The 114,468-nt window shown below is 38.0% G+C and overlaps 1 protein-coding gene and 2 pseudogenes across 4 annotated transcripts; 2 read left to right on the forward strand and 1 right to left on the reverse strand.

Annotated features, from left to right (window-relative positions):
• Window positions 1-1,451: 1,451 nt before the first annotated feature.
• On the forward strand, window positions 1,452-105,769 carry MTMR2 (myotubularin related protein 2). Of its 4 annotated transcripts, none has more exons than XM_045183574.2 (17): window positions 1,452-1,978; window positions 11,268-11,338; window positions 44,544-44,649; window positions 61,794-61,892; window positions 73,884-73,959; window positions 80,004-80,098; window positions 80,264-80,374; window positions 82,397-82,498; window positions 83,799-83,882; window positions 85,690-85,839; window positions 86,569-86,757; window positions 91,361-91,546; window positions 94,192-94,398; window positions 98,879-98,971; window positions 102,286-102,399; window positions 104,517-104,693; window positions 105,367-105,769. In XM_045183574.2, the coding sequence occupies exons 4-17, from the start codon at window positions 61,887-61,889 to the stop codon at window positions 105,526-105,528; spliced, it is 1,752 nt and encodes a 583-aa protein (XP_045039509.1). In that variant the 5' UTR covers window positions 1,452-1,978; window positions 11,268-11,338; window positions 44,544-44,649; window positions 61,794-61,886; the 3' UTR covers window positions 105,529-105,769. The 4 variants fall into 4 exon arrangements, with proteins under 4 accessions (XP_045039509.1, XP_045039508.2, XP_053780253.1 ...); XM_045183573.2 differs by lacking the exon at window positions 61,794-61,892 and adding an exon at window positions 65,531-65,635; XM_053924278.2 differs by lacking the exon at window positions 61,794-61,892 and having other exon boundaries at window positions 1,453-1,978.
• LOC112317521 (reticulocalbin-1 pseudogene) lies at window positions 39,744-40,693 on the forward strand (annotated as a pseudogene).
• LOC112317511 (large ribosomal subunit protein eL15-like) lies at window positions 69,889-70,643 on the reverse strand (annotated as a pseudogene).
• Window positions 105,770-114,468: the final 8,699 nt, after the last annotated feature.

A 114,468-nucleotide genomic window follows, 5' to 3' on the forward strand; every position in this document is an offset into this window, starting at 1 on the left:
TTATGTGTTTCTGGGCTACTTACTCTCTCTGCCTATTAGAGGAGTACAGTTAAGGTCTCTAAAAATTACAGAAATAAAAAACATTGGCTATCATCCTGTCCTTGGCAAGCTTTAGAAGGGAACAGAAAGGCTAAGCCTTTTGTGCTTTCTCACATATTAATTCATTTTAATGAGTATTCTCACTTATGATGAACATAACTTGGCTAGGTTGTTCCTTTGGGAAATTTAATTGCAAGTTATTATTTCACTGTCTTTATAAGATTTTTTTAAAAAACTTCAGTTGTCAGTATAAATTTAATCTAGTTTAAATCAACATAATTCTACTTATCCTAGTAAGGGTTTTCTTTTTAAATGATTGTCTAATTTTTTACAGAAATAATTTTTGCACATTTCCTACACCATACATGAGGTGACTGGGATTCAACCTCAATCAGAAAAATTCCTTTATGGTGGTATCCTCTCCATGTCCTTCCTGTGTCCTCTGTACACAGAAAATTACCGGCAGAAGCATTTCCTCTGCACCCAGTTCCTGTTCTCTTATCACAATCCCATCCCTTCCCCTCCCTTCCTGCTCTGCAGGGGAATTTGAGAGGGCAGGGAATGATGACTAAAAGTTTGCCCTCTCTCCACCACCACCACATCCAGTAGCGTGTGTCTGATTTTTTTTTGGTTTTTTGCCTACTTATCAGTTCCCTCTGAATTTCCTCTTCCATATCTGTGTGACAATGGACTAATGCCAAAGCGCTTTTCCCCTTCAGACCCTTGCAGACCATGGAGACTCCAAGTCAGAGCAGAACTGAAATTCTCAGCTTCTTGTCTAGGGCCCTTTCTCAATACAATGCTGGCCCGGGGTTGGAAGATGAGCGTTATCACTCCCCACCCCACCCCCATTAGTCCATCGCTTTCCCATCACCCTTCCCTTACCAACCACTCTGCCACTCTGACTCTATCTTCCCCTCCTGCGGCCACCACTGTTTGAAGTTTATGAGTTAGAAACTGTTTATATACATTAGTCCATTCCATCTTAACAACCCTTACGAAGTGGGTAGTATTGCTAACAGCTAATACTCGAGTGCTTACTATGTGCCAAGCATTGTTTTAGGCATCTTACATACACTAACTCATGTAAACTGCGAAACTATTACTCTTCCTATTTTACGGATAACGAAGTTTATGTTCAATGTCCAGGGTTACACTGCAAGGATCTGGCAGAAGCAGGATTTTGAGGTGACGGCTGACTGGCTCTAAAGCATCCTTTAATCATTACTTAAAAATTATTTAATCATTATTCTCGGACCCGGATCTGGTGAATATTTTGCCATTTCACCTCTCCTATCCTATCCCGTTCTCTTCCTCCCTCCTAACACTGCCCGCCCCCCCCCCCCCCGCCGGTCCTTTCCGTGCCTTGAACATCCACCCTACCTTTCGCCCACGTTCCTTTAGACCCTGTCTTCTCACTTTTCTTGACCTGCACATTTGTCTCAATTCCGCTCGCCCCTGAGATCCTTGCCTTTCTTTTGCCACCCTTGTCCCTAGTATTCCCTTCAGCCTCTGTTATTTCTAGAATTTCCCTCCTTCCACAGACTCTCCGTCCCTGCAGCCTCGGGGGACCCTCTCACCCCAGGAGCCGTCACCTCCCTCGCCCAGAGGCAGCGCGAGGGGACGCCGCCACCGCAGCACATCCCGCCGGCGTCGGAGGGGCGCCGCAGGGTCCTCCCGCTCCCCGGCAGCTCCCGGGCGCGGTGCAGTCTGGGGGAACATGGCCGCTTCCGGTCTCCCTCCCGGGCCGGCGTTGGCCTGACCGCGGCCCCTGGCGGGCGCACTCCTCCCTCTGCTCCTCCCGCCCTGCTGCCGCGGAGGTCGCTTCAGCCTTTCCGTCCCGCTGCCCGCGCCGCGCCATGGAGAAGAGCTCGAGCTGCGAGAGTCTCGACACCCAGCCGGCGGCGGCACGGCCGCCCAGCGTGGACTCCCTGTCCAGGTAACCCGGACGCCCAGGGCCCCGCCCAGCGTCCAAGGGGTGGGGGGATGAGAGGGTCCGGGAACCGCTGGGTGGTGTCCCAACTGGCCGGCTCTGGTTCTCCAGGGCTGCGCCGGAATTCCTTCCCTGGGACTTGAGGGAGCCACTTCCTCCCTCTCTGGGGCTTAGAGGCTGGGGAAAAGGAGCTTGAAACTCACTGCTTCCCTGTCGCCCCCTCTACCTTTTGTATTCCGATTTAGCTTTATCCCCTGTGGAGGTAGCTCCTTTCTCTGATCGCTCATTTCCTCTCAAATCATTTTTTTGGACAGCCCTACCCCCTCCCCTTGGCCCCATTTCCTCCCTGCCTTTTCTTTACTACTGTTTCCCAAACTGCCCTCCAGCTTTTCTTCCATCCATCTTCATAGCTTTGGTTTTTGAATTCTTGCCCACCCCTTTCCTCCCTTTTCTGTCAGTTCACTTCCATATATCTTGGACGATTTTTCCTACTCTCTGAACCCTTCCCCCTACTTTGCTTAAAAAGGTAGATAAAAATGCCCCCTATGCTTCTCTTGTCTAGATCTTCCAGCTGAAAGTCATTACCTAGAAATCTGAGTAATTCTTATCTCTGAGTGAATAGTGAGTGGTAGTTTTCTTCTTAGGTTACCGGCTCTCCGGGTTATTTCTCTTCTACCTAATGAGATTTTTTCCTCCCTGTAATTTTGAGAACTTAATATGCAGCTTTGGAGAGAGTTCTTGTGAATATCAACCAGACAGGTTTTAGGTGCAAGCTTTTTCTTTGGTTTCTTTAAAATAGTGATTTAAAATTTTATTAAGAAATAACTGGAGATCTGTATTTGTTATATAGCCACAATGAAATCGTTCTTTTCCATGGAAAGATAGTGCACATACAGTTTTTTCCCCTGAGTAAATTGAAGTTGCTATGTCTGTCTTAATTCATTTTGGACTCTGATAAATATGAGTGATACTGGCATTTTTTTTTCCTATTGCTACTCTGGACCTCATTGGGAAATTATGAGCTGATTCCTTCATTTTAAATTAGATTCCCTTCCTATGGGCACCAGTCTCCCTTTTTCAGAGTTGTTAACCAGTACTATGTAATTGTTGGTTTAATTGTCTTCTTCTCTACTAGGTTATAAGCTACCAAGCACAAGGGCCATAACTTGCTCAACTGCTTATCCCCAGCAGTTAATAAAGACCTTGCATGTCAGAGTTGCTCAGTAAATGTATTTTTGAATTTGTAGATTGAACTATCCAGGAGAGAATTTTTCTTTGTGTTTGATTATGTACATTGCGCACTTCAAGCATTTTATGAAACCTAAAATGTTCACTAGTCTGAAATTTAGAAAGCTGAAGATTTGCATACTCTGCTGTACAATCGTTCAGAAAACGGATTGGAAAATTATAATTTTATGGGAAAGTTACAAATGACAACCATGGCTCAGAATAGAATGTAAAGAAAACCAGTGAGACAACTAGTAACCTCACCCAAGCCAGAGGATTTAAAACTACAGGAGGCAGCACAGTCTTTTAGAAAAAGGAAAGTACTGGAAGTCAGGAGGCCCAGGTTCTAAAATCCTTGCTTGTTTTAGGTAGCTATTTGGCATGTATCATTTTACTTTTCTGCATGAAGTTTTCTCATCTTTTAAAATAAGGGGATTGATCTAGCAAATCTGTAAGATTTCTTGGAATTCTAAAATTCTATCATTCTTTATCTTGATAATACTAAGATGAACGTATTCTTATCAATCATTAGTCATTCATATCAATTAGTTATCAATTATGAATGTATTGTCAATTACTAAGGTGACTGCATTCTTATCAAATATTTCCTTTACAAATAACCTTTGTTAATAGGTTTTTGAAATTACACTAAATTAATGTTTGTTATTATTACAAATTAATGTACCTAATTGGGCCACTTAAACACATTTATTTCCTAAAGATAAAAGAAAGCTCAGCAACTGTAATTAAGAGTTTATAGATCTATTTTAATATCTTAATAAAAAATTATGTTACAGAAGAATTTAAGAACTTTTTGAATGAATTTTGCCTAGCACGGTAGCATCATCCTCTCTGGACAAAAACATAAATACGGCACTTCACTTCCATGTGACAGCGCCAGCTTTCGTTCCTCCACTTTTGAAGGTAGAAAGATAACATTTATTGAATGTCTACTGTATGGAATTCATCCTTTTATAGGTAAATCTTTTATCTCTTTTAGTTCATGAATCATTATAACTCTTGGTGGCACTTTTACCAACAGTAAAGAATAGCTACATTGTAGACACTTTTTGGAAACTTTATATTTAAACTTAATCTACGCTAACAATCATAGGCGATTGTAGTACAAAGGCAGGGCGGACAACCATGGTTATAATAGCTATGTTAAGTGGCTACCCAGCTTGTTTTTACTTGTTAGCCTATGATTAACCAAAAAATAGATGTTTGAACTATGTTATCTCAGCCTTTTGCAGAAATGTCGCCCTTAAGTTGTAGTTTATTTTTATGCTTTCTGTTTCATACAATTAGGAAATTTTTTATTTCAAATTTTCTGTTAGAAAATTACCTTGTGAATTTGTTTTCATATCCCCTGCAAAATATGGTTAATAATACAGTTTCATGTGTTATAGATTGACTTTTACATACTAGGTTGCCATAAATTTCTGCTGAGTTTAGCTCCAAGGAAAATTATGCAAAAAATTATGTGTGCTTCCAATTTGTTTGAAAATGGAAACTATGTAACTGCATTATCCTCTTCAGTTTAGCAGATTTGTAACTGAAGTTGGTAATATACTTATCTCTAATTTCTTTTATTAGATTCAGTTTAAATACGTGTTATGTTTAAATATGTTAATTTGTAAGGTGTTTCAGGAAGTATATAAATCTGAAAAACAATACACAAACTCATCTGGTTGCCCTTTTTAAAACAATTTTGAATGACACACTCCATTGAAGTTGGATGACTGGCTCTTGTGGGATCTGTAGTTCATAGTAAACATATGTTGAGTCTTGATACATATACACACACGCAGGCATATATATATACATATATACACATACTCATCTCAGACTTGTTATTCCTTCTAGTTTTGCCTTCTAGGTTGTCATAGGCCTGATGCCTTTGGTTACAAAAGAGCAATTTCATTTTTTCTTTTGACTTTAAAAAAAATTTTTTTCATTTACAGTTGACATTCAATATTATATTAGTTTCAGGTACAGCACATAGTGGTTAGATACTTACATAACTTGCAAAGTGATCCCCGATAAGTCTAGGGCCCACCTGGTACCATACGTAGTTATTACAATACTATTGGACTATACTCCCTATGCTATACTTTTCATCCTTTGATTCTTTATATGATATCCAGATAGCAGTTTCCTAATTAGCATTCTTAAAGTAATTTTCTTTGGTGAGCCCTGCCTGGTGTTGCCCTGCTACAGTGAGCTGTGCAGCAGCTCTTGTATGTCATCTTGCCCATTCTTCTACATGTTCAAACCCACAGAGTTGTGGAAAAAATTCACTTCAGCACAATGATAATCCGTTTTCTATAATTTTATGCTTATTGGTCTTGCTCTGATTCTTGACATAAATATGTGCCTTATACAAGATATAGATAAAACAATACTGTAGGCTGTATATTATAGCTATCTAGGAGAGCCTCAGACTTGTATGAGTTATACAGCAAAATTGAAAACTATGTTGGTCCTGTTCTGCCTTAGTCTGGTTTTCTATTTTCAGTTTGTCCACTGCTATAAATGTACTGCTTGAGTGTGTTTCTTTACTTTTCACTGTGCATAATCAAATGCCAGTACAGTGGACCCTTGAACAACACGGGTTTGAACTGCGCCAGTGCACTTTGGGGATCCACATGGGGATTTTCTTTCAATAAATACCTGTAGTGTTTCGATCATAGTTGGGAGTTCATGGATGCGGAGGGCCGGTGTGTGCATTGATCTACACCAAGTTGTATAGGGAACTTAATGTATCCGTAAATTTTGGTATCTATGGGGGTTCCTAGAACCAATCCCATGCAGATACTAATGGACAGCTAAGTTTTGGGGGAGTCAAAAGTTATACTTTGGGATTTTCAACAGCCTGAGGGTCAGTACCCCAACTCCCATATTCTTCAAGGTCAGCCATATCTGTCTAGTGCCAGGTATGTGCCCAGGGAACATTTGAATAAAGAAGTGGTGACTAAATGTTCACCACTGGTCTTATTTGTTGTTTCCACTCAAAGGATTAAAAAGGGTTCTCTTCTGTTGAACTTTGCCTATAATCTCACAACTTCAGGTTCAAGCTGAAGTTATTCTTGCATGAAGCTTCTTGACACCCTGAGCTGATTTTATTTACTGCATTATGTTTCCTATGTTTGGTCCTACGTATCTTCATGATACTATGTTGTCTTAGCCTACCTGCTTTTCCATCAGCTATTCTTGATCACTTTGTTCTCTTCCTGACTCTTCTCGTAAGTGGTTTTGTTTAACGTGTATTTTTCTTTAATCCTTTATGTAGTCTCATGCTGTAATTATTCTGGCTCCACTGGTTTGTTTCAGATTATTTTGGTTTATCAGTTGATTTTTAGTTTATAAATTCGTTATCACTTTGAATATCCCATACTTACATTTAACTTAGATTAAAACAAATCAAAGGGGAGATACCCATAATATACTGAAAATGTAGTGTACAACTGTTTACATTTTTAAATGGCATGTCTTCCTTGAAATTGTCACCATTTGAAAACAGGAAACCCTGGATTTCTGTTTCCATGAACTTTGATGGTGCTTATAAACTAAAGAGGTAGAAGAGTTTTTAAGACTTCTAAAACACATTTTGTAGCAAAGTCTCATCTTTACTTTCATCTTCAAGGACATTGATAGATATGTCGGTAGGAAATGTGCTTGGGGGTTGTTTTTCCAGTAGTGATGATGGATTTGTGTCCAATCATACATTCTTACATTTCCTTTGTAACTCTTGGCATGTCTTCTGAGGCAGCTGGCCGGGATTCATTGTAGAAACTATAGCTATAGAGCAAAGTGAAGCTAACAGGTTGAACTGCCAACTTTGGCCTTATTATTAGCACTTTGCATCTGACATTGCAAATATCGATAGCCTAAAAATTACTTATTTTGGATTTCATCATGCTGGGACTCCAAAAAACCTTAAAAATCCTGTAAGATAAGATCCAAAATTACTGTGAACTAATTAGTAATTATTGTGTAGATTTTCTGAAAGCATATTTTAAAAGATTAATTCTAATACTAATCAAAAGTATATGATAATGGCAAAGCTAAGATTGGGATGCATATATGTTTTCTTCTTTCCTCCTTGTGCTATCACGAGTAGTCCTCTAGTAATGTAGATCCATAGTGCCTAGACCAGTAGCATCAGTAACTCTTGGAAATTTGTTAAAAATGTAGGTTCCCTGGTCCCACCTAATATCTAAGTGAATGAAAAACTCTGGGGATTGAGCCCACAGTTGGTGCTTTAGCAAATCCTCTAGGTGATACTGATGCATGGAGATGTTTGAGAACCACTGCCTTCATACTTTTACTAGTTGTTGCCAGTAACTGCATCAGTATTAGTTGAAATAGTCCTAAGTGATGATCTGTGTTACAGCTACCTACTATACATAAGCCTATTACTTGAGATCATTTTTGTAAAATATTAACTGAAGTAGTAGAAAGTAAGTCATCTCATGGATTTATTGTATCTAACTGTTAGGACATTTCCCCAGGTCTTTTCTTGCTCCACCATGAGTAACACAATCAAGAATACACATCTTAGGCTTTCTCTTAAAAATAGATCCTTGATGAGCTACATTAATGGTAGCATACATTTAAAAAATGTGTTATAAAGAGGTGATTCAGGACATCACCTGAACCAATAAAACCTGAATTATGCCCAAGGGAAGATAATAACCCAGATACAGATGTCCAGAAAGCAGTAATTTGTTTTGGAAAGCTGCTAGGTTAATGCTATTGTATTCAGAATCTTCCCGACCAAAGATGGCATGTGATTCAGCAGTGACCAGTGGATTTTAGTATAGAATATTTTCTCCTTGTAAGGTAATTAGTTTTGAATAGGTAAAGCACTTTGTACCTACTGTATGCTTTACATGGATTAAAAACTATAGAGGGGTTATAGTCAAGATTGGGAGTGATTTTGTAAGCCTGGCTTCCACAGGAAGTCAGGTTAAAAATGGAACTATAAAAAAAGAAATGATTGGTATAAGGTTATTAAAATTAAAGGGACTAGAGGAGATGTCCTTTTAATGAAAATAATAACCTCAATTCCCTTTCCTGTAACTTTATTACACAAAACTAATTGTGTTCATCCCTTTTAATGTGTTTCTATATATGTATCAACATTGTCATCGCTATAGACCACTAATGAGCAAGCTTTATAATTCTTCCCCTGCTCAAGTACATAGTACCCATGGCAGTAATTGCTGATGAAATTTCATTCTTTCAAAACTCTTACTGGATGTGATTAACTCTTAGGATCATTAAGTAGTTTTTAGTTTAGATGAAATAAGGGCCAATCTATGTTTTCAATATAATAAAAATTAACTTTTAAAATATGTTTTAATCTGTAGGCTTAAAAAAATCTAAATACTGATACTTAGAAAACTCATTCCTTTTTTTTTTTTTTTTTTTTTAGTTAGGGTTTAAGTTTAGCAGAGTATAACAGAAAATCCAAACTAACTGTGGCTTAAAATAGAGACAATCCACACACGCACACCCTCCCCCCACCACACACACACACACATAAAAGCCCAAAGATAGTCCCCCTGGCTGATGTGGCTCAGTTGGTTGGATCATCTTCCTGTAACTGAAGTGTTGTGGGTTCGATTACCAGTTGGGGCACATACCTACTGTGCAGGTTCAGTCCCCAGTCTGGGCACTTACAATCCCGGGTCTGGGTGTATATGGGAGGCAACCAGTCGATGTTTCTCTCTGGCATCGATATTTCTCTCTCTCCCTACCTTTCTCTCTAAAGAGCAATGAAAAAATATTCTTGGATGAGGATTAAAAAAGAAGCCCAAAGATAGTCAATGTAGTTCTGATATAGTGAATCTGGAGTATCAAGGACACAGATTCTTTCTAACTTGACTATTATTTCAGGAACCAAAATTGCTGTTGGAGCTCTATCTTCATCCTAGTCAAAAGGAAGGGGAAAGGGAAAAAGAAAGGCATGTTCTCTCTCTTGAAAGGATACTTTTTTGAAGTTACACATAGTCTTTTTAAACTTATATATAGTTGGCCAGAACATGGTCCCATGGCCCTACCTAGCCACAAGGGAGGATGAGATACATAGTATCTCCTGGGAGGCCTTGTGCTGCGCTAAGAGTTGGACGTTCTGTCTCCAAGGAGTAGGAGAGACTGGGTATTGGAGACAATCAGCAGGTTCTTCCATGGTATCCCAAGGGAATCATTTTAAAGCAGGGAAGGCATTTTCCAGTTAAAGTCTGCAACACTTATGTCAGAGACATTCTTGGATTTGCAAATACAATGACCAAAATAGAAAATACACTGAAAGAGAGAGGCGATATATTGTAGCAGACCAAAAAAGAGAACTGCAGTTTGGAATGAATACTCTTGAGTTTTTTAACTTTCTACCTTTTTTTGTGTATTTTCATGGGCCAGATTTTTATGATCCTAATCTAGTACCAAAAAGTAAAAGGGACATATTTAATAATTGCTAGATCACTAAGTGAAAGGCAAGCAGAAAGCACATGAAGAATGAATAACTGTGCTGTTTCATTTATTTCACTTGAGCTCGAGGAATTGCATGGTAAAGTAGTGGTGGTGGTGAGGATGATATTCTCCACTGCTCACGCCCCAGCAGTTTGATGTGTTGTGTTCATTTCCAAGCCATGTATCCATTTGCTTTATTTTGCCCCGGAATATTGCCTCAGGTTCTACGTAGGTATTTTCTCTCATTTCAGTTCTAAAGATTTGCTTTCCATAAGGGAAATGAAGCTGGTCAATTTGGACCATGTTATTTTATGACTGCTTTTGTCAATATTTCATGTTTGTTTTTATATCTTTGATCTAAAAATTTGATTGAAAATTCAGAGAAATAAATGTTTTATGCATTTTTCTGTCACCTAATATAAATATTGATATTTGAAGCATGTAATGTCATACAGGAGGAGTTTAACATTTGAGAGTGAGTAGAAGAGGGTAGAGAAATCTCCTTTGAATTGATACAGCATTTTTCATTGGCTCAGAGGGTTTAATAGACATGAGTCAAAAGTACATACTCTCCTTCGTTAACAGAGTTGCCAGTTACTGATGACTGCAAGTGAGCAGTTGTCCAAGTAGGACTTTGCTTTGTGGTTGTACATTAGCAAAAGGGATAATAACTTTGGCTGATGATGGGCTAATGATTACAAGCCCTAATTTTCTTGAGCTGAGCCAAGATGCTCAGTATAGTTCAAAAATAATATTTTTTTTATCATAAACATGTCCTCTGTTACTGGTATTGGATAATAGTCCTCAGTTATAACCAAAGGCAGTACCTAAAAATATAAACACCTGAGATAAGTGTTGCTTTTCAAGGAGTAGATAATTGTTGTAGTAATAAATTAATATTATTAACGTTAATAATATAAGTGATAGCACTTAACATTTATTGAGAGCTTGCTGTGTGCTGGGCATAGTGCTAAATCCCTTAATATATATTTTCTCATATAATCATTATAATTATATAAAATAAACAGTATTGTTGTCTCCATTTTACAGATGAGAAAACTGGAGATTAGGGTGAGCAGTTTGATGTTTGACTCCAAATCTGTTTAACTCCAGGCTCTGTGTGCTATAGAGAACCTGAAGACCTGGTGCGCAGGTCCAGGCCAATGCTTGGTAGTTAGAGGGCCATCCAGGGCAGGTTAATCGGGTCAGAGTGACAGAGAAGCCAGTTTCCTTAAAGCCAGTTTCCTTGACCGCTGCACTGCTGAGGAGGAGAAGGATAAGGTGCACAGTGTGTTAGTGAGTTCAAGAGTGTCCATATTTGGATAGAATTTTCTCTAGTTTTGAATGTTTTATTCGCACAGAAAATAGGTTGATTTTGTTTTCTCTGCTTGGTGATTAAGAAGATAGTATCATTACCATTCAAAAGAAGAGTTTTATATTAACCATCAGGTAAATTGTGAAGCAGGTAAACACATGCCAAAGTTTCCTTCTACTCCCTCCTCCACAGGATTTTCAGAGTAATTTAGAATATTTTATTGTAGGGTTCCTTAAATATCTGAATTCCCCTAAGTTCCTTTGTGTTTGTTTACAGTTAATGTGTTAAGAGCCATTGACATTTGAAGATCATCAGAAGTGAAGATAAAACATCTCAAAAATTATAATGTAAGTGAATGGGAAAATGAGAATTAAAAATGGACAAAAGTTAATATTGCCAACAATATTTCTGGAATCCATATATTATCCCAAATGAAATTTTTGCATATTAATAACCAGTAACTACAAATTTTAGTCCCAATTCCAAGTCCCAGTTCTTAAAGTCTTGTATTCTCTTCCACCCGGGCAAAACTGTGACTAAATTTTAGTCATCAGTAATTTTCCATAGAATTCTTTGGCTTCCATGTACTGTTTTTTTCCTTTTCCTTCTTTGCTCTTTGACAGGGGCTCATGCTATTTAAAATTGTGTGTGTGTAAAAAAATGTATGTGTGTAGAGACTGAAGTCTTTGCTTTTCAGCTGCTGATGTATGTTTTACCCAACTTTTATTTTACTACCGTTTTGTATGTTTCTTAGCCAAAAATATGACCAGTTAGCAAGCTGGCCTCCTCCCTTCCTTCCCTTTCTTTATTCACTCCCTTCCTCCCTCCCTCCCTCCCTGCTTCCTCTCTGTAAATATTTGTTTAGCATCTACTGTGTTCTGCACAGTCTGCTAGATCCAGAATTCCTAAGACTTGGACACTGAAACAAATTATGTCATCTTTTTTTATACAGTTAGGGGCATAAGAGATTATTTACTGTGACTAGGACTTGTCCTCTAGTGCAGCTGAAGATCACCTGCATATTTCACTCACCTGTGGTGCTTGGTGAACATGTAGCTGCCTAGATTCCAGCCCAGACATTCTGAATCACTGGAAGTGGGCCCCAAAATCCTCACTTACAGGGGAAACCACCAATCCAGATACTTCGGGATTCTAGTCCAACTCTGTAAATTTGTAGATAAGAGAACAGACCTGGGGAAATTTAATAACTAACCCAAAGGTCCAGTAGATAGAAGTCCAGGAAAGGCTGGTATTGTCTCCTCCGAAGTGACAGAGCTATTGAGTGCTCTCCTGACTTCCAGTGCTAGGTTTCACTGGCTCACATAGTGAATTTTGTTGGGCCTGACAGCTTCACTGTATATACATAAAATTGTAACTAATCCATCAGTGTTCCTAAAGAAAAACCTAAAAGCACATTGGTTATGTGCGTGAAAAACATGGCTATCTCTTCATCTGTAGTCAGTTATGTGACTGATTTTGATTTTGAAATCATTGAGTGGAAAAACCCTAGTAGTCCAGGGAGAGGAAAAACACTTTTTCTTTTTTTCCCCATTGCACTATTCCTACTTGACCTTTACGTTTCATGCTTTTGAAAAGGAGGGCTCTGGTTTCATTTTTGAATGATGGTAGTAGCTAGCACAGTGCTTTGCCAAGCATAGGTGCTTGGCAAATTGTAGTATGAACAGTATGTAGTATGAAAACATATGAACATAAGTAGTATGAAAAAACTTTGTTTTTCTCTTTGGATTCTATTAGACACTATTAAGAATGGTTTTATTTGCTTGGTTCAGAATCTGATGCTTTATGTACCAAGCCAGAGACATTAAATAATTGAAGTTATTTTATATTTTTAGTACTACATTGTTGTGGTTTGTGTTCACAGTATCTCTGAGGGACTAAAATATTTAAATATTTTATGAACTATAAGAGTGTGAATTAATTTTGGTGTTGTGTATATTTTATATTGTATTGTGTATTATATATTGATAGTTATTGAATTGTAACCTTGTATTACTAAACACAGTTATCCAATTTTATTTAAAATACTCTGTAATTCTGAAATTCACTACTGAAATTATAAGTTTAATTATAAAATGCAATTACCCAATTTTTTGGATATTTTGGGTCTGTGTTAATTGTAAGATTTTAAAAAGTGACATTTTAAAATCATTCTTTTCTGACAAATTTATTATATTTTGTAATTACAAATTCTTTCTATTAAATGTTTTTTGTGCTTTTTCTGTAATCACAGATTCAAAATCATAAATATAATAACTCTAAAAAGACCTTGTCTATTATGCATTCTAATTCCTTCATTTTTGATATTGGGACAACTGTAGTTAAGGGACTTGCCTAAGAGTGGAAGCTTTATGAATGTTAAAATACACTTGAGAAAAAACCAGAATGACATTGATTGTATTTCTATGGTGATATGTGTGAAATGCTTTGAAAACTGTAGTGTCACACAAATATATTATATTTACCAGTATCATAGTAATACATCCACTGAGTTTCCTTGTGATTTAATTGAAAATGTTTACTATTGTTTAATTTAAAACCAGGAAGAAAAATACATATGCTTGTCACTTGGCTTGTTCTCTTATTTTTGGTGGCTCAGATTTTACTGAGTCTCCATTAAGCACATGGTACTAGAATAGATACTTTGCAGGTTGCTTAAAATTCTTTCACTGTGCTAATCCAATCCACATTGTTACTTAATATACTGGAATTGCACAAAATGCTAGATGATACTTCTATTTTGGAAGAATTTTGTCAGAAATATTCTAAGAAAAAATGATTGATGAATGAATAAATGAATGTTCAGTATTATCAATATAATCAAAGTAGCTAATAGTAATGTTAACACATTTTGGTGTAGTTTTTATTTTTATTTATTTTATTTATTTATTTTTAATTTTTATTGTTATTCAATTACAGTTGTATGCCTTTTCTCCCCATCCCTCCACCCCACCATTGGTGTAGTTTTTATAGTCACAAAGCTGTGTAACCTACATCATCTCAGTTATTTCTCATAACAGCCTTGTGAGGTAGGTCCTCATTTGACAGATGAATAAATGAAGCACAGAGAAGTGACATGATTGTCCAATGTCCCCCGCTTGAAAAAGCGGAACTGGAACTTGGACTCTAAATGCCATGCTGCCTCCACTGCCCGGCATAAATCATAATGTGGAAGTTGTATGGGGCATATGTTTTGCTATTTTAAATTGTAGATTTTGGAAAACTCATGATAGGTTCATCTTGTCCAGCCAACCTGATTATTTATTGCATATTTCTCTTTAGAAGTTAGACTCATTTCGCTACTCAAAAAAGAAAAGATGTGCAGGTATCTTTTGGATAAAAAGTCATTCTTAGCATGGTTACCAGTGTGTGCTACCCAAGATGGTTCGGGTGTTTCAATATTTAAAAGAGTAGTGACTATGGTCTGTAGAAGTGTACTGAACTGTGTAAGTTCAGTTCCGATTCCACTTCTTAACTTTGACCCTGGATTAGTCACTGGATTTCTCTCAGCCGGATTCCCTTATTTGGAAAAAGGGTGAACCGATACCTGCTATCCTATCTTTGTAGGGTTGTCATCAGACCTACACATAATGGTTGATGATGATAACAATAGTTTAAAAAGTTAACAGCTTTGAAGTGCATACCATGTGGTAGGCACTGTTTTAAGTATTTTACATACATTAATTCATTTAAATTGTTTTAACAATCCTGTGAGTTATAAGAATTGTCAGAATCCTACTTTATAGATGAGGAACCTGAAGCGCAGAGAGGTTAACTTCCTCAAGGTCTCTCACAAGGGATTGAACCCAGAATTTATTACCAGGGAGTCTAGCTCCAGAGTTGGTATTATGTATAGAAGATAATGTATATGAGAACACTTTGGACATTTGTAAAAAGACATACTAAGTATTAATACTTTAAAATAATATTTAAAAAGATATTTCTTTATCCTTATACAGATAGTGAAAAAAGACAAAAATAATAATAAGCAAGAAAATAGTGTCTTTTTACTATTTATGATTTGTACCAACTGATTTGGTAAATAGGGAACAATATTAAAAATTACGGAGGGATAAATCACTGAAGGATGTCAGTAGTGTAGATTTTTAACTGAACCTATCCAGGCTAGCAAGAGAAATAGACATTGAATGCTCTCCTTTTCCTACTGAATGTTTTAACTTAGTTTCTACAAACAAAACAAAGTATCTGTTAACTTTACTTTTATGATTTCAAGTTGGTACAAATCTCATTACACTGAAAGGGGAGTGACTGATTAATAATAATGAGTATGGAAAAACAAAAATATCTGATAGTTTGAAGAATGGCTTTGTGACTTTCTAATTTTAATAATGAATTTAGATTTTTATGATGGGATGAGAAAATTACACGCAAGGTCATTTATCAAGACATTTAAGCCTAAAAGACAGTAGTCTGTCTCCATTGTTGTTCTTTGGGATTTTTTTCATTTTAGGATAAAAGAATACAAAAGTTGGGACAATCCTTCTCTCAAGATACCGTGTCTTGAGACACATTCCCCAGGTGTTTTCTGTGTCTGGGTAAAAGTGTTTGTTGAGCAAGTGTTCACTGAGTAGGTCAACTCCCCTCTTGTAGTGTTTCTGACCTTACATTTCCATTTGGGGTGGAAGTGTTTGTTTCTGCAAGGAAATGCAGCTTCAGAGTAATGTGCTTTCAGCTGTAATGATCTGACCAATTTTCAGTTTAGTATGACATTTTCTCAGTTAAAGGGATACGTAAATAACTTTTCCCCTCTAGGCTACTTATGAATCCAAACAAGTTTTTATTTTAGCTCTTGTCTGAGTTTGAGTCAGAGATTTTTGAAGGAGTTCTGATAAACTCTTTTAAGGGACTGCTGAGGGTGTTGGGATTGGTAGGAGCTGGAACCCAAGGTCCCTCTTACTCTCCAGTTCTGACCTGATCCCCTACGTACACACTAATTTTGGCTGTATTACTTAGGCTTTTGCCTGTTTTATTTATTTGTACTTCCAGATAAGATCTTTTTGAAGAAGCAATGCTCTGCAGAAAAAAATACCATTTTTTATACAACCTGGTTTTTCAGACTTGCTATTATTGCATTACCAGATAATACACCCTGACTTTCAGTTTAGGAAATATTATTGATGGGCATTAAAATAAAATAATGCAAATTAAACTGCACCCAAGATCACGTGTACCTCAGAACCTTGGGGTTTTCCAGACTGAGTGCCAACATGCGCCAGCTGTCCCAGAGCTCAAGTCCCCTTTGTTTCCCTGAAGAATACAAAATGTACTTTCCCATGTCTGTCAATCAGATGCCATGATGATAAGATCATTTATGCCATCTCTTTTATACTACATATTGGTTAAGTTAAAAAATTCAGGGTTCTGGGATAGCATTATAAAAATATGTATAAGCTGTACATTAATTTGTTTGAGGGAGGTATTTTTTATTTTTGGTATTCTGCAAATAGTCTGACAATAAGTCTTTTGTGTCCCAAATGCTTTGTACACACTACAGGCCTTTATTATTTTTTTAAATAAAATTTTCAGCAGAATGACTTAATAGTGCATGAAGAGGGCTTATGACACTGTAGTCCATTGTGTAAGTATTGAGAGCAAAATTTGCATTCCTAGAAAAGCTTGTTCATAGTCAGAATATAGAACACATTCTTTAATGTTCTTCAGCAAACATGCTATGTATGTGATCAGAACATTACCTACGGAGAATATATTTTAAAAAGAACCTTTTCTTCCATGGAATGCTGATGAAAAGTTAAATCGGCAGTAGGAGTGAAGCAGTTTAAATAAGGCAAGTGGTTTCGATCTTATTGTAATGACTATGATCAGTAATGACCGTGAATTAAGGACATGCAACCTCTCCCAAGTCCCTGGAGGCATTTGTTTCCTGTGACATGAAATACGTGAGACTTGTTTCCAGATTGCTTTGAATTAAGAGCGCCTAATGCTGATGTTTATCTGTATCTCTAATTTTCAAAAATACTTTTTTACTTTTACTAGAACTGTTTTTATTAGACTTTGAAATATATTGGGAGGAGTGGAATGTAAATATATTTGACATCTGTTAGTGTTTGGATTTTTTTTTTCTGTTTATTGCTGTGAAGTCCCTATGAGTGGTGGTGGGATTGACAATAAAGTAGTGATGATTCCGTTAACCGTCCAGGAAATGAGCAGGGCCAGAGAGGGTCCACGCTTTCATAATGCTGTCATTGAAAAGTGCTGGTGATGGAACCGGTTTTGTCATGGAAGCTTTGGGCCAGTTCTCTGCGTGGATATATCAAGAGCGACATAGGATGTGTATATGTATGTGCATGAAGGGGGGGGTTGTATATGTAACATATTTTTTAAAACTTTTACTCCTGATTTTTGTACTTTGTATTGTGATTCATCCATTAACTAAAACTCTTTTTTACGTTAAGAAATTTGTACATTCAGTTATCTTGGTGAAATAAAGACATTTTGCAATACAGCTTTAAGTGAAAAATACTTTTAGGGCCAAGTGCTTTCCTTAGAAATGTAATTAGTGGATTCCTCCTTAGAGGGAGACCTTTATTTCTGATTTCATTTTGTTTTCCCTTCTGAAGAGGGTACTCTTGTATTTCCACAGTGCTATTTGTTGAACACTTTGTATCAATGTTTTTGATCCTTTCCCGGTCTTCCAAGGTATCTTACACAGTCTTTCTTATTTTATAAGAAAGAACTTAGATTAAGTAACTTGCCTGAATTATTATTTGCTAAATGGTGAAACCAAGTCTCTGTGACCCTAAAGCTCATATTTTCAGCCATGAAGCAGCTCTGTGGTTGTGTTCTGTTCTGGGTTTCTGTTGCATCCTTTATATCCCATTGTTCCCACACTGCACTATTAAGAGATACTTAACATACCCAGCACCTTCAGACTGTAAGTCCCTTGAAGAAAGTGAGTCAGTTTTTAATTCTATTCCCAGTATGTAATACATTGATGATATTAGTAAATGTCTGTAAAAGAGTATGAAAAACGAGATTTAGGAAGTTCTTGCTCCCCAAATGGAAGGGAAGAGTGGGAAGAACAGGAAGGAGGGTGCCTAGGAGGCCTTTAGTTGGAGGTAGAGGTTCTTAGTCTCCATGCTTCCAAGACATCTAAGAGGTTCTTTGAGGTGTGGGAGTATTTGGAGGTGATCAATGCTGCCTAGAGACAGATTTCTCTCCCTTTACAGCTTTAACAGGGATGCCTTTTTAAGTTCAGTAATATTGAGGCAAGACATATTGCTTAATAATTACACAAATTCATTTATTAAGACATAATTTTCTTTTTTTTTTAAATATTCATTTGAGAGAGTGAGAGAGAGAGAGAAACAGATACATTTATGAGAGAAACATTGATTGGTTGCCTCCCATACGTGCCCCGACTAGCAATCAAACCTGCAATCTAGGCACGTGCCCTGACCAGGTATTGAGTCTGCAGCCTATTGGTGTGCGGGATGACACTCCGACCAGCTAAACCACACTGGCCAGAGCAGGAGTAAGTATAACTAAAAAAAATAGTGATAAAATAAATCTCCCAACTCAAAGAAAAATACTTAATGATACTATTTTGAAAAGCAGTAATTTCTATCTCCTTACCAATAATTTGTTTGTATAACTGTTCATCTAAATTTTACACTTTGAAATAGAACGTTTGAGACCAAAAGGGTGGAACATCGTACTTAATAGTGAGCCAAGGAAGAGGACATGCTGCTGTAATAACAGCGGGCCAGGAAATGTGCGGGAATGACGAGTAGATGATGGGGTTTCTGTTTTGATCTTGTGGTAGAAAGAAAACTGCCACTCTGGCCAAGACAGTAGTAGCAGGACTGTTTAAAAACAGCATGACTAGTGGTGGCCCATATTACACCTTTCATACTGCCAACCTAAGTTCTGTTCTTTCATATGTAAGTGTGCATATGTTTGTTCCTTTGGTTATTGTGTGGAACCAGAAGGTACCATTTAAATAATATTGACTCGATTCGGTTAAATTAGGAATAAAGAGAATAATATAGTTTGGGGTAGAATGAAAAATTGGTTAAAGAAAGGGGAATTCTAGTGAGACTGCCATCCCCTTTGCAGGGGCCATGGCTCTGCAAATTTGGATAAATGCATTTCTGATTATAAATTGTTTGCATGCTCATATACTTTAACTGTTCTTCTGAAGAGTTGATAATAAAAATGTAGTACATTAGAATGTAATTTCAGTTTTACCGTAAGAGGAGCCTACTTATATGAATAAGTATAAATACAAAGAATAATTGATATTATTAACAAGGGTATTCCATAGTGCTAATTATATTTTGATCAGTTTTATTGCTTTTGAGAAAATATCTCTATAACAAGTTCATTAATTTCTAAAATGTGTGTTTATAATTTTTTTGACATAGCACACTTGACCAAAATGAATAAAGATATTAATGCTCTGAGGGCAGGAATTACGTTTTGCCTAGTCTTGAAGAATTATGATAGTTTTTGTTTCAAAGTACACTTAACTCTCCATTATTCTTATTAATTACTTAAGGTTATCCAGGGCCTGGGAATTTCCTGTGTATTTATGGCTTAGATATTTGAACCTTGTTAGTGGGGTTTTTTTGTTGTTGTTGTTTTTTTTAAATCTCCATTTAAGAATTTAAAGGAACAGAAGGGAATCATGTTATAATTTTATTTCTTAATAACAACTCTGGTTAAAGGTTTGGATAGAAAGTTACCCAACACTAAGTAAAAACGAGAACAAAATTTCATGTTGCAGATGTGCGAGGGCCTTTATGTGGGGAAGGTTTCTGTGGATAGCTAAGAAATGATCCTGAGACATAAGTCTTTGAATCACATTTTCAAATGGGACAATAGTTTATTTGTTTAAATGTGTGGGAGGGGAAAAGTAGGAGGCATTTTGACTCAAGAGATGCAAAAGATATTAAAAATTATAAAAGCAGTATAGCAAATATTTACAATATTTAGAACTATAAGTCTTCAATTCATTTGTGATACTAGAATTTTATTTATGTGCTCTGAACCATACAGTCTTAGCTTTGAACTTTGAGACCATCTGGTATAACAGTTTCATTCCTCAAGTCTTCCTTATGACTTGAATATCGTCACAGAATTGATCTCATTGAATGCCATCATTCACAAAGCCCTCACTTCCTCAACACTTCCTGCTCCATTTCGGTGACCATTCAGGATAAAGGGCCTTGGATTTAGAAGATGACTCTTTTTTGTAGCCTGTCAATTAAAAAAAAAATATATGGATAATGATTGCTTAGTTTGGAATTGTAGCTGTGTTTTTCAACCAAGCATATATTGGGAAAAATTTTAAAAAAATTTTGGTGACAGGGAACAGAGGTTTAGGGGGAGGTAGCATTTAGTGATTAAAGCAGAAATTATGGGAAGACTATAGTTTTATTTGAATACAAATTTAAAAATCTTTATTGTTTGAAATCTGTGAAACTTAAGAACCATTTGAAGAAGTGTATTTGGACCATGAAACTGCGAATCCTTGTATGTCATCTTTTCATTAGTGTGGCCAAATTTTATCCAGTTTTGGCTTTTGTCAAAAATGAGATTATGTGACTTTTGTGACTTTGCCACAAGTCTTTTTTTTCTTTGTAATTATGGAGTTGATAATCACAAATATTTCTTTATTCAGTGTTTTTACCTATAAATCAGTTATCCCTTTATTTTAGTGTAAATAGATCTGGCCTACTATTTTATTGCTGTTAATATAATGAATGTGTTGTAAGTACTAATCTCTAAAGAGTTCTGATTTTTATTTGAGAAGTTTTATTGGTAAATATTTACTGACTTTGTCCATTTCATCAAACTAGAACACATAGACTTGCTTGAAAACACTAGCAAAGAACCAGGAAACAATTGCGAGGAGTCAAACACTAAGGTGCTGAGGGGGACGTGTACCCAGGGACCCATCTGGGAGGAATGATGCTGATCTGGAAAGTCTTCCTGAGGAGACGCCCTGTTCGTTAGCCCCATACATATTGTTTTTTTGCTTTAAACATAAGTCCTACACATTTTAGCAGTAACTTCATTTTCCAAATTTATCACATTATTAATTGGAGGATGCTGCCTCCTTCCCCTCTTCCCCCCCTGTTTTTTTTTAAACAGTGGTATTTATATATAAAAGAATCTTACAGTGTAGACAGCATTTTCACTTGGTTTTTTATAACTACCAAATGAGATAAGGAAAGCAAGTATTTTTATCCTCACTTTGTAATGTGAAATTGAGGCTCTGAGAGGCTAAATGACTTTCCATGATTCGTGAGACCTAATTTTCTTTCTCTTCTCCTACCTTAAATTTACATGTCCTGGTTGGAGTGGGAGAGTAGTTTATCTGTGTGTTAGCGTTTGCCCAAGTGTCCCTTGCATCATTGTGAAGATGGTTTTTAGTAGGATTACATTTATAGTGTCCATGTTAACACTTAATTGTAGATGTCCATTTTGGTCATGAAAAAAAAATAGTACACAGTATTTAGTATGAAAACAAAGGATCTGTGTTTTCAACAATGATTTAATAATTAGAGCTGTTTGCTAGAGAGGAGAGATGAAGTTTCCTTTTCCAGAGATTATTTTGTTTACTCGTCTTGTTTTAAATAAATCGTATTGAACTTTCTCTGGCAGAGATTGTCTGATTATGGATGACTTAACTCCTTTAAGGATTAGATTGTTAGAGTTGTTTACATTGTGTTGGTGTTTCTGTTTGTCAGATAATAAACTCTATGCACTCATTATTTCATTTAATCTTTGTAAGTATGTGAACTGCTCCTGGTATAAGGTACATACTCAGTAAGTATTAACTAAATGGAGGAGTCAAAAAATAAGTAAAACAGAAAGTATGTCAGATGGTACAAGTATTCTAGAGAAAACGAAGGAAGAAGGGATTAGAAAAGGAATGGGTGACTTTAGAGTGGTTTGCAATTTTAAATAAAAGACTAGGGAAGATCTTACCAAGAAGGCAACATTTCAGCAAAAAAGCTGAATGAAGTGAAGGTAAAGCGGGAATATTTGTGATATGAGAATTATAGATAGATTAATTATAGGTAGTATAAAAGATAGTCTTTTATACTATAAAAGATGTATAAAAGATAGTCTTTTATACTATAAAAGATATATAAAAGATAGTCTCGAGGTGAGAACTTGTGTGTTTGAGGAACAGCAGAGTCCTCTGTGGCTCAAGGGGACAAAAGAGAGGATAGGAGAAGATGAGATCAGGGAGCGAAGGGTGGGGACAGATTGTGAAAGGCCTTTTAGGCCATTTTAAGGACTTTGGCTTTTATTCTGAGTGAGATGGGAAGGTAGCCTCAGGTTTTTTGCAGAGGATTGACTATGTCAGATGTTCCAAAAGGATCACTCTAATTGCTGTGTTAAGAACAGACTGGGATGCAGAAGCTTGGAGACTGGTATATAGGTAATTCGAATCATCAGGAGGGAGATGATAGCAGTGGCTGAAGAGGTAGAAATTGGATACTGGACATATTTTGCAGGTGCATCCAGCAGGCTTTCCTGACTGATTAAACGTGTCGTGTAATAAGAAACTGCAAAGATGACTCCCAGGATTTTGGATGAAGAAAGTTGAGAAGGATAGAATTACCACTTACTAACATGCTAGAGCTAGTTTCAGGAAGAAGAGCAGGAGTTCGTTTTTGGGCACATGACATCCAAAAGAGGTGTTAAATAAACAAGTTATTGAGATCTGGAATTCAAGAGAGAAGTCTGGGACTATAAATTTGGGTTTGGTAGGTTAAAGATGTTTAAGCCGTATGCCTGGGTTATTAAAGAGGGGAGGTGTTCATAATGAAGATTAAAGGTTCAAGGACTGTTAAGGGGTACTCCAGTGTTAGAGGCAGGAAGGTAAAAAGCAATCATTACAGGAGACCTGAGAGAAAGAGTGTGTAGTGACTTGTGAGGTAGCCGTAAGTGTTTTGGAATCCAAGTGTAGAAAGTGTTTCAAAGAAGAAGGATCAACTATGTCAAATGCTGCTCATAGATGAGGACTAAGTATTGACAATTGAGTTTGGCAAAGTAGAGGTTCTTGATAACCTTGACAAAAGCATTTTTGCTGGCTTGATGGAAGTGGGTTCAAGAGAGAGTGAAAGGGGAGGAATTGGAAGCAGTGAGCATAAACCTCTCTTTCAAGACTTTTTCTATAAATAATCTCCAAGAAAAGTGGTATTTGGAGGGGTTAAATAAAGAGAGATAATAGCATATTTCTGTATTGGTTGGAATGATTGATTGAGTAGAGAGGAAAAATTTTATGATGAAGAACCAGAGGGAAGGAATTCTAGAGAGATTTTCTTGTGTATTTGAGAGGAGATGAAGTTTAGTGGAGGTGCTGGCTTTCGATGGGAGTATGTATGAATTCTCCCCAGTAAGAGAAAGGAAGGCAGAGTGTACATGCACAGGTGCGCATAGCTTGTAGTTGGGGGAACTTGTAGAAGATCTTTGATTCCTTCTATATTTTTCAGTGAAATAGTAATCTAGATTATCTACTAAAATCCAAGATGGAGATGGCGGTAGAGGTTAAGAGAAGAAAAAACAATCTGGAATACTTGTCTAGAAAAATGAAGGTAAATGGAAAGGGGAATGTGTGATTACCGAGAAGTATTACAGGCTTAGTTGGGGTAAGTGCTAAAAATTAAAAGTAAGTCCAGGCCAGATGGCTGTATTATTTTTCTCAAGACTATTCAACGGTGTGGGTGCAGGTCTGGAGTAGGCAGAGAGTTGGCTTCAACTAGCATTTGGGTGTTGCCAGGTAAGTACTGTGAAGCGAGCAAGGGAGTTATTGTGGTAACAGGCTATGGAACGTAACAAGTTATGGAAAGAGAAGTGAGGACATGACATGTTCCTACCAGTGAAAGGTGGTAGGAACAATGGAGGTCTTCATGGGACAGATAAGATGTTGGCTGGTGTACTAGAGAGAATGAGCTGGTGGTCAGCCAGCAGAATGTTTGAAATTGAGATTAAGGAGGATTTACAGTTGGTAACGTCAGGGTTAAGGGGATGATCATGATCTGAGGTAGAGGGGAGGACATGATCTTTGGAGCGGAGGAGGTTGAGGAGCTGAGAGGCTAGGGTGTTAGGTGCTCATTTATATGGATATTGAAATCATTCAGAATGATGGCAATTGTATTCATTTTAGAAAGATGGTGAGCCTGAAGTTAATTCTTCAAAGAATGAGGAAGAATGACTTAGATTGGTAGATGGCTTCAACAAGGAGAGAAATGGGTAGTATAATCAAATGACCTGCGATTGAATGTTTGGGGCTTTTAGACATGAAAAGGAAGAAGAATAGCCTGAAAAGTGGTAATGAGGAACAAGACCTAATTTCCAGACCCAGTGGTGGGAGATGGTAATATGAGAGAAAACCAGGGCTGTTTTTCCATTTGAAAGAGCTGTAGGGAGAGCAGTGTCCTCAGGGGAAAACTGGGCTTTAGTTAGAGTAAAAGGTAAAGAGATCATTTAAGAGAGAGAGTAGAGGAAATTTTGCTGATGATGCTTGACCTTGAAATCCAGAAGCACTGGAGCTAGAGGGAAGATGGGATCAGAGGAGGAGATTAGAGACTGGTAGTTCTGACCCTCTGTGGGTACTGTTGAAAACAAAGATAAAGGGTAGAGTGAAGTTAGTCCTTGTAGTTTTTAGGATGCCATGTGGGGAGACTGTGAGTGTTGGGGGGGACGTAAGAGTGAGGCCCCGTAAGTATCACTCACATCTGTGGCATCTCCTCTTCACATTTGTGAATAGTGTTGGGGAGGCCAGGGGAAAGATGGAGGGACAGCCTTGCTCCTCCAGAACATTTGGATTTCTGATGCTCTTTCTTAACTTCTACTGATGGAAGCTGGGCACTGGGGGGAATGAGTGGCCTTATTTGAAATGCAAGGCACTGAATAAATGACCAGTGATATGAGGTAGATGTAGACAAGGTCTCATGGCTACTGAGTGGTGGAGTACGGAAATAAAGTAGTCTTAAACAGTAAAATAGGTGAGGAGTCAAGGAACAGTAACATTCTGAGACACCAGATTGTCACTGGAGCCTTCTCTTCATTGACTTTCAGATCCTATGGTATCACTTGGATTCATAAAAATGTGGGATTCAAAAAACGGTTCGGCCTTATATAGAATGTGTTCCTTGTGCTTGTTGTCCAAAACTTTCAGAAATTAGGGGAAACAGTCCTAAGTGTACTGCTTTCTGGTAGTCCTGTTCTTAGCCCACTTCTAAATCCATTTTAGCTTCATCTCCTTCAGGGAACATTCCCTGATTAGTTCTTAACTGAACTTCGTCTTCATAGAGTGATCACATGTGGTCGGAACAGTGATCGGATGAGGGGAGTGCTACACCTGCATGCATCTTATCTCCCTGGTTAGATAATTAGCACCCTGAGGGTATTTCTCCTTTGGGCTCTGTGCCTCCCTCACAAAGGCAATGGGATTTAGTCAGAAGGGGACCTGCTTCTATTGCTGGTCCTGCCACTAATTTGATATATTTCAAACCATTCGCTTCACTTCTCTGGGCTGTGCTTTATTTGTAAATGAGAAGAGTTTCATTAGAATGATCTGAGAGGTCCTCGAAAGTCATAATGTGTAATTTACTGGCTGGCTATCAGAATAGTTGGTTAACTAATACCTATATTTGCATTTGAAAGGAACAGTTTAAAAATATTATTTGATGTAATTCTAGTTACTTAGCATACAGCTTAATGGCACTGTAAGGTGTGAGCCATAGCACAGCAGATTCAGAGGGAAATAGCATCAAAGAGAGAAGGTGGATCAGATGTACTGGTAGCAAGTATATGTGATAATGGGACCAAGAATACTAAAGATATGTCTGTAACTCATCTGCACATAGGTGATAAGCTGTGGGGATCCATGATATTTCAAAGAGAAAGATGGAATACAAAGAACAAGCCAAGGTCAGAACTTTTAAGAGAATCTATATTTAGAGGGCAACTGGGAGAAAAGAATCTAGAGAAGGAGAGAGTATAAAGAGAGCTAGTACATTTTAATGACAATGGAAGCTTTGAGAGAAAAGAATCCCAAGAGGGAGGCAGTGGCAATAGTATCCCATATTGCAGAGAAGTTAAGAAGGACAAGCACTGAGAGAAACAAGCCTTTGGGTTTGTTCCTTAGGTCAAACCCAATGACATCCAAAAAGCAGTATCAATAGAGTAGTGGAAGGTTGAATTCCATGGGTTATTAATGATTCTGACATAGATTCAGCAGCTCATTATTGAGTTTCTCTTAATTGCCCAGTGTTGTGTGAAATGTATGTACTCGTGGATACGCACACACACTCATACCTCCCAAAGGAGACTGGTTGGGACAGGATGAAGAGCATAGGAGGAAGGACTGTCCTTGAACCTGAGAAGGGACATGCCATCATCTAAGATAGGAAGAAAGAGTGGGTTTGGATATAGATAAATTTACTGAGGGAAAAGCAAGGGTTGAGGAAGTCTGTGTCTCATTACCTCAGTTTTTAAAATTCATATTAGATTATTGTTTCTAAAACATTGTATATAGGCTGTGTTGACATAGTAATTGCTTTAACATATCTATTTAATAAATCCATTGGACTTTTCTCTTATTTTCTTTGCTCTGTAGCATTACATACTGTTGGCTACCTATTTTGAAACACTCTTCTTGGCTATCATTAAATGTTTTTTTTGATTCTTCCATCTGTCTATTTTTTCTGTACACCTACCTCCAGTCTCTATTTTGCAAAGATGAATGTAGTTCCTTTCAGTAAATCTCATATCTCTTCCTGCTTTATATCCTCTTCCTGGGCTACACAATTCACTGTCGGGATTTAGCTATCACTTACCTGTAACCTCTCCGGGGAATGGCAAAACTGGAAAACTTTTGTATATCCACTAACTTGATGTACACATCCACTTGGATATTTTGCAAGAATCTCAAATTCATCATTAAAATTTATTGCTAATTTCCACATAACCATTCAAATGTTTTCTTTCTTCTGTATTTCCTGTCTTTGTCATTATGTGGCCTATTACAGTATCTATCACATGATATAATTCAATTGCTTATTAACTAATCCGTCTTCCTCTAGAATTTCCCCCCAATTGATATTCCATAACTCCAGCAGAATATATGACACTTCTGCTCAGAAATGTCTGATGGCTTCCCATTGCCTACAGAATACAATCTGAACTCTTATCATAGTACCAGGTTTCTTTATGGAACACAGCTCAACCTTTCTTGCCTCCACCCTGCCACAATCCATGAAGGCCAGTTACATTGGTTTCCCCAAGTAATCTATCTATTTGCTGTTCTCTGTCTGGAATGTTTTTACTCTTCCCCTCTACCACCAAATCCTACTAACAGGCTATTGTCCATCAAAAGTGACATCAGTGCTTCAACCTCCCTCCTCTCGCCTCCCACAGTATTTTTTAAACCACTTTTATAGCATTCATCACAATCAGATTTGTAGATAGTTAAATAGGGGTCTGCCTCTCCCATGAGGCTATAATTTGGGAACACATCTAATATTGCTGTATCACATGTAGCTTCACAATTCTACTCATCCAACATAAAGTAAATCAACATTGCATGAACAAATGAATGAATAAATGAATGAACAGACACGTGATTAGGTGCAGTATAAATTCTTTCTCCTACTATTGCGTGGGGTGCTGCACTTTTTCCTATGGACACCTTAATGCCACCTCAAGCTTAAGAATTTCAAGATGGAACTCATCACCTCTTCAGACTACCTACTTTTCTTTTTTGCTCTCTAATTTGACGCACTGTCAACAAGACTCAGGGTAATAGTGTGTCCCTTTTCTGTCCCTTTTTCATCATGTCAAGCCAGTTGCCAAGTTCTGTTGATTCTGTCTCCATAGTCTCTCTTGTACCCACTCCTATTACATTTTTACTGCTAGTTTGGGTCCTTGGTACATCTGACTTGAGGTCTCCTAACATTTCCTCTTCTTACCATTTATTCTTTGACCTATTGTTAAAGTAATCTTCCTAAAGCACAGAAACTTTGAGGTGTTCCTCATTGCTTTCAGAACTATAGACTTATTTTTCAGGACTAGCCTGATCAAAATCTACCTTTTCGGGCTAATCTCTGATTTGTATGTTTTAAATACTCTATACTTCAACCAAAGTGGTCTACCTCTTACAATAGTTTTAATATACCCTGAATTTTCCACTTATTCCCCCATGCTGCTCATTTGCTTAGCGAAATTGTTGAGAAGGTATTGAAACTTCTTTATTCTGGCTAATCTCAATAGGCATCTCTTAAAACATTTCTTAAACCCCTAAATTAAAGCTGTATATATGAGCTTTTCAGTTTCCAAACCTCCAGGTGCTTTATTTCTCTCTCATTCATTTTTCATATCCTACACTGTGTTGTGTTTGTGTGTGTGTGTGTACTTGAATCTCACACAAGTGCACTGGAATGAAAACTTACTAGAGACAACTACCCTGTGTTAAGTATTTATCTCTGTTTCTGTAGAAGTTCCTAGAAATGTACGTTGTACATAATAAGTGCTCAAGAGGATTGATTAAATTAAGCCGAGATATGGGATAACCAAAATATATGCTAGTGAAGGGAGGTGAGAATTTATATCCGAACTGAGAAAACACCATTATTTAGAGGATCAATAGAAGCAGAAGTCAGATTGCAAGGGATTATGGAGTGGACACGGAGAAAACGGAGCCAGTGACGATAGGCAATTTGTGGTAATGTGGAAGGTGGCCAGACTCTTAAGAAATGGAATATGGTGGGCAGATTTGGAAAGAGACTTGTGAAGGAAAACCACATGAAGCGTTTGAGAGAAAAATGAGTGTGCTGTCGGAAATGCAAGTGCCAGGTTTACTCCAAGTCATGTGTTTTCGTTTTTCACCTTGGCAGAGTAGAAGTACTCCAAATGAATCAGGCCGCTGAAGCTAATAATGAGTTCCAGTGTGCTGAGGTCACAAGGTTAGAGTAAGTGTTCAAATCACAGAATAAGAAGCCTTGTAAACATAACCCTGTTGGGCACTGGCGAGGGTGATGTTCTGAGACAATTGAGTTTATAGTCCTCTGTTCCAGTTCAATCTGATGAAATTATTTAAAGAGAAAAGTTACTGAGTCAAGCACATATATTTTAGGGGGGGGGTCTATCCCTTTAATTATTACAGGTATATTTTGAAGTGTAAGACATTTAAAATAAATCGTTACTTAGCTAAATTAGAATATTTGTCAAATGTATCTTAAAAGATATAATTTCTGGTAAAATCACTTAATATGAGAACAGTGAAAATATTTAAAGAAATTGTGGCTTATATTGTTTTGATAGGATGTCATTTATATTTACATGTAGGCAGGGGTGTTGAATTTACACAGTGATAGCCCAGAGTTCCTGGAATAAGTGTGGCTATTGGATTTAGTTTCCTCTTAACTCTATTGTACATAAATCTTCCCTTAAAGACTTTATTGTAAGAAATACGATATTGGAATATTTTTATTTAGTCTATGAATCCTAACTTCATATTCAAGAATAAGGCTGTGGTTACATAATTAGAAAATACAGTATGGGGCAAAAGTAGGTTTACAGTTGTGAGTATGTAAAACAGTTTATTCTTATAGTATTATATATTAATTATTGTGTTATTTTCCATACATACAACTGTAAACCTTCTTTTGCTCTACCCTGTGTATATAGACACAAACACTTTCATACACATATGCTTTTTTTGATAGTTAATTTAATTATTCAAATGGTAGAACACTCAGTGCAGAAGCCCTGGACTACATTAGAACTAAAAGGGATCATCTAGGCCAGTGTTCTTAACCTGAAAGTCCCTGACATTGTAAGCAATTCAGGGACTAGGTTTCATGAAATTCTTTGGTTCGCAGGCCCAGGGCTGTTTAATGAGATTCTTAAATAGGTATATGATCACCAAAAAGCTAACCAGTAAAATAGTCCAATCATTACTTTTCGCAGATACTGTAACTGTAATGGGGAGTAGGGATTAAACCTCTTGGCCAAGGATAGTGCTGTCAGCTAGACAGTACGAAAAACCTGGTGTTTCAGTGCCCAAGCTCCACTTGAACCATCCCAGTGGAAATACACAGATTCCCACCAACTGGGTAAGGATTATTTATCCTTCACTTGAGACATAATCTCTTTAAAAGAAATATTTTCCCCAGTGTGATTTAAAGTTTTAAAATGGAAATGGGATCCTAGATGTGATATAAAAAACAATATATACACAGTAACTCAAGAAGGAAAATGAGACTTTCTGTTTATCTTCCCTTACACTTGTTTTACCCCTCCCCATCTACCATGTTTCTTTTTCATTTTGTCCTAGGTGTTCTCTTCATGGCCTCTGATGAATTTGATTAGAACAATCCAATCTTTTCATTCATTCTTTCCCTCATTAATTAATTCAACAAATATTTCCTGAGTGCCTGCTCTATGCCACGACCATGCTAGGTCCTAGGAATAGAATGGTGAGCACAATTGACACAGTTTCTTCGTAGTTTATAGTCCTAAGGTATTAATCAAACATTTGAAAAGAAATGTAAGAACAGATTTTGGTAAGTGCAAAGAAGGAACAGCACAAAGTGATCTGAGGGGGACCACTAGGAGTACTGGTCTGGGGCATGCAGTCAGTTTCATTGAGGAGGTGATGTTTCAGTGAAGAACTTAAGTCAGGAGGGAGGTTGGTAGAACCCTGCTCCCTGCAGAGGAGCCAGCTTATTTGAGGATCTCAAAGAAGGCTAGCATAACTATACTGAGGAGAGCCAGGTGAGAGAGATGTGGCTTCTAGACTTTTTGGCTATTATGAATAATGCTGCTGTGAACATTCATGTATATTTATGTGGTTTTTTGTATGTGGACATATGTTTTCATTTCTCTTGGCTATATGTTTATGATTGAATTGCTGAGTTATTTGGTAACTGTTTAACTTTTGAAAGAACTGTCAGACTGTTCCCAAAGTGTCTGTACCATTTTTACACTCATCCCCCACCAGCAGTGTGTGACAGTTCGAATTTCTCCACATCTTTAATAAGACTTATTTTCTGTCTTTTAGATTATAGTCACCCTACAGGGTATAGAATGGTACATTGCAAGCCCCTTGTCTTTTTCTTAACAATGCTTTTAAGCCTGGCATTGGGGATTTTCAGTGATTTGGCACCAGATTACCTTTTTATCCTTTTATTTATTTATTTTGAGTAAACCACTTGTTAGTCACAAAATATGCCCTATACTTTCCTAAGTTTTTAAAAATATTTCTTTTTGAGTATGTGCCTGTGATTTGCAAAGCCTTGGTCTGTGCCTTGCCATCCTTAAAGGTCCATCTAAATTTCTCATCTCCTTCATTTTATTACATTGAGCCATATGAAATAGTTAATACTTGACCATTTCAATTTATAAAAATAGCAATTTCAACTGGCTTGACAATGTATTTCTTGCTTTCCTGTAATATTCAAGTTACTACCATTTCCTTTGAGTTTTTTTCTCCTGGCCCTTGTTTGTATCTCTCGTGGTATTACTGATGTGTTTATGTGGTATGATGCCTCTCACGGGGCTGAAATCTCAAGGGCAGAGGCTGTTCTGTGTTGCAGTGTTTTGTACCTGGTTAGGGTCTGGCAATTGTTAAATTTCTTTTGAAGGAATATATATACTATATAATGAATAGATACCAATAAAAATGAATCAATATAAATAGAGGATGCAAATATGAACCTAATTATAACTGAGTACAAATGCAGACATGTTGGGAAAACTAGACTTACTGGTCAGAAGAGAAGAGTTTCGAGAGTAAATCAAAAGATAGTCCAAGTAGAAAGTGAGGAGAGTCTGATTCCCATGATCAGTGGTGAGGAACAGTTCTGTCTACAGCCTTGAGCTAGAATTAGGCGTGGTAGAGAGCCGAGACACTCTGAAAGCAGTGATTATGAGATTTAATTTGATTTGGTGGCAGTTGGGTGCCAGTGCCAGTTTAAGCATCTTCCATAATGAATCCAAGTGCTAAGTAATTGTTGGACTGTGGCTTGAAGAAAATCATTCTTGTAGAGTTGAATACAATACATTAGATGAGACCAATGTCCCTGAGTGAATCTGGATGAGGGCTGATTCTGGCTTTTTTTCAGCCAAGGTTTACTGAGCTAGAATGAGACATGAAAATCAGAAATAGAAATTATATATTTAATATGAAAGAAATGAAGGGAAGAAACAAGAAATATAAACTTGTTTCATGAAAATTACTTTGTTCATTTGGAGTGTCTATCAAGTTGGTGTAAATGGTTTTGGGAAACAAAAATAGGCAAAATAATATTCAGGTTCTACCCAACTTGTCTCAGATAAAGGTTATTATATACAGGTTAAGGTATATATAAAGGTTAAGGTATACATAGATGTATTTTTTTTTTACAAACTGGATCTGGACAATGCTGGCTCTCACTTACTGGCTGTGTGACCTTGGGCAAGTTATTCAACATCTCTTTCTAGCTCACTTAAAGCTATTTTCAAGAAATTGACAGGAAAGCCCAGGGTGTCACACATTCACCATTTGACCGTGTCAGAATCGTAACTCAGGCCAATTGTATTATAGTCCAGGGATATTTCTATCCTGCATCAGTGCTTGAAGACTGCTGCTTGTCACCACCTTGGTAGCTATGTTCTCATGAATGCTAGGTTCTTAGAAATACTAGTATTTATTTCCTTTTTTTAGATTCTATAATTATTATTATATTAAATTATTTTTTATACTTACCGAAGGACATGCTCATTGATTTCAGAGAGAGGGGAAGGGCGGTAGAGAGAGAGAGGGAGAGAAACATCGATATGAGAGAGGAACATTGATGGGTTGCCTCTCATAGATACCAACCAGGGCCCGAACCCGCAACCTAGGCATGTGCCCTGACCGGGAATACAATCCATGACTTTTGGTGTACCATAATGCAACCAACTGGGCCACACTGGCTTATAAATATTTGTATTTATAAATATAAATATGGCCATGGCTATATTTTTTTAAATTTTAAACAAATTTTCAAGCGTACACAAAAGAGAGAAGTGGAAAATAAACCCCTGATTACCTATCACCCAGACAGAGCAGTTAGTTACCAAGAATATGTTACATTTATCTTTTTCTTTTTTTGCTGAACTATTTTTGAAGCAAATCATATCCTTTCATTCCTATAATCTGCATTGCACATTTCTAAAAAATGTGGATATTTTCTCACATAATCTCATAATCACACTTGATTAAGTGCAGTTCTTTTTTTTATTATCTAATACTCATTCATACCAAATTTCCTTACATGTCTAAATAAACCATCTCTTTGTAGTTGATTTTTTAAAAAATTAGGATTCAAAGTCATATACGGGTATTACTTATAGTTAACCTCTTAATTTAGAGCAGTTCCCCCACTTTCACTTTTCACTTCATCGCGTATCTTCAGACTTTTCCTTTGGAACAGCCAGCATTCTGGATTGAGTCTTTGTGGTTTATTTTGCTTATTCTTCTATACTTGTGCTATTCAGTACATTAGCCCTGTGCATGTGGCTGTTGAGCAGTTGAAATACGGCCAGTCTGAACTGAGATGTGCTGTAAGTGTAAAATCCATACCAGATAGTATGAAATAAAGAACAGAAAATATCTAATGAATAACTTTTTATATTGAATACATGTTAAAAGGCTAGAGGAATGTTATTGACGACATAATTAGTTTTCCTCTTCCAGTGGACTGTCCTATTCTTTTTAATACATTTTAGAGCTTTCAAGCCTTTTTTATGTAGAAAGAAAATAATTTTAAATTACAATTTCAAATTTGGAAATCTTTCACTTCAAAAATCAAGAGAAACTCCTTTGATGACATACATCTTCTATGGCTATTAGTCAGCTAGGGCTTGCTTCCAAAATTCTATGGACTGGGTGGCTTAAATAACAGTAGTTTATTTCTCACAATGCTTGGAGGCTGGAAAGTCCAATGTCAAGGTGTTGGGTGCTTTGGTTCCTGGTCTTTGACTGGTTTGCAGATGACTGTCTTATCATTATTCCTCACATGGCATTTCCTCAGTGAATGGGGGAGAGAGAGAGAGAAAGAGAGAGAGGTAGGTAGGTAGGTAGGTAGGTAGACAGACAAATAGATAGATAGATAGATAGACAGATAGATAGATAGATATGGGGGGAGGGCTAAAGGAAGGAACAACGCCAGTGGGTCTCTTTCTCTTCTTACAAAGCCACCAGTTTTACCAGATCAGGCCCCCACCCTTAAGCTTTATTGAACTTTAGTTACCTCCTAAAAGCCCTGATTTCCAATTATAGTCACTTTAGGGGTTGGAGCTTCAACACACAAAATTTGAGGGGAAAGGGGGTTGGGGGAATACAATTTAAATTTAGTCCCTGGTTATGACAGATATAATTTTTAAATGGCATTCACAGTGCCAACACAAATGCTTTTACAGTAGAAATAATATTTATGTTTTAAATACTTCTAAAATAATACCGTACAAGACACGTAACTTCTTGTTTTGTAAATACCAGGTCTTTAATTATAGTTCTTGTTGCCTTACTCCTTACAGTAAATCATTGGTTACAGTTACTAGGGGACATTTGTATTCTCACTTGTAGTATGTCACAGCTGAAAGTAGTATTAACGAGAGATAAAACAGCAGCTTTGCCATTATAATTTTATTTATGTATCTGATTGGAGTTGAGGAATAATATGTGTGCAGTAACAATCAATTGTTACAAATAATAATAGCTAACATTTAATGTGCCCCATACTATTTTTAGACACTTTACATTTTTTTATTGGGAGCAAGGTAGAGAAATGATCTGTAGTAAAAAAAAAAAAATCAGTTCTACTGGGGTGTGTGTGTGTGTGTGTGTGTGTGTATCCACTATGATTACAAAACAGTACTATGATATATTCTCACCCCTGTCACCTCCAGCCTTTCATTTCTTGACTGGAGTTTAAAACCTTTTGTAGGAGAACCAAGATGGCGGCGTAGGTAGACACACTGCGCCTCCTCACACAACCAGAACTGACAGAAAATCGAACGGCAAGGAAGTCCAACACCAAGTAGACAAGAAACATACATCCAGACTGGTAGGAGGGGCAAAGACGGGCACCGGGGCGGAGAGGACTCGCGTGGCCGTGGCAGGACCAAGACTGGCGGAGTGTGGGACCAACAGGGCAGGCAGTCTGACCACTAGCAGACCCTGCGGCCCCACATTCATGCACAGATAAACGGGGAAGAACGGCAGGGAGCAAAGCAGACCATGTAACCCAGGGCTCCAGCGCGGGGAAATAAAGCCTCAAACCTCTGATTGTAAACACCCGTGGGGGTTGGGGCGGCAGCAGGAGAGACTCCCAGCCTCACAGGAGAGGTCATTGGAGAGACCCACAGGGGCCTAGAGTGTGCACAGGCCCACCCACTTGGGAACCAGCACCAGAGGGGCCCAGTTTGATTGTGGGTGGTGGAGGGAGTGACTGAAATCCGGTGGAGAGTGGAGCGCGCGCCATTGCTCCCTCTCAGCCCCTTCCCCATGTACGGTGTCACAGCCCAGCAACCAGCATTACCCTACCCTGGTGAACACCTAAGGCTCCGCCCCTTTAAGTAACAGACACGCCAAAACAAACAAACAAAAAATGGCCCAAATGACAGAAGACTTCAAAGCTCCAGAAATAATTCAACTAAGTGAGGAAGGGATAGCCAACCTATCAGATGCACAGTTCAAAACACTGGTTATTAAGACGCTCACAGAATTGGTTGAGTTTGTTCAAAAACTAGATGAAAAAATGAAGCCTATGCCAAGAGAAACAAAGGAAAATGTACAGGGAACCAATAGTGATGAGAAGGAAACTGGGACTCAAATCAATGGTATGGACCAGAAGGAAGAAAGAAACATCCAACCAGAAAAGAATGAAGAAACAAGAATTTGGGAAAATGAGGAGAGACTTAGGAACCTCCAGGACACCTTGAAATGTTCCAACATCCGAATTATAGGGGTGCCAGAAGGAGAAGAGGAAGAACAAAAAATTGAAAACTTATTTGAACAAATAATGAAGGAGAACTTCCCCAATCTGGCAAAGGAAATAGACTTCCAGGAAGTCCAGGAAGCTCAGAGAGTCCCAAAGAAGCTGGACCCAAGGAGGAACACACCAAGGCACATCATAATTACATTAGCCAAGATTAAACGCAAGGACCTACATCCAAGATTACTGTATCCAGCAAAGCTATCATTTAGAATGGAAGGGCAGATAAAGTGCTTCTCAGATAAGGTCAAGTTAAAGGACTTCATCATCACCAAGCCCTTATTATATGAAATGTTAAAGGGAGTTACCTAAGAAAAAGAAGATAAAGAATATGAACAGTAAAAATGACAGCAAACTCAAAGTTACTAACAACCACACCTAAAGCCAAAACAAAAGAAAACTAAGCAAACAACTAGAATAGAAACAGAACCACAGAAATGGAGATCACATGGAGGGTTATCAATAGGGGATTGGGAGGGGGAGAGAGGGGGGAAAGGTATAGAGAATAAGTAGCATAAATGATAGGTGGAAAATAGACAGGGGGAGGGTAAGAATAGTATAGGAAATATAGAAGCCAAAGAACTTATAAGTATGACCCATGGACATGAACTATAGGGGGGGAATGTGGGAGGGAGAGGGTGGGCAGGATGGAGTTGAGTGAAGGGGGGGAAATGGGACAACTGTAATAGCATAATCAATAAAAAAAAGAAAAGAAAAAAAATGAAGAGGTTAATAAATATACAATATATCAGGGAAAAACTAGTTACATGGTTAAGTGTTACCAGGTACAGACAGTAAACTTCATGGTTGGGCAGGAAGTGGAGAGCGCTACTTAGGCCTGAGTTCAGGACAATACCTTTGTAAAAGAAATGGGACTTAAAACGGGCTTACAGGAATCAGTCACTGAAGATACACAGAGGAAGAGGAAGATCATGTGAGATGGAAATAGGGGAGTGCCTTCAAGCAGAGGAAATATGAGAGACTTGGAAAACAGATTTCAGCAGAGACAGCCCTTACAAAGGAGTTCCTGGAGTCCTATTTCAACCAATAGGACTGAGGCTTTCTTCATCCAATCAGAGCTGTGCATTTTTGACCAATTAGAGCAGCTCTATTCTGACAAGACAGAACGTGCCTCTGAACCAATCAAACTGTGAGGATTCAGAGTCCTCATTTGCATGACATTGTACTAATTAGGGACCAGGGGCAGGGACCTCTGTCAATATAAGCCAGCTCCCCTCTATTTTCTGGTTCTGGAGTGCACTTTTCCATTTCATGGAAGATTGAAGACTGTTTCTCCTAAAATATCCAAGACATTTCACAGGAGCAAAGCTGCCTAGCTGAAAAGGGACCTTGCCCCAACATAGCCTCAGAGCCTTGCTGTAGCACGATTGAGCTGTTTGCACTGCATAAAGTTTTCTTCTTTACCACAAAAAAATAAATAAATAAAAATAAAAAATAAAACCTTTTGTAGATTGGTTATGTTGATATATACATTATTGCTTATTGAACTATAATATCGTGGATTGTAGTATTTATCCATGTTTATGCATGAGGAAAAAGAGAAGTTATTAATTAAAGAATATTTGCCACACTTAGGCTTGAAAGACTGATTCTTTGAATCTGACTCTGGGAAGTAGTATACACAGAACCTGGTTTTGTTATTTTATTTCTCTTAGATTTATTTACTCATACTTTGGCTCTAAAGAACCATTTGGTTTCTTAGTGGTACATGCTATTATATTCTGTCAATATTTTTTCTGAGTAATATACTACCCATAATCCCCAGTTGTGTTTTATTGCCTTTAAGAGTTTAATCTTGTCTCCCAGAAGGTCACATGCATAAAAAGTAGCATTACACATGTCAACTTGTCCAAAATGTACTTTATAAGGTATTGATTGCTGTATCACTTAGAACTGTTTTTGGCTGTACAGAATATAAAATTCCATTACAGTGATTTTAAAAATTGAACTCCATTTATTTTACACAACAGAAATTTCACAAGTAGGGAGTTGTTGGTGTAGATTTGGCTGCTAAAACATGACGCCTTTATGTTTTGACTGTTGTTTGTCTCCCTGTTCTTAACATACCAGCATGCTTATAAGATAGCTACAATATTTCCAATTTCTACATTCTTGTTCCAGGCAAAAAAAAAAAAAAAAGTGGGAAAGCTTAAGGGCTACTCTGCTGTCCTTTATTAAGAAAATAAAAGATTTTCATAACTACCAAGACTTTCCCTTACATCTCATTGATCAAAATTATGTCACATGGTTTTCCTAGCCCTACAAAAGCCAAAAGCAAGCATGTCATCTTCATCTTGGGCTGGGCACAAACTACCTGGATTAAAGTTGGGGAAAAAGGTGTGTGAGTGTATAGCTCTAGAGATAGACACAGATATGGAGTAGGCAGCAAACAAATATCTCTCTTAAAGTATTGTGCCTAAAGTTTGCTTATTTTACCTGTTATTTTAATGCAGATGGCATTCAGTTAGTCAGAAGTTGACTACAACAACAACAAAAAGAAAGAAGGGAAACATTTTCACCCTATCAGCTTCTCTTTTGTTATATTATAAGGCTAGATAATAGAATTTCTTATGCCTGCTCCTTTTTATAATATTATAGGTTATTGGACATAAACAAATAGCAACCATAATCATAATTTGAAATAGTTAATAAAATAAAGAGATGTTTGCATTTGAAAAATGTATTAAGTGTTCCCACTGGAATACCGTTTTCCTCCATTTAAGTGAATTATTTTAGGGGAGATGATTTTCATATTGTGTAAATACATAAAAACATTTTGCAGATGGTATGATCTTATATGTAGAAAACTATAAAGACTGAAAAAACTGTTAAAACTGATAAACAAATGTACAAAAGTTGAAGGGTATGAAGTCAACATGAATACTTCACATTGAAGAAAATGCATTTCTATATGTAACAACAAACTCTTTGACAAAGATATTAAGAGAATGATCCAATTGTAATTTCATCAAAAAGAGTGAAATACTTAGAAGTAGATTTAACCAAGGAGGTTAAAGACCTGTACAAAGAAAACTATAAAATGGTGGAAGAAATTGAAGAAAGATGCAGATTAATAGAAAGTTATCCCACATTATGGATTGGAAGAATTGATATTGTTAAAATGGCCATGCCACTCAAAGTTATTACAGATTCAGTGCATTCTCTGTAAAACTTACAATGGCATTTTTTACAGATAGAAAAAACAATTCTGAAATCAGTACGGAACCACAAAAGACTTCAAATAGCTAAAGCCATCTTGAGCACAAAGAACAAAGCTGGAAGCATTATACTTCTTAACTTTAAACTGTATTACAAGCTATAGTTATCAAAACAGTATGGTAATGGCACATAAACAGACACATAGACCAATGGAACAGAACAGAGATCCCAGAAATAAAACCATACATATATAGTCAATTTGTCTTTGAAAATGGTGCCACAAATAGGAATATGATAGACTCTTCAAGAAATGGTATTGGTGCCCTGTCTCCCCCTGCAGCCCATGGCCAATGTGCATGCAAATGCAGTAGCTGGCAGCTTCCCTGTCCATGCCCTGGTGTCTTTCCACTCTGGCATTGGGTGGGCACTGGCTGAGAGGATGGCTCATCCCCTCCTCACAGACCCTAGCCCCCATTCCTGAATCATCGCTCTGTCCTTCACTCTCTCCTCCTGACCACCATGGTGTATGGTGGCCTTGGCTGTTGCCTGGGGCTGCTGCTGGCACCGGTGCCGGCTTCCCAGATACTGTGGGCCAAGACCATGGTGTGCAATAAGCTTGTGTGGTCTGCTGGGAGCCCGAGGACAACCAGAGCTTCAGTACAACCAGGAGGCCTTCCTGGGCAAGGAGGAATCCAAAACCTTCGACCTGCTCATTTTGTAGGAGAGTGAGGACAGGCTGAGGGAGATTGTTAATCAAATTGACAGTGATGGGGATGGCTTTGTCCTCAATGTGGAGCTGAAAACCTGAATCAAATGGGTGCAGAAAAGATACATCTGTGGTAATGTTGCCAAAGCCTGGCAGGATTACGATGGGAAAAAGACTATAACATTTCCTGGGAAGAATACAAACACGCCACCTATGGTTACTACCTAGGAAACCCTGCAGAGTTTAATAATTCTTCAGGTCGTCACACCTTCAAAAGAATGCTGCCACGTGATGAGAGAAGGTTCAAAGCTGCAGACTTCCATGGTGACCAGACAGGCCCTGGGAAGGAGTTCACTGCCTTTCTGCACCTTGAGGAGTTTGAGCATATGAGGGAAATTATGGTTCGGGGAACTCTGGAGGTCATCGACAAGAATGGGGATAGGTTTGTGGATCAAGATGAGTATATTGCAGGTATGTTTTCCCATGAGGAGAATGCCCCTAAGCCAGACTAGGTTTTGTCAGAATAGGAGCAGTTTAGTGAATTCCTGGATCTGAACAAGGATGGGAAGTTGGACAAGGATGAGATTCGTCACTGGTCCTCCCTCAATACTATACCCAGGCACAGGCCGAGGCCAGGCACCTGGAGTACGAGTCAGACAAACCAGGGGTGAAGAGCTAACTAAAGAGTGCATATTGGGAAACTGGAATACAGTTGGTGCCAGGTTACCAGTTTTGGGGAGGATCTCACAAATAATCATGATAAACTTTGATAAACACCAAAATATGGCAGACTGTCATTGTAGGTGTTCTTTTATTGTCTTGGATGGTTGTTACAGTTGTCTCATTTATATCACTAGTGTTCTCCAAAACAGCAAGTGTATAACCTCAGATGGGGTTAAAATTGGTTTCCACTCAATATTTACTGGAAAATAGTTATTGCTATTCTTTCAGTAAGATTTCTCTCCAGGCACATTAAAATCTTGGTAATTTGAAATGTTGTGTGGGGATACATTGCTAAAACAGCTTTCTCCATTAAATTTAAACTAAAGGGGCATAAAATTTGAAAAAGCCCTACTCAGAAATTGGGCGGGTTGGGGGTATAGTATATGGAGTGACTGCTATGTATTTTAACTGCAGATTTTTTACACCACCTGAATAGTTGGTGAGGGAAAATTCTAATGAAGCTACAGTAGTATCACTGTATATAGGCTTATTTCAGAACAACTGTAATACCTCAGATTCTTCCTTCTTGACTTTCTATTGGGTTGGCCAAAAAGTCTGTTTAGTTTTTTTCTGCAAAATAAAAAGTACATTTTTCATTTTCATCAGTAACTTTATTGCTTTGGATATTTTGAGTATTTTGGCTATCTCCTGCTATTGGCTTCTCTTGGGTAGAGGCCTGGGTGCTACTAAACATCTTCTAGTACATAAGACAAAGCAAAGAATTATTTGACCAAATGTCAATAGTACCAAGAAACTTTGCAAACCACTTTTGACATGTTCGATCAGACACAGTACCTTCTCCATACACTGCACAAATCTTTTTTTTTTTTGCATTGCAGTTGCATTTTTACCTTTCTTGAAATAATAAAGCATAATACGCCAGAGATGTTGCATGTTTTCTTCCATCTTCAATATTGACATGGCTGCACAAAAATTCACCGATTGTGATGTTTTTTTAAAAAATGCACACTGATATGACAGCTGTCACAATACAATCTAACAAAATTGTTTTGAATGAAGTTAAAGACAACTAAGCACTACTAGAGCCATCGTACGGAAAAAATGAACTTTTTGGCCAACCCAATACTCTCACCTGTTACTGTAAGTGTTATATAAAGCCTCTGTGCATTTTTCTGTATTGACCTGCTAATATGCATAACAAATTGACATCTTTTGAGGGGGGTTCAGTAAGAATCAATTAAGAAAATTAAGGTGAAAAAGGAATTTTAGAGATAGGGAAAAGATGAATGTCAGGCATTTGAACTATAGGAAAATGGTAAACACGTTATTATACTTTTTTTTAATACATTACACTTGAGAAAATTTTCTTGATATATAAATGAGGTAGGTCTGAACTTTGAAAAAATGAATGGAATTACAATCTATTTCTTCACTGATCATTGATAGGAATGAGGGAGTGGGATCCCAGGGAAGCCTGCTGAGTGGGGTGCTGGAACCATCTCATGCAGGCCTGGTGATCCCACGACCCTTGGACTGCCCAGGGACCGTTTACACAGTGGCATTAGGATGGGGTGACGTTCCAAGCAATTGGTTGCACTGGAAGAAACAACTTTTACAGGTTGAAATGCTACCTTGTGAAGTAAAAAGAGAATGAAATAAAGGATCCCCTTGAGGATTTGAGGATTTTCTACTGTGGAAAAAAAAAAAAAGAAATGGTGTTGGTAGAAAAATGTATATCTACATACAAAAGAATGAAAGTGGACCCTTATATTACACCATACATAACAATCAATGCAAAATGCCAAAATGGGTTAAACATTTAAATGTAGGACTTGAAACTGTAAAGCCCATAGAGGAAAACATGGGGGAAAGCTCCTTGGCATTGGTCTTGAGGATGATTTCTTGGACTTGACACCACCAGCACAAGCAACAAAAGCAGAATAAACTAGTGAGACTACATCAAACTAAAAGGTCCTCCACAAAAAGGACTCATGGACGTGGACAACAGTGTGGTGATTCTGGGGAGGAGGGAGCTATAGAGAGGCTAAATGATAATGGGAAAAAATTACAATAAAAATTTTTTAAAGAATTTTCTCCACAACAAAGTAAACAATCAACAAAATGAAAAGGTGTCCTACAGAATGGGAGATAATATTTTCAAATAATGTTAAAATGATGTAAATCATTCAGTTTGTGACATGTATCTGATATGGGGAGAAGGGGAGACATCGATCAAAAGGGACAAATTTTCAGATATAAAGTGAATGAGCTCTGGGGACCTAACGTGCAGCATGGTGACTATAGTTAGCAACACTATATTGGCAAGAGAGTAGGTCTCAACTTCTACCCCTCCCCTCCACACCCAAAAGATAACTGTTAGGTGGTGGATACTTTAATTAGCTTGATTGTGGTAATCATTTTACAATGTAATCATTTCACATTTCATTTATACATTTATCAAAATGTCGTGCACCTTAAAATACAATTTTTATTTATGAATTATATCTCAAAGGTGAAAGATAATAAAACTAAAGTGACAAGAGGGGAGATGGTTTTCACATTATATAAATAATTCCATTATTGTTATAGACAGGTATATGGCAGACAAATTTGAAAATAAAAATGTGGTTCTTAAATATTACAACCTCAAGATGGATTATTTCATCAATATCTAATGAAAAATATTTGACTTGTGAGGGAGACTTTTAATATATGGGGAATGAAGCTTTAGAAAAATACTTGAAGCTTCAATTCAAAGTGTTTTGAGATTTGTTTCACCATTGATTTTTCTTACATTAAATAATTTTAACTTTTTTTTACTGTAAAAGGAAATGATGTAAATCATTCAGTTTGTGACATAAATATATTGTTACTGTGATTTTGAGTTTAGCAAACATAATACATATTAACAGTATACACAGGCACTGAAGTTGATTTTGTGGAAAATAAAGATATAATCCTTCCTATTGGGATATTTAAATTTTAGTCAGTGAGATAAAATATATATACCTGAGATCAGTAAACAATAGAAGGCAGTATGTGACCAGGTATCAAAAGTTCTATAGGAATTTAAGAGAATAAAAGTAGTTGTACGGTGCGGGTACTTAGTGTAATGGAAGAAGTGGATATTTAAGACAGGCGTGTTAAGCCTCCAGAACGTGATGTGGTAGACGGGCGTGAGGTACAAAGACAGGCTTGTCTTTCCATCTTAACCTTCTGCTGTTCTGCTTACCCTGCCCTGTTGAACTGCCCGTAGTTTCTCAAATCTTCTGTGCTCTATGATAACTCTGTAACTTTGTAGTGCTTTCTGTTTGATTGTTTTTGAAATTCCCTTACTTGTTTGTCAGCCTGGCAATTTCCTCTTTCAAGACTCAATTGAAATATCCTCTCCTCTGTGAAGTCTTCCCTGAACTTCCTAGGTAGTTAGGTGCTTCCTTTTCTTCCGTAGAGTGTGAGTTCTTTATCTCTCTGTCTATCGCTCTATCTAATCTCTCTCTATAGTTACAGTCATTATTACATTGCATTTACTTATTATCTGTCTCAGCTACACACTTGTGAGCTTCATGAACACATATTTTTTTAATATTATATTTATCTCCAGAACATAGTGCCTCATATAATAATGGTTTTGCACATTGGGCCATTCAGTGAATGTTCACTGGACAAAAGAATGGATAAGCTGGATAAAAAAATTAGCTGGGATCGTACTCATGAGCACTGCGGAAGTCTGCCCAGAGGGGCCGTGGATGGTAAGAATACTTAACTGTGCAGGAATAGAGTTTGCAGTTTATCGGTATTGGGAGATAAGGTTGGATGGGTAAAGTATGGCTAGTTGACATGGAAGTTTTGTTAAATAATGGAATTATAATTAAAATTTCTGGAAGTGGTTTTTAAAAGTCCCCCTCTTTTCAACATACTATGCTTTTTATTTTGTAGTGCTTCCACTTCTCATTCAGAGAATTCAGTGCATTCAAAATCAGCTTCTGTTGTGTCATCGGATTCCATTTCCACTTCTGCAGACAACTTTTCTCCTGATTTGAGGGTATGTATGCTGTTTCTAAGTTCTGATGAAGTGTTCTCGGTTAGCCATTTGTGGCCAGTGCTATCAATATAAACTTTAACTGAGTAAGCAGGCAACATTGATGGAATATATTCTCAAAGACCACTCAATCTTTATAAAATATCCCAGAACAGGCCAGCAAATTTGGAAGTCTTACTTGTTTATAAAAGAAAATGTGTGATTCATTGATAAGTTTGATAACTTTTAAGTTCTTTCCCAAAAGATAAGTAATGAGTTTCATTGTGATGTAAAAGATTTTCATGATTACTCCCATGATGATGGCCAGTAATAGCTAACATTTAGTGAGTACTTTCCATGTGCCAAGCGTTTTTCTAAGGACTGTAATGAAATATCTCTTATACTACCTCTACCAGTTCTGTGAGGTAGAGACTTATCATCACTATTCTACACATGATAATAACTAAGATTAGTAACATGTCTAAGGTCTCAGAGCCACTAAGTTCTATTGCCAGTATTCTAGCTCATGCATTTCAGTTCTGGAGCTAAGTCACTTAAATACTGCCCTGTAGTTGCTACACAGCTCATTATAGTGAGTATTCTTCTATTTATTAAAGGCCTTGTTGCTATGAAATTAACCACACCAGCAATAGCCTGTAGCACTTTGTATATTTTTGGATTCATCTCCTTTTCTACAACTGCTTGTCTCTGAGCGGTGGACAAAATGAATTTCATGTGCGGTGCTAACCCTTAAAGCTTACTTCAGAGTCTTGTTGTTCTGATTTAGTGACTGCTCTGTCAGTGTTACACTTTCATAATTTTGACTAAAACGTTATTTTCATTAACAAAGCCATTTGGTCTTGAGCATATATGGAGTATATCTCTTTCATGTATTCAATATTTCATTTTTAAAACATAATCCAACAAATGCATGTAAGTAGACAGGTAAGAAACATCTATCAAGGCTTCTACAATTTGTCATTACTTTTTGTTAAATGTCATAAAATACTAGCTTGGGTATAACATGACTTTAAACATCACTAAAAATGATAAAGATTTATATTTATTATCTGAATATATGTTGTGATAATTATGAAGGCCTCAGAATATCATTAGCTATTATCTTGAAGCATACGTTTAGGTTGGGGTGCATTGTTAATAATAGTGGATATAAATTCATCATCTCTTATTTTTTTTTACTATTTAAAAATACATATTTTATATATGTATCTAACTTTTGTTTATTTATTACATTAATAAAAATCCACTAAGGGCCTATTGGCCTCTTGATAATTTTGAATGTTTTTGGCCTACTTTCGGTTAGATCATATTAGTTAAAAACTTCTTTGTTTTTAACCTCATATTGTGACTGATAAAGAATTCCTACTAGGAGTGGGAGAAATGTCACTTTTGCTGTGTACATTAGTACTATTGTATTCTACCTGGTATTTCTTGGCTGACATATTTTAAACCATTTGTGTATCTCTGTGAGGGTTAGTTTAAGTGAACGACTCCACCGGGCTCACACGCGGACTGCGGGACATCACAGGGTGCAGGAAGGAGGCCTCCACTGTCAGCTCCTCCCATACAGACCCTTGGTCTCCGCAGGACACCGAACGTCCCATAAACAAGAACGGCTGGGTTACACTGGGACAGTCTGAGAGTCATAATGTTAATCTTTATATTAAATATTGCAATTTACTTCTTATTTCCATTAGATAATTTTTTAAATTTTAGTTTTAGATTCACAGAAATTTGCAGAGATAGTACAGAGTTCTCACGGAGTTGACATCCAGTTTCCCCTGTTGTTAATATCACTTGTGTATGGTCCATTTGTCAAATTAATGAACTGCTGTTGGTATATTGTAATTAACTGAAGTCCATGCTTTATTCAGGTATCTTTAGTTTTTAACCCAAGTCCTTCTTATTGTTCCAGGGTTCCATCCAGGATACCACATTTCTTTTAGTAGCCGTGTCTCCTTAGGCACCTCTTAGTTGTGACAGGTTTTCAGACTTGGTTTTTGATGACCCTGGCAGTTTTGAAGAGCACCGGTTAGGTACTTTGTAGGGTGTCTGATCTTGTACCTATTAGTAGATTGGGGTTATTTGTTTGGGGGTGGAAGACTACAGAGGTAAAGAGCCATTGTTATCACAACATGTTAAGAATATATATTATCAACACAATTTATCATTGTTGATTTTAAGCTTAATCACTTGGTTGAGGTTATGTTAGGGTTTTGTGGGTTTTTTTTACAGTAAAATGCTCTTTTTTCCCTCTTTCTTATACTGTTCTCTTTGGTAAGAGGAGGCTGTGCACACACAGCTCACACTTGAAAAGTGTGGAGTTTTGCTCTACCTCGTTTAAAGTGCAGCATCTACATGCATTTTTTTGTAATTCTTCTGCAGGGAGATTGATCTCTTCTTCCTCATTTATTGATTTATGCAATCATTTATATCAGTACAGAGTCATGGATATTTATTTTATATTTTGGATTACAATCCAGTACTACCTTGTTGCTCATACTGTTCCAAATCCAAAGTGTGAGGTTTTAAAGTCACATCTTGTGTCCCTTTCACACATTGTGGTGTTTTTGTTTAGTTTGGTTTTTTTTGTGTGTGTGTGCAGTTTTTTGAGGGGGTTGTTTTGGGCTTTGGGTTTTGTTTTTTTTTTTTTGAGCCCTTCTTTACTTTTTGGCACTACAAGGTGCTCCAAACTCATGTTAATATTTTCCTCCCCCACTTCTAGAACCATCATCTGTTTTTCAAGGAGCCAAAGTGTTTTTTATTGGAGAATGGTAATAAGAAACCAAGATCTGGATACTAGGCGTGCTCCCTTTAATTTTTCTTTTGAAGCAAAAGCTTATTTGCATGCATCCTGCTTGGAGATAATATGGGTGGAGTGATCGTGTATGCAAGTTTGTCCAAAGCAGACTTATTTTATGCCTGTTGTCCCTTCAGGTTTAACATTAGACACAAGAATATCCTGAACTGTTTACTCTCTTACTATAGTGGTACCAAGAGAATCTGTTCAATTTTTGCATCAGCTCCATGTCTGCAGGAATTATTCTCATTAATGCCATATTAATTCTGCATCTTTCACAACCTTGTGGGGCCCTCAGAACATTTAGCTGAATGAAGAGACAGTTGTTTAATGTTAAATTAAGGAGAAAATGGTTTTGGTCAACAAAGGTTAACTGTACTTTCTGTTGTAGAGTGCCTAAAGTGACAAGAGAAAAAAAGAAAACTAGCCCTGACTGGTGTGACTGAGTGAGTGTGTTGGGTGTCATCCCGCAAAGTGAAAAGTCACGGGTTTGATTCGCGGTCAGGGCACATGCCGGGTTGTGGGCCAGGTCCCCCACTGGGGGTGTGCGAGTGGCAGCCAGCAGGTGTTTATTGCGTGCGTCACTGTTTCTCCCCTCTTTCTCCATCCTTTCCCCGGTGTCTAAAAATAAATAAGTACACATTGCCCTGTCCATCTCTTCCATTTGGCTATTCCTGAGATGTATCCTTTTATAAAAATAAATAAATAAATAAACAAATAAATAAATAAAATCTGGCGGGGGGAAGAGAACTAATATGATTAGTCTGCCTGTTACCTGTTTTTTTCACTTTTAAAGTCATCTTTGATTGTTAGATATATCTTTGCTTGAATCAGTCTTTTTGTCAGTTGTGGGAGGGAGATGAATGAGTAACATTATGTTAAAATGTTAGTATCATTTAAAAAATGCAGCCTATTTCAAATATATGTTTCAGAGGAGGGGTAGGAGGGAGGATGTGCTTCTAATAATTGAAGAAAATCTAGCCTGCTATTGTCATAAAAGTGTACATATAACTCATTTAACGTTCACAACGATCCTGTGAAACAGACATTACCCATCTGACTGCTGGGAAACCTGACGTACAGGAGAGGTGCAATAAGTGCTCACGGGCACACAGTCAGCTGTAGCCCTTACCTGGCCTGAGGTTAGTCATATTCCTGTACAGCACATTACCCAGAGAGACTATCCTTCACGATTGTGCTGTTTTTTCAAATGTGAAGTGAGAATTTCTTAGTTAACAAGAATATCTGTAATACACTTTTTGAGGTAGAAATGGCAGTTTTCAATATTAATAAATGAGAATTGTTTTTCTAAATAATCAGAAAATGAGGGTGTTGTAGTAAAATCTGACCCATCCCCTCCCCAATTTGCTAATGATATTTTGCTTTTAGTATGTACACCTTTATTGGCCATAAAATGGTAGTGTTCTAGGTAATTATGGGTAGAACTAACCACAGAGAGCTGTGTGTTGCTTTTTGATTGACTACACTTTGGCTGAAGGTGTGAGACGAGGGGCTTGGTACCTTGCTTTTGAAAATCATCACTCAGAGATCTTAGGCTTTGAGTTCTCCTCCTAGCCGCACCATACATCCCTGCCTAAGACTCCACATTTTATAAGTAACTTCAGTAACAGCAGAAAACATAACACATTGAAAAGCTAATTCAATTTTATTAAAAGTGTTAAATCACATTGTGTAAGTTTTCTGCTACAGGTACCGTGCAGTGACACTTTCCCGAAAGGATAGTGTCTTAGTAGATTAACAGGCAAATGTGAAAGCTTCTACTAAGGATTTCTTAGGCAGTCACGAGTTGTTGCCTGTGTATCAGCAAAGCAGAATGGAAAATCTCCTGGAGTATGGAACTATTCTAGATATCTTAAACTTGTATTTCTTCAATGGAATTCTGTTTGTATTGTTATTGTCACCTTGTTAGCCTTATGTGTTGTGGAAAAGTCACATATTAATATAATCCAGTAGATGTATTTCTGAAAAGTTGAGCACAAATACAGGCTTGGTAAGTTGGATCTTGTTTCCTCAGTGACATAATTACAGAGTGTTTTTCTTTGCTTCATTTATTCTCCACTTGGCAGGGAACCTGTTTAATTTCATTTTTAAAACATTAAAAAAATCCTTTCATATAGAGTTTTTACTAATGCAAATTTTTCTAATTTGCAATTTTTTTAATTAGGCTTTCTTTATTTTTTTAAATCCTATTTTGTTGATTATGCTATTACAGTTGTCCTGATTTTCCCCCCTTAATCCTGCTGCACCCAGCACCCCCAACTCCCTCAGGCAATTCCCACACCTATTGTTCATGTCCATTGGTAATGCGTATAAGTTCTTTGGCTACTCCATTTCCTGTACCGTACTTTACACCCCTGTGGCTGTTCTGTAACTACCTATTTGTGCTTTTAATCCCCTCACATCTTCACCCATTCTCCCACACCCTCCTCCCATCTGGCAACCATCAAAATGTTCTCCGTATCCATAATTCTTTCTCTCTTTTTCTTGTTTGCTTAATTTTTATTTTTAGATTCAATTGTTGGTAGAGATGTATTTATTGCCATCTTATTGTTCATAGTTTTGATCTTTTTCTTAAGTAAGTCCCTTTAACATTTCATATAATAATGGTTTGGTGATAATGAACTCCTTTAGTTTTTTCTTATCTGGGAAGCTTTTTATCTGCGCTTCCATTCTAAATGATATCTTTTCTGAGTAGCAATCTTGGCTGTAGGTCCCTGCTTTTCATGACTTGGAATATTTCTTGCCAATCCTTTCTAGCCTGCAAAGTCTATTTTTAGAAATCAGCTGACAGTTTTATGGGAACTCCCCTGTAGGTAACCAACTGCTTTTTCTTTTGCCGTTTTTAAGATTCTCTCTTTACCTTTAACCTTTGGCATTTTAATTGATGTGTCTTGGAGTGAGCCTCTTTGCATTGATCTTGTTTGGGATTCTCTGCTTCCTGGACTTGCTTGTCTATTTCCTTCACCAAATTAGGGAAGTGTTCTTTCATTATTTTTTTCAAGTAGATTTCCAATTTCTTGCTGTTTTTTTCTCCTTTTGACACCACTGTTGTGCAAATGTTGGAATACTTGAAGTTGTCCCGGAGGCTGCTTACACTACCCTCATATTTTTAGATTCTTTTTTCTTTTTCTTGTTCTGTATTGTTGTTTTGTGCTTCTTTATATTCCAATTCGTTGATTTGATTCTCGGCAACACTCAAGAATCAAATGTGGCTTCACTGTAAATTGTTCTTTATTTCATTAGTGTATCCTTTGTTTCTGACTGGATCTTTTTTATGCTGTTATTTTCCTGACTAAGTCCTTGAGCATCTTTATAACCAGTGTTTTGAACTCTGCATCTGATAGATTGCTTGTCTCCATTTTGTTTAGTTCTTTATTTAGAGTTTTGATCTGTTCTTTCGTTTGAGCCATGTTTCTTTTTTTCCCTCATTTTGGCAGCCTCCCTGTGTTTGTTTCTATTAAGTATTAGGTAGAGCTGCTATGACTCCCTGTCTTGGTAGCATGGTCTACTATAGTAGGTGTCCAGTAGGGCCCAGTAGTACATCCTCCCCTATCACCCAAGCTGGATATTTGGGGTATGCCCTTCATGCGGGCTGAGTACACCCTTCTTTTGTAGTTGAGCCTTGATTGCTGTTGGTAGATCAATGGGAGGGAATTATGCAGGCCAGCCAGCTTCAAGGGCTTGCTGTGACCACTGACCACCAACCTCCCCGCTCTGTGGGAGATCAGCTGTGCAGGGACAGGGTGGTGGTGCTCCAACGTGGTCTGTAGCTGTCCACTGGGTGTGCAGGCTCTAGGGTTTCCAGGTGGTTCAGGCCAGTGTCAGTCCCTACCTGTTTTCTGTCTGGGGCCACCCCGCATGATCTATAAAGCAGTCTGAGATGGCTGCTACTTGTGCTGGGCTTAGAAATTCCCAGGTGAAGCCAAACTGTGGACCTAGGCTGGCTGTTGCTAGTGCCAGGCCTGGGGCCACTTAGCAGGGGATACAGAAGCAGGGGTCTCACTGAGGCCATCTGTTTCTTGTCTGATAAGATTTAGAAAGTTGTGAAATATGAGCCAAGTCTAGCCATTCATACGGAAATGTCACAGTTAACAGTTTGGGTGGGCCCATAAGTTGGGTGGGGCATCGTCTCAGGGGATCTCCAGGGTGGGGCAAACAGTGTTAGCCAGGTTGATGGGTCTCAGATATGGCATCCACCTGCAGGCTCTGTGGCTCTGTGGGGGTAGGGCTCAGAAAAGGGACAGTGGCCTCTGTCTACCTTTCTGTCTGGGAGAAAGCTGTCCCCCAGCTCTCGCCTGGATGTCAGAGACTTCAGTTCCTCCCTGGATGCCACTGGTGCCTTTCAAGCTGCTATGCCAGTGCTGGAGCTCAAGGGAGTGAATCTGAGTAAGTCCATGTGTGGGCTCTTCAAGGGGAACTTCTTGGGACTCAACAGTTTCTTCCACCAACTCAGCCCCCGCTGTGTTTTGCAGCCAGAAGTTATGGGAACTTATCTTCCTGGCACCTGAACCCTGGGCTGGGGGGCATGGTGTGGGGCTGGGACTTCTCACTCTCAAGATATCCCTCCCCAATTTTTATCTACCACACGTGGGTATGGGACCAGCCTGTTCAGCATCTCTACTCCTGCTAGAAGTCTGGGTGGATGTGGTTTCTTTAATTCCTCAGTTGTCAGACTTCCATTCAACTCGATTTCTGATGGTTCTGAGTGACAATTGTTCTATATTTTAGTTGTAGTTTTGAGGTAGTTGTGTGAGAAGATGAGCCATGTTTACCTGTGTCGCTGTCTTGACCTACAGCCAAAATTAGGCTTTCTTTAATAGGAATATATTTTTTAAAGTTTGATACTTAGGTGTAATTAAGAACCTAGGGAACTTGTGTCTGATTGGTTTATTTGGTGACTGGAGAATAAATCCCATGAAATATAGGATTTTAAAGTTCAAGCACATAGCTCTATTTGTTTTTAAATTTGCTTAGTATTGGTCTTTAATTAAAATATGTTCCTTAAATGGTGGTGATTAAAAGAGAAATTAAAACTTGAGCTATGCAGTATTTCGTGTACTTTGTGATGACTATATTTATACCAATGTTTGTCTACAATTCAGAGTCAAATATTAAAGTGGAATCTCAGAATATATATTTTATTTATGTATATATAAACATGTATATAATATAGGAGATTAAAACTAGAGTGTTTTGGATTTTGTTCTTAACCGTCTGCTCTTATCTTGAAATATTTAATGTCTTAAATCCACAAATGTGATTGTCCCTTCAAAGTTTGTGTTAGTTATTCATGTTTTCTTTATGGAACAAATGTCATAGATCATCGGATCATGTCTTATTTCGAGTATGTCCCTGAATGTAGTGTCACCATGTTCTCAGATATTCCAATCTAGTCAGAACGAGTTAAGGCTCATGGAGCAATGTTTGATTATGGATAGTATCTATTATACATAATCATTTTAATAGAGGAAAAATGATTGAAGTTAGCACTTACTCATGATTACCACCACTATCTCTCACACCAACATCAACTCATACGAATGTAAGAATGAAAAGAATAAACTTTAGCTGGATAAAGGATAACCATCAGAACTCCACAACAAAGCCTTCTTGTTAAAAAATTACAACTGACATACAGTATATATTAGTTTCTGGTGTACAACATAGTGATCGGACATTTATGTAGCTTAACAAAGTGATCACCCTGATAAACCTAGTACCCACCTGATGCCATACATAGTTATTACAATATTATTGACTATGCTGTACTTTACAGCGCCTTGACGATTTTATAACTGTCAATTTGTGCTTCTTAATCCCTTCACCTTTATTACCCAGCCCTCCCATGTGTCAACTGTCAATGTGTTCTCTGTATCTAGGATTCTGTTTCTGTTTTGTTTATTTTCTTTTTTAGTTTCCACCTGTTAAGTAAAGTCATATGGCATATGCCTTTCTCTGACTTAATTTACTTAGCAAAATACCCTCTAGGTCAGTCCATGTTATTACAAATGGCAAGAGTTCATTCCCTTTTTTATGGCTAATATTCTATTGCCTATATGTGCCACATCTTTATGTGGCTAATCATATGTGGATGGGCACTTGAGCTGCTTCCATATCTTGGCTATTGTAAATAATGCTTCAATGAACATAGGGGTGCATTTATCTTTACAAATTATTGTTGGGTTATATGGCCATTTTATTTTTAATTTTTTGAGGAAACTGCTTTTCACCGTTGTAGCACCAATTTGCAATCCCACCAACAATGCACAAGGGTTTCCTTTTTCTCTGTATTCTCACCAACACTTGTTTGTTGATTGATTTATGATGGCCATTCTGACAAGTATGAAGTAATATCTTATTGTGGTTTTAATTTGCATTACGCTGATGATTAGTGACATTGGGCCTCTTTTCATACATCTATTGACCATCTGTATGTTTTCTTTGGAGAAGTACTGATACAGGTCTTTTGCCCATTTTTCAAATACATTGTTTTTCTGGTGTTGAGTTGTATAAGTTTTTGTGATAAATTTTGGATATTAACCCCTTGTCAGAAGTATTGTTGCAGAGTGTGTTTTCCCATCCATTGTGTTGTCTTTTCATTTTGTTCACCTTAGAAAAACTTTTTAGTTTGATGTAGCCCCATTTGATTATTTTTTCTTTCGTTACCATTGCCTGAGGAGATATATCAGAAAAAATGTTACTAAGAGAAATGTCAGAAGGTTTACTACCTATGTTTTCTTCTAGGAGTTTTATGGTCTCTGGTCTTACATTTAAGTCTTTAGTCCGTTTTGAGTCTGTTCTCATATACAGTGTAAGAAAGTGATCCAGTTTCATTCTTTTGCATGTGTCCAGTTTTCTCACCACCATTTTCCCCTCATTTTTAGAGATTAATTGACCATAGGTATATGAATTTATTTTGGGGCTCCTTATTTTGTTCCATTCATCTATGTGTGTGTTTTTTAATGCCAGAACCATGCTGTTTTGATTACTTTAGCCTTGTCTTATAGTTGGATACCAGGTAGAGTGATACCTCTAGGTTTATTCTTTATTCTCAAGATTGCTTTGGCATTTTGGGGTCTTTTGTGAGTGGTTCCATATAAATTTTAGAATTATTTGTTCTACTTCTTTGAAAATACTACTAGTATTTTGGTAGGGATTGCATTAAATCTGGGGATTGCTTTGGGTAGTGTTATCATTTTAACGATGTTACTTTTTATTGTCCATGAGCATAGTATATGCTTTCATTTGTGACTTCAGTTTCTTTTTTCAATGTCTTATAATTTTCTGAGTACAGATCTTTAACCTCCTTGGCTATATGTGTTTCTAGGTGTTTTTTTTTTTTTCTTTGATGCATTTGTATATGGGATTTTCCTTAGTTTTTCTTTCTGATAGTTCATTGGTATGTAAATATGTAACTAATTTCTAAATATTAATTTTTGTATCCTGCCACTTTACTGAATTTATTTATCAGTTCTAAAAATTTTTTTGGTGGATTCTTTAGGTTTCTCTCTATATAGTATCATGCCACATGCAAATAATGAGTTTTATATCTTCCTTTTCAATTTGGATGGAAATTTTATTTCTTTTTCTGGTCTGATTGCTGTAGCTAGGAATTCCAATACTATGTTGAATACAAGTAGTGAAGATGACCATCGTTGTCTTGTTTCTGACCTTAAATAATAAAATTTCAGCTTTTCCTTGTTGAGTATGAGGTTAGCTGTGGGTTTGTTTTATGTGGCCTTTATCATGTTGAGGTATGTTTCCTCTATTCGCAGTTTGCTGAGAGTTTTCATCATAAATGGATGCTGGATTTTGTGAAATGCTTTTTCTACATTTATTGATAATGATTTTTGTCTTTCATTTTGGTTATGTGGTATATCATGTCAATTGATTTTCGTATATTGAACCAATTTTGCATCCCAGAGATAATTCCCACTTGATCACTTGATCAAAGGTTTATGATCTTTTTAATGTGTTGTTAAATTTGGTATGCTAATAGAGTCAAACCTTTGTTCTCAAACTCTTCATTTCTCAACCTCTTCATATCTCAACCAAGTTGTTCGTGGAAAAAAAAAAGTCTCAGTTGTCTAACAAACTTTTGGGTCTCAGTTCTCTACCTGACAACCGTTTCCTGCTGTACCTGTATGATCAGTCACACATCTCTCAGGCAACAAAGGAGATTTGGTTTTCAAACAAATCACTTCTCAGTTTTCCAGAATGAATTAAGTTCAATTACCAAGGTTCCACTGTATTTTGTTGAGGTTTTTTACATCTATGATTATCAGAAATAGTAGCCTGTCGTTGTCTTTTCCTATGCTATCCTTGTCTGGTTTTGGTATCAGGGCAATGCTGGACCTGTAAAATGGGAGCCTTCCCTCCTCTTCAATTTTCTGGAATAGTTTGAGAAGGATAGATATTAAATTGTTGGGAGCTTTTTGATTAATGATTTGATTTTGTTGGTAGATATCAGTCTGTTCCGATTTCCTGTCTTTTCTTGATTCAGTCTTGGATGATTGTATATTTCTAGGAATTTACTGTAATTTTTGGACTATAAGACACACTATAAGACTCACCTAGGTTTTAGAGGAAGAAAATAGGAAAAAAACCCTCTCCACCACCGCCCCCCCCACCCCACCCTGCCTCAGCAAGCCAGGTAAGCTACATTCATACTATAAGACACACGCCCCTTTCCCTCCCAAATTTGGGGGTGGAAAGAGTGTGTCTTATAGTCTGAAAAAATATGGTATTTCTTTCTGGTCGTCCAGTTTGTTGGCATATAATTATTTGTAGTATTTTATTATAGCCCTCTGTATTTCAGTGGTGTTGGTTCTCACTTCTCCCCTTTCATGTTAGATTTTCTTTGTGTCCTCTCTGTTTTTTACTTGACAAGTCTGTTTAAAGGTTTATCAGTTTTGTTTATCTTTTCAAAGAACCAGCTCTTTGACTTTGTTGATCTTTTGCATCTTTTAGACTCTATTTTGTTTATTTCTGCTATGATCTTTATTTTCCTTCCCTTTACTCACTTTGGGCTTTGTTTGTTATTCTTTCTCTAGTTCCTTTAGGTTTAGGATTACATTGATCATTTGAGATTTTTTTAATGAGGTAGGCCTGTATTGTTAATGAATTTCATTCTTTGAACTGCTTTGGCTGTGTTACATAGATTTGGGGTTGTGTGTCTTCATTTTTATTTGTTTTAAGTCATCTTTTGATTTCTTCGATAACCCATTTATTGTTTAGTAGCATGTTATTTAGCTTCCATGTATTTGTGTGTAATTCACTTTCTCTCGTAACTGGTTTTTAGTTTTAATACCATTATGATTGGAGAAGATGTTTGCTATGATTTCAGTCTTCTTAAATATATCAAGACTTGTTCTTTGGCCCTAACATGTTCTGTCCTGGAAAATGTTCCATGTGTACTTGAAAAGAATGTACATTCTGTTCCTTTTGGGTGAAATGTTCTAAATTTATTAATTAAATCCACCTGGTCTCAAGTATCATTTAAGGCCACTGTTTTTTTGTCAGAATGATCTCTCCATTGATGTCAGGAGGGTGTTAGAGTCCCTTACTGTTACTGCATGTCAGTCTCTTGTTACGTCCCTCGGCATTTGCCTTGTATATCATGTGCTTCTACGTAAGGTGCATAAATGTTTACAAGAGTTTTAAGTTATATTGTCTTGTTGGATTGATCTTAAATCTTTACATAAAGTCCTTCCTTGTTTCTTGTTATAGCCTTTGTCAAAGTCTGTTTTGTCTGATACAAGTTTTGCCAAACCAGCTTTCTTTTCCATTTCCATTTGCATGAAATATCTTCTTTTCAGTTTGTGTGTGTCTTCCATCTGAAGTGGACCTCTTGTAGGCAACATGAGTCTTGTTTTCTTATCTGTTTGGCTACCCTAGGTCATTTGATTTGATCAGAGCATTTAGTCCATTTACATTTAAGGTAGTTATTGATAGGTATGTAGTTATTGTCATTTTGTTAATTGTTTTCTGATTGTTTTTGTAGTTATCTTCTGTTTATTATTATCTCTCTCTCTTTTGTATACTTTCTATAGTAGATTCCTTTCCCTTTAACTCTTGTATATCTCTTGCAGATTTTTGATTTATGGTTTATATTAGTCTATTTTACATTGATGGTTGCTTAAGTTTGAACACATTCCAAAATCACTACCATTTTTACTCACCCCTTCTATGTTTATGTTTTTGGCATTACTTTTTAGTTTTTTGTGTCTGTGCATTTTTGTATATTTCTTAATTTATTGTCGTAATTACACACGATCTTTCTACCTTTGTCTTTTTGTAAAGATTTTATTTAATTATTTATTTTTAGACAGAGTGGAAGGGAGGGAGAAAGAGAGGGAGAGAAACATCAATGTGTGGTTGCCTCTCATGTGCCCCCTACTGGGGACGTGACCTGAAACCCAGGCATGTGCCCTGACTGGAAATTGAACCTGGGACCCTTTGGTTTGCAGGCCAGCACTTAGTCCACTGAGCCACACCATCTGGGGCTCTACCTTTGTCTTTTAACCTTTGTACGAGCTTTATAATTGGTTGATCCACTGCTTTTATTATGTATTTGTCTTTGTCAGTGAGAATTTTTTTATTTGCTATGTGTTCTTACAGTTTTTATCTTTTTTTCTTAAAGAAGTTTCTTTAACATTTCTTGTAATACTGGTTTTGAGGTGATGAACTCCTTTAGGTTTATCTTATGTGGAAAACTCTTTTATCTCTCCTTTGATTCTAAATGATAGCTTTTCTGGGTAGAGGAATCTTGGTTGTAGGTCCTTGCATTTCATCACTTTGAATATTTTGTGTCATCCCTTCTGGCCTGCAAAGTTTCTGTTGGGAAATCAGCTGACAGTCTTATGGGAGCTTCCTTGTACATGACTACATTTAAAAATACAAGAAAATATTTGGAGGGTATTTACAAAAACAAGAATTTTAAGATAAATTATTGGAGAAAAGAATATATTCCCATAAGCCCCTTGAGAGTAGACATCTGTCTTGTTCATTGTTGTTTTCTTAGAGGTCATTCTCTCTGGAATGTGGAATTTGCCTAGAAAAAATTTGACTGACTCAGTGGAAGAGAATGATAGATACTGTAATTTTCCCTTTTATCAAATGTCATATCTTTGGAGAAATACTTATTTCTCCTTTACTTTCCATTCTTAATTGTCTCCTTTTTCTCATATCTGATAGGCTTGTCTTTCTCTAATGCATTACCATAGGTTCATCTTTCTCTGACATTACTTTCATAATGTGATACCCTGTTTAAAAATTCTTCAAGGGGATATTTGTTTCTTACAGCAGAAAGCACATACTGCTAAGTCTTGTGTTTAGGGCTTTTGTGTTTGGTGTCATCACAGCTCTCACACTGTATCTCTTCCTGTTCCCAAATGTAACCCCACACATATAGTTAGGGATTCTTCTTACAGTGCCTTACGCACAATGTGCTCATTGTCACTTCCATCACGCTGACCTACACATCTGGAATATACTGTCTTGTGCTCTTCAGTGAAACAGGTCCTGGTCAGCTGCCTAATCATAGGCTTAGCCCATCTCTGACCCTTGTAGCCCATTATGATCTTTAATTTTTTTTTCTAATGGGAGATAGTTAGATAAAAATCAGAGATACCAATGTTGAAAAAAAAAAACTTTGAAGCAGTTATATGCAGAAAGTTTGTAAAAGAGAAAGAAGATAGTCACTAATTCTTCTTTGTCAAAGAGCCACCTAAATCCATTTGAAAATGTTCACAGTTGTCTCATTCCATCCTTAATAGGTTTGAACTTCAGTCCAAACTCTCATGATTTCCATTTTACTGAAACTTTTCTCTCCAAAGTTACCATTAACTTTCCTTTGTAAAATTTTGTGTCTTTTATAATAACATTGAGAGGTTTTCAAAAAATTATTTTTATTATAAAAATTTATGGGAAGTAGAACTAAGATTAAGGAAAAAATTAAATCACCAGTGCTTTTACTACTCTCTTGCTGTTAGTATTTGGTACATAGAAACTCTTCCTTAAACTTTTCTATTTAGAACTTGGCAGTTATAAGGTTGAATATCATATTAAAAGCTCTTCAACTCTACTCACCACAAACTTATGATGTCAGCAATTAGTGAGGCGATAGTAAGTTGGGTCTTGCCTTATCTGCTGCAATGTGTATATTTAATGGTCTATAGCATGTGTATTGGGTTTATAATTATTTTGACATGGTTTACAGATATCATTAACCCCTTTATGGTTTAAAAGAATAAAAGCTCTAAATGTGGTCAAATTTCAGTAAAAACAGCTAAATAATTATAATGGAAACATAATAAAGATCATTTAACATAGAGGGTATGTTAAAGTTAGAACGTGTGGATACACAAAGCAGTGGTAGTAGAGGCAGATAAAATGGAAACAAGGAGAAATGTTTGGAGGCAGTTCAAACAATTCCAAGAAAAAATTCATAAAGGGCATGTACTAGGGTAATGACATATGCAGAGCAAGGGTCAGATTTAAAAAATATATATGTGGGTATAACGTGTTAAAGCTGCCCATATATTGCAGGTTAGGGGGAGAGAGGAGTCAAACATGACTATTACAGGTTTCAAACCAGGTAACAATTTGTGATTCACTTTTTTTTCTGTATGACTGCAGTTCCTTTGTGTACTTTGCTGTTCCTCAGCTGAACAAGGTGACTCTAATGTGTCCTTCATCCCTTGTTTTTCCCCAGGACCCCTCATCCTTTCTTCCATATGCTGCTTCTCTCATGGCTTCAGCTATCATCTCTTTATGGATGATTCCCACATCTTTGCCTCATGTTGATCTCTTTCTCAGCCTCCGATCCCTCGTATCAGTTGCTTGCTATGCAGTTGCACTAGGATGCCATGGTGTCATTATCATAGCGTTAGTCAGTCATAAGTCTGTTCAAGTTCAGCCACTGTTGTGAGGTATATGACACCTTGGAAAAGTTGCTTAACTTTTATAAGGGTTTATCCAGCTAAAGCACAGGTGTCAGACACAAGGGCCGGGCTGCAGGCCGAATCCGGCCCTCCACCTTTTTTTACCCAGCCCTGCACCTCGTTTCTACCCGGCAGCAGCGCCGAGCTCCTTGCCCCTAGTTAAGGAGTAGTTATATTTATACAGTCCTAAAATTACATTCGGCCCTTTGAAAGCAACCACGAGGCTGATGTGGCCCCTGTTGAAAATGAGTTTAACACCCCTGAGCTAAAGGAATTCACTTGCCTGCGTGCACCAAAGCCCAATAGAGCGTGAACAGGAGTTTGCAGCAGAAAGTAAAGGTTTATTTAAGGAAATTGCACCAAGCTTGGAGACAGAGGTGAGCTAGTTGTCTAAAACCTGGCTCTCCGGTGCTCTAGGGGATGGGTTATATAGGGGAAATCATCAATCAGGATGATAAGGGAGTTAGGGTTAGGGTCGTGGGCTCTACTGATTGGTTGGAGTCAGGGTAGAGGCTAGTTGATTACTGCACGTGGTCCTCATGTCAGCATGGTATTGTTCTGTCTGGCTTTGCAAGGATGTGGTCAGTGGGGTCATTCCACTTTCATGAGTCTGGGGCTGAAACACAGCTGAGGTCAAGATGTTATTTTTAGTTTGGCTGAAACTCTGTTTCTATGGTCAGTAGACCTGATGCTCTGCTTTTTCAGGTAGTTTAACAATGACCAGAACCTAATTGTCCTGAGGGCATAATAATTAAGGGAGTAGATGTGCAGTGTGCATAAGGGTAGACGGATCTGGTTGAAAGGAGGCAGGTGAGTCATGGTGGTGTTAGACTGGATAAAGCTAGGTTAAATTAAGGAAAAACTCATGAAAGAAATGAAGTTCTTGTACAGTTGTCAATTACCACATTTCAAAGTGGGAATAACCAGTGGCCATTGATAGAGGATTGGATATAGAAGATGTGGTCGATATACACAATGGAATCCTACTCAGCCGTAAGAAAAGATGAAATATTGCCATGTGCAACAACATGGATGGACCTTGAGAATATCATGCTAAGTAATATAAGCCAGTCAGGAAAAGAACCATATGATTTCACTCATATATCGATATAAAACTGACACTCATGGACACAGACAGCAATGTGGAGGTCGCCAGAGGGAAGGGCATGAGGGTGGATGGGGACCTAATATGTGGTGATTGGACCGTAGCTGGGTCCAGAAGATGGTTTGACCGTAGCTGGTGGGCACACAGTGCAACATACAGATCCAGTGTCGTAGAAATGCACACTGGCAGCCTGTACGATCTTATTAACCAATGTCACCCCAATAAATTTAATTAAAAAATAAATAAAATGGGAATAAGTATACTACCTCTCTTTCAGGGATACTATGAGCAGTAGATGAATAATGATCTCCTGAAAACAGTGCATTAACTGGGCCAGTTCATGATGACAGTTTTCTTGGTTTGAGGCAAAATGAAGGTAATTGAGATAGTATTTTATGCTTCTTCCTATCTGCTTTGTTCTGTTTTGGTTTTGGCAGATACTGTTATGCACCATCCTTTTTTGGGGAAGACCTGTTCTTTATCTGAAGATTATATCCTTCTAACTTTTTTTGGTTTTAACAATCCTCTTTTTTTATGAAATTATGTTGCTAATAGGTGATAGTTGTTACTGTGGTTATTTTAATATTCTGAGTTACTTTTTAAAAAGTCTGCAAGCCTATGTTATTTCCCCTCATCCCTATAGTTTCTTCTGTTGTTTATATATTTTCTTAGTGTAGTGCGTTTGTTACAATCCATGAACCATATTAATACATTATTAATTAAAATTCATAGTTTACAGTGGAGTTTTCTCTTTGTGTTGTACATTCTGTGGGTTTTGACAAGTGTATACGGACATATTTCTACTATTGCTGTATCACACAGAGTAGTTTCACTGCCTTAACAATCAGCTGCCCTTCTCCTATTTGTTCTTCCCTTCCTCTCCCCAAACCTCTGGCAACCACTGATCTTTTTACTGCCTCCATAGCTTTGCCTTTTCCAAATCGTCAGTTGGAATCATTTAATATGCAGCCAGATTGGCTTCTTTCACTTAGGAATATACCTTTAAGTTTTCTCCGTATCTATTTTGTTGCTCGATAGATCATTTCATTTTTGAATAGTATTCCTTTGTATGAATGTAACACAGTTTGTTTATCCAGTCATCTACTGAAAGACTTTCAGTTGCTTCCAAAGTTTAGCAGTTATGAACAGGTTGCATTTTAATATTCAAATTTGAATGTTTTGTTGACATTAGGGTATATTCATATCCTAGGGTTGCTGTAGCAGAGCACTGCAAGCAGATGGCTTGAAACGACAGAAAATTATTCTCTCACAGTTCTGGAGTATGAGTGTTGGGGTGGGGTGGGTTGTGATGTGGGACTTCACAGAGCAGGAAGGTAACTCACCATGTAGATGGAAAAGCAAGTGTTTGCTAAATAAGTGTTTGGTCGACCATCTTCAACAATGGAACACAGAGAGGACTTTGAACAAATGGGCCTTGCTAGGTTCCTCTCTACCCAGTTTATATTAAATTATAATTATCTGTTATGATATATCTCCCTTTCTACAGCAGGTCCTCTTATCTAAATTCCTGTAGGCACATAAAGGGGAATGGTCAAAGGCTGTTGCTGAGTCTTGCCTTCCTTAATAACCAGTTTAAAATCAATATCCCAAAAGACGAATTTTGGAGTGGCAAACTCTGATTGTTACCTCTTTCCTAACTGCTGGTGAAGGGCAAGAGTCCTTGGTTTTCTTGGTGTGTAGACCATCACTTCAACTTCTGCCTCCGTAGAAGTGTCTCTGTGTCTTTACAGGTCTGTGTTCTAATAATGACCAGAGTCATGTTGGATGAGGGGCCCACCCTACTCCATTTTCATTGTCTTGACTAATTACAGTGACCCTACCTGCAATCACCCTATTTCCAGATAAGGTCATATTCTGAGGTCCTGTCAGTTAGGACTTCAATCTGTCTTTACCTGTTGGAGGGCACAGTTCAACCCATAGCACAAAGTGATGCTTTTCAGCCTGTACCTCTTCAGGTACTCACTCTTTTCATAGTTGGTGGTGGTGATGTAATGTTATCCGACTATTGCTGATTGTGGTTTCAGGTGAAAACCAAACGATTCTTGGCAGTGTTATGAAACAAAAGGGTTTCTTTGGGCTCATATTTGGCTGTACTACTTTCAAATATATAACCAATAAGTTCCACCCCAGATGCCAGTCTTTGGCTCTACCCTGTTCATATTGTTTTAAAGAGTTTATTTATTTATTTTTAGAGAGGGGGAGGGAGGGAGGAAGAGAGGGAGAGAAACATCAGTGTGTGGTTGCCTCTCACACACCCCCTACTGGGGACCTGGCCCGAGACCCAGGCATGTGCCCTGACTGGGAATTGAACTGGTGACCCTTTGGTTTGCAGGCAGGCATTCAATCCACTGAGCCACACCAGCCAGGGCCAGGTTTTTATTTATATGGTTCATTTGCCTACTTTGTTGTTTGTCAATTAATGGAAGAAAAAGGGTTTCTGTGGAAAGTAACTTCACGAGTGATCTGATCATAAATTCCTGGGCCAGTCGTTTGGGTACTCATGCCCTAGGCATGTATATAACCTCTGTAGTACAAGGCTTATCTGTGCCTTAAACCCTGTTCATTGTTTCTGTGCATCTACATTAGCATATCTTTGAAATGCCCCCTTTCAGACCCCCTCCTTCTAAAGCATGAGAGCACCAATTTTAACTATCCTGTAATTTCCTGCCTTGCTTTCTTCCACCTTCTGTAATCTTCCTTTTTTTCCCTTCTTCATTTCAAATGCATAAAAGGAACTGCAAAACTATTATTCTCTGGAGCAATTGAGATCTTGCTCCCTGGCATATGTCGTTTGGCTCAGAGTCATAAAGCTTCTTTACAGGTTTGGATATTCTTATGTCGACACAGCCAAGTTGTACTAAAAAATAGACTAAAGTAAAGTTGATGTGAAGAATTTTATTTAGTAGAATTATTCAGTGAAGAATAAGTTCATTATTTTTTCCTTTGCCATTTTAGTACATACAAAGAAACTGGATGGTAGTTTGTAACTTTCACAGACTCATTTTTTCCTCTCAGATGATTTTAATTTAGTGTTTTTCAGATTTTAGAAAAATTCTTTCCTGTTTTTCTGTCATCTGACATTCCATGTGAAAACTGACCCATAAACTTGCCAACTTCCAGATCATCATTATAGATAAGGTTTCTGAATTTCCTTTTTAGTAATTTCCTGGTCAAAGAGAGGGAGAAAAGGGAGGTAGGATAAAGTCACATGGAAAGTTCGAGTTTGATAGAGAGGGCAGGGAAGACAAGGGGGAAAACATGATTGGGGAGAGCATAACTGAACTGGTTAGGTTTTAGGAGTTAAAAAAATTATAAATTTCCATCTGTATGCTTTTTTCACCAGTAAGATTTTAATGTGCTCTATAGACTTTTCTTGATAATAAGCAAATGATTAAATATTGTATTAAATGCAATTGAAGAGCAGATGGATGTGATGTTATCTGTTGATATAACCAGAGCTCCTGAAGCAGGCAGTGGTTGAATGAATCTGATAGGAAACAGATTAGATAGCCATTTAGTAACATTATTTTGGCCCAGTAAGAGAAAAGTGTTTTATGTCTTTTGGGGGATTTCTCCTGATGGGGATTTCTCTCCTTCTCTCATATGAGAGGGTTATGTAACTTTTTTCCACTAAAGATAGTTCCCTGTGAATGCAGAAAAGCCTAATGAGTCAGTGTGGCTTTGCTACCTTAGTTCCCTAGTTCCCATTGTAGAAAGGTAGGTTCCTGGTGTTTTTGAGTTGCCGTCTTGTTTGACCTGACCTCCTTTTTTGTTAATCCGTATTTCTTCTTCTATTATTGACATATCTTAAAGGCAGTTCCTCCCAAGTAAAAATCATCAAGTGTTACTCAAATAATTAGTTGTATTTGTTTTTAAGCCTATGGTCAAATTTAGCCACTTCTTTTCAACAAGTATCAAATATTCCTCTTTTTTTCTACTACCACTTTATTTTTAATACCAGACTGATCTGGGATTTTGATATTTCTTTTCTAGATTATTATCACTTCATCTTCGTATATCCAGTTTTGTGCACTTCCTTGACCGTGCCGTTACCTCTGCCAGAGGCCTGTAGTGATTTTCCTTCACATGACTGCTCAGGTTTAAAACTCTTAACTCCCTCCCCAGTATTACATCATAAAAATTTCCAAACACCCTGTTCAGTTGCATGAGTGTTCTATAAATTTGGATATTAACCTCTTATCAGACACATGCTTTGCAAACATTTTCTTCAAATCAGTAAGTTGCTGTTTCATTTTGTTGATAGTCTTCTTTGCCCTACAGAAGCTTTGTGGTTAGGTATAGACCCACTTGTTTTTGCTTTTGTTGTTTCCTTTTGGTGTCAAATCCAAAAAATCATTTCCAAGACTGATGTCAAGGGGCTTACCTGCTATGGTTCCTTCTAGTTTTATGATTTTCAAGATTTATGTTTAAGTCTTTAATCCATTTTGAGTTGGTATTTGTGTGTAGTGCAAGACAGGGTTCCAATTTTACTCTTTTGCGTTTGGCTGTACAGTTTTCCCAGCACCATTTCATTGAAAAGACTATTCTGTCCTCACTGTATATTCTTGGCAATGTGTTATAAATTAATTGGTCTTATATGCATTGGTTTATTTCTGTGCTCTTTATTCTGTTCCATAGAGCTATGCATCTGTTTATATGATAATACCATGCTGGTTTAATGACTGTAGCTTTGTAATATAGTTTAAAACTAGGAATTGTGATGCCTCCAGCTTTCCCCCCCCTCAAGATTGCTTTGGCTATTTAGAATCTTTTATGGTTCCATACAAATTTTAGGATTTTTTTTTATTTCTGTGAAAAATGTCATTGGAATTTTTATAGGGATTGCATTGAACATTTTATGTTGTTAATGCTGCAACTTACTTCATTTTATATTGTGTATTCACAAAGAAGTTATACTGGCTGTAATTATTTTTAGTACTCTTTTTTTTTTAATGCTTCTAACATAGTCAGTTGGTTAATACAGCATCCCATTACAGAATTAGACTTTTCTGAATCTAACTGTATATTTCCCTGTACCAGTGGTTTGTACATTTTCATGTAACTATTAGGATATTTTTATTTCAACTTGAAGAATTCCTTTCAGCATTTTTTGTAAGGCAGACATAGTGGTGATGAATTCTCTCAGCTTTTGTTTGTCTGGAAAGGTATTTCTTCTTCATTTCTGAAGGATTCCTTTGCCAGATAGAGTCGTCTTGGTTGGCAATTTTTACCTTTCAGCATTTTGAATATATCAATTCATTCTCTTCCAGCCTGTAAGGTTTCTGCTGAGAAATCTGCTGATAGCCTAATGAGGGTTCCTTTGTAGGTTAAAGTGTTTTGTATTTGTTTTTTTATTACTTTTAGGATTCTCTTTTTACCTTTGATTTTTAACAGTTTCATTATAACGTGTCTTAAAGAAGATTGTTTTGCATTGAAATAATGAAAGGATCTATGAGCTTCATGTACTTGGATGTCCACCTCTCTCCCCCCAGGTCTGGAATTCCTAATAAGCTTTATAACCCCTTTCCCTTTCCTTCTTCTTCTGGAACTCCAGTGACTGTGATATTGGCTCTTTTGATGGTGTCTTACAAATCACGTAGGTTTGCTTCACTCTTTTGGATTCTCTTTTCTTTGTTCTCCTCCACTGGGTTACTTCAAAGTTCCTTTTCTTTAATTCACTGATTCTGTCTTCTGCTTGTTCTCTTCTGCTGTTAGTACTCTTGTCTTTCATTCTTTATTTCATTCAGTGAATTCTTCAGCTCCAGAATTTCTGTACTTTTTAATGATATTTGTCTGCTTATATCTCATTTTGTTCATTTATTGTTTTCTTGATTTTATTGAATTGTCTTTATTTTTTTCTAGCTCATTCAGATCCCTCAAAGAGGCTTTTAAAAATTCTTTACTGGTTAAATCACAGGTCTCTGTCTTTGGGTTCAGTTATTGGGGATGTATTGTGATCTTTTGATGATATCATGTTGCCTTGATTCTTTATGTTAGGTGTAGTTTTGTATTGTTGTTTTGGCATTTGAAGTAGCAGCCACCTCTGCCAACCTTTACTAGGTGCCTTTATGTGAGAGATTCTTTTTATTGGCTTGGTTTATATTCTGGGGCTTCCTTTGTCCTCGTATGAATACACCTGTTCCACACTTCTTGCTTCCTCTTGTGGTAGGATTCTTAAGCTGTGTGTCTTCTGTTGATCTTATAGTGAACCAGGCTAGCTGTTGGAACCTCTCTTTCATTGTTCCATAGGTGGCAAAACAGCTCATGATCATTTCTCCCTTGGCCACCGACCCTGGCTTTTCTGCATACATTCCCTGTCACCCCGAGCTTGCTCTTGCTGTTGCCCTCTGAAACATGGACAAGGAGCTGACTGCAGAGACGGGAGAGTGTGGTTTTGGCACTTGAGGATTTAGGGGTTCCCATGAATCAGGTAAAGGGATCCTGGGGTGAGATTTTTCCAGCATACTATGATTGGGCTTTATGCTAGAGTCTAGAACCCAGAGAACCACATTCCTTTAATGCCTTCTGATACTCTTACCTGCCTCTTTCCTGAATTCCTTCCTACCTCAAATACTGGAGCTCTTGCTTTAGTACTCTGGGTGCTGTGGGCAAGAGTAGGGTTTCTTTAGCAGTAGACCCACAGCCAGGGGATTTGAGTGCTCACTCACTGCTCACCCCTTTCCTCCATAGGAGGTATCCCCAACTTCCTCTTTCTCTAAGATGTGCTGCCTCATGGGCAAAGGCGATGCTGGTAAAGTCCCTCTTATCCACTCTGATGCATCCAAACTTGTATATATTTTTTGCTCCAGTGGAATGCTGGAACTTCTGTAGAAACCGGGATTTCTATGAGGGCTTTCTCATCTGTGAGTGTTTACCCAAGTCAGTATTTTCCAGGAGCTGTGGCCAAGAGAGGGTGGAGTCAGTTCGCAGACTCCTGCTGGTTCCACAGCCCTTACCAGGGTCTGTCTGGCTAGTACCTGAAGCACTAGTGGGTGAGACTCTTCCTGGGTCCCTTGGCATATGGTGCTGGATTTCATAGCTCCCATGGAGGCCCTTATGCTCATGGATAGATGCCAAACTTTAGAAGCTAAAGGGCAACAAAAATGAGGGATATCTTATGCTGCCATGACACCGACACCACTCCTCATCTTGCTTTCTTTAGATTAGGGTGCTCTCTATTCTACAGCTAAATCTATTCAGTAATTTAAGAGTTAGGTTTATGGTCCTCTTTATGACATTCTGTCTCAAATATTAATGCCTGTGTATTTTAATTTATTTTGTATAGTATATCTAATATTTTATTTAGGACATTATGGAGACATTATGTATATTGCTATGAATTAATGCAATTCAGACATTTGTAAGGTATCATTAATCCCTATTTACTTTAGAACAGAAAAAAGAAACCACCGTATGAGTAGACCATTGTGAGAAGAGATAGTGGAAACTTCTGTTGCTGCTCTGTTATTAATGAGTGATTAATGGGTGTTTCTTACATTTTGATAGCACCTTGCAAATCCCTTTATGTTGCAGTTATCTCATTTCATACTTATAAACCTATAAGATGGATATTAATATTATGGTGATATAAATGTTGAAATTAAGACTCACAGAAGTTAGTGTGGTGGCAGTAAATCTTTTTCTTCTTTTTCTTGTTTTCCTCTTTTCTTTTTGTTCTTTGGCTGTAGTAGGGTTATGAAGATATAGTAACTTTAAGCCTTTGCTGTCTACCAAAATTTTCTATTTTTTGTTTTTTACTTATTTTTTATTTTTTAAGTATATTTTATTGATTATGCTATAACAGTTGTCCCATTTTTTTTCTCCCCCTTATCCATCTCCACTCTGCAACCCCCCTTGCTCCAGCATTCCCCCACCTTAGTTCATGTCCATGGGTCATACATGTAAGTTCTCCATTTCGCATACTGTTCTTACCCTCCCCCTGTCTATTCTGTACCTACTATTTATGTTCCTTATTCCCTGTACCCTTTCTCCCATTCTCCTCCTCCTCCCCACTGATAATCCTTCATGATCTCCATTTCTGTGATTCTGTTCCTGTTCTAGTTGTTTGCTTAGTTTGTTTTTGTTTTTAAGGTTCAGTTGTTGATAATTGTGATTTTGTTGTCATTTTACTGTTCATAGTTTTGATCTTTTTCTTTTTTTTTTTTCTTAGGTAAGTCCCCTTAACATTTCATGTATAAGGGCTTGGTGATGATGAACTACTTTAACTTGACCTTATCTGGGAAGCACTTTATCTGCTCTTCCATTCTAAAAGCTTTGCTGGATAAAGTAATCTTGGATGTAGGTCCTTGCCTTTTATGATTTTGAATACTTCTTTCCAGCCCCTTCTTGCCTGTCAGGATTCTTTTGAGAAGTCAGCTGATAGCCTTATGGGCACTCCTTTGTAGGTAACTGTCTCCTTTTGTCTTGCTGCTTTGAAGATTCTTTTTTTCTTTTTACCTAAATTGTTTATTAGGTAAGAATTTTACAAACATGACACATATTAGCAGTAACGGGGGAGCTGGAGAATATTGCACCTTCTCCAGGCGGCATGGCGAGAACCACCAATAGTGTGGTGGAACTTGTGGCCTGCAGGTGTCAGCCCTCGCATCTCCCTGTGCTTGTGAACTGGTTTGGTGATCCATTGGGTGTCAGGATTCCTTCTGTTAGCCGTATGGAATGGATCAATGAAGATAACCTCAAAGAATTTGCACATGGAATCTTCACCAACCCAGTAAGAATTCAGGACTCTCAGAGCCCCACAGTGGCGCCCAGCTCGCTCCTCAGCAACAGACTGAGGGCTTCTGGCAAACTGCAGCTGGTTAACCCTGTGATGGACAGGCTTGCCGTAGGTCGCACCCTTAGGGACAGGGCGTTTGCTGCCACCACAGCACACACAAATCCGATATATGACATAGCCTTGCTTGGCCTTGTATCCCAGCCTGCATGCTTTATCGGGCCTGGGGGGGCCGGGGGGCCCTCTGGAGTGCAGAGAGCTGGCGATACTACCGTGAGAAGGAAGCGCATCACATTGACTGCTTCTTCCTCCATAGCTCCTGGGTATACTTGTAAGCACCCATTTTGGCTTACCTTATGGCTGCGGCCAGACGGAAAGTGAAGATTCTCTTCTTATCTTTAATCTTGGGTAATGTAGTTATGATGTGTCTTGGTGTGTGCTTCCTTGGGTCCAAGTTTTTTGGGACTCTCTGAGCTTCCTGGACTTCCTGGAAATCTATTTCCTTTGCCAGATTGGGGAAGTTCTCCTTCATTATTTGTTCAAATAAGCTTTCAATTTCTTGGTCTTCCTCTTCTCTTTTTGGCACCCCTGTGATTCAGATGTTGAAACATTTAAAGTTGAGACGTTTCTAAGCCTCTCCTCATTTTTTTGAATTCTTATGTCTTCATTTTGTTCTGGTTTAATGTTTATTCTTCTTTCTTTCCAGATCATTGATTTGAGTCCTTCCCATCACTGTTGGTTCCCTGTACATTTTCCTGTATTTCACTTTTCATAGCCTTCACTTCTTCCTCTATTTTGTGACCATACTCAACCATTTCTTTGAGCATCCTGATTACCAGTGTTTTGAACTGTGCATCGGACAGGTTGGCTATCTCTTCATCGTTCTATTTTTGGAATTGTGATCTATTCTTTCACTTGGGCCATATTCCTTTGTCTCAGTGCACCTGTTACATTGTAATGGGCAGAACATTAGGTATTTGCCAGGGTGGGCCAACCCACTTCCCTGCCTCGTGTCGCTGTATGTGAGGGAGGCATCAGAGAGGGAACCATGCCACTTGCTTGGCTCTCACCCTGCTTTCAGTCACTTCCCCTGCTACCCAAAAGCAAATTGCGCCTTTCTGGTGCTGATTCTGGGTGGGTGGTTTTGTGTACGTTCTAGGACCCCTCCAATGGACTCTCCTTTGTGAGACTGGAAGTTTCTTCTGCTGCCACAACCCTCACAGCTTTTTACAGCAAAGGTTTTGAGGCTTTCTTTCCCTGCACTGAAGCCCTGTGTTGCGTGGTCTGTCTCGCTCCCCAGTTGTACTTCCCTATTTATCCGCACACGAATGTGGGACCGCCTGGTCCACCTGCTGCCACCTCACCATGAGTCCTTTCCACCGTGGCTGCCGGTCTCTGCCTCTCCTACCAATCTGGATAAATGTTTCTTCTTTAACTCTTGGTTGTCAGACTTCCATACAGTTTGATTTTCTGGCAGTTCTTTGTTTTTAAATTGGTTGTTGTCTTTCTTTTGGTTGTATGAGGAAGTGAAGCCTATCTATCTTTGCCTCCATCTTGGCCAGAAGTCCTCATTAATACTTTTAAAATATTTATTACATTTTGATGACAATACTTTTGACTTACTGGATTAAATAAAATGTTAAAATCAATTTTACCTGTGTTTCCTTTTTTTAACGTGGCTTCTAGACAATTAAAAACTGCATGTATGGCTCCTGTTACGTTTCTATTGAGTATTCAAAAGTGGACAAGAAGGGATACCTCTTCTCTAGGAGTCTGGTTGGGAGGAAGTCAGGCAGCTAAAGGGGGTGGTAAGTGCCATATTGGAGCTCGTTCATAGGAGACATCTAATCCAGTTTGAGAGTCTGCAGAAGGTGTCCGTTAAAGCAGTTAATATTCAGTACCTGTGTTTCCTTCCTTTTTTACCTTCTATTGAGAACTCTTAAGTCTACTTTTGGGTTGAAGGACATAAAAGTCAAAAGTTTTTAAAAAATGTTTGATGCTCTGACCTGTGGTTCAGTTGGTTGGGACATCATCCTGTAACCAAAAGGTTGTGGGTTTGATCCCTGGTCAGGGCACATGCCTAGGTTGTGGTTCAGTCCCTCTGTTTCTGGCATGTATGAGAGGCAACTGATTGATGTTTCTCTCTCTTTCCTCCTCTCTCCCTACTGCCTCCCTCTCACCCCTCCCTTCCTCTCTCTCTAAGATCAATAAACATATTCTGTGAGGATTAAAAAGGTGTTTGAGAGTCATTTATTTTGGTGCTATTGGTTCTCAGTCTGATGAAACAAATCAGGGATGAAGTAGAAGGCTTACATCTGCTCACAGAGACCGCTGCTTGGCCCTCCCCCAGAACTGGTTTAGACAACCATTTAGAAATGGATGGGAGTGCTGCTTGCTAAGTATGGGACACAGGTCCATTTGAGATCTGTTGAGTTCAAGGTATCTGTGGGACATTTAGATGGGGAGGAACATTAGTCTCCTGGAGGCACGGAACTAGAGTCCAAGAAAAATCTCTGCTGTCAGTGCAGATTGAAATTAGTTGGAGTCATAGATGAAGTATGAGACCATCAGGAAGTGACTAAATGAAAAATGGACAAACTTCTGAGGGACGGGCAAGGTCTTTGAAAAAGAATGGCCCGAGGAGATGTTTAGCCAAGCTCGTGTGCAGATAGTGTCAGAAGTAGCTAACAGATAACAGTAAAGACTGAAATGTCCGTTATCTTTAATAACAAGGAATTTACTGGGGAGAAAGCAGGTTCCCTCCTGCAAGGGGTTAGCTTAGGTGGCAAAGCCAGATTCCAGAATGTTTAGGAATTAATGGGTAGTAAAGAATTGTTGACAATGAAGTTGATTATTTGGGAGTGAAAGGGCTGGAGTGGGGAGGCTTGTGGTAGCTAGTGGATGTGTTTAACATGACCCACTTTGTGTGTGTGTGTGTGTGTGTGTGTCTTCTCTGAGTTGTAACTGCATTAGAAAACTGTGTTTCTATATCTTTACATTTTTGCAATCCAGTGTAACATCTTTCATAAGGTAACTACTCAGTAACATTGTTGATCATGATTTTAATTAATTTAAATATCTCTTTTTCAACAAGATTCTTTATCAACGTCATTCCCAAATTCTATAAAAGTTAAATCTATATAAGAGCTTGATTTAATTTGAGTTTAAATGCACTATGGACTTTAAGCATTGCATAATGGAAAGAAAATGGGCTTTGTAGTCCACTAAAAACTACAATTCAAATCTAGATTCTGACACGTTTTAGCTGCATGACCTTGAACAAATTGTCACTTCTAGCCTTTTTGTCCTCTTCTAGGATTGAGGATAATAATACTTACCCTTATAAGGCTGTTATAGAATTCAATGAGAAAATGTGTAAAGTGTTTATATATAGTACCTTTTACAAAGTAGGCACTTGGTAAATGCTTTGTTGAAAAATAGCAACTTCACATTGTTATATATCCAAGATTGCAGTTTTTATAATTTGATATAGTGTTGTAACATAATAACTTTACATAAGAGCGAGCATACTCAGTTGAAATTTGAGTGAAAAATTAACCTTTGAGTAAAAAAATATTTCTTTTCTTGCCCCTCCTTCATTTTCCAATCCAGGTCCTGAGAGAGTCTAACAAATTAGCAGAAATGGAAGAACCACCCTTGCTTCCAGGAGAAAATATTAAAGACATGGGTCTGTAATGGTATTTTTTATCAAATTTCCTTCTCCTTTCTGACTGTACAGACTATTCAGTACTCTTGATAGACTGAGAACAGGCTGTCTGAGACGACTCCTGGCTGGCAGTACTCTTCCTGCCAGCCTTCCCAGCCTTGAGTGTATTCTTAAGCCTAGGTCTAGACCTGTTGGTTTTGTTTGTATTTGTACTGCAGGGAAACATACAAATTGAATACTCTGCTACTTCTGGTTTGCTTTGCTTTCACTGAAAGTAGGTGGCTTTATTTTTTCACTGTTGCTGAATTCTGTGAAAGCACACTTCATTAATTTGAATTACCACGGTAAGATACTAGGTTGCCTAGATAAAAAAAACATTGAATTGTTACTTTGTACATGTAATTTTTCTTAAAACACATTCTCTCTCTTTTCTTTATTTTTTCCTACTCTGAATAAACTGAGGTCAATTTTTGGATGAAAATATTTCATCACCATTGCAAAGCAAGCCATTAACATATGGGTGCCTTTCTTTTTCCAGCCCACAGAACCAAGCATTAGCTTACATAGTCTGGAAACTAGAAACAAACATTTGAGCTATTTTTTTGTCTTCATGCTTTTACTTTTAAATACCCATAGCTTTTATAATATACAATAATAAAATAGGAGAATATAAAGTAATGTAATAGGAGAATAAAGAAAATGGTTTCTTAGCCAAAGTAAAACCACCTTTCATTTTATTATCAATCAAAATTTTAAAAGGACTTAGTAAGTGCTTCTTTTTCCCTGGCCAGATGTTATTTCTTGTGGAAAACTAAGCAAACCAAAGGGAGAAACTGCGCCCAAATGGGTTATTCTTGTGCACATTACATTTAGTTCTTTCACACTTTGTGGTATTTGTCTCTTCTGGCTCTTCGCTCCTGATTGAATAACTCTCCAGTCCCTTTTTTTTCCCTGCTCTGCCTCACATACACCCTAAGCTCTTATCCTGATGAACTGCTTACGGAGTTAGGAATTAGGTATTATCAGTATTGGATATTATACAATAACAATAGTTATCGTGTGCTTACTGTCTCATTTAATCATCCTCACAGTAGTCATCTGAGGAGGTGTTAATCCCATTTAGTAGATGAGGAAACTAGAGCATAGGGTGACTACCCAGGTAGTGAAGTTACAGCTAACACTGAGACAATTTTTTTCCCTCATCTGAACCTAAAGCACATTCTGTTGCCACGCTGATAAATGCGCTTACGAAAGAACTTCAATTTACCACTCTGCCTCTTTTGTTGGCTCCTCTCCCTAAGTAGCGTGACTCCCTTTGGGACTTCATCCTTGACCCATTTCCCTCTTCCCTCCTGTATGCTCTTTGTGGCTGACCGTGTCTAAATTGGTAGCTGTATTTACTATATATCTACTGACAACTCCGGAATTTGTTATTACTAATATCAGCTTCTAATGCATATAAATAAATGCCTGCATCTTCATGCTCTTGAATATCTTCTATATATAGCCCTCATAACCAACATCTCCTAAATTGTCCCGACATTTACTCCTTTTTTGATTCTCTCCCTCCGTTAACATTAAAGACAACTGTCCATTCACTCAAGGCAGAAATCTGCAAATCACACTGAGACTGCTTGTTTCTGAACTCAGACATCCAATCAGTTATCAGATCCAGAGGAGTCAGTCTCTAAGAATTTCTTGAATTTATTTTTTCCTCTCAATATTCATGAGCCCTTGGTATCATATTTATGTAAATTTAATTTCAGGTACCTATGGGAAACTTCAAGTGCAGATATCTAGGAGAGATGTCTTAGGAGCTTAGGAGACAGACCAGGGTTGGAAGCCCATGTTTTGAAATCACCAGAAAATGGGTATTAGTTGAAAAATGAGAAAAATAAAATAACCTAGAGAGCATATGGAGTAAGAAGAAGGCCAAGAACATAGCTTTGGTAACATTTTATAATCGTATGGCAGAAAAGGAACCAGGAAGGGAAACTGAGGAGTGAAGAGTGTGATACAATATAAATCACAGAGAACCAGACTATATACTTACCTTTATCCAAACAGGTACTTCACTTTCCCACTTCTGTGTATTGCATTAGGTTCTTTCTCTGCATCGAGTGCTGCCTTACCGTCTCTGCCCATCTAACGGATACCAGCTGTTGGGGCACAGCTCACATGCCTGCGTTCCTTGAGCCTTCTCCATAGCTGAATGGATTTTCTCTTCTCTGTACTAGAGTATGCTTTTGTGACTCTTTTCCTGCACAGACTCTGTTCTCAAATATTCCATTTACTTTATCTATTTTATATCCTCAAACATATGAATTCTTAAGGTCATTATGGTCTGCCTCAGAGAAATTATTATGGATTCTTTCTCTGTGAACTCAGTGCAAATTTGAGAGGATTAGTAAATCTGACCTTGTTGTGTCACTAGGTAGTATTAGTACTGCAGATTTAGAGGAATATATAATATACTAAATAAAGTATTGCAATTCAGAACCATCTATATAGACTTACTGTGCAAAATTTAACACATTAAAATATAAGGCTAGAGTAACATTGAATCTATTTATGTAGAAAAGATGTTTGATTTTTGGTTGGTCTAATGTAAATCTGCGGTTTAGATGTTTTTTAAAAAGTTAGAGTAGTGTTAGGAACATCAGCAACGCTTTAGAGAAGTAACGGTCTCAGGTACTGTGGCCGGGGCGCAGTAGCAGTAGAGGTAGCCGCACGTGCAACTTTGCAACTTTGCAACTTTTGACACAGGCTGCAGACTGTATGCTACTTAGCAGCCTTTTTGCACAGTGTGGTGATTTGAATTTGTAGTCAGAGGAACTACATTCAAGTCTTAATCTTTTTAAAATTTATTTTTTAATTGCATTTTTTCAATTACCATTTAGTCCCCTTATATCCCCCTCCCCCGCCAGTCACCACACTGTTATCCTTGTCCACAAGTACTTTTTCCTCAATCCCCCCACCTTCTACCTTCCCCCTCCCCCTGCCCCTTAGCTGTCATCCTGCTCTCTGTCTATGGATCTGTCTGTATTTTGCTTGTTAGTGCAGTTTGTTCATTAGATGCCACATACGAGTGCAATCATATGGTATTTGTCTTTGTCTAACTGGCTTATTTCACTTAGTATAATGTTTTCCAGGTCCATTCATACTGTTGCAAAGGGTAAAATTTTCTTCTTTTTTACAACCAAGTAGTATTTCATTGTGTAAATGTCCCATAGTTGTTTTATCCACTCATCTGTTGATGGACACTTGGGCTGCTTTATATCTTGGCAATTGTAAGTAATGCCACAATGAACATAGTACTGCTTATGTTCTTTCAAATTAGTGTTTTGGGTTCCTTCAGCTATATTCCCAGAAGTAGGGTCACTGGGTCAAAGGGCAGATCCATTTTTAATTTTTTGAGGTATCTCCATGCTGCTTTCCACAATGGCTGCACCAGTCTGCACTCCCACCAATAGCAGAAGTCTTCCCCTTTCTTCACATTCTCTCCAGCACTTGTTGATTTATTGATGACAGCCATTCTGACAGGTGTGAGCTGATACCTCATTGTGGTTTTAATTTGCATTTCTCGATGATTAGTGAGTTTGAGCATCTTTTCATATAGTCTATTGGCCATCTGAATGGCCTCTTCGAAGAAGTGTCTATTCAGGTCCTTTGCCCAATTTTTAAGTGTGTTTTTTGTTTTGGGGGGTTTTTTTGGTGTTGAGTTTAGTAAGTTCTTTATGAATTTTGGAAATTAATCCCATATCAGATATGTCAGCAAATACGTTCTCCCATATTGTGGGTTGTTTTTTTATTTTGTTGATGTTTCCCTTTACTGTGCAAAAAGTTTTTAGTTTGATGTAGTCCCATTTATTTATTTTTTTCTTTTGTTTCCCTTGCCTGAGGAGATATATCTGATTAAATGTTGCTATGAGCTACATCTGAGATTTTTGCTGCCTATGTTTTCTTTTAAGATTTTTATGATTTTGTGTCTAAGTTTATTCAATAAATGGTGTTAGAAAATTGGGCAGATATGTGCAGAAAAATTAAACTAGACCACCTTCTTATAGCACACTCAAGAATATATTCAAAATGGATTCAAGACTTAAATGGTAGACCCAAAGAGTCTTAATCTTAGCAGTTACTGAAACACTAGGCAGTTTGTTTTTACTTCTCTGAGGCCTAGTATTCTCATCTAAAAATTGTAGGTAATTCCAGGTCTTACATTTAAGGGTTTTTATGAAGATTAAGAGGTACTCAGGTAGAAGGTACTTTATATAGTCTGGAGTGCTAGGCTATCATGCTGGTTGTTATTACTGTTAATTGCTCTGGTAAGGTGCCTAGTCACAGTCTCCCTCCTACTGAAGCCCTGCTAAGCATAAGCTCTTACTTCAGAGTGACTTAGCTGCCCCCAGCCCGAGGGGTAAGGGTAAAGCAGACAGAACAAAGCAGAGCCTAATGATAATAGTAATGTAGGTAGAAACCCTTGTATATTTTAATTTTGGAGTCACTTTCATGTGTATTATCTGATGATTTTAGAAAGCGAAGATGTAACAAAAACATTGGACAAAGAGGGATGTGTGCTGTATTGAAGTATAGAATGGTGGGATTGATTTTCTTGTGTGAGTGAGAAACTGGCTCTAGAAGGAACACAGAAATGATTTTATTAACAGGAAGCACAGCTTTCTTAGTTGAGGTGAAAATTCATAAGGACAAGAAAATGTATGCAAGGCAGGTTTGTGTATCTTTCTGTAATGATGGGTTTATTTAATTTTAAAAGCTTCCCTTTAAATGAAACATTCATTGGAAACAATCATTGAAAAAATGTTGCTCATACTTGAACATTCCCAAGGGAACTATTTTGAAGGTTAGAAATGTTTGTTAGAAGATCATTCTCATTTCAAATTCCTTACAAAGCAGTCATTTCTTCAAAGTGGTAACTAAAAAGCAAAGTCAGGAAGTTGCAATACCTTATTAAATGCATCTAAGTTTTCCCAGAAGCCTCTTTTAAGGTTCTTAGGAATTTTTTGCTCCTAATTGTGCCTTAATTCCTTTGGAACAATGAAGATATCTGTTTGCTGGTTTGCTACAATAATGACATTGCAGGGATTTATGACTATTAAGATATTAAAAAACTTTGTATTAGGCATTATGAGCTTTACCATATTAAATATTATTTTGAGGCGGTGGTATTTGAGTTAATTAATGTGTGGTTTTAAAAGTCTAATGCTGCCCTGACTGGTGTGACTTGGTTGGGCGTCATCCCATAAAGTGAAAGGTCGAAAGGTTGCTGGTTCGATTCCTAGTAAGGGCACATGCCTGGGTTGCAGTTTCAGTCCCTGGTCAGGGCACGTGTAGGAGGCAGCCAATTGATGTTTCACTCACGTGTTGATGTTTCTCTTACTCTCTTTCTTCCTCCCTTCCTCTCTTTCTAAAAATAAATAAAAACTAAACTAAAATAAAAAGCCTAATGCTGTACAGATTTATCATATATCATTTAATAAAACATCTAGGAAATTATATTTCACATGCACTTCTTCCCTACAATATTTCCCCGTAAATATAATCAAGTCAGAAGTTTCTGGTATTACGTGGTTCAGACACTGTACTTTTAGAGGTATGTTGACAGACTAGACTGTGGCCAGAAGACCAGCAGATTGGTGAGGTGACCCTGAAACTGTGACAAGATGACTGGTGACTGTGACATGAGACATTTACTGTTGTTAACCACCTTTACCACCACCCTCAGCCACGGCTCCAACAGCCACATCTGTTTTAGCCAGCAGGGGTAGTGGCCATCTTTGTCTCCTTCTGTCCTGTCTCAGGGTAAGGGGTATCGTCTGCCTCTTCAGTCCTTCCTAAGTATTTCAGGTTTCTTCCCCAGATTAATGCATGATTGGAAGCTTGGATTTGGCTTCTGTGTTTACTTTGAATCACAGATTCTGTGATTTTTTAGTGTAAGTTGAATAGCAATCAGAATTCTATTAAATTTTATTTGTGAGAAGATCAGAGTGTAGTTTTTAATAGTGCACAATATATAGTAAATTGTGGACTCTTTGCCTTTTCAGCCAAAGACGTAACTTACATATGTCCGTTCACTGGTGCTGTCCGAGGAACCCTGACGGTGACGAATTACAGGTTATATTTCAAAAGCATGGAACGGGTAAGACTTGTTGGGTTGGATTTATGTGTGTACATCTCTGTTGTTTGAAGACAGCTTTAGTCACTTGATAATTTTTAATTAAAGCATTACTAATTAAGATTTTTCTCAACTATAATTATACAGTATCTATTGATTGCTGAGGTTATTTTTCTTTCCTTCCTTTAGGATCCCCCATTTGTTTTAGATGCTTCTCTTGGTGTGATAAGTAGAGTAGAAAAGATTGGTGGTGCTTCTAGTCGAGGTGAAAACTCTTACGGACTAGAGACTGTGTGCAAGGTAAATTTCATAATATGCATGCAATTTTATTTGGTTTGGAAAGCTTTCTATTAATTAGCTCCTATTTTAGAAACTGGTTTCCAAATATCAAATGGATTTGCACTAGGAATGTCATTGTAGTAGGAAAAAAACAACACTTAGGAGTAATAAAAACCTGATCTATCATGAGTTAGGCTTGAATTCTTTTGGACCCAATAAAAAGTATTTTCACTTTGATTATTTCATGTTGAGCCTCATAAAATAGGCATGATAGACATTATTACCTTTAATTTTCGTATCAGAAACAAAGGATCTGCGCAGTTAAGGCATGGCACTTTGTAGTGGAAGAACTGGTTATGATACTGTCAACGTCATCTGCTCTTCCGCCTCTGGTTCTCATAATTTTCCTGCTTCTGAAACAGTGGTGGGGCAGACTCGAAGTTACAGACCCTCCCTGTTGTCTCATCTAACTGGTATTCTTTAAGTGCATCTATACCTGAATGAAACTCATAGATTGTTATAATTTTAACATCCAGTCATAGATATTTAATTCCATGTGCCACTTCTGCAGGCCACTCTTCTGCCCACTGTGGCCTAATTAACACCCACACACATCTCATTTCATTGTAGATCGCCCTTTTCCTTTCTTCCGCTGATCTGCCAGTGCCAACAATAAAGGCAACAGTACATGCATAACTTTCCAGCTACCTTCCCATGTTAACCTGGGAAGTTTTGTGACTATTATTAAAGCTAATGACTGAGTAACAATGTCTTTTTGCTTTTCCATTGTATTCAGAATGGCTCTGAGAGTGTAATAACTGTCAGCCATGGGTCAAGCACATTGTCTGCTGATCACATTTTTGTAGTGTGAAAGTAAATAGAGCGTAGACCGAAAGAGAAAATGAAAGAGGGTGACTATGAAATCTTGATCATTTTAGGTATGGCTTTTTTTTTGTCATGAAACAAGACCGTTAAGAAGCCCAGACATTTGTAGAGCTTCTGCTGTGGTAGTTTGGGAGAGCTCTGTTGTTAACAGAGTGCTTATGAATATCTTTAAAGATATTTCCTGCAGAAAAACAAGGTTAGCAGTTTAGGTTCCTGCATGTGTTTGTTTTAAAGGATGGCAGAGCTAGCATTCTAGTTTTAGGTCACATTTGTAATGAAATACTCATTTTTCATGTACTACAGGTACATTGTAGTGGGGTGTCTCAGTTTGATTTTATAGAATAGGGTATGATAAAGCTGTTTTGAGTTCTGCCTAGATTAAAACGCTTAAATAAAATGAAGTCTTAAAATTATTCTTAGTCCTAAATTTTTTCTTAATGCTATTAAGATGTCAATAAACCAGAACATGAATATCTACATTCAGACTAAACACAGAAAATTTTTTGAGGACAAATGATGGAAGGGAACCTGGGTCTTTAGATACAACTGTAAAGCCTGGCTGATACCAACCAAACTGTTTAGAGTTTAATCTGGCAATAGATGGTTGAAGAACTTGGACATGGAGTGGAAGGAGGCCTTTAGGCAGAGTTCGGATCAGTGTAGTAGCAGGAGACTCACAAAGAGAAGATCCAGTGGACTTGAGTCCTGGGAAGAGATCTGAAGTAGGAAAATAATTACCAGGCCTAATGGACATGAAGAAATATAACAACAATTAATCAGGTTTTTAATAGAGAAATTAATGGCAGGAATTTGGCTTTCCCAGGTCAGGGACATATGCTAACAGTATGTATCAGTCACGATATTAAGCTTCAGATAAGGTATCTCTATCATCTCCAGGGCCCTCTTTCACTGACCTATCTTGAGTCCATAAGCAGTGGTAAATTTTCTGTCCTCTGAACTCTGCTTGTGTTAGAGTGCCTTGTGTTTCTTTTTATTTCTCTCAGTAAGGTTTTGTGATTTCCTTGCCTTCGGGAGATGTCTGGTTTATTTTCGTATCCCACAGCCACAGATCTTAACATTTTACAAGATAGTTACCTTATTTGTTCATTAAATAAGAAGTACACAATGATAGATGACTTGGACCCTAAATCTTTCTAGGATATTCGAAATTTACGGTTTGCTCATAAACCTGAGGGGCGAACGAGAAGATCCATATTTGAGAATCTAATGAAATATGCATTTCCTGTCTCTAATAATCTGGTAAGATGTTTCTTATTTTTGAAAAACCTGTACTACAATTATTGATGTAGTTTAAAGAAGCTTGTCTAGGCTATCTAAAACCTCTACATTTATGATCCTGCTTTGCTATTTAACCAGATGTATGATTAAGATTTTAGCAAAATTTGAGGTTCTGGGTAGACGTGAGTTTTGGGGGGTACCATTCAGCTCACTGCAGGGATCAACCATTAAGCTGTTATTTGCTCTGTATCTTATGAATGGATGTTCAGTCAGGTTCCACATGAATCCTTCCAGTTTGCAAGACTACACCACACTGTGATATGGTAACTGTGAGAAAGCTTTTCTTCAGCACACCTCAGTTTATCTTCATAATTCATTTTCTGAGACAACTCAGATTTCTAAACAGCACACAAGATCCCCTCATGGGTGAAGAAAAAAACAAACAGATTTTTTAGGTATAAGATGAGGAAGCTGGACTAGATGATTTCAGAGGTCCATTCCTATGTACTGATATTCTATAATTATATGCTCTTTCTACCCAGGGTGTATCCATGATGAAAAGCCGTATGTAGGCTTATTGGGGCTCCTTTCTAAGTTGGAGTTGACAGTTAAGTGTAGCAACTTTAAGAGGGCAGATAACTTTAAGAGGGAGTTCCTACAATGTGTTGTCAGCAGTGTTAGGCTTCCTCGCTTGTGTTGTATAATTTGACTTCCACAGTAGCCCTATGGTGGTAAACATTATTTATCACGATTTTAAAGTTGAATCCAGGAAGAGATAAGTAATTAACTCAAGGGCATAGCTAGTTAGTAGGGAGTAAAATTTGGAATCAGTATTCTAGTTTGAATGCTTTTCACTAGTAGGTTCCTGCCATTCTGTCCACATAAGTTAATTCTTTTTGTACACAGATTACACACCCCAAAATATTTTAAAAGTTTATTCAGTATGATTTGGAAAATGTAACATAAACTTCAAAGCTGTTTAACTCCTGATATCTGTGATGTCCAACTAATTAATTATATCAGAAGACACCTTTTTATGAAATGTCTTTCATTATTTAGAAGTAAACCTAGACCAGCTACCAGTGATATCTGGAGGAAATATAGACATGTTAATATATAATAAATCTTGGTGGTGGACCTCTGTGCTTTTCTGTATGTTTGAAAAATATGAAAAAAGTCAGTTTTTAAAATTATAAAAACAAAAGCTAAAAGAACAATATAAAAAAAAGACACCAATGGATTTGATAAGGATTCATTTCTGATTCATTACCTCCTTAAATGTCTGTTTAGCTATTAACGCTTAGCTGTTTACTTTTTTTAGCCTCTTTTTGCTTTTGAATACAAAGAAATATTCCCTGAAAATGGATGGAAAGTATATGACCCTGTTTTAGAATATAGAAGGCAGGTATGTACTTTTTTCTTTTAATTTTAATATGTTGTCTCCTTTTTATTACAACAAAAATTTTGTGGGTAGAAGTAAACAGCTTTACACCGTTGTGTGTGTGTGTTTTTAAATGGAGGCTAGTCTTGAGTTTGAGGTTTCCTTTCAGTTTCTTTAACTTACTTTTCAGTCCCTGCCAATGACCTTTAGTGAATCTTTCCTTATCTAACATTTTATAGGTAAATGAGGTCATTTTTAAAATGCTTAATAATTTTTTTAATAATATGGTAAATGCATTTACACTTTAATATTCTTATATGTCATTAAAATTATTTAGTCAAATTTTCTCTTTTGGGAATCCTGTAATTTAATTGTGAGAAACATTTTAGTAGTTCTGTTTACAATGGAGCGCCACATAAAACTGAAAGTTTTATATATTCTAAGAGGATAACTTTATACTTTTATATAAAATGTTAACAAATTAAATCTGATATCATGACTAAGGTGGGTTGTTTTAATATTTGAGTGCTTATTAATATGATTTAATTTACTACAGTAAGAGATACAGCTGAATCCATACTTGAAATCTGTCCTAGTGGGTGTATGATTCTCCCTGATCTTCATCGGTACACTACTTACCAAAAGAGCCCCTATTCTGTAACACTTCAACTCTGCCTGAAATAGTCTTGATTTTCAATGTTCTACGTATCCACTGTGCTTTTTTCAAGAATTTAAGTGCAGGCACATTGATTTTTTTTTCTTGGTAATCATTAGATTTGATATCCAAATTATCCTAGACTTCAGATATGAAATCATTAAGCTGTGACCTTAGATTTCAAACCTTGCATTTTAATTACAGTGCTTCTCATTTAATCACATGTGGCAAGTAAAATTTAAAATTTCTCATTTAGTTATAAAACCATCTGCTGGCAAAATGTGAAGCAGAATAGAAAAAAATATTGATTAAAACCAAGAGTCTACAAGTGACATTGTAAGGTTTTTGCTAATCCAAAAATCCAATGTCAAAATTAGCTGGGAAAACAAGCAGCAAATCTAACAAATGTTTTAAGAATTGTAAAAACAAGGAATATTCTTTGGGAATCTGGGCAGAAATTGCTCTCTGTTCTAGCAGCGTTCAACATAGAACTTTAGAAAGCCGATGAGACAACTGTGTCCAAAGAAAATAACTTATTATTAAAAAGAAGAAATAAGAGTAAATAAACAACTATGCCTGTACAGAAAAATAACTATGATACTAGAAGTGTGGCAGTCAGAAATGGGCAGTTATTTAGCCCATTGAGAGCTAAATAATCAATTTTTTTTAAATGTTTTGAGTATTTCTCTTATCTTTTGTCTTTTTGGTTTTGCTTCTATTGCTTTCTTGCTTTTCTAATACGTAAGTAATAAATATGTATATAGCATTGTGGTAGACACTTGGTGCCTGCCCTCTCACATTCCTTTGAATAGATGAATGGCAACAAAATTAATCCAATGAAATGAAATGAGCCTCTTCTTTTTTGAGACAGGGATTATTTGCAGTCTCACTGTTTTCTTCCTTCCCATTGGGTATGCTTAGCACAGACCGAGCACACAGTCAGTATTTAATGACTTAATAAATCTATTAACATGAAGTTGAATGTCAAAAAGAACACATATCACTACCTTAGAATGTCTCATTCTAATAGGCTGGTCCCCACAGGCAGACCTTAACTGTTCCAGCTACTGAAGAGTTGGAGAGTGGAGATGAGAGAGGCTGAATAAGCTTCTCCTCTGATGTCCAGTGATATTGTAGTAAGGTAGTAATTTGTTTTATGTTTTTTCCTCCACATAGGGAATTCCAAATGAAAGCTGGAGAATAACGAAGATAAATGAACGATATGACCTTTGTGATACATACCCTGCCCTCTTGGTTGTGCCAGCAAATATTCCTGATGAAGAATTAAAGAGAGTGGCATCCTTCAGATCAAGGGGCCGAATCCCAGTGAGTATGAAGCTTTGATGAGACTTTGTAAATGCTGTTTAGATTAACGAATGGGAGAATGGATAGAAACAGCTGCAGCAGCAGGCCTTTTAAGGGGATATTAGAGAATGAGTTATTTAATAAAACTCAAACTGGGGGAATGACTTAGATTACAGTGTCTGGAGAGTCTACCCTGCGTGTCAGAGAGGTGCACAAAATCGTGTGATTCTTAACTTGAAAACAATGTTGGTTCTTTGTTTTATTGACCATTTCTTTACACATTCTTTAGTCATGGTGATAAGTTCTGTTTTCCTTTAAATTCTAGGAAGAAGAAATCTTTGTAAAATCTTGATGAATTACTGTGTTCTAGACAGATTAGCTCAAATTTTAGGTACAAAATTCACAGATTCTAAAGACTTTATATAGTTGACAGTTTTGCTGATATAGTAATACAACTTTAAAAGTTGGTCTTACTTAGCCCCCCTTTAATGTAGTTTTCTAGAGACAACACTTACCAATAGTCAGTGACTTTAATAAATTGATCTCTGATTAAAGAATTAGACCAAGTTTTCTACATCCCAGAGTTGGCTTGAAAGAAAGGTGATGATATTTGATAGCAGCTGCATATACCTTTTCACGGCAAGGCTTTGGGTTCAGTTAGAAAGCAGAATTTCACAGAGTAATGTTTTCGAGAAGAATTATAAACAGAGGAGTAGATAAAGGGTGTGCCGCCGTTTCCTCCCTATTTAGGTTTTATCGTGGATTCATCCAGAGAGTCAAGCCACAATCACTCGGTGCAGCCAGCCCATGGTAGGAGTGAGTGGGAAGCGAAGCAAAGAAGATGAAAAATACCTTCAAGCCATCATGGACTCCAATGCCCAGTCTCATAAAATCTTTATATTTGATGCTCGGCCAAGTGTTAATGCTGTTGCCAACAAGGTGAGATTATTCTTCCTTAATTAAGATTACAGTCGCACGAGTCAGCTGTGTGGCGGGAGCCACAGTGTAGTACAAAGAGTTCAGGCTTTCCAGTGCTAAAGATGTAGATTTCATTCTGGCCCTGCTACTTGATGGCATATGACTTTGAGTTCATTATTTAACCTTGTTAGACTTTAATTTGTTCATTTGTAAAATGCAAATAATAATAGCTAAGAGGATTGTCAGAGACAAAATCATCTAATAAAAACATACTGCATGACCCTGTGCTCACATAAAGGTAGGTGTTCAGGAATTATTTTTTTTCTTTCTCCCTTCTTCAAACTGGACAACTGAGTTTATGACTGAGGCAAGTCTGCATAGCACTGGTGTAGTGATTGGGAAGCAGTGTTCTCAGTGACCGGTGGTGCCCTCTTCTGACAGCCCTCTGCCCGTACAAGTTATTTGGACTGAAGACTTGCAGTCAGTTAGCTGGAGCAGTTGCCCTGATTACTGCTACAGAATAAATATTTGCACTGTGGAAATAGGAATTCTGGTTCCATTGGCAAAATTTACCGTAGGAGAAGGTGAGAGAAGAAATACAACTTGATTTTAAGGAGGTACCTCTTTTATTTAATCCCCATTAAGCAATGTATATGTATTATAAAAGAATTACCCTATGCAGATGAGTGAAAAGAAAATATTTCAAAACACCCTTAATCCTATAACTAGGAGAGAAACATCATTAAATCATGGTTGTACTTCCAGACCTATGTGTATATACATACATTCATATATTTAAAACAGAATGGGATAATTGTAACTTAAAAAATTGACACTCTATCTTTCTATGCCAATAAACATTCATCCATAACATTATTTTAAGGGCATAGTAACTAATAACACCAACTGTTGTTAGATATTTAGTTTATTTCTGTTTGTTTGTTTTTTGCTAATATTACAATGCTGCAGTGATCATCCTTTTAATTAAATTGTGGAGTGGGTACCTATCATATTTTGCTGTGTATGATGTGCACCTTTTTATCCACATTTTTGAGGACATAAGAAAGATGCACATTATACATGGGTATAACGATTACATACCAGAGGCACAAGTATAATCCTGTAAGGCGCACAAAAATGTGGGTGTGCATTATACACGGCAAAATATGGTAATTTTTTCATTTTGTTTAATGTTTTGAGGGTATTGTGAGTTCCAGGCATTCTCTATTAGACTGTAATGCTCCTTCTTAAAGGAGCAATGAGATAATGTGTATATGGAGCCTGTGGCCCAGGGACTGGCATGTTTTTTCAGTAATTACTTGCTTCCCTCCCTAAACTTTATACCATGAATTAGCAGGAATGAGATTTAGGATGTTTTTTAGGATGAGAGAAGGAGAGAGGAATGTAAGCCAGAAAAGGTGGTAGAACAAACTGTTATACTCATCTTAAATTTCCACATATGTTTCATTATATAAATCCCCTCTATTTTTAAAGACTAAATCTGATTACAAAATATGAGTAGGATATATAAAAAAACTAGGAAGCCATGGAGAAACTATAGAAAGAAAATAAAAATTACTCATAATCACTAATATTTTGATACTTTTTCCTCCACTACTTTTTCCTGTGCATTTAAGTATTGATTATTTCTTTTATCTTACCATTGCATTATAAAAATCATTTCTTTTCATGAAATATTCTTAAAAAACAATGGTACTCATATTGGTATATCATTTAATTATTCTTTTAATACTGGGCATTTAGGTATTTAGTATTTCACATATAGCTGAAATAAATAGCTTTTGTTGGCATCTTTATTTTTAATCCTCACCTGGGGACATGCCCATTGATTTTGGAGGGTACAGAAGGAAGAGAGAAAAGGAGAGAAACACTGATGTGAGAGAGAAACATAGACCGGTTGCCTCTTGCATGTGCCCTTACTGGGAAAACCTGCAGCCTAGGCCTGCACCCTGACCAGGAATTAAACCTGCGACCCGTTAGTTCACAGGACAGTGCTCAACCAACTGAGCCACGCCGGCCAGGGCTTGCTGGCATCTTTGATCATTTCCTTAAAGTAGTTTCCTAGATATACAATTACTATATCAAAATTTAAAATATGCATATTTTAAAGTTTTGTTGCATATTGCAAATATTCTTCAGAAAGGAGTCATTTTACTAATGCCATTCCCCTGCTTTACTGAGATGTAATTGACATTTAACATTGTATAAGTTTAAGGTACACAATGTAATGATTTGATATATGTATATGTGAGACCTGTCCAGAAAGTATCCAGCCACATGCTATGAAAAATAGAGATATTTACTGAAGAAGATATAAGATACAAGAAGCATTGTACATAGGATGATGACGCCTCAGTCCCCTTCAAAGTAGGCACCTTGGGACCTCACACAGTTCTCCCAATTACCATCAGCTGCCCTGTTGTATTTTCCTGAATCTCATTGATAGTCTGAAATCTCTTGCCTTTCAAAGGTGATTTTAGTTTGAGGAAAAGCCAGAAGTTGCAGGGCACCAAAAGTGGGCTGTAGGGGGGCTGAGTCACCTGGGTGATTTCATGTTTTACACAAAAACTCCGCATAGGACGTGATGCATGAGCAGGTGCACTGTTGTGATGAAGCTGCCGATCACCAGTTGCCCATAGCTGCAGTTTTCTGAATCATCTGAATAGTTCCCATGGAGGAATGTTCAAGCTTAACACAAAATTTGATGCAGATTTGTTGCTCTACTTACTCATTTTGAATGCGATGCACACAGTACACATGCTCACTGAATGGCATCTACTGTTCCCACTGACTAGTACAGTGAAGTCGTCATTGTTCACACATGTGCATTCCAGTCCACTCTCCTAGGCTGCCAGGTTACATGAATGTTGGGCAAACTGTTTTTGTCATATTAACAGTGGCTGGATTTTTTCAGACAGACCTCATATTATGAAATGGTTACCACAATAATTCCAGTTTAACATCCATCACCATACATAGTTACAGTTTTTTTCCTTCTGATGAGAACTTTTAAGGTCTGCTCTCTCAGCAACTTTCAAATATACAATAAAGTATTATTTATAGTCACCATGATGTACATTAGATTTCTAAAACTTATTCATCTTATAAGTTTGTAGCATCTGACCACCTTCACCCAATTTCCCCATCTATCCCCCTTTTTTAATTTGCAAAAGTGTATATCCTTGTTGTAACAAATATTGTTTTGCCTGCATAAGAAGAAAAGTTTTGTGGCTTAACTGATAGGAATATGACAGATGATCTTGCAACCACGGCCCATGTCAAGAATTAAAACCTTGCAGGCAAGAAGGGGCTGGAAAGCAGTATTCAAAGTCATGAAAAGAAGGACCTACATCCACGGTTACTCTATCCAGCAAAGCTACCATTTAGAATGGAAGGGAAGATAAAGTGCTTCCCAGATAAGGTCAAGTTAAAGGAGTTCATCATCACCAAGCCCTTATTATATGAAATGTTAAAGGGACTTATCTAAGAAAAAGAAGATCAAAAATATGAACAGTAAAATGACAACAAACTCACAACTATCAACAACTGAACCTAAAAAAACAAAAACAAAAATTAACTAAGCAAACAAGTGGAACAGAAACAGACTCACAGAAATGGAGATCACATGGAGGGTTATCAGTAGGGAGGGGGATGTGGTAATGGGGGAAAAGGTACAGGGAATAAGAAGCATAAATTGTAGGTACAAAATAGATAGGAGAAGGTTAAGAATAGTATGGGAAATGGAGAAGCCAAAGGACTTAAATGTACGACCTGTGGACATGAACTAAGGGTAGGGGATGTGGGTGCGAGGAGTGGTGCGGGGTGGAGGGGAATAAAGGGGAGAGAAAAATATAGGACAAGTAATAGTATAATCAATAAAATATATTTAGAAAAAAATAATTATATGGTTGAGATAAAAGCAAGTGTTTATGATTGCAAAGTATTTTGTAAATATTAAGATTAAAATCAACCCCAGCTGGTGTGCTCCAGATTGAAAGGTTGCCAGTTTGATTCCTGGTGAAGACACATGCCTGGGTTACAGGTTTGGTGCCCTGTCTGGAGATGTATGGCAGGCAGCCAATCAATGTTTCCCTCTCACAGCAGTTTATCTCCCTCTCTGTCTCCAACCCTTCCCCTCTTGCTAAAATAAAATTTTTAAAAAATATTAAGATGAGGTGAAGCAGCATGAGCTAGTGGCAAACTAGACAGATGTGGTTCCTGCTTGTGGAACTTACTAGTCTGGTGATTTCAGTCTTCTGTAAGAAATCTTGGGGCAGGTTTTGTAATATGGGTGAGGAAATTTAGTGTTTTAAAATATTTAAATAACTTCATCTATATCATCACACTTAATTTTTATTACAGCCACATAAAGAAGTCAGGGTGAGAATGTATATTTCTGTTTTATAAAGAAAATATGTGGTAGAGAATAGTTTTGTTAAATTGCCCTGAGCTATCCATATTTTCCCACAAAGTTCCCTGTTCATCAGTAACATACATCCCCTTTCATGCTCTTGGGTATTTTATGGCACTTTTTCATGGATGTCAACATATAGTGGATGTGCATTCATTTTTGATTTCCTGTGCGGTGTGCTTTTTTCCCCAGGCAAAGGGTGGAGGTTATGAAAGTGAAGATGCCTATCAAAATGCAGAACTAGTTTTTCTAGATATCCACAATATTCATGTTATGAGAGAATCATTACGAAAACTTAAGGAGATTGTGTACCCCAACATTGAAGAGACCCACTGGCTATCAAACTTGGAATCTACTCACTGGCTAGAACATATTAAGGTGGGTTATTTCATCACACTGTTACAGAAAGAATATCAAACAAGGTCCTTCGCTGCCCTTTGTCTTTGTTGGCTTTTATGATTGAAATCAAGATGAAGGAACCTTTCTAAACAGAGAAGAATTGATACCTGCTTTGGTCATCAGAAGTACTTCTAAGTTTTGATGCTTGAATGAATGCTTTTCCTGTATCGCGCATGTGGTTCTGTTGGACTTCTTTCACTTTCTTCCCCAGCCTGTCTGAATGCTCTCCATCCTTCAGGTCCCAGGTGATATCTCATTTGTTCCATGAAGTCTTACCAGATTCCATCCATTCCCGTTTCCTCTGAAGTTTTCACTTTACTTTTTCTTTCCATTTCATCAGGTACTGCCTTGCACTTCATTTAATTACTTTTGTGTCAACCAACATATACTGTTAATTCAGTGGAGATCAGGGCTGAATAAATTGTGGTCATGTTTTTTTTTCCCCTCCTCAGAAACTAGGGAAGCACTATCTGTGTGAGTAATGGGCACCCAATAAATCGCTGTTGTGTGACTTGTGAAGTGAAAACCATTCTGGCCAGGGAGATGCAGTGAAGCAGTTGAGTGGGAGATATGAGGACGACCCCTGTGAACACTGCAAAGCTCATCTGAACACTAAGCGAGTTGGGGACCACCAGTGAACGCTGATTTGCCTAACCTGCACATACAGTGTTTGAAGCACCAAATGTTATTTTATGTAACATAGTTATATATATTTTTTCAGATACGGTCTGAATTTCAGTAACATAGCTTACCAAAATAGAGACTTCTATAATCTCATGTATTAACATTAAGGGAAATAAAGGGAAATGAGATTTTTCATGTTAAGAAGGAGCAGACTTACACTCACATCAAAATCTCTAAAATTCAGAAAAATTGAAGAGAAGGCCAGTTTGATCTAATGAGAATTATGGACTATTTTTATTATTGTTTCTCTTCTAGAAGGTTAGAAACCTGAATGTTGCAGTGTCAACACTCCTCAGTTAGAATATGTTCAGGTGGCCTATTTCTTACATGATGTGTAAATAGAAATCCATAAGTCTTCACATTTGGAACTAACATAAATTGTTTCTTCCACGTCTGTAGATTCCAGGTCACTTTACTAGCAGGTACAACATCCTCTCCAAAAAGCTGGCTAGACCAGAAACACGTTTCTGTAGAAGTGTAAGAGGTACAGTTGTGCCTGGGCTCCTCTCCACAGTCCTCACACCTGCAGGGCTTACCCACTCACGTTCTTCAGATCCTTGCTCAAATATCACCGTCCCAGAGCGGCCCTCCCAGCCACTCCATACAAAGTAGCCGTCCTCCTGGAAGCCCCCAGACCCATATGGTGCTTTCTTACCTACTGCTCTCTGACACGTTACATATTTCCTTACGCATTTGCATCTGGCTGGCCTCTCCAGCCAGAATGTAAACTTCATCAAGCCAACACTTTGTTCTGTTCCGTTGACTGCTTTGCCTCCAGCACCTAGAGCCATTTCTGCCACGTAATAAGGGACTCCATAAATGTTTTTTATAAATGAGTACATGAATTGAAATGACCACGTGACCACTTAGGACAAATCTTCCTGGTCAGTCTTAACTTTCCCACTGTTCTAATCCTTTGGGCCAGTGATTTGTAAGTCTGCATATGCATTTGAATTACTGGTGGAAGCTATTTAAAATCGTGACATTGGAGTCCAAGCAGTTTAGGGGGGAGAAAAATGCTCCCAGTGACTTGGGCACAGTCAAGATTGAGACTGCTTCACCATGCCCCATTTCCAGAATATGCCTACAGTTACGGTCAAAAGGAGGCTGTCATGACATTTCCTAAGCCAGCCAGTAAACCTGTTTCCTCTCGCTCCATCTGTGTGTGTGGAGCCATGCCGGTGTCTAAGTGTGGTCTGGTCACTGAAGAGGAGAATAGTGCTAGATTGTCCTTTTTAAAGGAGAGTATACTTTTGTGCTGCTTTTTTGGTTACTTCTAATTCTATCTAGTTTTAACTCAGGATCAACTTCAGAAAAGAAATTATTTTACACACCAGTTAAATTGACGTGGTGATGTATTGATATGATGAGAATTTTTTATTCATACTGATACAGAAAAGTAGCTTACTCTAACGGTTTATACTGTACTTTCTGTGTGCTATGTGACATATATAAAAACAGTAAAATAAATGCTGTGGAAGCTATAGAATATTTAAAGCAGATCAATTTTATTGTTTTCATGCATATTCTGATTTGGTTAAGCAAGCATTGTTATAAATAACAGATAAGACTTCAGTTGGGATATTTTTATTTAAATGGATGGTATTTGGAATATTTGAAGATTCTTAGAAATGGATCCTTTTAGAACTTAGATATTTTTTTCTCTTTCTCATACTGGGATTTGTTTACATCCCAGAGATACCTTTCACCTGGATATTTCATTGTGCAGATTTTTAGGAGTCTGCATTTATGAGATTTTTCTAGTTTTAAAAGCAAAATTATCTATCTTCTACTATTTAAAAACATTTTTTAAGGAAGGGACCAATCTTTTCCATGTGTTATTGACACAGTCATCCCTAGCAAAACACTATTAATACATTTTGAGGAAGGAACCATTTAATTTTTTAGCATTTTCATTTTTTAAAAAATCTGTTTTGCAGCTGATTCTTGCTGGGGCTCTTAGGATTGCGGACAGAGTCGAGTCGGGAAAGACCTCTGTGGTGGTCCACTGCAGCGACGGGTGGGACCGCACGGCGCAGCTGGCGTCCCTCGCCATGCTCATGCTGGACGGGTACTATCGAACCATCCGAGGGTTTGAAGTCCTCGTGGAAAAAGAATGGCTGAGCTTTGGACATCGATTTCAGCTGGTGAGTAAAGATCCTTGGCTTGATGTGTTACCTTCCTCTCACATCAGACTTGTGAAAATAAGGCTTTTTGTTCATTAGATATTCATCTAAAATTGATTGTTTATTCTAGAGGGTTAAACTTGCCAGGAGAGCGTTTTTGCTTTGGGAGGCATTAGGATATCCTATCATGACTTTTCTGGCTGACCCAGTCTCTTCTGCGATCGTTACCCGGAAACATTCGGTATCATTCCATGATTTCCACGGGTGTCTTCTCTCCACTTCAATTAACAGTTCACATTAGCATGAATGGTAATGGAATTACAAGGCACTTCTAGCTTTTCCTTTACTGTGGGAGTGGGGGTGGGGATGGGAATGGGGATGGGGAGTGGGGCTGGAGAGCAATGGGGAAAAAGGCAGGACAACTGTAACTGAATAACAACAAAGCCTTTTAAAAGATTAACAAAATAGCCCTGGATGGTATGGCTCAGTGGATTGGGTGCTGGCCTGCCAACCAAAGGGTCACGGGTTCAATTACCAGTCAGGGACCATGCCTGGGAGGCTGGGTCCCCAGTGGGGGGCATGTGAGAGGCAACCACACATTGATGCTTCTCTCCCTCTTTCTCCCCCCCCTGTCTAAAAATAAATAAATAAAATCTTTTTTTTTAAGTTTAACAAAATAGATTTAAAAGATGAGAATGGTCTAATTATTCTCAGTTTAAAGCGGCCCTACAAAGTAGTGTTGTTCACACAGGATCAGAGTCTTAAAAAAATCTGGGACTAAGGGAAAAATAAATAAAATATAACTCAGAGTTTGGAATACAGAGTTTGGACAACTTCTGTATTATTTTTCTTAAGATACTAACTCCGTAATGACCATATGTATGGAAAGTGTTACAGTTAGTTTTTTGGAAATGACAAATTTTTGTGAACTCTATATGTCTCAAAATTTATGTTGATGTTATTGTTGGTAACAAAAGTAAGAGTTAGAAGGAAGTCAGAGTCCAGCAATAATTGTTGAATCTTCAGTGGTGTCCCCAAAATGATTGTTAACTTTCTTCATTAATACCTCTAGAAATAAGCAACAAATCTCTTCCTGAGGCTATACGGTCTCTCTTCAGAGAGTCTACCAATCAGAAAGTTCTTCCTCATAGTGAACTAAAGTTTGCTTCCCATGTTTCTACATTCCTCTTCAGAGACCAGAAGAACAAATGTAACTACTTATCCATATAAAATAGCCTTTCACATGTTAGAAAGTAGCTGTCAGCTCATGTCCTTGATAGTCCTCAGTTCTTCTGGCTGGCCATCCACGTCTTCTGTCTTAGCTGAAGCTCCTCACCATCCCAGTTGTCCCCTGGGCTTCGGTCCTGGCTTTTCCACAGGTGGGGAGGCCAGAACTAGCCACAGGTCCTAAAACAGAGGAATGCGGTGTCTTTCAAAGGGCACTATGCTTCACACTTGCTTTCTTGTTACCTCACACTTTGCACTCATGTAGCTTTCAATTAAATACACATTCAAGTATATTTTAGCTGTTTCTACTACGCACTAAATTTGGGATCAGAAAGCTTGGTGGTTATGTATTGCCCGTCTGTTAGTTGTAATCACAGAATTTGGAGAGTGCAGAATAGTAATACTTTCCCAGAAAGGACGAGCCGGGTGAGCACATGTCTAGATGGGGTTGAGCATGGCCAGAGTAGAGAAGAGGGAGGCTGAGGCTTAGAGAATCCTGGAGAGAGGAGGGAGTTAGAGTGTCAGAGGCCTTGAGACCACTGAGAGTGTGGTGCGTGGGTGGTTCGTGGCGGCATTTTCCTGGATCTGCTGAGAGACTTTCTGAAAGATGTTCGCCCAGATGCTGTCTCCGATGGTTACCTTCAGCATCCAATAGTTACGAGGGTAAGTGAGCAGTGTTTATAAATGACCTGAAAGAAACAGACGCTTAAAGGTGGTCTGCTCTTTTGAACTTGAATTGTTAAATAAAGTTGGACATCTGGAGTATCAATTCAGATGGTTCACATTTTTCAATTCTCTGTAAAATGTATGTATCATGAGAAGACCATTTAAGAAAAAACAAAAAAACTTTTACTTCAAAGGATAAAGTTTTAGTTAGCCAAAGCTGCCAAAATCGTAAACACTTTAGACTGTTGGAAATTGTCATGGAACCCTAACTTGCTAACTCTGGTCACCGACGCCGTTTTCCCCTAGTTGTTATATGAAGCAGAGTTTGACGCACAACGGGGAGCTTGTCAAGTTGGTATGCTCACACATGGTTAATAGAGGGTAATGATCCATAGTTACCATATCAGAACTTATACTTTTAAAAATTTAAATATTCATTAAAGAAATAATCTACTTCTCTTAGTCCATTTGGGCTGCTATAATAATACCATAGACTGAGTGACTTAAAAACAACAGCAGTTTATTTCTCACAGTTTTGAAGGCTGAAAGCCCAAAATTAAGGTGCCAGCATAGTCGGGTTCTGGTGAAGACCCTCTTCTCACTGCGTCCTCACATGGAGGGAGGAGGCCAGGGAGCTCTGAGGGGTCTCTTTAGATATGAGCACTAACCCCACTCATGGGGGTTCCCCCAAAGACTCCTCTTCCTAACACCGTCATGTTAGTTCCAACGTAGGGATTTTGGGGGAACACAAACATTCAGACTATAGTACTATTAAAAATTAACATAAATAACATTTTAAAGAAAAATATTTTTTAAAACAAAAAAGGGTTTCATGAGAAGAGTGGCATTGTGCAACATTCTGGAGGCCAAATTTTTTAAACATCTGGCTTAATAGAAAACAGCTAAATTTCGTATCTTCTGCATTCAGTCCGTTGCAATATGTTCTGCTGATTGAAGTATATGAGGAAAAAATCTGACCACACACAGATATGTAGTTTGAAGAGTAAAGACTATTTTAATAGCTTTTTAAAGGAATTGTTGGTATACTACTTTGTTATTATGCCAAAACTTGACAAATGGTAGTTTCTTGGAGGTTAAGTGTAATGTGGAATCCAGAACTAAATCAATGAGTTTTTTTGTTGTTTGTTCCATTTAGTCCCATTGGTCTGTCTTGCACTTTGAATAGATCTTTTACCCACGCATGATTTTGTAACATTGTGTGTTAGTTATTTGAAAAATACTTATTTGCCTAGCTATATACCTCTTCCATTGTTAATGCGTTTCTTTATGTTATACCATAAAACCACAGTTGTTAATACCACCACTGATGTTATCAGAAAAGTCTTTAAGTATTATCAAGCTCATGTTTTCTAGGTAAAAGTTTTCCAAAAACCTAATTTTTACTCAGAAGCTTGAATTTTATCATTGGCAATAAATATTGTCCATTGTTTTCCTTAAAGTGACACAGTCACTTTGTACATTTCCAGAAAGTCTATAAGATATTCAAGTCTTAATAACCATAGTTCACTTACCAGTTGTTCTGTCAAGTTAAAATCATGTTCCATGAAAAAGTGTCATTTCCTACCATCCTACTTAAGTTTGCAGCAGAAGTACATTATGTGTATTTCCCATTTTGTTACACAGACTATTAAAAAAGAATGTATTCAATAGGAGGGACTTAATAAAGTTAATAATTTTTACCACTTCATCAAAGACACAGGCTTGAGAGCGATTGGCTTTGCCCCTTTCACTTAACTGCGCATGTGTGGAAGGGCAGAATACAGCCACGGTGCAATTTGGTTCCAATGTCTTGCTCAACTCCTCCTAATGTGCCAAAAGTTTTATCCTTCATCACTTTTGCACCATTCGTGCAAACATCAATAACTGAAAAAAGCAAATAATGTTTTACTGTTATGAAATTAGTTTTGACCTCCCACCCCACACTGCCCCCACCTGAGAAGTCTGTGGGCCATGCTTTTAGAATCAATGGCTTCAGGGTACAGAGTAGGGGTCTGTTTCGGTCATCTGTGCAAAGGTTCTCAGAGAAGAGAAAGAATGGAGCAACTGGGTGGGTGCATGCTTGGAGGGCAGAAGTCAAACACTTTTTAAAGGTGTATGAAGATTTGTGCTACTGTGATGCTTCTTGATGAAGACAGACTGGAGCCGTAGATACATACCACGGGTCCCCTTCGTGCACTGGCCAAGACGTTACAGGAGCAGGGTGCTTTCTGAGGCCGTTGCACAAGTCACGTAACATCCAGGGAACATTAGATCTCCAGGACAAAAATCTGGGCTCTGAGGTCTGACTGCTCCTGTTGTCCATTATCAGCCTTTTACCTGCTGGGTTTCACTTATTACACAAAGTTGTAATTCCCATGACAAGTGTCTCATGTTAAAAAATGATCTGGCGTTTGCACATCAAAATGCTAATAGACATTTCATAGGTAGGGTGATGGGTTATTGCTGTTTTCTTTACTGTGCTCTTTTAAAAAGATTTTCTGAGTTTTTAAAAATATTGAGGAAATAGTACTTTTATTGGAAAATAATGTCCATTAAAAAATGAAAAGTCCCACAAAGTTCATACACTGTTTCACTGTCTTTGATTCAGAGACTCGGCCACGGCGATAAGAACCACGCGGACGCAGACAGGTCGCCTGTTTTCCTGCAGTTCATCGACTCTGTCTGGCAAATGACAAGACAGGTAACGTCTCTACACACCCATCCTTACATCGCTGTTTTCAGCCGTCCAGCCAGAGGTGGGGGATTTGGTCACCGATTAGCCTACATTTCGTGTAAAATGGAAATTCCAGGAACTAGAACTTTCACCTAATTATCTCACTGTGAATTAGGCTAAAGAATATTACTTGAGAGTAGTATTCCACATTTGACACTGTGACTTCGTCAGCATTTCAGGGCGTGGCGCTGATAATAGCCCATGTGGTTTCCTCCTCTGTTTTATTTACTTATTTTAGTCTTTACAGTGTTTTCTCTTACATTACCTTTCAGTCCCCTTATATCCACCTCTCCCCTCCTCCTCTGTGTTAGATAAGTAGTGTTAAATAATGGCCATATCTTCCCCCAGAAGCTCATCTATATATTGCTAAACAGGTAAACAGATGAAGAAATAGGCAAGTAATTTTAATGGGAAAAAATAGGTTAGGTGGTCAATTATGGCAAGGTAGGTATATAATAGATTCAGTTCTTTTTTTCCTTAGGTATGCAGGGATTATGTTTATGAGGCCTACCAACTTTCTAACAAACCCATGTGAAATTTACTGTAAATGGATTTAGTTTTTTTGGAAAGATACCAGAGGAGACTGAAAAAATACCTCATTTATTATGGGATCACCCCACTGATGAGGCAAGGGTTTGGTGTCTTAAAAATATTTAACTCTATTCAAGAAAAATCATCTTAACACCCCAAAGTTGGATGCAGCTTATTGGTGTGTGAGTGAACTGTTCACCCGGGGTTTAGGAGGCCGGAGTTCTGTTACAGTGCTCCATGAGTAGGAAGTCAGGCGATCGCCGGCTCTGCTTCACTTTAGGACCACATTGGAGCTTCAAGAAAATCCTATTTATTTCATTAAAAGGAAGTGGTGGTCCTTAGGACCAACAGATCAGTTGTGCAGTGTATTGAATAGTTCGTCTTTTTCCCCCGTAAGATTTTCAGTTTGGTTGGATTGGTTTGAAACCTGCCAGGTGCAGGTTAAATTGTGTTGTAGCTGAGCGCATTATTTTGAGGCTGGTATTTTCACACATATACTACAAATGTGTATACAACCCAGTTTTCCTCTACACATTAGACCTTGTATGTTGTGGGGAGGGGAGGTACTACATACTTACTTCAATAGTGTGTACTACTTCTTGCAGTTGGTTTAAATTTTCCCTTTGGAATTGCCTTTCAGGTACTATATCAGCTATACAGATCCTTACAAATCTCTTTTTGGGTATTTGACTAAAAACAATAGGATCCAGTTTTGATTGCTGTCATATTCAATTTTTAAATAACATTTGACTCTTGGCAGAAATCACATGTGCCATTATCAGAGGACTGGGCGAGTCATTGAGACCGTGGTATCACTGATGGCTGTCTGAGGGGACTGCCCTGAGGGCGCAGCATATGGAGACGTATTCATTCTGATGGGTTTGCCAGAAGAAGAGTTAATCGCAGTTACCAGTTGTTTGAATGGGAGAGTACATGACAAGGACATTGTTTCCTTAGCAATTGTGTTAACTTTCTACATGCTATGCATCTGTTGTAAAAGCAGTTTAACTTCAATTCTAAGTTTAAGTTAACTAAAAGTTAGAAAATCAGTCTAATCCTGTTTCTTAGGTAGAACTTAAAGTATATTATAGTGGTGAGTCTGTATTTTGGACATCTGGTTATGTTTTTGAGTGTGTTCTCCTGAACTAACATGTTCAGTGGTCGCGTGTTTCTCAGCAGCCTTCAGTTTTACAAATAAGGAAAACAAAATATTACTCTTTAAAAGCAATACCAGCAGTTAATGCTCTGCTATTCTACATTTTCTTTTTTTTGTTTGGGGGTTTCTTGTTTTGTTTTGTGAGGAAATGCCCACTGATTAAGCTGAGCTAATAGTCTTGCCAAGAAGGTGAAACCAACCACAGGCTCAGCTCTCTCGGACTCGCTGTTCAATGAGTCAGTGCGTCTGTAGTTGGCTGATACCATAAGGCTGTTAAGAGTAATAGTACAGGAGACGGGACTTATTTTATAAATGAATGGGATTTGACGGAGTTTCTCACAGATAATTGGCTTTTTGCTGCATGTGCTTGATTACCTGCTCCATTCAGCTTCAGAGCCACTGCACAGTAGTCACCCCTCGTTGTCTGAGAAATGTGTTGCGTTACCCTGCTTACGGCTTCCTATCCCTTTTGCTTATAGTTCACACCATTTTCCTTCACTATTGGGTAGGGATCATTCAAAGAAAAAACCTGGAATAAATATTTATTTCCCAAATCTGCAATCCAAATATTCATGGGATTCCTCTTCACAGGTCACATAGTTTGTCCACTCTTACATGGAAATTTTGGAATAATCTTGAAATATTACATTGACAGGATGGATTAAACTGAAGCCTTTCCCTTCCTGGGATCTGTGTTTTGTCCTTGATGAGTTCCCCACAAATTGTGTTGTTCGTGTGATATTAAGATATCCAGTAAGCCCTTGTCCTGAGGTTAAAGAGAAAGTGAATTTTCCTTCTTGTTAGAAAGAGGCTGCCCGAGTACTGGATTACAAGGTGCTCCCGTGGGACTGGATGTTCCTTAAAAAGATAAGCAGGTTGGCTTTTAAGTGATCTGCACGTCTGCCGTGGGTAGTTACTTTTATGCGTTGCTGGCATTTTCTGGAGACATTGATGCTACTTTGTGTAATTCCTAAAAACAAAACACTGTTTTTGAAAACTTAAAGAAAAAATCTTAACATGTTGCTTATGGTCATTGTTAGAAGAAAAAGATTAAAGTTGCCAGAACTGCCCAGGTCAAAATTCATCAGCCGGCCAGTTTAGGGTTAACATGTGCGGGATACAGAAGCATCAAGGTCAGAACAGTCAAATTCTTGCTGCATATGAAAAGGAGATTTGGGAAAAATTATCTTAGAAAAGTGGTAAAGTGATTATTTGAACCCAAAACCAAACAGATAATGCCATAGTGGGTTAGAAATTATGCAGGGTCTGGCACAAATAATGCCTGTTTTTATTAGAGTCTTTTATTAAAAATCATAAGCACGTAATTCTGTAACATAACAGTATCACACTCAAGCACAACATATGATATTTTAGGTGAAATCTTTGAATTAAAACCATAAATTATTACACCCATAGTATTACCCTGCCAACCACACTGAAGCAGACATTACTTCTGCCAGACCCTGTAGTTTTGAATATTATGTAGCCTACTTTTAAGAAGTATTAGAAAGGATCTACCCTTATACAGGGATAATTATGCTTGAAAACATGTCTTAAAATATTAAGTTTTGTGTTTGTGGTGTTTGATTTGCAGTTTCCTACAGCATTTGAATTCAATGAATATTTTCTCATTACCATTTTGGACCACCTGTATAGCTGTTTATTCGGAACATTCCTTTGTAACAGTGAACAGCAGAGAGGAAAAGAGGTAAAATATGAGCCCAGTCCCGGCCTACCCCCAATGTGTATTTTTTTTTTTTATTAAATGCATTTTATGAAGGATTTCAGTGGCACGTTTGTTCTTTTGAATGATTTCTTTGGCCGTACTTTATTTGATATGCTTTAATATGATTACTTCTCTATATGTGAACCTGATCTTTTTTAAAGTACCTCTGCTGCAAGGCTAAAGACGCCAGCTGTCAGATGGCAGGTGAGTTGATGGGCGGGATTTAGGAGCTACTAAAGAGAACTGAAGTGTGTGTGTCGGAGGAGCACCAGGCTACCGGTTATTCCTTGCAGGACGGAAATCCTTCAAAGCAGGTGCTGACAAATATAATTAGTAAAATATATACATTTGAATGAATGAGCAGCTCAAATCCAAAAATATATTGTTTGTGCGACATTTTAGTCTTTTTTTTAAATTTTAAGATAATACTGTAAAACATTCAAACCCTGAAAGATACTGTGCAGAAAGTTAAAGTCTGTTACCCTAATCTCCCAGAGATATTACTAGTAGTTGGTATTATTTAGAAAACATGATGTTGGGGTGGAGGGATGGGGAGAAAAGGCATACAACTGTAATTGAATAACAATAAAAATTTTTTAAAAAGAAAAAAAAATTATGTTTTAGTTTAAAATGCATCTATTTTCCTCAAAATGTATCTATCCCATGTATGAAATTCTTAATCATAGTGAGAAGCATATTGATGTATCTCTCTCCATCAATTTTTATTTTTTAAAAATGTGGTTATAAAAGTGTTGCCACGACTTAGAGCGCAGTGGCAGAGTGCTTGCTGTGGAGCCGGGCTGCCTGGGCTCCGGCCTCGGACTTGTCACTCACTGTGAGACCTTGGGCAAAGTGAGTTTCTGCTTCTGTAAATAGGTCTGGTAGTACTTACGGTGTTGAGAATTAAATAAACCATACAAAAACACCGCAATAACTGCCATGTAGTAAGGGCTTCCTAGACTATATTTTTAACTCACCATTATTGTCTTCAATGTCTGCTAGCACACAGTAAATAATTTCATGCATAGGAGATACTCAAGAATTGATTGGATGTTGGATAATCAAGAATAGCTAAGTTCCAAACATACTTTCATTTTTTCAAAGCCTTGAATAAGATTTACCATGTTTTGATTTTAAAAAAGAAACATTTTTACTGAGGTATAGTTTGCATTCCACAAAGTTCACTCATTTCAAGTGTATAATTTAGTGGTTTTTAATATATCTACAGGGTAATACAGCCACCACTGCTATGTTCAGAACATTGAAGAGAAACTGTGTGCTCACTGGTAGTCACTCACTGTTCTACCCTCCCAGCCCCTGGCAAACACTGATCTACTCTATGGATTTGCCTCGTCTGGGCATTTCAGAGAAATGGAGTCATTCAAGATGTGGCCTTAGTGTCTGGCTTCTTTCACTTAGCACAGTGATTCTCAACCTGTGTGCTGCAAGACTTTTTAAAACATGCAATACCTGACTAGTCAGGGGCACTGACCTCTTTCCCCTTAGACTGTCAAATTAAAAAATGACAACAGCCAACACAATAGCTGTGCAGTCTGAGTGAATCAGAATTATACCTATTTTTTGTCAGATCAGCAAAAAAGATATTTTTGGGTGTGCCACAGATTTTTAGTAATTAGTTTATGTGTGTGCCATGAGATGAAAAAGGTTGAAAACCACTGACAACACAGTATTTTCACTTAGCATAAGGCTCAATTTGTAGCATGTACGACTTCCCTTTTTATGGCCGAGTATTCCATTATACACATAAACTATCTGACCCGTTTACCAGCTGGTAGACTTCTGGGTTTCTGCTTTTCGGCTATGAGAAGTAATGCTGCTTTGAACATCAGTGTACAAGATTTCGTGTGCATCTTTCCACTTCTCTTGGGTATGCACCGAAGACTGGAATTGCTGGCATGATGCTCAACTTTTTGGAGAATTGCACTGTTTTCCGATATCCTCTGATTTTAATGGAAGTGTGAAGTGCCAAAGTTATCTCCCTCTATAGAGATTTTAATGATCACAATATACCTCTTTACAACTTTCACCTAATATAAATAGCTTATATGGTGGAGAATCTTTATTTTTTCTTCTTACAGAATCTGCCTAAAAGGACTGTGTCACTGTGGTCTTACATAAATAGCCAGCTGGAAGACTTCACTAACCCGCTCTATGGGAGCTACTCCAATCACGTCCTTTATCCAGTAGCCAGCATGCGCCACCTAGAGCTCTGGGTGGGGTATTACGTAAGGTGGAATCCACGGATGAAACCACAGGTATGCTGTACAGTGGGAGTTTTCATCCATGCAGTCATAGAAACTATGTTTGTTCCCTTTAAAGCAGCTAGAAAAATTACCTGTGCATAATTAAAATTGTCCCTTTTTCCTGTTAATAGTTATATATAGTACAAAAAGCACCACACCGGGGTAATTGGTATACTTGGTTCTTACCATGACTTTGCTTGGATGGCTTTGGACAAACCACTTCGGTTTTGTCTTTTCTTCCCATCTCGGTAAGATGAAGTGTCAGACTGGTTAACTTCTAGAGATCTTGCTTTAATACGCTAGAGAAATAGCTTTAGGAATATAAAAACCTTAACAAAATTCTGGTCCATTTTGGAATATGGAATATTTACTACTTAGAACTGTTTAAAAGACTGAAATCCTGAAACTAAATAATAGGCCATCTTTGAGCATTGGCTTGCAGACTGCCGTGTTAATTCCCGCATTTGGAAACGCACCGCCTTCAGGGCGTTCTGTGGCTATCCTTGGGGCACCGGGAAAGCAAGCCAGCGAAGAGCAGCGCTGCTGGAAAGCGGGCGTGGACTCCGCAGCCCGGAGAGAAACGCACGTGGCAACGTTTAGGGAGAGGACTGCATACCAGAATCTGACTTTGGGCTTGTTTAGGATTTCCTAGTTGGGATAATTTTGTGGTGTTTTGCTCTTGTAGGAGCCCATTCACAACAGATACAAAGAACTTCTTGCTAAACGAGCAGAACTTCAGAAGAAAGTAGAGGAACTACAGAGAGAGATTAACAACCGGTCCACCTCCTCCTCAGAGCGGGCTGGCTCTCCCGCGCAGTGCGTCACTCCCGTCCAGACGGTCGTGTGAGGCGCTGTTGGACGGGGCCAGCGTCGCCAGGGACTCCTGATTATAATGGCAGCTCTGAGTAGAAAGTCTTCTGAATTTAGAGCCCGTCTGAGAGAAATTCAGTCGCTTTATTTATTTTGAATCTGAGTTTAGAACTGTAGCAGTGCAGGTGGCTTACGTGAAATAATCCCATATGTAATTATATGATTATAACACTAACTTATTAGTCACCTAAAGAATATTAAAGTGCTTCAATCCTGGATCCACACTGGGAATGTTTCTGATTTTAAAAGAGAAATGCTGTCTATTTTGGTGTCTGGTAAAATCAAAATACAAACCACTTCGAAAACATACCTCTTGAAGGAAGAGAGCTTATCGCACAGACAGGGAGGAGCACCAGTTTTCAAATCAGCACTGAAGTTCCCTGGCGTTCTACACACTTCAGTCTCCTGACAGATCACACTGATAGTCCTTGCCCTATCACAGATTTCTCTTCCTTTGTGGTAGTGATCTACTTAAGAGCAGTCTTTAAACACCCACATTCCTCATATATGATAAGGCAAAGTCTTGAGGATGTTATGGTGCCGTAGTTGAAAAATACTGTTACCATCATTTGTGTACTTGTTTAACATGTATCATTAGATAGCTGTGCAAAATGGTGCCTTAGGGAGGTGCTTGGGGGAGGCTGCAGAGGAGAAAGGAGCAGCTGTCCAGGACTTCAAAGAATTCCATGTCCTTCAGATTAGTTTCCATTTGACCAACAACTAGGAACATCATGACCAAACATTGTAGAAACTCATTATCTGCCCTACTTTAGATTTGTTTTTTGTGTGAGTGTATTCGAACACAGAAGTTATTTGGTAAGTTTTCAGGCAATATTTTAAAAAGTTTACTAGGATTGACTTTTTTCTGAGGTCTGTATAAATTGCTTATGGTGAGAAGCACTATGTTGAAATTTCACATGAAATATTCTACTATTACTCTCCTTTGCAAATTCTGTAATTCCACTGAATGACGAAGTCTACCAAAGAGCTTATTGCATGTACAATGTGTTACAGTCTCAGTGCCAGCAAGGGAGGCCCTGCTTCAGTGTCCACCTGCTGCAGGAGAGTTCAGGGCTGGCATGAACGTTGACTTCTTGATGTCTGTTTGACGCTACAAAAGAGCCGTATGTTATGCACTGTAACAAAGGAGCTTCTTGTCCCTTGGGTCTTTAATTAAAAAATGTCAACTGACTTTTAAACTTTGTTCTTGTTCTAGTTATTTACCTTAAGTTTCTTTTGCAGAAATGTTATTTGGAAACTTTTTTGAGGAAAGTAGTGTCTCCTAGCATCTCCTTCAAATAAATGTTCATTTCTTCTAATACACAAATCAAACAATACTAAAAAATACACTATTTTTTCACTTGTTAATTTACTATAGTCTGAACCTTAGCCCTGCTCCTCTTGGTCTATGCAAAAGTGGTGCCAAACTAATTTGGTCATCATGAGAAAGTCTCTTAAGAAAACTTATGCCCTGGCTGGTGTAGCTCAGTGGATTGAGCACAGGCTGCAAACCAAAAGGATGCTGGTTCGATTCCCAGTCAAGGCACATGCCTGGGTCCCCCAGTGGGGGCCCAGTGGGCCAGGTCCCCAGTGGGGGCCATATGAGAGGCAACCACACGTTGATATTTCTCTCTTTCTCCCTCCCTTCCCCTCTCTCTAAAAATAAATTTAAAAAATCTTTAGGAAAAAAAAAAAACTTAAAACAATATTTAAGTGAGCAGTCTATGGGTATTAAAGCTAAGTTTTTTCTATTTCAAATATTTATAAATCCATTCTCTCCTTTCCATTCCACCATGTTCCTTACTTAAGCTTCTGTCATCCGGGTCACGTGATGACTGCACTGCACCCTTGGACCCCCAGGTCATCCATCATTGCGTCCCAAAGCGGGTGAACTGGACCTAGTAGGAGGCTACAGAGCCAGGGGAGTCTCACAGGCGGTGATGGTGGTAAACTTTCTAGCAGAGGAAGTGGAAGGAGAAAGGGGTGAGGGAAAGTGCCCAGTCGTGTGGACTACAGCCAAGGGCCCACTGCTCTTCAGCAACACCTGGACCCCTGAGACCTCTCTGGGCACGAGAAGACGACGATACCTGAAGGGACACGTTTCCTGCTGTCATCCCCTGGATTCTAGGACTCGCCCAAGCAAGGATCTCCCTACTGGGCTGTGGGCACACCCAAAGCCCCAAGTGCTAATAAGCACACACCTCCCCCAACTCCCACCAGCCTTGTTTTTTTTTAAGCCATCATTTTAATGCTCACATTTTCAACTTTACCTGGTCAGCTTCAGTAAGAGAAACAAAAACTTACACTATAGCACCACCTTCTGGAAAATGAACTTCTCATCGCCCATCTGTTGAACTGGTAGAATAAAAGTAAACAAGCGAAGCCTTACCTAAACCAAAAAGGTGTTCACTACCCAAAGGTAGCAGAGGCACACTTTTTCAAACATTGATGAAAAATCTTGGTAATATGACACTATAAAAAGAAAAACTTCAGCAAACCGAAAGACACAATATTATGGTCAAACTGGTAAAGAATTCAAAATAGCTCTTATGATGAAAGCTACAAGAAAAGGCAATTCAGAAAAGCAATTCAATGAACTCGAATAATAATGAACAGAAGCAGTACTTTACCAAAGAGATTGAAATTCTAAAGAAAAACAACTGGAGTTGATGAGCTCAATAAATGACAAGAATGCATTATAAAGTATTGCAGAGATCAGATGGAAGAGAAAATATATTAGCTGGAGGATAGGGATTTAGAAACTATTTAGGTGAAAAAGAACAAACAACAAAAATTCTTTACCCCTGGCTGGTGTGGCTCAGTGGATTGAGCACTGGCCTGCAAACCAAAGGGTCCCCAGTTTGATTCCAGTCAGGGCACATGCCTGGGTTAGGGGCCAGGGCCCCAAGTAGGAGGTGTGCAAGAAGCAACCACACATTGATGTTTCTCTCCCAACCTTCTTTCTAAAAATAAAATCTAAAAAAAGGTTTTTTTAAAGTGAAGAAACACTACAAGAGTCATCAGACTCTACTGGAAAAGCCAACGTAAGATTAATGGGTATGACAGGAGGAGAGAATGCAGAACATTTAAAGAAATAATAGCTAGAATTTCCCAAAGCTGTGGAAGAAACAAGGTATACAAATGCAAGAAGCTAACGGAATAGTTTATTATCTCAATGCATAAGACCTTCTCTAAAACACAGTGAAATTGTGAAAAGTCAATGATAAAGAATTTTAAATGCAGCAAGGAAAAAAGAGACAGTAACATACAAAGGAACTCCCATTAGGCTGTCCACAGATTTCTAAGCAGAAACTCAGCAGGAGAGAGTAGAATGACATATTCAAAGTATTGAAAGACAAAAATTGCTACCCAACACTCTCAAGCCAAGTTATCCTTCAGATATGCAGGAGAAATAAAGGTTTTCCCAAACAAAAAGTGAGGAAATTCACCATCTGTCTCATAAGAAATGTTGAAGGAAGGTCTTCAAACTGAAATGAAAAGACAAATGTACACAAGACTATTACTAAAGTGATAATCAGATTGAGAACTGGAACTCCTTTAGAATAGCAGCATAAACAATTATAGCGTAAAAGTTGAGAGCATTAAAAATAACTATGGCTACTACAATTTAACAAATTCACAGAATAAAAAGATAATTTGCAAATAAGTGGAAGCACATACAGTATTAATAGATAGGAAGAATTAACATTAAAATGTCATACTACCGAAAGCAATCTACAGATTCAACACAATTCCTATCAAGATTCCAATAACGTATTTCACAGAACTAGAATATTTCAAAAGTGTATGTGGAATGATAAAAGGCCCCACACAGCAACAGCAATCCTGAGAAAGACAAGTTTGGAGGAATCACACTACCTACTATCTAGCTATACTATAAGGCTATAGTAATCAAAACAGCATGATAATAGCATGAAAACAGACTTCTGGTCAAGATGGTGATCTAGGCAAACATGGCTCGCCTCTTTGCTCAACCACATCAAAATTACAACTAAAATATAGAACAACCATCATTCAGAACCATCAGAAGTCAAGCTGAATGGAAGTCTGACAACTATGGAATTAAACCACATCCAGACTGGGTAGGAGGAGTACAGATAAAGAACGGGATGGTCCCACACCCATGTGTGGTGGATAAAAATTCAGGAAGGATATCTTGGGAACAAAGAGTCCCAGCCCCACACCAGGCACCCATTCCAGGGTTCCAGTGCCTGGAAAATAAGTCCCCACAACTTCTGGCTGCAAAAACCAGCATGGATTGAGTTGGTGGAAGAAAATTCTAGAGCCTCAAGCAGTTCCTCTTAACCCACACACAGACCCACCTAGTCAGACTCACTCCGTCTGAGCTCCAGCACCAGGGTAGCAACTTGAAAGGCACCAGTGCTATGCAGGGAAAAACTGAAGTCTGGCTTCAAGGCGAGCAGATGACTGTCCCTTTTCTAAACCCTCCCCCCACAGAGCTAGTAAGCTAGTGCCATATCTGAGACTCCATCAACCTGGCTAACACTGATCTGCCTTGGAGATCCCCAGAGACTCGAATCGGCCCATCCAAGCTGCTTTTCCATATGAATGGCTGGACTTGGCTCATGCTTCACAACTTCCTAAATCCTATCAAACAAGCAACAGGTAGCTCCAGTGAGCCCCAGGCCCAGCACTAGCAGCAGCCAGTTTAGATTCACAGCTTGGCTTCACCTGGGAACCTCCAAGCCCAGCACAAATAGCAGCCATCTCAGATTGCTTTATAGTAAGGGTGTCAAACTCATTTTCACCAGAGGCCACATCAGCCTCACAGTTGCCTTCAAAGGGCCAAATGTAACTTCATGACTGTATAAATGTAACTACTCCTTAACTAGGGGCAAGGAACCTGGGGCTTCTGCCGGGTAGAAACAAAGTGCCGGGCCAGATAAAACAAGGTGGAGGACTGGATTCAGCCCTCGGGCCTTGTGTTTGCCACCTGTGCTTTATAGCTTAGGCAGGGTGGCCCTGGGCAAAACATAGGTGGGGGCTGACATTGACCTCTGCCACCTGGGAAACCCCAGGGCCAGCACACCCAGTAGACAGCTACAGACCATGTCAGAGCACCACCACCCTGCCCCTGCACGGCTGATCCTCCACGGAAGGCGGAGGTTGGTGGTCAGTAGTCACAGCCAGTCCTGGCAGCTGACTGCCCTGGGTAAATCCACCCCATTGATCTACCAACAGCAACCAAGGCTCAACTACAAGAGGAGCGTGTATTCAGCCCACACAAAGGGCACAAGTTGAGTACCCAGCTTGGGTAAGAGGGGAAGCTGTGCCAGTGGACCCTACAGAACACCTACTACATTAGGCCAGGCAACAAGATAGAGTCAAAGCAGCTCTGCCTAATACATAGAAACAAACACAGGGAGGCCCCACAATGAGCAGACAAAGAAACATGGCCCAAATGAAAGAACAGATTAAAACTCCAGAAAAAGATCTACCGTATTTTTTGGACCATAAGAATGCACCTAAGGTTTTAGAGGAGGAAAATAGGAAAAAAAAATTTTTTGAAGCAAAAAATGTGGTGAAATATTCAATAACATCCTTTAAAGCAGAAATCCTATAGCAAGCCAGGTGAGCTACATTTGGACTATAAGACACACCCCCATTTTCCTCCCAAATTTGGGGGGAAACGGTGCGTCTTATAGTTCGAAAAATATGGTAAGTGAAATGGAGAAAAGAAATCTGTAAGATGCAGCATTCAAAACACTGGTTATAAGGATACTCAAGGAACTTAGTGAAGAAAACAACAGCATAAAAACAATCCAGTCAGAAATGAAGGATGCACCAATTAAAATAAAGAACAATTTACAGGGATACAACAGTTGAATGGATGAAGCTGAGAATCAGATCAATGATTTGGAACATAAGGAACCAAAAAACAGTAAGAACAAGAAGAAAAAAGAATCCAAACAAATGAGGATAATATCAGCAGCCTCTGGGACAACTTTAAGCATTCCAACATTTGCATCACAGCGATGGCAGAAGAAGAAAAAGATCAAGAAATTGGAAATTGAAAAATCTAATGAAAGAACACTTCCCTAATTTGGTGAAGGCAATAAACATGCAAGTCCAGGAAGCACAGAGTCCCAAAGAAGATGGATGCAAAGAGGCCCGCTCCACGATACATCAAAAGTAAAATGCCAAAGGTTAAAGATAAAGAGTATATTAAAAGCAGCAAGAGAAAAGCAGTCAGTTACCTACAGGGGAGTTCCCATAAGACTGTCAGCTGATTTCTGAAAAGAAACTGCCTGCTAGAAGAGATAGGCAAGAAATATTCAAAGTCACGAAGAGCAGGGAGCTACAGCCAAGATTGCTCTACTTAGCAAAGATTCATTTAGAATCAAAGGGAAGATAAAGATCTTCCCAGACAAGAAAGAAAATTAAAGTTCCTCATCATTAAACCATTATTATATAAAATGTTAAAGGGATTTCTATATTTAAGAAAATATAGAAAGATTTCCGGCCAAGATGGAGCCACAGGTAGATACACTTTCCCTCCTTGCACAACCAAAAGGACAGAACAAATTTAAAAACAAAAAAATAACCAGAACTGCCAGAAAATTGAACTGTATCAAAGTCCTATAACCAAGGAATTAAAGAAGAAACATTCATACAGACCGGTAGGAGGGTGGAGACGCGCAGCCGGAATGGAGAGGACTCAGGGCAAGGCAGCAGCTGGAGGACGGAGTTGGGAAGGCAGAAGGTGGTGAAGCAGGAGGCCCCACATTTGTGTGCAAACTGGGAAGAACAACTGGGGAGCAAGAGAGACCTCACAACCGATGGCTCCGGCATGGGGAAACAAAGCCTGAAAACCTCTGACTGAAAAACACCTGTGGGGACTGAGGCAGTGGGAGAAACTTCCAGCCTCCCAGGTGAGTTTGATGGAGAGACCCACAGGGTCCTAGATCGTACACAAATCCACCCACCCAGGAATTAGCACTAGAAGGGCCCAATTTGCTTGTGGGTAGCGGAGGAAAGCCAGCCTTATAGCTGAGCAAGAGGCACCGTTCCCTCTCAGACCCCTCCTCACATACAGCACAACTCAGTGGCATGGGTTGCCCTGGCAAATACCTAAGGCTCTGCCCCTTACTATGTAACAGGCTTGTCAGGACAAAAAAATAAAAGGCCCAAGTGAAAGAACAGATCAAAGCTCCAGAAAAAATACAACTAAATGATGGATAGACAAGCTATCAGATGCAGAGTTCAAAATACTGGTAATCAGGATGCTCACAGAAATGGTCAAGTATGGTCCCAAATTAAGAGGAAAAAAGTGAAGGCTATGAAAAGTGAAATAAAGGAAAATATACAGGGAACCAGCAGTGAAGGAAAGGAAGCCAGGACTCATATCAACGATTTGGAACTAAAGGAAGAATAAACATTCAACTAGAACAGAATGAAGAAGAAAGAATTCAAAAAAAAAAAAAAAGAGAGGCCTAGGAACCTCCGGCACTACTTTAAATGTTCCAACATCCAAACCATAGGGGTGCCAGAAGGGGAAGAGGAAGAGCAAGAAATTTAATACTTTTTTGAAAACATAATGGAGGACTTCCCTAATCTGGCAAAGGAAATAGACTTCCAGGAAGTTCAGAGTTCCAGAACATTTGGACCCAATGAAGCACACACCAAGGCACATCATAATTTCATTACCCAAGAAAATAGATAAGGAGAATCTTCAAAGCAGCAATTTCATTACCCAAGATAATAGATAAGGAGAATCTTCAAAGCAGCAAGAGAAAAGGAGACAGTTACTTACACATGAGTTCCCATTAGACTGTCAGCTGATTTCTCAAAGGAAACCTTGCAGGCAAGAAGGGGCTGGAAAGAAGCATTTGAAGTCTTGAAAGGCAAGGACCTACATCCAAGGTTACTCTATCCAGCAAAGCTATCATTTAGAATGGAAGGGCAGATAAAGTGCTTCCCAGAGGGGTTCATCATCACCAAGCCCTTATTATATGAAATGTTGAAGGGACTTATCTAAGAAAAAGATAATCAAAACTATGGACGGTAAAATGACAACAAACTCACAACTATCAACTGAACCTAAAACAAAACCAAAAACAAAGTGAACAAGTAGAGGAGGAACAGAATCACAGGAATGGAGATCACATGGAGGGTTATCAGCAGGGAATAAGGTACAGGGAATAAGGTACAGGGAATAAGCAGCATAAATGGTAGGTACAAAATCGACATGGGGAGGTTAAGGATAGAATAGGAGATGGAGAAGCCAAAGAACTTGTATGTATGACCCATGGACATGAACTAAGTGGGGGAACGATGGTGACAGGGGGGTTGCAGGGCTTAGGGGAATAAAGGTGGGGGGGATGGGGAATGGGACAACTGTAAGCATAATTAATAAATTTTTTAAAAAACCCAAAATATACTTTAGCTCATACAACTTGAAACCCCCAACAATCTGATTTTTTTTAAAAAGAGGGCAGAACTTGAGACATTTCACCAGAGAATATTGAAGCTTTATGTTTTATAACTATAAATATCTATGAATATTTGTTGTACAGGTGTTATTTTTTATGATCAGGAATATAAAATTTAAAGACCAGTTTATATGTAGTTAAGTTGAAGCTCCTTAGTAGCCTCCTGTGACTTACCTTTTCTCTGTATCCTTGAACTTTTATGTACCAGTACTACTTAGCTAGTCAATTCTATTTAACTGCAGATTCTTGCCTCCTTGCTTGTGTTCATTTCATCCTATTGACCTGAAACTGTTCCCCCTTGTGGCTAATTCCTGTTCTCTAGTGTTCAGGCATCATTTCCTCCTCCAGGAAGGACGGTACTCCAGATCAGTACCATCTCTGCCACGCGCCCCCTCCCTCTGTGCTCCTGGAACAGTGTGAACACGCTATCACTACTGTATTCA

Source organism: Desmodus rotundus, chromosome 5 (assembly GCF_022682495.2).
Source record: "Desmodus rotundus isolate HL8 chromosome 5, HLdesRot8A.1, whole genome shotgun sequence".
Lineage (NCBI taxonomy): Eukaryota > Metazoa > Chordata > Mammalia > Chiroptera > Phyllostomidae > Desmodus > Desmodus rotundus.

Coding starts and splice junctions, on each gene's coding strand:
- MTMR2 (XM_024574589.4), top strand. CDS start 1,899: ATGGAGAAGAGCTCGAGCTGCGAGAGTCTCGACACCCAGCCGGCGGCG. Junction 86,758..91,360: donor TTAATGCTGTTGCCAACAAG/GTGAGATTATTC, acceptor TTTTTTCCCCAG/GCAAAGGGTGGAGGTTATGA. Junction 98,972..102,285: donor TCTGGCAAATGACAAGACAG/GTAACGTCTCTA, acceptor TTTGATTTGCAG/TTTCCTACAGCATTTGAATT.